The sequence below is a fragment of the Artemia franciscana genome, chromosome 19, assembly GCF_032884065.1.
Source record: "Artemia franciscana chromosome 19, ASM3288406v1, whole genome shotgun sequence".
In the NCBI taxonomy this organism is placed as follows: Eukaryota; Metazoa; Arthropoda; class Branchiopoda; order Anostraca; family Artemiidae; genus Artemia; species Artemia franciscana.
Window position 1 is genome coordinate 7800622 of NC_088881.1, and position 113629 is coordinate 7914250.

The 113629-nt window shown below is 34.9% G+C and overlaps 4 protein-coding genes across 5 annotated transcripts; 2 read left to right on the top strand and 2 right to left on the bottom strand.

The window, feature by feature from the left end:
- Window positions 1–4476: 4476 nt before the first annotated feature.
- On the bottom strand, window positions 4477–8367 carry LOC136039653 (uncharacterized). The gene is made up of 3 exons (XM_065723556.1): window positions 8334–8367; window positions 5866–6142; window positions 4477–5815 (listed from the first exon to the last, which is right to left on the bottom strand). Exons 1-3 carry the CDS (start codon window positions 8365–8367, stop codon window positions 4477–4479), a joined length of 1650 nt encoding a protein of 549 aa, XP_065579628.1.
- Window positions 8368–27400: 19033 nt separating this feature from the next.
- On the top strand, window positions 27401–75778 carry LOC136039245 (LYR motif-containing protein 2-like). 2 transcript variants are annotated; one of them, XM_065722798.1, is made up of 5 exons: window positions 27401–27486; window positions 30417–30573; window positions 44473–44613; window positions 53285–53401; window positions 75650–75778. In XM_065722798.1, exons 2-4 carry the CDS (start codon window positions 30442–30444, stop codon window positions 53360–53362), a joined length of 351 nt encoding a protein of 116 aa, XP_065578870.1. In that variant the 5' UTR covers window positions 27401–27486; window positions 30417–30441; the 3' UTR covers window positions 53363–53401; window positions 75650–75778. The 2 variants fall into 2 exon arrangements, with proteins under 2 accessions (XP_065578870.1, XP_065578871.1); XM_065722799.1 differs by lacking the exons at window positions 27401–27486; window positions 30417–30573 and adding an exon at window positions 32712–32812.
- On the top strand, window positions 64376–65056 carry LOC136039654 (uncharacterized). The gene has a single exon (XM_065723557.1). It carries the CDS (start codon window positions 64376–64378, stop codon window positions 65054–65056), a length of 681 nt encoding a protein of 226 aa, XP_065579629.1.
- On the bottom strand, window positions 65700–106899 carry LOC136039244 (membrane-bound transcription factor site-2 protease-like). The gene is made up of 6 exons (XM_065722797.1): window positions 106810–106899; window positions 103566–103850; window positions 95834–95937; window positions 93230–93476; window positions 88633–88813; window positions 65700–70670 (listed from the first exon to the last, which is right to left on the bottom strand). Exons 1-6 carry the CDS (start codon window positions 106867–106869, stop codon window positions 70114–70116), a joined length of 1434 nt encoding a protein of 477 aa, XP_065578869.1. The 5' UTR covers window positions 106870–106899; the 3' UTR covers window positions 65700–70113.
- Window positions 106900–113629: the final 6730 nt, after the last annotated feature.

Sequence of the window (113629 nt, forward strand, 5' to 3'; positions counted from 1 at the left end):
TCCAGTATTTTAGGTCACTTAAAAGCTCCATTTTTCTTAGAAGAAGAAAGTATGGAACTTTACACTTTTTTAAAGTTATTTGCAGGGCTCTTTTTTGAATGGGTACAAAGTTATGTGTCTCATTCCAGGAGATTCTAGGGTGCCCAATCAGACGAATAGATTTGAGATAAGGGCGGAAAAAGGCAAGTATAATTCCCAAAGGAGTTGGGGAGTTGGGAAACCAAATATATTTGGGAGCTTAAGAGGAGATATAGACACATTAGCCTTATGGATAATACCTTTAACCTGAACATTATATTTTAGATTAGAAGAAACTATAATATCAAGAAATTTAGAAAAATACGGAACTTAAGAGAATTTGAAAGAAAAAGCAACCATCTGGCCATTTGACATCCTATTTCTCTTATTAGTGCTTTCATTGATTTCCCATAGATGCCCTTTTCAACAAAATTACCAAGTAAGGGCAATTTTCACGAATATGGAAGAGGAATTTCATAGCCCCACAAAAGAAAGAGGGAAAGCACCATTTTGAAAGCGTTCCCTCTATAAAACCGAACTTTCTATTCTTCAAAGTCAAGCTTTTTAAGCAATAAGAAGTGTTTTCTGTGTCACATAATATTTCTTTCGTAGCGAAAGTTTAAGTAGATTAAGAAGCAAGTTAAAACACGTTTTGTAAATTCTATGCGGTAAGTTGTTTTTTGGTGCTTTAAAACTAGATTTTATCCAGATGGAAAATGGAAAAAGTCAATCCTTAACATAAAGGTATGAGAGGACTCATTATCTCAACGTGATCATCTGCAACTTAGCAACAATGATGGGTGCATATTTGACGCCATCTATGGTAATAACTGATCAGCAATTTTTTTACTCAAAAGAGGGGGCAAGCCCACGTTCGCCATCAAAAACCAGCCCTGGTTCGCCACTCTTAGGAATGGCGAACCAGGGCCTGGCGAACCTGGACGGTCGAATTCTCACAATAAACCGACTAAGTCTATCTTCTTTTTTTTACCTAACCGGGAAGTAAATGCTGTGATTTTTGTTCAAATGACCTTTCTTCTTCTTATACTTTTTGACCAACGGTCGGTACTATCAACCCCGAGAAAAAATACAAGAGTTGATATTCCTGAATCAGCTTCAGATGACGATTCCTCCTCCCTCGGCAGCTGTTTTCCCAAACATGTTTTAAGTTTTGGGCTGCTATGGTGGTTGTGACGGAAGCACCAACCATGAAAAAAAACTGATCGTTCCAAGTTGTGCTTTTCCTTTCGTTCAATGTGTGGGACTGTAAGTCCTCAATCGAGGATTTTCAAGAATTTCGATTTCAATGGTGTTTAATTTCCATTTGACATACTTTTTGAGGTGTTTCTGGCTTCTTTTGAAGTTCTCAAAAATGTGTCTCAATAACGACAATTTATTGTTCTTTAAAATATTTATTCTTTAAAATAGCTATTATTTTGTATCAGCATTCATTCGGAAATATTTAATACGGTTCTTACAGCATACATTTTAAGATTACGTTGAAAATAAGTCATGTTTCACTCTTTACTAAGCTGTAGCTAGGGCTGCACTGATGATTAGAGAAACACTAACCACCAGTATTCTGCTCAAACCTATCTGTTTATAAAACCAGACGTGATTCATGCACCAAGGAGATTCCTTAGATATGTAAAAACGCGATTCTTCACTTTTCTGTGAGCAAGGAGACAAAAGAAAATAGCGTTTCTTCTCAATCATTTACCGATTTTTGTTCAAACCAGAGATTCGTTGTTTCTTTCTCTTGCTTCCTCTATGGGATATAAAGCCAAAATTCAACCTAGATTAAACTGTTTACATATCACATTAGGAGAAAATCATCACAATGTCAAAGGAAAGGGTAGTTAGATGATGGCTTATAAAAATAATACTGCTGAATGTCTGAAAATTTTACATATACAAATATATATATATATATATATATATATATATATATATATATATATATATATATATATATATATATATATATATATATGTATATATATATATATATATATATATATATATATATATATATATATATATATATATATATATATATATATATATAGGCCTATATATATATATATATATTTATATATATATATATATATATATATATATATATATATATATATATATATATATATATATATATATATATATATATATATATATATATATATATATATATATATATATATATATATATATATATATATATATATATATATATATAGGCCTATATATATATATATATATATATATATATTTATATATATATATATACCCTAGTTCTTCCTTGTTAGACTGCACTAGACAAACAAGGGAGTATCTCATGTAATTCAGCCTGGATTTCTCTCCCTTAGTTATCGGGAAATCAAATAGTTTGGTGGGAAAAAAGAAAAATTTAATCATTCAGCTTACTTTTTTCAGGTAAAATGGTGCGAAAAACTAAGCAGGTTAAAGAAAGGAAAAAGGGTGCTGTGGATCCTGAAGTGGTTCAAGCAGCTGTCATTGAAGTGTTAGTAAAAAAACAAAAAACGATTACATCAGTGAAAAAGTATGGAATACCACAGGGAACTCTAAGGGGATATGTTACAAAAGCTGCGAAACAGAACATGGAAACTGAGCTTCAACCTCTCTCATTTTTTTCCCCAGCTTACGTCACAAGAAAAATCTTCACAGAAGAACAGGAAAATGCCCTTGCCAGGTACTTGAAACTTGTTTGCCAGATGCATTATGGCTTAACGCCGCTTGAAGTGCGGCAACTTGCCTACAGATACGCTCTCGCGAAAGAAATTGCTATTCCAGAGTCATGGTCTTGCAACGAAAATCAAAATGCCGCCGGGGAAGACTGGTATCGGGGTTTTATGGCACGACACTCGCAACTAGCTGTCAAAGTGCCTGAAGCAACAAGTCTTGGCCGTGCAACTGCTTTCAATCGTGTGACAGTTGGAAAATTTTTTGAGAAACTTGGTGAAGTGTACAGGCACCACAGATTTACTGCCCAAAATATTTGGAATGTTGATGAAAATGGACTATCAACTGTCCACAAGCCGGGAAAAATTGTTGCAGTAAAAGGACAGAGACAGGTTGGCAAGGTTACTTCTGCAGAAAGAGGACAGAATGTTACTATGTGCGTTTGTGTCAATGCCATGGGTAATAGCGTCCCTCCAATGCTCATTTTCCCTCGCAAAAAATGCCCTGAAATTCTGCTGAAAGGAGCGCCACCTGTTTACACCCATAGCTCTTATATTAGGGCCGTATCCAGGATATTTTTTTTTCTTTTTTTTTTCTTTTTTACAGAAAGATCTTTTCTGGAAAGGGGAAGTGTACAAAAACTTTAAAAAGCGCATCAAAAGTACGTTTATATTCATTTTGTTACGTTTTAACGAGTCGGAAAAGTATTTCTGTGGGAGGAGGAGTTGAACCCCGAAACGTTCCTCTTGATACGGCCTTGCTTATAATATTAGAAAATTGTCCAGTTTACGGTGACAGGAAAACCAAAATAACTAAACAATTTCCTCTTTTTTATTCAGTTCGAATGGGAATCAACGAGCGACATGGGCTCGTCGAATAGATCTCCGAAAAATTATTATTTCCGATTACATGATTAAGGATCATTCTTCGGAGACAGTTAGGAAAATCCTCCAGAAAGAAGCGTTGGACATGAATAGCCGCTTGTAGTCTGGATATTCTTACAAAGAATATAAGTTATATAGTAGTGCAAATTTTGAAGTTATTTGACGGTAAACTTAGTAGACAATAGGGGAGACCGGCCCATATTCGCCACTTTTTTCGTTCTTTATTTATTGTAACCACAGTTTTCGACTTAAAATAATTCTGAAAGTCCTGGAATATAGGCTTATTTATGGGGTATCTAGGAAAAAAATCCCCAGCAGTCAATCTTTTTCGATGCAGCGAAAAAGAGCCACAGTGAGATTCTCCAAAGATGGCTAACCTGGACCAACCTGGTTCACGTTCACCACACATTAGCCCACGTTCGCCACCATCTTGCATCATGGTTATCAAAGCATCTATTGCTCTAAATGTAGCGTTAGAATAGATGTTTATGTATAGTTATTTCAGACATTTATTTTTCATGCAGCTACAAAAGGAATTGGGTATAGGATAATTCACTTAACCCATCTTGTATACTGAAAGGTCCACACCAAACTTCAGCCGTTCAGCAAGTCTTGAAGTTCCGCCTGATATTGAGGATTTTCCTAATCTGGTTACAACCTCGGACTTCAAGACGCAAGATTCCTCTTCAGTCAGCACGAACTTGCTCATTTCTACACACTTCAAGAATTTAACACCGAAGCTCATCTGGATATTCCTTTAAAACTTTCGCAGCATAAAAATGCTTGCCACTCTTTTTACCTACAAGACCAACTAAGATAAAGTCACCCAATTCTATTGGCCTGCTTCCCAAATCCTCTTCAACTCCTCTTAGATTCAGACTGTTGTCACTATCATCATCAAACTCCATCTCAACATGATTGGATTCACTTTCACTCTAGAAATAGTTGCTTGCTTGCTTCTTGTAATTTGGCTTTCTTTGCATTTCCTGTCAGCTTTCAGTTCTTCTTCCTGACGGATTCTTTCCTTCACTGGGGTGTCAGTCAAGATTTCGGTAGATTTTTTTTTCACTGCACGTCTGATTTGTTTTCTCGGAGAACCTTTTGGGAATGGAGAGATGTCAACTAGTTCAGAGAAGCTTTTGTCAGCCAATAGGTCTACATCTGAAGGTAAGCCCAATAGAGATTGGGTAGCGTTGTCACAGTCAGTAAACTGGCTAGCCGCATCATCTTTACGGGAACCAGAAACTGGTGATGGAGGTACTAAGACATCCTGGTCCAAAGGATGTGGTCGATCAGAGACATATGAGCTGAGATACTCGTGATCTTTGAAAACATTGGGATCGAAAGGGAAAATCCCAGTGCTACGAAAACCGCTTATTATGTTTTCTGGAGTCAGTGCTTTGGGATACGCCTTTCCGCAAAGCTCGGATACATTGTACATGGAAATAGTCTTGCATTTGTGCTGTGTCATAAAAGTCGCAGATTCCCTGTTGTAGAATGCCTTCAAAGGATACATAACTGACCTGTCAAGTGGTTGCAACTTATGCGTTGTGTGTGGAGGCACTGTCAGCATGACAACTCCATTCTCTTTTGCTAACTCAAGCAATTCACTACTGTAACGACTAATGTGATTGTCAAGAATTAGAAGCACAGGATTAGCTTTGCTTGGTCTTGCCTGACTGATAAAATGGTTCATCCAAACAAGAAAGAGTTCATTGCACATCCAACCCGATGCCGTTTCTGAGCCGTGAGCAATGGTACCTGGTGGCGCTCCTTTCAGCAGAATTTCAGGGCATTTCTTGCGAGGGAAAATGAGCATTGGAGGGACGCTATTACCCATGGCACTGACACAAACACACATAGTAACATTCTGTCCTCTTTCTGCAGAAGTAACCTTGCCAACCTGTCTCTGTCCTTTTACTGCAACAATTTTTCCCGGCTTGTGGACAGTTGATAGTCCAGTTTCATCGACATTCCAAATATTTTGGGCAGTAAATCTGTGGCGCCTGTACACTTCACCAAGTTTCTCAAAAAATTTTCCAACTGTCACACGATTGAAAGCAGTTGCACGGCCAAGACTTGTTGCTTCAGGCGCTCTGACAGCTAGTTGCGAGTGTCGTGCCATAAAACCCCGATACCAGTCTTCCCCGGCGGCATTTTGATTTTCGTTGCAATTTCTTTCGCGAGAGCGTATCTGTAGGCAAGTTGCCGCACTTCAAGCGACGTTAAGCCATAATGCATCTGGCAAACAAGTTTCAAGTACCTGGCAAGGGCATTTTCCTGTTCTTCTGTGAAGATTTTTCTTGTGACGTAAGCTGGGGAAAAAAATGAGAGAGGTAGAAGTTCAATTTCCATGTTCTGTTTCTCAGCTTTTGTAACATATCCCCTTAGAGTTCCCCGTGGTATTCCATACTTTTTCGCTGATGTAAGCGTTTTTTGTTTTTTTACTAACACTTCAATGACAGCTGCTTGAACCAGTTCAGGATCCACAGCACCCTTTTTCCTTTCTTTAACTGGCTTAGTTTTTCGCACCATTTTACCTGAAAAAAGTAAGCTGAATGATTAAATTTTTCTTTTTTCCCACCAAACTATTTGATTTCCCGAGAACTAAGGGAGAGAAATCCAGGCTGAATTACATGAGATACTCCCTTGTTTGTCTAGTGCAGTCTAACAAGGAAGAACTAGGGTATATATATACAAATATATATATAGGCCTATATATATATATATATATATATATATATATATATATATATATATATATATATATATATATATATATATATATATATATATATATATATATATATATATGTATGTGTAAAATTTCCAGACATTCAGCAGCATTATTTTTATAAGCCATCATCTAACTACCCTTTCCTTTGAAATTGTGATGATTTTCTCCTAATGTGATATGTAAACAGTTTAATCTAGGTTGAATTTTGGCTTTATATCCCATAGAGGAAGCAAGAGAAAGAAACAACGAATCTCTGGTTTGAACAAAAATCGGTAAATGATTGAGAAGAAACGCTATTTTCTTTTGTCTCCTTGCTCACAGAAAAGTGAAGAATCGCGTTTTTACATATCTAAGGAATCTCCTTGGTGCATGAATCACGTCTGGTTTTATAAACAGATAGGTTTGAGCAGAATACTGGTGGTTAGTGTTTCTCTAATCATCAGTGCAGCCCTAGCTACAGCTTAGTAAAGAGTTAAACACGACTTATTTTCAACGTAATCTTAAAATGTATGCTGTAAGAATCGTATTAAATATTTCCGAATGAATGCTGATACAAAATAATAGCTATTTTAAAGAATAAATATTTTAAAGAACAATAAATTGTCGTTATTGAGACACATTTTTGAAAACTTCAAAAGAAGCCAGAAACACCTCAAAAAGTATGTCAAATGGAAATAAAACACCATTGAAATCGAAATTCTTGAAAATCCTCGATTGAGGACTTACAGTCCCACACATTGAACGAAAGGAAAAGCACAACTTGGAACGATCAGTTTTTTTTCATGGTTGGTGCTTCCGTCACAACCACCATAGCAGCCCAAAACTTAAAACATGTTTGGGAAAACAGCTGCCGAGGGAGGAGGAATCGTCATCTGAAGCTGATTCAGGAATATCAACTATTGTATTTTTTCTCGGGGTTGATAGTACCGACCGTTGGTCAAAAAGTATAAGAAGAATAAAGGTCATTTGAACAAAAATCACAGCATTTACTTCCCGGTTAGGTAAAAAAAAGAAGATAGACTTAGTCGGTTTATTGTGAGAATTCGACCGTCCAGGTTCGCCAGGCCCTGGATCGCCATTCCTAAGAGTGACGAACCAGGGCTGGTTTTTGATGGCGAACGTGGGCTTGCTCCCTCTTTTGAGTAAAAAAATTGCTGATCAGTTATTACCATAGATGGCGTCAAATATGCACCCATCATTGTTGCTAAGTTGCAGATGATCACGTTGAGATAATGAGTCCTCTCATACCTTTATGTTAAGGATTGACTTTTTCCATTTTCCATCTGGACAAAATCTAGTTTTAAAGCACCAAAAAACAACTTACCGCATAGAATTTACAAAACGTGTTTTAACTTGCTTCTTAATCTACTTAAACTTTCGCTATTAGATGGCAGTTCAAACACTAGATTATGGAATTTTCTCCGTGGATGGATTGCAAGTAAAACACAAATGGTGAACCTGGGCTGTGGCGAAGTTGGGCTGGTCTCCCCTACAAGAAAAGGTTATTTTTCAAAATGTAAAAGGAAATTAAATCTAGTGATCAATGGCTATCCTCAGCTCCTCCCTCCATTTGGCACCCCAACCTCCTACCATAAGCTAAGATACAACAATTGAGAAATGGTTGTACCTATCTTATAAAATTAGAAGAAAAGTAGTTTTGGGGTTGCCCTAGTCATCTGAACTATCAATATTTTCGTTAGAATTGCTTTAATTCAAATTAATTCGTTTAGCTGTTCACTATCCAGCTGCACAGGGAAACTTTCACGTATTTATTATTTAACTCTAACCTAAATTTTGTAGCTCAGATTCTTGAACTTCTTCAAAAAGGTTAAAATATTTAGAACTTCTTACACAAAAAAGTTACATGTATTTAGTATACGTGTGTAGTTGTGCCCAATTCGGCCACATGGTCTGTGCTCTAGTCCTCCATGCTCGTTTTGTTAGGAATTTTTATTTAAAATAAATAAATAGAAAAAATGGACTGTAAAACTTACCCATCACAATGTAACCATCTAAGATTAACTCCATTTTATTTGCCTTTAAATGGTTTCTCCTTCAAAATTTTTCCCCAAAAATTGTATTCGAGCCGTCTCGGAGAGATGGATCTCGAAATAGTATGTATATTTCTTCTATGACATGTAAAACTCTGCAGTATTTCTAATGAATTTCATTCATATCCCATTCTTTCTCATTTCATTATTTGAGATGTATTTTTATTTTTTGTTCAAAACTACGAATGCTGCGCTACCTTCCATTTTTGTTTATTTTTACTTGTATGTAATTGTATGTATTTACTGGTATGTATGTATGTATTTACTTGTATGCATTGTATATATTACTTGTATGTATTGTATGTATTATACTTGTATGTATGTATATATTGTATGTTTTTACTTGTATATTTTGTTTATTTTTACTTGTATGCGTTGAAGCTTATTCTATATTATAGATATTTAGCTCAAAATTAAAATTTAAAATTAACACTAAAATATAAGATATATAATAATAATAATAATAATTTATTCCAGAAAAAGCCCGTGGGCCATAGGGAATTTACATAACAAAACAAACAACAAATTAGCTAAAATAAAAACTATTTAAAGAAAACGCTCACGATGTGACGCTGCAATCCTGACAAACCTTGCTATCCTTTTAATATTCAGGAAATTTGTCTCTTTCATTCTATCTACCATCCATATTTCATTCAACTTTTCTTTACCATACATCTCTCGCCCCCATTCATTCAATTCGACACATTCACACAAAAAATGTATCAAACTTTCATCCTGAGATCCACACATAGGACAAGCAATAGATACTACAGTTACCCCTTTTCTCCCTTGATACTTTCTTTTCTCGTCAATCAAAAATGCATTTCCCCTCCAGTTCAAATAAGCCTTCATATCCTCTCTACTTAACCCAACCTTCCAAAATACTTCCTCCCCCCAACTACCCTTTGTCTATAAAATTTTAACGATCCAGACTTGCCCATCATATCTGGCTTTCTTGGTTCTTCAACCTCTCTTGTACCTCCCTTTTTACTATTTCCTCCATACCCATAACCCCCTTTCCTTCATTCCACCATTCCCCTAATCCACACTTATCTAAGATATTCTTGATCTCCGCTGGCCACCCTGCTTTTCTGTCTCAACGCCTCTAGGTATGCTGCCTTTGCTACTGTAAATCTCTTCATACCCATTATCCTAACCCAATATCTCACCATGGTCACTAGCCTCATAGATCGCAGCAATGCTAACCCTAAATCCCCCTGGATTACCAAATTACTAAACGAATCCCTTAGTCCCAATATCCTCTTATAATATCTCATCATAACCACCTCAAGTTTCGGACCTTTCCGATAACCCCAGACCTCTGCTCCATAATCCATCGCCGGTACTATCTTACTTGTCCAAATCCTCTTATGTACTCTAATATCTCTCACCCGTCTAAGACTACTCCTCGCTATTTCACCGCTAATATACCTCCCCCTTGCATTCGCTAGATCCAGATGTCCACTGAATTTGCCGTTACTAGTAAACTTTACCCCAAGATTAACAAATTCATTTTTCACTGGTAAAGTTTCACTTTTAAAGGAAAAATTCACTTTCCATGGCTTTACGACCAAATACCATCACCACTGTCTTCGATGTGTTCAGGATTAACTTCTTCTCTTCCAAATAAACCTCCGTAATCTCTAATAATTGTTGCGGTTTCTCCTTTGATTCAGTCAGTAATGCGATGTCGTCAGCGAATAGTAGTAAGCACAGTTTAAGTAAATCTATCGATATCATTGGTGCATTGCTCTTAACGGAAAACTGATGGGCATCATTTAAATAAAGGCTAAACAATTTCGGTGAAAGCACACATCCCTGCTTTAGTCCCAATATAGATAACACTAGAGTTGAGCACTTTCCCACCGCCTTTCACCCAACCACTTCCCTAATCTTGATTCTATAACCTTGTAAAAAATCTTACTCATCACATTTCCTAAACTAATTATTGTATAATTACTATGATCCTGCCTATTACCTTCTTTAAAAATTGGTATTCCTACTGACAAATTCCACTGATCAGGCCATTTCCTTTTTTCAGTCACAAAACTGAAAACTGCTGCTAATACTGGTACTAGAATTGTTTTCCCTATTTTCCAAATCTTTGCTGGTATTCCATCCACCCCCGGTGCCGAAGATCCCTTCACTCTTTTTAAGGCTTGCCCATACTTCCTCTACCTTTATCGGCTCTAAGAGACTATAATCCTCTCGTCTTAAGGAGACACCACTCTACTCCCGTAGCTCCTCTGCTAAACACCCTATACCGTCTCCATATTACTCCCTTTTGCTAGTTTTCTGCTCCAGGTAAGTTGTCCACGACTCAGCTGGAGGTATGTGTTGGTCGTTGGCCTTGAATTCCCACCTTACTTCTCTCCAAAACTGTTAAATAATAAATACGTGAAAGTTTCCCTGTGCAGCTGGATAGTGAACAGCTTAACGAATTAATTTGAATAAAGACAATTCTAACGAAAATATTGATAGTTTGGATGACTAGGGCAACACCAAAACTACTTTTCTTCTAATTTTATAAGACAGGTACAACCATTTCTCAATTGTTGTATCTTAGCTTATGGTAGGAGGCTGGGGTGCCAAATGGAGGGAGGAGCTGAGGAGAGCCATTGATCACTAGATTTAATTTCCTTTTAAATCTTGAAAAATAACCTTTTCTTGTATTGTCTTCAAAGTTTACCGTCAAATAACATCAAAATTTGCACTACTATATAACTTGTATTCTTTGTAAGAATATCCAGACTACAGGCGGCTATTCATGTCCAACGCTTCTTTCTGGAGGATTTTCCTAACTGTCTCCAAAGAATGATCCTTAATCATGTAATCGGAAATAATAATTTTTCGAAAATTTATTCGACGAGCCCATGCCGCTCGTTGATTCCCATTCGAACTGAAAAAAAAATGAAATTGTTTAGTTATTTTGGTTTTCCTGTCACCGTATACTGGACAATTTTCTAATATTATAAGCAAGGCCTTATCACGGGGAATGTTTCGGGGTTTGACCCCTCCCCCCAAAGAAATACTTTTTTGACTCGTTAAAACGTAACAAAATGAATATAAACATACTTTTGATGCGCCTTTTAAAGTTTTTTGCACCCCTCCCCGTTCCTGAAAAAATCCTTCTGTAAAAAAAAAAAAAAAAAAAAAAAAAAAATCCTGGATACGGCCCTAATATAAGAGCATTGGTTTACGCAGGTGATTTAAGACGCATAGCTTCAAAGCTTAACAGAAACAATAAAATGGCTAATTGTGTTGCGGAGCAACACTACTGCTTTCGTTGTTTTTTTTTTTTTGTTTTTTTCACCGTGATCAGCGACCTGTAGCTCCGAAGTGGTAAGAGTTAAAAATTTGAGATTTTTCAGAGGGAAGGGAAACGTGAAACAGAGTAAAAAAGTTCCAGAGAAGTTCCTAAAATTTCTAACAGTTTTCCATAAAAAAAAATAAAACCGGTTTTTTCTTAGAAACTCGGCGTTCGATGTTTGGCGTCAAGTTAAGACGACCCTAGCTTCGGAAATAAACTTGTTAGAAATACAGTTAGGCTGAACGCATGTAGAACTTTCATTTGTCTCTTCGAGAACCGGAGCACAAAATTCCGTAGCTCTTACAGATTTCCCGGAAATAATTCCGGAAAAGTCCATCTCGTTCCGATTTTTTTTGGAATTTTCTCAAATTTTCGATTTTGATGTTTCTTATATTTTTATCGAGTAGTGGTATGAAAAGTATGCAAGAAAAAGTGAAGTGTTCTATATACCAAGTTGCTTCGTTCTCTAAGAAATAATTTCCGAAGTTTCGACGTTCTTGAGGTAACTTCTGTTCTGGACCAGCTAGAATTTTTTTTCCAACGCGGTTCGACAGGTCTCGATCTCCTAACAACTGGAGCTTACAATAGTTTCTCCGAAATAAAATTCCTTCTTTGGGTTTTTCTATTTGGAAGTTGTGTCATGCCCTCGGGGCAATTTAAATTTTTTGGTGAATTTGGTTTGTTTTATATTTTTCTAGCTTAGACCATCAAAAGTTAAGCAGAAAAGTATAAGACGTTATTTCCGTATCTCTTTCAGATTTCCCGGAAATAATTCCCGAAATGTGCGTCTCGAAACATAATACTTCGAATTGGCGTCAAGTTAAGACGGGCCTAGTTTCGGAAGTAAACGTTTTAGAGATAAAATAATTACGAACTCATATAGAACTTTTATTGATGTTTTCGAGAACTGAAGTATGAAATTCCGTAGGTCTTACAGATTTCCCTGAAATAATTCCGGAAAAGTCAATCTCGTTCCGATTTTTTGAAATTTTCTTAAATTTTCGATTTTGATGTCTATTTTATTTTTATCGAGTAGTGCTATGAAAGTTATGCAAGAAGAAGTGAAGTGTTCTTTATACCAAGTTGCTTCGTTCTCTTAGAAATAATTTCCGAAGTTTCGACGTTCTAGAGGTAACTTCGGTTCTGGGCCAGCTAGAATTTTTTTTCCAACGCGGTTCGACAGATCTCGATCCCATAAGACTGGAACTTGCAATATTGTGTCATTACATAATATGTTTAGATTGGGTATGGCTTATGTTGCATTAAGCAGAGTAAAAACCCTAAATGGTCTGTTTCTGAAAGATTTTGATGAAAGTGCAATGTATTCTGATACTGCTGTACAAGATACATTGGAGAACATGGCAACATTTCCGATGGGTCAGTTCAGTACACTATCGAATCTTGAAATCTCCGACAGCCAGTTTCTGCTGCTCCAGTTGAACATACAGTCGGTCAGCGCCCATTTTGAAGATCTCCAAAAGATCACTGGTTTTGACAAGTCGTCAATTATTTTGCTTCAGGAAACATTCGACACTCTGTCAGATCACATTTGGATGGAAAGTTATATAGTGTACAGAACCTCTAGTTCGTTTTCCAAAAATCGAGGTTTGTTGTCACTGTTCAAGAATTCTGATTTCGATGTACTTTTTACTGAAGACAGAACGACAATTCAGTATGACTGTCATGTAGTGGTCTGTCAGTTTAAGAAAACTCTTAAAAAAAACATATTGATTGTTAACATGTACAAACCACCGAGTACATCGGAATCTGTTTTACAAATTGAAGTTGGACATATTGTGGACTTGAAAGAAAAACTTGATTGTAAAAAAGTCATCGTAGCAGGTGACTTTAACGTTGATGCAGCGAAAGGAAACATAGTTTCGGCTTTTCAGCAATTAGGGTATCAACAGTTGATCAGACAGTCAACCACAAAGAATGGAACAATCATCGACCATGTGTATACGGATAGCGGTGTGTCTAAGTGTGGTGTTGCAGTCACATATTTCAGTTACCACAATTTAAGTTTTGCTGTATTTGATATTTGAACTTTTTCTTATTTTAGTTTCTTGGTTGTCATTATTCATGTAGTGCAAACTGTGGTTTAATTTGTATCGTATTATTCTGTTGTGCAGGACAAATTCTAAAAGTTAAATTTGATTTCTAGTTTCAATTATTTAAAGAAATTCTGGTTTATCTTGAAATTGTAATTATCCATCCTATAAATATTCAGAATTGTCAACTGTGTTATTGTGTTATTCTCGTTTATTTCTGGACCAGCTAAACATTTTACCAAACTCAGTTTAGTAGGAGCTCGAAATAAAACCATATCAAAGATGCTTCAAGATAACAATCGAAGCCGCATTAGAAAAATGTCCTCTGAAGGACATAATGGAGACTGTTGCTCCGCAACTGTGTCCCGTAGGGCACAGTTGCACGTGTTGCTCCGCAACTGTGCCCTAAGGAACAGGGCACAGTTGCTGCAACACTTCCCGTTGCACAGGCAACGGAGGTCTAGTTTTTATCAAATTTTATGAGTACGTAATTTATTAATTTTTATAACTGCCTAGTTCACTAATTTAGTAAGTTGCTGTTCAACAACAACACATTCATTGAAGACCCAAAAACTTAGCTCTTTTTATTAGATTAATAATAATTTGGTTATACAATATATTTCAATATTAAAGCTTCTTTTAGTTATTTGCAGGTTTACTAATCTTTCAAAGGGCGAATATGTAGAAATTAAGCGAGAAATTGTAATTTTGTCCTTTCTATGATTGCTAACGAAACATTTTCACTTTAAAACTATATTTATTTATTTGTCAATTTAAAGAAAAAAGAATGTTCGTGCAATTAATTCGATTAATTATATAATTAAGTAAGAAATTATGCTATTTGCTCAATTTCTGCTCATTTTTTTTTTAGGCAAAAAGAAACAGATTGTCATGATTAAAAGAAGGATAGAAGAAAACATTCAAAAATAGGTTGGGTTTCACGAGGGAAAGTAAAGTTGAAATAAAAATCAAATGAAATTTGAAAATAGAATGGTGAGTGCAGGAGAAATTGATTAGTTGTTATTGATTATATTTGGCACGTTTACCAAAATATTGCAGTCATTTTATTATTCATGATACACGTATAAGGATTTTATTTGACGATTCTGATAATGTAAGAATTTTGCATATATTTGGAATAAATCTCGTTCACTTATGATTTTTATTTCGTTTCCTTGGGTTTTTTTTTTGTTTATTTGTTTTGAGTTTAAATAAGCAAAGCATAAATAAATGACAAAACTATGAAAGCCCTGCTATGTTTTTTTTTTATATATTTAGTTTTGTTTTTACATAATCTATTCCAGGACTAAATAGGCCCCGGGAGGCTCCTGTCGTAAAAGCCCACTGATTAGAAATGTTTAATTACAGATATCATCGTTACTGTTTTTAAAAAAAAAGAACCTATTTCTCGCAATTAATTTCTAACGTCGAACTGTAGTCCGGCCTTTTTGGGTCTTAAGTCTGGGCTGCAGATTGCTAGTTTTGGAACTCGCGAATTGTAAAGCTCTCTAGAATCAGGGATGAAGATTGCTGGTTTCTGCACTCCGGAAAATCAGTCAAAGACTGAAGGTGACGTGCTAGTACAGTCATAGGAATTAAATATCAATTCTTCCTAAAAAGTAATGATGACTCCTCAAATTTATATACAGAGAGATGTCATCATATCACGAACTCGTTTCCAACCTCATATGCCTCTCTATCCTGACAGTAGGAAGCTGCCACTTTGAGATTAGACCTAAAGAAGCTTACCCTGGTATCAAAACCACTATTGCAGTGGAACGCAATTTCTGTGCAAGGTTTTGGGTTAAGACTATTTGGATAGTCAGTATCAAATATTAATGGATCCTTTTTGAAGTTTGACATTTTTAATGTAGCCCAACCCATCGAACGGTGAATGTAGGAAATTGTTGATATACCAGCCGTTCGTTTGTTTTTCCTCAAGTGTGACTAGGTGAAGGTCCCAAAAGTAAGTTTGTAATATTTAAAGCACCAAGAACAGTAAAAATTAAAACTAATTCTTTAAATTTGTCAAGTGGAAACTCACACAACCATATACGTCTTTAAAAACTAAAAAAAAAAAAAAAAAAAAAAAAAAAAAAACACCGGGAATCCTATTTTAAAGGAGAAAGAGCTTCAATTTATAACTTTGTCTGGAAGCAAGTTCAAAGCAAATTTCAAAAATAAAGGCATTAAATGAGCCGAAAAAAAAAATCACCATTTAACCTTAGAAATGTTTGTTTTCTTGATTGTTCCAGTAAAAGAGAATTTGGAATCTAGTTCAGCAAAACTTTTTTCTGTGAAAAATAATTTTAAGCCATGCTTCTTGAAATGAACTTGGCTATCCATATTCTTGATGTTACTAGAATTTTTGGCACTCTAGGACCTTTTAAATATGAAGCAGTTAGCTGGTAAAAATTAATGACTATAAAAGAAAGCATTAAGATGTAGCCTGTTAGGGACAGAGCTGCAACATTTTTATCGGGGAGGGGGGATAAAGGATCCATATCTTGATAGTGCTGTCACGGATTATCCTTAAGAAAAGCAATAGCAGTTCTGGCCTCGTCAATTTGCAATTTCCTCGTAATAAGTATTACAGTAAGTATGTAGCTTATGGTCAACTACAACCTATACTTCATCTTAAAAAAAGATAAAATTTGAAAAACTGCAAAATTGTTATAACTGCATAAATTATATTTATTTTATATTTGCGTCCTTAAAATTTCCCTCTCATTCCCTTCTCCAAAAACATCTATGGTTAAAGGGGTGTTGGAAAAATTGTGTAAAACACAATCCTAAATGTGTTTTGAAGATGCCCAAAAATTTTGATGATTCTGTTCCGAATTTCCAAGTCTGTTGAAAGGGGTCATCACAAATATGAGCCAAGAGTAAGGCTAGACCATTAATTGGATCACGATTATTAAGTAATTTGGTGAAAGTTGAGCTGTTTTCACGATTTAGATTGTCTTCACTTTTCATAATAGTATTTCCATAAGACGAAATAAATGTAATTCAAACTCCCTTTTTAATACCTTCTTCTTGTTCGACTTTCTGTTGCTTTTTTCAAGCTGGTTCCGGGCCAAAGAAACAAAGTAAGGAGCTCTGCCCTTTATTGGTTATATTAGCTTGTTATAAACAAATAAAATCAATTCAAATTTTACTTGAAAAACTGGTTTTTACGGAACTGGTTAATGAGCCAAAAAGTCTGGCCATCTTACATCGCTGAGCTTGCGCTTATTCTCAATAAATAATTTGCAGAATATGTAGCCGCCCTTCTGTCCAAAACCTAGAACTACAAGTGCATGTGCTCTTCCACCTGATGGGCGGGAGTTGTATTAAGTGGTTATAAAATAAAGATAGCCCATTGCTTCCCTAGGGGAAGCAGTTTTAGATTTATGGATTAGAATATGATTCCGAAATGCAAGGAATAGGACGTTATGAGTGCTTATTAGGCATTTCATATGTAAATAAGAGAATCTGGAGCTATATTGGAATTTTGATTTTAATATTGGAATTAAAACAATTAAGTCATTCCTGGAGCTGACTCACCCCTTCTAATAACTCCTATGACTAAAATACAACTCATTTGACATATCTAGTTACAGTAGCAATGCTATTTTAATAATAACTACGTCTTATTTTTTGTTCGATGGTTACTTTTTCATCTCTTAAAAAGAAAAAATTCCTGTTTTCAATGGTTTTTAGATTTTTAGTGATTCTATTTCTCTCCTATTTTGAGACGTAGAAGCCGTACTCATATCCATTTTTGAAAGTTTTAAAACAAGAAAATCTGATCTTGAACTACTAAATTTTAAGAAGTAAGAAAGCCTTAACTATCAGGGGGGAAAATTTGATCTGTGCAAACTTGGCAATAACACAGTATTACCTTTAGCCTTTTCGAGAACCAAGATAAAATATGCTCTCCTATCCCCATAATAGACCCTATATGTAAACCATAGACATCTTGCATAGCTTCCAAGACAGAGCCACACTTTCTAGTGACCTGGATAACATGGATGTTAAAAAACGCTCAAGTAGCACAGCGGTTCTTTTTTGCAGTAGATATGGTAATGTAGATGGCAGTAGTGTATAATAACTAGGATCCTGATTGCATTAAATACAAAAACAATTTTTTTTAAATAAAATAAAAAAAACTATTTTTTTTAACTGAAAGTAAGGAGCGACATTAAAACTTAAAACGAACAGAAATTAATCCGTATATGGAATGGGTTGTCCCCTCTGCAATCCCTCACTCTCTACACTAAGGTTTGACTCTTTGCAACAATTCTACTTTTTAAAACAATTAAAAACTTTAGTATAAAGAGGGAAGCGTTGAGGAGGGGACAACCCATTTCATATACGGAGTAATTTCTGTTCGTTTTAAGTTTTAATGTCGCTCCTTACTTTCAGTTAAAAAAAACTTTTTTTTTATTTAACGTTTTTTATTTTAAAAACTTGTTTTTTTATTTTATTTCTGAACGTTTTTCAATCAATGCATATTTTGATTTTGGCTCTCCGCAGAGGAATAATTAAAACCAAATTTGTATATTTTTTTTGACTAAATGGCTTTCTCATAGTTTTGATCGAAGGATTTTGAGAAAAAAGGAGTGGGGGGGGAAGCCTAGTTGCCCTCCGATTTTTTAACTTAAAAAGGAAACTAGAACTTTTAATTTTTTGCGAATGTTTTTGTTACTAAAAGATATACGTAACTTATAAGTTAGCTTACTAAACGAACTTTTGTATTCTCATGTTTTATTACATATATGAGGGGGTTCACCCCCTCGTCAGTACCTCGCTCTTTACACTAAAGCTTAAATTTTGTCTCAATTCATTAAGAATGACCCCTGAATCACAAAAACCGTTGAATAAATAGTTGAAATTACTAGAAATACTTTAGCGTAAAGAGCAAAGTATTAGGAGGTGAGCTGCTCATATGAGTATTAATTTCTGTTCGTTTTAAGTTTTTATGCTGCCCCTTACTTCCAGTTGAAAAAACTTTTTCATATTTATTTTTTCATTGTTTATTTTTAATAGTGCTACAAAGTCCTGTGCTCCCCTCATGGAAATTTTCTTCCCCAGGGCAAATTCCTCGATGGAAAGTTCCCCAAACATATCCCCCTATACTCAATCCCTCCCCCCAAACAAAAAAATACCCCTGAAAACGTCTGTATACTTCTCAATAACCATTACTATATATAAGCACTGGTCAAAGTTTGTAACTTGTAGCCCCTCCTACGGGGATTAAGTGGTCCCCAAAGACATAGTTATAAGGTTTTTCGACTACGTTGAAAAAATGGCTATCTCAGAATTTCGATCGGTTGACTTTGGGAAAATAATTTGCGTGGGAGGGCGCCTAAGTGCCCTCCAATTTTTTGTTTCAGTTAAAAAGGGCACTAGAACTTTTCATTTCCGTTAGAATGAGCCCTCTTGCAATATTATAGGACCACTGGATCGATACTATCACCCTTAATAAATAAACACGCATCCGTGATCTGCCTTCAACAGATTTTCTCTGACAACAGGGTTCTCTGATACGCTGAATCTGATGGTGTGATTTTCGTTAATATTCTATGAGTTGTAGGGGGTGTTTCTCCCTATTCTCTAAAATAATGCAAATTTTCTAAGGCTCGTAACTTTTGATGGGTAAGACTAAACTTGATGAAACTTATATATTTAAAATCAGCATTAAAATGCGATTCTTTTGATGTAGCTATTGGTATCAAAATTCCATTTTTTTAGAGTTTTGGTTACTATTGAGCCGGGTCGCTCCTTACTGCAGTTCGTTACCATGAACTGTTTGATACTTAGTGTGAAACCACATCCTATGGGACATCAGTTAATTAACTACTACATAATAACTTATAAAATGGAAAAGTTTTAATTTGGTTTTATTAATCGAGAGTAAAAGCTCAAATGATTATATAATAAGGTAATGACTAAGAAAATTATCAAACTGACAAAATAACTTCAAGTAATAGACGAAAATCAAAGGTGACATTGACAAAATATCATGAAATAACAGATGAAAATCAAAGATCAATTTGAACTGACACAAAGACTTTAAATTGCATGATAATGCCAAGTTGACGAATCAAAATAGTTTCATGTCACGTAGGCTCGAATTTCGACGTCAAACGTGTAAAGGAAGAACAAATGAACATTAAAAGCAGCTTTTATGGTAAATAATACCTTAATAAATGCAACAACATCAAAAAGTTTGCTCTTCGTATTTTAAAAGTCCAAGAACACCAAGAGAAGAAGACAGGGGCTTCCCTCCCTTTTCAAAAGAAGATAAACATGCAGAGGAAGCAAAAAACTCTAACATTCGGAGGAATAATGCAGTTTTCTAGCCTTTCTTACTCTTAACTCCCTATCCCTGAACAATTATTTGCAGTCTTACATTCTTTCTTAGAAAAATTTTTGTAGGCTGTTCTGTAAAATTGTTTTTCTCAGGCTTTCCCCTTTCCACTTCCCGTTAAAAAAAAAACAATAATAATTTGGTTATACAATATATTTCAATATTAAAGCTTCTTTTGGTTATTTGCAGGTTTACTAATCTTTTAAAGAGCGAATATGTAGAAATTAAGTGAGAAATTGTAATTTTGTCCTTTCTATGATTGCTGACGAAACATTTTCACTTTAAAACTATATTTATTTATTTGTCAATCTAAAGAAAAAAAGAATGTTCGTGCAATTAATTTCATTAATTATATAATTAAGTAAGAAATTATGTTATTTTGCTCAATTTCTGCTCATTTTTTATTAAGCAAAAAGAAAAAGAGCGTCATGATTAAAAGAAAGATAGAAGAAAACATTCAAAAATAGGTTGGGCTTCACGAGGGAAAGTAAAGTTGAAATAAAAATCAAATGAAATTTGAAAATAGAATGGTGAGTGCAGGAGAAATTGATTAGTTGTTATTGATTATATTTGGCACGTTTACCAAAATATTGTAGTCATTTTATTATTCATGATACACGTATAAGGATTTTATTTGACGATTCTGATAATGTAAGAATTTTGCATATATTTGGAATAAATATTACATAAATATTTTCTTACAACTCTTGAAGACGGACAAATATTTATTTATAAAAATAATGAAGGTAAAAATTATTAAATTTCGTACGTTTAGCTCTTCGTATTACGAAATTAGAGCTTCGTTTTCTGTTAGTATTTTGAATTTTAGAAGTACTAGACAAATGAACTGCTGCTAGGCAAGATTATTTCTAAATTCCTTTGAAATACCAAGGACACCAAAATGAAAACATATTTAGCCTTCAAGATCCATTCAAAGCCTATTCATACCCGAAACCCAAATTTCTTAGCCAGTTTCTACATCGTCATTTCATGGTGGTTATCACATCTGTACTTTCTGCTTTTGATCCCTGCTCTTTTCTTCTTCCTTCTCGCCGGTTTTGGACAAGAAGCACACCCAAACACTTCTTTGGTTCATTTTGTTGAATATGTAGCACTCTGTATCAGACATCGAGAGGCACCCAGCACAAAGCCAGGAATTACATTCGTCACATTGTACGGCGTTTAACCTTCCATCCAAAGCACACCATTCCATTGCGCACTTATCAGTTCCTTTCTACGGGTGTTGAGGTTTTTGGCCGTTTCACGGCGCTTTTTCCTGTGGTTTCCAGCAGCATTAAATGGTAACGCTGCGTAAACACACACTAGAGCAGTCTGGATATGTCTTATTTTGGCAAGGATTTTCTCAGTAAACAATCACTTTTTTAGAATCAACATCAAGAATAGCCAAAATAATTACTGTTTTAAAATTATCAAGGCAAATAGAAACTGTGGGAAGTGCAATACTCAAATCTCCTATCCCTGGGAATTTAAGTATTAAAGTCCCACCGGTGCCAATGCGGCCTTTTGATTTTCAATATTGCTCTGTTCTGCACAAACAGAAAAAAAACAAGGCTAAATACATGAAAAACTGCTGAGTGAACAGGATCAGTGGTGCTAAAGAAATATATAGTTTGGCAAATGTGCGAATTCAGAAGAAGAAAACGAAGCACCCGAAGTATATTAGGGATGTGTTCCAGGGACTTACTGTAGTAACCGAATGGTAACTATTTCCGTTCCTAGCGGGAAAATGGTTACTGCCCAACCCACTGGGAACGAGAATAGTTACTGCCGGCAGTAACCGCAGTAAGTGATTTTCTTACCGTGCTCAAAAGAATGGTTAGCGTGGTAAGTACATAATTCACCTTCTTCAATAAAAATCTCATTCAACAAAAAATAAATATGGACAAGAATGAAGTAATGGAATATGAAGTTATTTGCTTGGAAGAAGGTGGGACAGTGATTTTGCAAAAGAAAGAGGGATCTGAGCCAGGTTAGTAAATCACCGTATTTTGGGATCAACATTAAAGGACACCCTGAGTAGTGGCTATCTATTAGCAAGTAGGTTAAATCAATGAAAAACTTATTATTTAATTCAAAGTTTTCAATGTTTTCTGGCATATCCAGGCATAATTATTACCTTAAATTGCCATTTGGAATCATTCTAAGGATTGCCTTCTTCCAGGTAACATTGAGGCTCCATTAAATTGCCACATGGTAGCATTTTAAGCATTGACTCTTTTTAGGCTCTGTAAACAGGCCTAGGTGAAGTATTACAGATAAGTTGAGGATTTATGGGCTGCCAAATCATTATTCTGAGACTGTCTTTAATCCTATTGAAGAAGTAGGCTAGGGTAGACTATTCAGAGTCTATTCCAAAGGATGGTAATTTTATCCAGTAAAATTCTAGTTGATTGACTTCTTGCTATCACTGAAATGGGTTAGGTTAGGAAAATGAAACTAGCTAAAGTATGTCCTGGGAAGGTATTTCAAAGTACACATCTCTACTCATTCTTGCTCTAGAGGGCCTTGATCTTTGATGACCTTCAAAAATATTTATAGCAGAAGTTACATGTTTCCCATTGATTCTGCCAATCTATCCCTCAACCTTTAACTCCCTGTTAATTGAAGCAACTGTAAACAAAGCAAGAATGGGGGGAAAGGTAACAGGTGACAGAATACATTGGAACTACATAATTTTGGCTATATATTTGCACATTAGGCAGGTTGGAGGTAAATTATAGTATAGAGATGCATGCTTTTCCCTTTGGTATGTAGGCTAAGTAGAAGGTCACTTGTACCTGATGCCGTCCATGTTGTTTTTAGTTGGATGGGAAACATCCAAAGAAAGTTTCCTTTGAAAAGGAAAGGTGAGAATGCCCAAAAGTGAGATTGAATTTGTCAAAGCTTGGAGGTTTGCCCCTTCAGTCTGTTTAAAGGAAAATGGATTCATAATTGAAGTTTTGTTCATTTCAATCTTAAGGGTGACCTATATTTGTGACAATTCATTAAATGGTTGCAAAGGGGTACTTTTGTTTATTCATTTGTCTTCTTTATTTTCTAACAGTTTTTTTAATCTTTAAATTGATATCCATTTCTTACAAATTTTTATTGATACCAGAGGTTCATTTACAAGTTTTCACCTACTTTGTAATCCCTGGTCTCACAATTACATTTAAATTTACTGAAGCTAGGGAACATAGAGCTACTATCTATTTAAAGAAAATCAATGGATATAAGTAGGTTTTATTGTATTTAAGCCCTAGGGCCATGGCAATTAAAGAAGATTAACTTTAAAATACTGGACATTAAATAAGCATGATAGTCACAAAGAAAAACAAATAACAAAATTATACTTCTGTGTTCAGTTGCCAACCTGAGCAACAGTCATAAATTTTTTTAATCTTTGCAGAACATTAACCCCAATTATATTCACAAGCTATCTCTCATGACCCACACTCTTGTCCATACATCCACATTTCAGGGAAATAGAAGGACCATCATACTGGTATTCTTCATTTTTACTTATATTTAATGGGTTTGAAAGAAAGTTTCTATGGCTAAGTCAGTAGGCCAGTAAAGGACCTGGTGGTCCTTTAGCCAGGTAGTGCAATAGGAAGCTAGGGACCAGCCAGCCTATGCTCTTGCATGCCCTTCCTTCTTACTGTCCCTAGATTTCCATCTGTACTCATTTAAAGTTAGGCCAATTCTAGCTGAGGTTAGTCATATCACCAACCCCTATCCAAAACAAAATAAACTGACAATGCCAGGAGTTAAACCTGTACCCCCTTGGACAAAGCATTCCAGCCCAGAGTGCCTACCACTTAGCAAGGAACACAAATTTGACCAGAGAACAACAATTATTTTTAAAAAAGTAGAATATTGAAAAAAACTTGCTATAGTTGTCCCACTACTATCTTGTAAATGCTATAGGCCCATTTTATTTAGACAAATGAATTTAAGACAGGTATCAACAAAACTCCATCAGGGATTGTATATGCTTAAGATACAATCAAGCTATTTGAATGCTTAGTTATGTGATATTCTAGTCTTCAAATAATAAAAAAAGAGAAAAAGTATATGATCTATTTATTTTTCACCAGCTCATTTGAGCAAAATCATTTGTGACAGCCAAATGCCCATGGTTGGCTTAGAACCTCTCTAAATGCTCTGAAACAGAAGGAATAAAAAATTATACTAATCAGCATTAAACTGTCCCTTAAATATAAACACGTGCGTTTAATTCGAAAATGCCGCTACTGCTAGTCAGCTTACTGTGCCGTTCCCACTGGCTCTACCGCAGTTAGAAATGGGCAGTTACTGCAGTTACTGAAAAACCGTCAGCTGGAACACACCCTAGGTGTTTTTTATTTGGGTGTGTTCCAGGGACTTACTGTAGTAACCGAATGGTTACTATTTCCGTTCCTAGCGGGAAAATGGTTACTGCCCAACCCGCTGGGAACGAGAATAGTTACTGTTGGCAGTCCGTGCTCAAAAGAATGGTTAGTGCAGTAAGTACATAATTCACCTTCTTCAACAAAAATCTCATTCAACAAAAAATAAATATGGACAAGAATGAAGTAATGCAATATCAAGTTATTTGCTTGGAAGAAGGTGGGACGGTGATTTTGCAAAAGAGAGAGGGATCTGAGCCAGGTTAGTAAATCACCATATTTTGGGATCAACATTAAAGGACACCCTGAGTAGTAGGCTATCTATTAGCAAGTAGGTTAAATCAATGAAAAACTTATTATTTAATTTAAAGATTTCCATGTTTTCTGGCATATCCAGGCATAATTATTACCTTATATTGCCATTTGGAATCATTCTAAGGATTGACTTCTTCCAGGTAACATTGAGGCTCCATTAAATTGCCACACGGGAGCATTCTAAGCATTGACTCCTTTTAGGCTCTGTAAACAGGCCTAGGTGAAGCATTACAGATAAGTTGAGGATTTATGGGCTGCCAAATCATTATTCTGAGACTGTCTTTAATCCTATTGAAGAAGTAGGCTAGGGTAGACTATTCAGAGTCTATACCAAAGGATGGTAATTTTATCCAGTAAAATTCTAGTTGATTGACTTCTTGCTATCACTGAAAGGGGTTAGGTTAGGAAAATGAAACTTTCAGGGATCGGTCTACAGGCTAAAGTATGTCCTGGGAAGGTATTTCAAAGTACACATCTCTACTCATTCTTGCTCTAGAGGGCCCTGATATTTGATGGCCTTCAAAAATATATATAGCTGAAGTTACATGTTTCCCATTGATTCTGCCAATCTATCCCTCAACCTTTAACTCCCTGTTAATTGAAGCAACTGTGACAAAGCAAGAATGGGGAAAAGGTAACAGGTGACAGAATACATTGGAACTACATAATTTTGGCTATATATTTGCACATTAGGTAGGTTGGAGGTAAATTATAGCATAGAGATGCATGCTTTTTACTTTGGTATGTAGGCTAAGTAGGAGGTCACTTGTACCTTATGCTGTCCGTGTTGTTTTTAGTTGGATGGGAAACATCCAAAGAAAGTTTCCTTTGAAAAGGAAAGGTGAGTTTGAATTTGTCAAAGCTTGGAGGTTTGCCCCTTCAGTCTGTTTAAAGGAAAATGGATTCATAATTGAAGCTTTGTTCATTTCAATCTTAAGGGTGACCTATATTTGCCACAATTCATTAAATGATGGTAAAGGGATACTTTTGTTTATTCATTTGTCTTCTTTGTTTTCTAAGAGTTTTTTTAATCTTTAAATTGATATCCATTTCTTACAAATTTTTATTGATACCAGAGGTTCATTTGCAAGTTGTCACCTACTTTGTAATCCCTGGTCTCACAATTACATTTAAATTTACTGAAGCTAGGAAACATAGAGCTCCTATCTTTTTAAAGAAAATCAATGGATATAAGTAGGTTTTATTGTATTTAAGTCCTAGGGCCATGGCAATTAAAAACAAATTAAAGAAAATTAACTTTAAAATACTTGACATTAAATAAGCATAATAGTCACAAAGAAAAACAAATAACAAAATTATGCTTCTGTGTTCAGTTGCCAACCTGAGCAACTGTCATAAATTTTATAAATCTTGCAGAACATTCACCCCAATTACATTCTATCTCTACAAATACAATACAAGCTGTCTCTCATGACCTGCACTCTTGTCCATACATCCACATTTCAGGGAAATAGAAGGACCGTCATACTGGTATTCTTTATTTCTACTTATATTTAATGGGTTTGAAAGAAAGTTTCTATGGCTAAGTCAGTAGGCCAGTAAAGGACCTGGTTGTCCTTTAGCCAGGTAGTGCAATAGGAAGCTAGGGACCAGCCAGCCTATGCTCTTGCATGCCCTTCCTTCTTACTGTCCCTAGATTTCCATCTGTGCTCATTTAAAGTTAGGCCAATTCTAGCTGAGGTTAGTCATATCACCAACCCCTATCCAAAACCAAATAAACTGACAATGCCAGGAATTAAACCTGTACCCCTTGGACAAAACATTCCAATCCAGAGCGCCTACCATTTAGCAAGGAACACAAATTTGACCAGAGAACAATAATTATTTGAAAAAAAGTAGAATATTAAAAAAAACTTGCTATAGTTGTCCCACTACTATCCTGTAAATGCTATAGGTCCATTTTATTTAGGCAAATCAATTTAAGACAGGTGTCAACAAAACTCCATCAGGTATTGTATTTGCTTAAGATACAATCAAGCTATATGAATGCTTAGTTTTGTGATATTCTAGTCTTGAAATAATAAAAAGAGAGAAAATGTATATGTTCTATTTATTTTTCACCAGCTCATTTGAGCAAAATCATTTGTGACAGCCAAATGCCTATGGTTGGCTTAAAACCTCTCTAAATGCTCTGAAACAGAAGGAATAAAAAAAATTACACTAATCATCATTAAACTGTCCCTTAAATTTAAACACGTGCATTTAATTCGAAAATGACGCTACTGCTAGTCAGCTTACTGTGCCGTTCCCACTGGCTCTACTGCAGTTAAAAATATGCAGTTACCGCCAGTGTTTCCACTTTGAGGGATTTATCCCTTTCTGAGGGATTTCTAGGCCTTCCGCGGGATTACTTTCTCTAAAAAGGGATACGAGATTTTTCAGGGATATTTGAGATATTAAGGGATTTTCCCTACTAAAATAGAGATATTCAGGATTTTCAGTTTTGATGGTGTATTCAAGGATTTTTGTTGGTGTTTGGTGCAGCTTCCAGAATTTTTTATCTTTCCATGTAAGGATTTTGTTTTTCGTCAGTATGAGCGATATAGTGAGCTACGCGCCAACTTTTTCAAAATTGCTTGGCAACTGTTTCAAAATTCAACAGCAGCAATTGGAATTGGCTAGTTGAATAAGAAGAAACAAAAGGAAAGTAAAAGTAAGATATATTATTTTTGAATTGAGGGTTTGATATTTTTGTTAATTTTTTGGGTATAGTGGTGTGTTTTACCTGGGATGCAGGTAAATTTGGATCCACATCACTCTCCTGGAGTGATGATGGGGACAAATGCAGTAAGTCCAAATAATGAGCAGGGGCAGGCCCCCATGTACACAACATTTATTCCACAAGTTGTACCTATGTCTCAAGCTATACAGTAGCAGGGTCAGGTTATACAGCAGACACCAGGATTTAATCAGGCAAGACAATCACCATATGTCACAACTCTAGCCCCCCACAATAGTCAATACAGTCAGCATCAAATCTATATTTCACCACACTCCCGAAATAGATTCATTGCTACAGTCCCTACATCAAATTCATTTGAAATTTTGAATTCAATTGATGAAAATTACCCACCTCTTCCCTCAGATGAAGCCATGAATTTAGGCAGTGCACACCCTAAAGAAGTGGAGGGTATCATAAATTTCCCTAATCTAGGATTATCTCATGACTTGGGAAAAGGAGCCAAGAGAGCTATATCCCCAACCCTCATTGAGGAAAACAATAGAGTTGCAAAAAGTCACTACACAGCTCCTCCTAAGTACCACCCAAAAAATAAGGGAATCCAGATTCTTGACAGATTTGACAATAGAGTAATCTTGTCTAGCAAAATTGAAACAAAAATCTTGCCTATGGAAAGAGAAACCACTTTAAGCCTAAAAGAAGCATTGAAACCTGAGCACTTTGAATTTGAACTGAGCAAATATAAAAAGAGAGTCACAATATTTCTTCCAACTGAATCTGCTGTAGCAAAAGCATTGACAATTAAGAAAATAGGTGAAACAGAAGTCAAAGCTGAGGAATTTAAACCCAGATGTCAAGGAGTAATAAGGGGAATACCTAAAGAAATCACTGAAGAAGAGATTAAAAGTGATCTTGAATCTGAGTCCAATGCTAATGTGAAATCTGTAAAAAGACTGAAAAGATTTAATAGAGAAACAAAACAATTAGAAGATAGCCTATCAGTCTGTATTACATTTGAAAATAATCTCTTGCCCTCAGCTCTATGGCTATATGGTAGGAAAAGAGAAGTTCAAGGAAACCTAAGGACTATTATCCAGTGCTTCAAATGTCAAAAGTATGGACATATGCAAGCACAATGCAGGGCACCACAGCCAGTTTGTCTCAGATGTGCAGGTCCTCACCAGTCAAAAGATTGTGAACTTAAGAAAGTAACATTAAAAGAAGAAAAATTCCAAAAATATAGCTGTGTAAATTGTAGAGATAACCATTCTTCTACTTCTGGATTGTGTAGAGTAAGAGATCAAAATAAAAATATTTTAAGATTATCTCAAGAAAAAAATATTGGCTTTAATCTGGCTTCCATAGCATATAGATCCTATGCAGATGCATTAAATAAGAAAAAGGCCATAGAGATCAATGAACAAAACAAAATCCAAAAAGACATTCTAACAAAGTTAGTGATTTTTATTTCAAGTGCACCAGAAGTGGTTGACTTGAGGGACTTGGAATTACAAGAAAGGGTCCAGAAGTTATGCTCTCTTATGAAAACATTATTCAATGAGAAACTAGAATCAAGTGAAATTCTAAAGCTAATCAACATAAGCCCTTAAATGAGAATTTTATCATTCAACACTCAATCATTCAAAAGAGTTAAAAAGGACTTAATTGAGAACTTTGCAAAGAATAAAGAAATTGATATTATCTGCCTACAAGAAACATGGCTGACAAGCAGAGATACGTGTTTAATGAAAGATTTTCACATAATTAGAAAGGATCAAAAATAATGTTCTGTTCTTTGACTCTTGAACGAGAGGTTGAATTCTGCATTCGTTAGTATCCATGCTCAAGATAGGAGAATGCAAATTTTGGGATTTAGTTTTGAAGTTTTTTTTGTTAAAAAAATTATAGTGTTTGCATCTTCCAGTGCTTTTCAGTTCGTTCAGAGAGATTTTTATTTCAAACAATCGGGTGCTCAGACAGAAGCACACAGATGGACTTCGTGGACCAGGAAACCAGTAGCTAACTGTCGTGATTAGCATGAGAGGGATTTTTCAAGGATTATTGTTTAACCAATAAGGGATTTTTAGGGATTTTTCGTCTCTGATTCGGGATTTTTCAAAAAAGAAAGTGGAAACACTGGTTACCCCGCAGTAATTGCAGTTATTGAAAAACCATCAGCTGAAACACACCCTTTGTTTGGGTTAAAAAGAAACATAAAGCAAATAAACGCTGAATCTCGAAAATTTAACAGTTTAAATTAGGGATGTATTCTTTGAACTACTTTAAAAGAGTTCACTCTTCTGATTAGCCTAACTGAATATCAAGTTGGGCCTAGCTAAGAAATAGGGTAAACTTATGACAGTTCATATAACTGGCTTACCAATAAATTGAATATACCACTCGATGCCTTTTTTATGTTCTTTAACGAGTATAATAATCGCTTCTAGCGCAAATTCGAATTCAAGCACTTTTTGAGCTCTTAAAACTGACGAATTTTCAACTAAAGTACGAGTTATCGCTCGTTTCCCACTAAATAATACACCGTTTTCTCAATACACCGTATTATGAATGATTTTAGCACTGAAAAAAATGTAGTACTATTTTTTCGAAAACAATGGAAAAAGATGGCGTCATGGTTTCGGTAAAGGTCACTCTATTGACACAGTTCTTATTGAATCATAAGATTTTATGACCAGACTCTTGGATGATGGCCTTCACTACTCACAAACTGCTCTTAGTTTAGGTTAGGTCTTGAGAGGTTGTTTTTGAGCAGTTTGTGAGTAGTGAAGGCCATCATCCAAGAGTCTGGTCATAAAATCTTATGATTCAATAAGAACTGTGTCAATAGAGTGACCTTTACCGAAACCATGCTGACTTTTTGAAAGTGACTTATTTCTTTCAAGGTGGGACACCAGTGCATCATTTATAATGCTCTCTAGGACGGTCCATACAGTAGAAGTAAGAATCATAGGGCAACAATTACTGGCTTGGTCCTTTCTCCCTTTCTCGAAGATGGGCTTGATGTTGGCCTGCTTCCAATCACTTGGGAGCACTTTGGAAGTAAGTGATGTCTCACTTTATATGATGTTAATCATAGAGTATATATCCTTTGCTTTGCTTATTGTGTGTTTTATATCATAGGTGAATGGGTTATAATAAAAGATTGAAATCAACTGCTAAACCTACTAATTTCATATTTGTATAAACAATTTCAACGCTGCCATGAGTAGAAATAATATCTCCTTTTCTCTCACCACCTCCCAATTTTTCTTCTTTGCATGGTACTTAAGAACTTTTTTAATTTGTAGTTACCGGATCCTTTCTAATAGAAAATTTTAATTTTTTGGCTTTACATTTTTAGTTTGTCTTTATTCGTTGTATACCGTTTTTATGACTGTATTCGCTGCATTATAAATTTACTCATATATTCTGGGAAATGAACGAGGTGAGATGAATGTTGTAAAACATACAGGGAAAATACAAACTATATCAGGCAAAGACTAAATTTTTTACACTAGGAATACATTTTATTCGTACATATTGTAGTATTTTTATTCCAGTAATTAAGATATTTTTACAAATATTATTATATATTTTTTCCAAACGGAAGGGTACTGAAATAAGAAGTAAAAATTATTAAACAGAATCAAAGAGTAGATATTATGTTAAGTTGCAATTATGATTCATTACTAAGGAATCCAAGAAATAGAAGCTTTGATTTTAGTCGAGCTTTCAAGATTAGTTTTAGAATATTGTCAAAAATTGTTGTCCTTCATTTTTTCAACTAGTTTAGCACTGTTGATTCAGTTTTTTCAAGCATTGTGAATTTTTCATTCTTCATTTGTCTTCCTTTTTTTCCAAAGCAGTGATGGACTGAAAATTAACCACAGTAACGACCAAAAAAAGTTGACAAAACTTATTTCTTTTACATTTAATTCAAAAGGAATGCCTTGACCAAATTTCAAAGGGCAATTATTCTTACTTTTATTGCTTACAGTTTTATTGCTTAAAGTTTATTGCTTAGAGTTTTCTTGCTAGTTCTGGTGGTGGCCATTTCCTTGTGCTTTTGATTTGGATGTTATGCTATGTAATGCGTATTTTGTTAAATAGCACGTATATGCTTAGCAAAACAAATGAAATCAAAAGTACTTTCAGCGTCGCCTCAACGTGGCGGGGAAGTGATAACAAGGTGATGTTAGATATGAATACAAAGTAACTCCACTCTGGCTAAGCACGCTGAATCTGTTATATTGAATAATATACCTTGTTTTTTCACAGCACAGTAGAGGTAATATATAGAAGCAAAAAGTTCTATTCTCCATTAAAGATTTTTGACACACATCGAAAACCACAAAAACTCCATAAACTTGAATTTGTGCATGTACAACGACATAAGTTTTCGATAGAAAACCAAGTAACAACTTAAAGCATGGTTTTGACGTGTTGAGAAACTTTTGCAACTGTATTTTACCTATATTGTGATCCACATGTTCGAGGATAAGACCATACATACAAATCAGGTATGGTGGTGTAGATCCCTATGATATACTGTATGATAAGCTGTCTTTGTTTAAAACAGCTTAATTTTTTTGCTTCAAGAATAACAGAACAAGAAGTCAATGATCATTGTAGGCTATTTAGCAGTTATCACACAATTAAAGCTCTATGATCACTGAACAAGGTGAAGATCTATATCCCTAATGATAATCATCTAAAAGCTGCTGATCACAAGTATTTTTTTTTAAACTGAGATATTCTTAGCCACTTAATTGGAAGTTGTTTTTTTTTATCACACATTTCTGGAATTTGAAATCTCTCTGGAAACAGACCTTTCTTCCTTATGCTTTGGATATGAATCGCCACTATGTTTCTTCTGAAAAACCTCAGATAAATGCTGCAATTTCGTAGAATTTTTTTGTGGGGTTTTTGACGTCATAACCCTGCGATAATTACAGATGAAATTTTAGTCCGGACTGATAATTCTTCGAAGAATTCCAGACGGGTGCGGAATTAATTCTGCATACTTGAGATTTCGGACACGCTCTGAATAAGTATAACCACAGATCGTGTGACATATTCACCGCATATAAATACTTCTACGACAATACTTCTTGTCTCTGCTGTGGGCTTGGTAAAGCGTTTGGCAAAACTCGTTGAAAGGTTTGTAGGGACATCGTTAGGTATGCATGCTACAGCTTCCTCCACACATGGCCTTAAAAAAAACGTCTACAGGATGAAATCTATCGCAAAGAATTTAAAATATAAAGACATGGGTAAAAAGTTTCTAACTCTAAAACAGGCAAGTTAATTTCAGGTAACGTCACTTTGCTGAAGATTTAATCATGTCTATTTTTTCCTCTATTCATTATCTCTTAGGGGTTTCTAGCTCTTTTAAAAAAATACTACAAATTTGTTTTCAAAGTAACATTTTACAATAATTGTATTACGCTATAGGCTATAGGCCCTACCTAATATTCTTCTAATATGTTTTTATGATGCTCAATCCTAATGAAATTTACCAAAGTAAGATAACAATATAATAATTAAGAAACAAATTTGGGCTATGTATTTGCACATTAGGGTGCAAAAATATGTTAGGTACAATTATTCTGTATGCTATGTAGTAAGAAATGTATTCTAGCTTTACACTGTCCAAATACTTTACCAGCCCCCCACCCCCCCCAATTCTCAAATTTATAGCCTGAATTATATATTTTCCATCTATTAGGCTATGTCACTTATCTTTGTCTTGTCTCATGCTAAGCTATAAAAAAAAACTAAAAAAAAGAACAACAGTTCAATAATGTGTCAATGAATGAACAACTTGATCAATAGGATATATATCACACAAGCACCTATTTTACTACTAGGCCTAATACTATAAGAAAAATAATAATTACCATTCCTGAATCAGTTACTATAGGTAGTTTTTTTTTATAGAAACATGTTTTGAGGCCTTTTAGCCTATTAAGGGATCAAAATGTAATTCCCCCAGAAGCAATTAATGAATTATAAAAGGGCATACAAGAGGCATCAAATAATGTATTCACTTTCATCCTAGCTAAATTATGCTGTAAACTACAAATTGTATTCACTTTCATCCTAGTTAAATTGTGTTGTAAACTGCAAATTTACTTAAGTATAAATAATTATCTATGAATAAACCTTTATTTATTATTTATTCAATAAAAGATAGGCTACAAATTTTTATCCAAATTTATCCTAGCCTATAAAAAAATTTCATATAAATTATATGTCAAATTTGGCTGACATGCATCCCAAAGCCTTAATGATCAGGTCTGTAAGATCACAGTGAATTAATTTATTTGTTTCCATTGTCAGTAATATATAATGAATCAAAGAAAGATAGTCAATGTTTTTAAACCAAGATAACCAGCTTAAAAAGAAAAGTTGGTGAATAGTTTAGCTTCACCAAAAGCTTTGTCAAGTAAGGTATATATAGATTTACCATTAATAGTTTGACTAATAAATTTCATTGTCTAGGCCTATGTTTGCTTTATGCAACAGCCTCTAGGTGATTCAAACTTTAGTTTACAACCAAAAAGTAATTTGTATTGCACATACTTTTGAGAATTTAATGTTTAGTTGAACACCTTTGAAATAGCTATTTGAAAAGATTGATAAACATAAGTCTTCAGAAGCTCATATCAAAGCAAATGGTAGCTGGATCAATTTCAAAGCAATTAAGGGTGGCATATCTAAACCAATAGCCAGAACTCTGTATTCAAATTGCAAGGAGATATAACAGAAAATCACTCACATATAGCTACACCCATGAAAGTGGTAGGTGCCACTTTCATGCCCAGTGAACTCTCATTTTGAGGCTATAATGAACAGGAAGGCTCTCACAATTGAGATAATTTTTTACATTTGCTAGAAATAGTGATAGAAGAAAACCTAGGTCTTCAACCAAAACTAAAGTCTTAACAGAGGTAGTTTAGATCTAGACTGCCAAAATAAACTTGCTAGCACATTGGATGAGCTCTTGGACAAACAAACAAGAAACTGAATTAAGAAATATTGAGTAATATGCAAAAACAAAGAAAAACACCACTTGAAAAAATAACAACTTAGTTTTATTATTAGGTTTATTGAATTCAATGCTACCATCTGCAAGGAGACATTCCAAAGGGCTTGTCTTAAAAAATAGGTATAGTATACTTTGCTAAAACAATCAAGAATCTTGTTGAAAAGTATATAATAAAGAGCACCTGTGTGGCTCAATGCTGTGGTGGTGGAAGCATCATGAGTATAGCATGTAAGAGTGTTCAAGCTGTCATTAAATAGGTTGCACCACAAGCTAGGTATGTTCATTGCCATGCCCATCATCTAAATCTTGTACTAGTACAGTCATTAGCTTAGTGCATAGATGTGCAAAATTTCTTTTCTTGTGTCCAGATAATATGTGTTAATTAGTTGAAGTGCACCATGTCATATAGGCCTACTTTTTGGTAGAACCCAATAAGAACCTAGAATAAAGAGGATTGAGTTCAAACAGCTAGCAAACACACAACATTGCTAAAAGTTTCTGTCTGTTTAGAAAATATGGTTGCATTCAGGTGCTATTCTTAAAGCACCAAGGGCTATTTCAGATAAAAATAATTTAAACCAGCAGTTTAAAATAATTTAAACTGCTGGTGAAAATTGATCTCCTGTTCTTGTGTATTTTTCAAAATAATAAGCATCATCCTTGGTCTGATGGATATTGCAAAAAGCAACTCCAGTCCAAGATATAAATATTTTCAGATGTTAATTCTCTACTTCTAGCAGACAAGCAGCAGGTCCTACAGTTCTGATCTGAAAAAAAGGTCCAATTATAGTGGACAATAGAGGCTACTGTGCTGAGAGTATGTTAATATTTTCCTGGCTTACTGAAAAAGTTTGATTAAATATTAAACAAGCAGACATCTGATTAGCAATGATTTATGGTACAGTATAAAGCTCTAAATTGCATTTCTTATTATGAATATGTCATGTTTGGTAAATATATTTGTATATCAAGAAAAAATATATATTTATTTGCATAATGGAAGGTTCCTTTTCATCCCTTGTTCAAGTATTTTATCCTTAATCTAAAAGGGGTTTATACAACAGCCCAAAACATGAGTGGATGATGTTAGCCAATCAACAGCCAGATTTCAAAGTGATTATGCTTATACCTTAAATGTGATTGTACTTAAAGTAATGATTTCTTTTATTGAAACATCTCAACTTATTTTGAAATATTTCATGAGCTGGCTCCATTTTTTTTCTTGAACAAATAAACAGCAGGTGTATCACTGGCTAAAATATAGGGGGGAGGGGCAGTTTTTCACTGGCTAGTCATTTTATTGAATGTAGATTCAGACATTGGTTAAGTTTTGGAACAGTTCTAAATTTTCCACAATGCTTTGTACCCTTGTGAGGAGCAAACTTCTCCCTTATGCCCATTAAATGAGCCCTCCAGGTAACAAATATTCATGTATTAAAATTGTTTACTTTTCTAAACCAGAGCAGTACTAGCAAAATGTTAGAGAAGGGGTATCTAATCAAACAGTTCATGGTAACAAACTGTAGTAAGGAGCAACCCAGCTCAATAGTAAACGAAACTCTAAAAAACAGAATTTTGATCCTAAAAGATACAACAAAAGAATCGAATTTTCACGCCGGTTCTAAATATATAAGTTTCATCACATTTAGTCTTTGTCATCAAAAGTTACGAGCCTGAGAAAATTTGTCTTATTTTGGAAAATAGGGGGAAACATCTCCTAAAAGTCATAGAATCTTAACGAAAATCACACCATTGCATTCGGCATATCAGAGAACTCTATAACAAAAATTTCAAGCTCCTATCTAAAAAAAATGTACAATTTCGTATTTTTGCCAGACGACAAATCATGGGTGCATGTTTATTTGTTTGTTTGTTTGTGTTTTTTTGTTTTTTTTTCGGGGGTCGTCGTATTGACCAAGTGGTCCTAGAGTGTCGCAAGAGGGCTCATTCTTACGGAAATTAAAAGTTCTAGTGCCCTTTTTAAGTGATCAAAAAATTGGAGTGCACCTAGGCCCCCTCCCACGCTCATTTTTTCCAAAAGTCAACGGATTAAAATTTTGAGATAGCCTTTTTGTTCTGCATAGTCGAAAACCATAATAACTATGTCCTTGGGAATGACTTGCTCCCCCACAATCCCTGGGGGAGGGGCTGCAAGTTACAAACTTTGACCAGTGTTTACACATAGCAATGGTTATTGGGAAGTGTACAGACGTTTTCAGGGGGATTTCTTTGGTTTGGGGGGGGGGGGGTGGGGTTGATGGGAGTTGGATATGTGGGAGGATCTTTCCTTGGAGGAATATGTCATGGGCGAAGAAAAATTCAATGAAAAGGGCGCAGGATTTTCTAGCATTACTATAAAAAAACAATTAAAAAATAAACATGAAAACGTTTTTTCAATTGAAAGTAAGGAATAGCATTGAAATTTAAAACGAACAGAGATTATTACGCATATGAGGGGTTCTAAAAAACTTTAGCGTAAAGAGCGAGGTATTTAGGAGGAGATAAATACCTCGCTCTTTGTGCTAAAGTGTTTTTAGTAATTTCAACTTTTTATTCTACTGCCTTTTTGATTCAGGGGTCATTCTTAAAGAATTGGGACAAAACTTACGATTTAGTGTAAAGAGCAAGGTATTAACGAGGGTACAAACCCCCTCGTACACATAATAAAAATATAATAAAAATAAAAATATAATAACATAGAATAAATAAATAATAAAAATATAAGAATATAGAAGTTTGTTATGTAAGTTAATTCTTAAGTTACGCATATTTTTTACTAATAAAAACGTTCGTTAAAAATTAAAAGTTCTAGTAGCCTTTTTAAGTAACCGAAAAATTGGGGGGCAGCTAGGCCTCCTTCCCTACCCCTTATTCCTCAAAAACGTCTGATCAAATCTAAGAGAAAGCCATTTAGCCAAAAAAAAATTAATATACAAATTTCATTTCAATAATTTATGTGCGGAGAGCCAAAATCAAACATGCATTAATTCAAAAACGTTCGGAAACCATTAAAACTTAAAACGAACAGAAATTACTCTGTATATGAAATGGGTTGTCCCCTCTGCAATCCCTCGCTCTTTACGCTAAAGTTTGACTCTTTGCCACAGTTCTACTTTTTAAAACAATTAAAAGCTTTAGCATAAAGAGCGAGGCGTTGAGGAGGGGACAACCCATTTCATATACGGAGTAATTTCTGTTCGTTTTAAGTCTTAATGTTGCTCCTTACTTTCAGTTAAAAAAACTAGTTTTTTTTATTTAATCTTACCATCAAAGATTAAGGTTTTGCTAAGCAGTGCAAACACAGTGTTAAAAAAATTAAAGGAATAAAAGGTTTTCTGTTTTTTCTCATATTTTATAACTCAGTTTCTTTATAAGCCTGTTATAGACATCATGGAGGGGTGTCTGCATTGCCTGGAACCATTTGTTTACAATCTTTATGATGAAAATGTGAGAAGAGGACATGTTCAATATCAAATACCAGACCACCAGATGATTGGCCTTGTAACCTATGGAAATAATACTGTTTTGAGGATTTAATTTAGGAGATATAATCAAAGTCTGGCTGGGGCAGTGTAGAGAATAGGATAAATGATGGATGAATGATAGTCAATCATCCATTCTAGATAAGAACTAAGGTAGAAAGGCACAGAGTAAGGGCAATTAAAATAGTCAGTGAGTTCTATGAGTGATTTGAAGGTATTTGGAGACCCCAATAAAAGTTTTTTAAAGATAAATGACTGACCATGTCCACAGGACTTTGCAGGCAATTGGGTAGCTGAGATTGCTCATACTATATGAGCCCTGTCTACAGGGAAAGCCCACTGGAATTGCAATGGAAGGACAAGAGTTGTAGCTGGGCAATTTTCATCATCATTGTCAAAAAATTCATTTGCATAGCCAGCGCAGGAGTATGTTGTCTTAGGATTTCAGGTTCTTGGGTTCTTATTGAACATACAAAACAACACACCCACTGGCCAAGATTCAAAATTCTATTATATACAAGAAAAGCACAAAGAAAAATAGTAATTAAGAAAAAGACAAGAATACACAAGCGTTATTTTCAGCAAGTGAAGAAAACAAGAAGGTTAAGGAGGTATTGCAGAAGAGACTTCCACTAAGCTCTTCTCACAGAAAATGAAACAATTTTTTCACCAAGGATGAATTAGCAGAAGTCTTTGGTGAAACATCTGCATTATATTTTTTTATTTGCTAGCTGAAAATCATCCTCATTTATTTTTGTCAGTTTTTTATTTATTTTTGCTTTGTTCTTTATTTTTCCTGGCATGTCATCTATAGCTAGTTTTGTGTCATGATGTATCTGAAACTCTATTAAGCACCAGCTAGGCAGCTCTATCTTAAGTGAAGAGCTATATTAAGGTGCACACACCTTGCATTTCACTTGATATTCCAAAGCTTTGGAGACAAAGTCACTCATGAACATTAGAAGTATTAAGAATTGTCATTGAAAGAGATACTTTGGAAGTCAGAATTTGGGTAACTTGATACTATGAGAAGCCTTTAACAAACTTTGTATATAATTTTGAAGCCTTCCATTACTGCCTGTACTATAGCTTCTTGCACAATTCTGGTTAATTTCATTTCGGAATTTATTTAATTGTTAATTAATTTTAGTACTAATTTGACTAAGATACATCTTAGTTCTGATTCAACGTTTCACATGCTGTTATTTGGAAAAAGTGACTTATAGTCCACAATACTTGCAGGAACAGGCAGTTGGTCAGGAATTACTGGCTGTAGTATTATGATATCATTAAATTTCTGAAACAACTTTGATTACTTTTGCCTTAAATTTATTTTCTGCTGTTTGTTCAAATAGCCTAAGAAGTCAATCAATCAGAAAATTTGGCCAATCAGAGTTTGGCTAAGCACATTTTTAGGAGCAACAATAGACTTACAAATTTAAAACAAAAAGCTATTTATTGGTCAGCAGTCTTCCCATCATATGGTGATGCAGTAGGTTTGACATTAATTTGATAATACAGGACCCAGAGTTTAAACCCAGCTGTGGCAGAACACTGCTGGGCCAACTCAGGGACCTTAAGTAGTCAAGAGGCGTTGTTAATCCAATTACTTTTTACTTTTTTCAGCAGCTCTTCACTTTTTGGGCAAATGAGTATATCCAAGCTAATACGCTTCTTAATATTTTCTGTGCTACATAAAAATTATAGAATAAGCTTAAAACACAAATATCTTATGAACACTAAGAGGAGGCAATTGTAATCCTGTTCTAGAAGTGCTTTCTATTAATATTTCTAGAATAATGAAAAAAAATATGACCTTTACCCAGCTCAGCCAAGAAATATGAAGGTGCAGATATTTTAAATATGGCTTTCAAAGTAGCTAAACAACCATAAACAGTGCTTATAAAAAAATTGTATTGTATGAAGAAAAATATTGGTTAAAAAAATTTGAAACTGGAATTGTAAAAATTAGGTTCATATTATATCTAACCTTCCTTACAAAGGGAGCATGAGATACACAAAGCTCAGAAAAAGGTTGACAAACAGGAATCCAAATGCTCAGAAGCTCATATAGTCCCATAACTAAATTATCTGAAAGACAACAGGACACACTGGCGTGTCCACATGTCCCATGAGTTACAAACCTTCTCCCAGTAAATTGCATGGTGATGCAGAACACCATTGTGGGAGGATCCTCTATAGGAGGACAACTGCAGCAGGGCGTAAGATCCAGATCTATAGACAACGGCCTCTGCAAAGGGCTGCCTCAACCCTTTCCGGCTACCTGAGAGACTGGGGACCTAGTGGTCAACTCTATTCTCACTTGAGGAGTAGCACCCCTCAAGGAAATTGTAACCTGTAAACAACACAGGATTTGCATGGGATTCTGATTAATGGATAATTCTTCTAGACTTCCTCTGCTTTGACAGGCGTTTTTGGGATGAAAAATCTCTTCCTAGCTAATTTATATACTATGGGTTGCCGTACCATAGTGGAATAATATTTGTAGGCATGAAAATATAATGAGTTGGCGGTAATAGGCTTCTGGGCTTGGTCTGTTTTGATGGGTGTTTTCGGGATGAAAAAACCTCTTCCTAGCTAACTTATCTAATATGGGTTGCCTCCCCATAGCTCCCCAAAGCTGCTAAGTCTTGTATAGGCTGGGAAGGTATTAATAATAGAAAACTAATTGCTGATTTTATGACTATAAAGTTCAGGGTATCAGGTTAGTAGTATATGACCCTGTTGAACCAACTGACAAAGATACTAGTGACTCAGATGTATTGTGCTTACAGTTACTGGAGCAAATAGATAGGGTCCCATGTATAAATATGGTGTTTTTACTAGGAGATTTTAACGCCCAGGTTGGTTGAAATAGGGATTGATGGTATCCTAGCCTAGGTAAGTTTTATAGGTATAACAATCTAGTTATAACCAATATGGTGTTTCATCCTAAAATGGCCCATAAGTTGACATGGTATTCACATGATGGTAAGACAGCAAACCTTGTTGATTATGTTGTAGTAAACCGAAGACTGGAGGATCACTACAAGATACTAGGGTATATGAGTGCTGTTATTAATGTTAAAAGTAAAGATCACCATCTAGTAGTGTCTAGGGTTAATTTAAAGCAGAAATTTCGGAAGGGTAACTACCTCCCAGGAAGTTATGATGCTGGTAGACTCCAGGATGAGAATTTGAGAGAAATTTTTTAGGAACAGTTGAATACTAAACTTGAGAGTTTAAAATTTGACAATGTAGAAGATGGTTAGAATAATTTTAGAAAAACAATTTTTGAAGTTGCTGATGGTATCTTAGGGAAAAAGTTAAGACTGCAGCTAGGAATATTAGTGAAAAAGCTTTATGTTTAATAGAGAGGACAAGGGGTTTGTACAAGAATTATCTAATTGATAGATCATATGAAAACAAAAGGAATGTAAAGAAAGGGGAGAAATAATTAAAATATGAACTAAAGATGTGTGAAGTTGAGGCCATGAATAAAATTGCTGAGGATCTGGAAACTGCAGCCAGACGGCATAATAGTAAAATACTGTACTAGCATGTTAATAAATTGAGAGGGAGTAGTCAATATGGACTTTTCCCAGTTAAAGATAGGAACGGGGCCATAATTAGTGATAAGGGAAGAGCTAAAGAGAGATGGGCGGAACATTTTGAGAATGTGCTAAACCAAGATACAGTTGCAGAAAAAAATATAGAGGAAAATGAAAAAGTTTGTGATATCTTTGATGTGAAGGAAGATTTGTTTTGTGAGAAAGAACTAGCAACAGTAATAAAAAGATTAAAAAATAATAAGGCTCCAGGTGCTGATAGTGTAGTAAATGAGTTTCTTAAATATGGTGGCTCTGAGGTTAGAAATAAGGTACTGAAGATTATGAATATGATTTTTGAAAAGGGGGAAGTACCTAACGATTTTAGGAAAACCTTAATTAAACCACTGTGTAAGAAAGGTGATAAGAGTCAGTGTATTAATTATCTAGGCATTAGTTTGGTCTCTGTAGGTAGCAAATTACTTAGTAATATAATACTTTTTAGACTGAGAGATGATGTAGACAAAGTTTTAAGAGAAGTACAGTGCAGTTTTAGAAAAAGTAGAGGATTTGTCAACCAAATTTTCATAAATGGGGTAATAAATGAGAAGTGCCTTAGTTGTCAAAAACGTTGATTTTCAGTTTTATAGATTATGAACAAGCATTCGATCCTATTGATGGAAGAGCTTGAACAAAGGTCTTATTCTTATATGACATACCAGACAAATAGATTAAAGTGATTAGCGCTATATATAAGAATAATACTGCTGCGGTTGAGGTAGGAAAGGAGGTTTAGCAGCTCGTTTTGTATTAAATCAGGATTTAAGCAGGTTTGTGTTCTACCCTTCTTTGTATGTATCATTTTATTGGACTTTGTCTTAATTGCAAAGGAAAGGCAATTGGAGACCACGGAATCAAATGGGGAGGAAAAACTTTCCTGGACTTAGATTATGCTGATGATTTAAGCATTCTAGACGAAAGTGTGAGCATAATGAATTAACTTTTAGAGGTTTTGTGAGTTCAGGGTGCTAGAATAGGTTTAAAAATTAATCTTAAGAGGACTAAGTCACTAAGGCTAGGAATAAATGAAGATGAAAAGGTGACGTAGGGTAACGAAAAGATTGATTTGGACAGCTTCACTTACCTTGGTAGTATTATTAGTAAAGACAGTGGGAGCAATGAACATGGTAAAAGTTGAATAGCCAAGGCTTGGGGTGTTTTTTTTTCACAGTTAAAAAAAGTTTGGAAGAATAGGAAAATAAGTCTACAAATTAAGATTTGAATATTAGAAGGTACAGTGATGACAGTGGTTAAATATGGCTCTGAAGCATGGGCGCTCCTAAAAAAAGATGAAGATTTACTAGATGTTGTCAAGAGAAATTGCCTATGGATTGTTCTGGGTACCTGACTGACTGACTGTATTTCAAACAGTAGGCTGTACGAAAAATGTGGTTCAATCCCGCTTTCTAGGTCTATAATGAAAGAAAGGTTGAGATGGCTAGGGCACGTTCCGTGGATGATGGATTGACGAAGATTGTCCTTTTCGGCTAATCGAAAGGGCTAAATGAAAATCAGGTTGTCCTTGTCTGGGATGGGAGGATGTCATAAAGAAAGATTTAAAGGAAATGGGAACTCCCTGGGAGGGTGTAAAGAAGGAGGTTTTGAATAGATTGGGATGGAGGAGGAGGAGCATGCGTAGCTGTGTTGGCTTCAGGCGGCTTGGTTCTGCGGTGAGTTGTTAGTAGAAGTAGTAGTATTTTATTTCCAACGGATATACCATAAGGTTATTGGAATCCATTATAACGAAAAGACAAAGAAAAGGCAGAAAAGGATGCATCAATTCCAAAACACCCAAAGAATATCATCCCTTTGGTGGGTGATAAGAAACTTTATTCCTATATTGAGTGAAAAACTGAGTAGAATTCTAAAAAACATAACCTGAATGTCATCTTTAAAAATTCTTATTAAATAGAGAGCTTTTTCAACAGCAGCAAAGATGAAGCCAGTCCCATTTTGCTGATTGGTTCCCTCTTCTTGTGGTTGTTTCTATGTTGAAAGAACCCAAAATCAATTGAGGGAGAGGTTGCAGAGGTCATGACCAAAATATTTGCAATGTAATCTGCCTTTTTTCGCTGGCTGTTATTATCTTTTTTTTTCTTCTTTGAGGATTTTATCGTTTTGTCATGATTAGCCCGTGTGATCTCAGAAATTAGTATTTATCATTCTGCACTGAGGATGGTCAAGCGGAGCTCATGAGCGGAATATTTGCATTGTAATCTGGCTTCTTTTTTTTTCACTGACTGTTGTTATCCTCGTTTCTCTCTTCTTTACGTTTTTTTTATCGTTTTGTAAACGAAAATGCTTTCTTAAACCACTCATTTCCATTCTTATGTTTGGTTGTCCTTTAGACCCTTTTTTGAAGGGGGGGGGGGTCCTCTTTATGCATTACTTACATGCAGGAATGGTGGTAAATGTTTCTGAAATGAAGTGAGAAAGCAATGGGACCACATTAGACAATCCATTGAAAGCTTGAAGTCATCAAAAGACTAAGAATCTTTTGATTTGACACAAGGTATATCTTAGACAGAACAAAATCTTGCCTAATGAGTTACATGGTTTCCTAGAAGTCATTTTCAAATTTGGCACACTAGTTTTGACCCTTTGAAGGTGTTGATAGACTTTTCGAAGTGGGGAAGGGGACCTCCTAACTGATATTTCCTGGAAACTTCTTTATATACCTTAGAGACAAATGGACTCGAGGGCTCCCCCCCCATTTCTGCTTAAGCTATACAAAAAGTATTCAACTTTGTAGTTTGGGACTTTGGTTTTTGAACTTGCAATTGCTGTTATTTATAATGAATATAATATTGTTTTATAGTTTATGCTGAGGCAAGATGTATTGAAGCTTTATAGAGATGTGTACCGAATGACCAGAAGTATTGCAGATCAACGTCAAAAGAATGAGATAAGAAGTTGGGCAGCTTCTGAGATAAGAACACATAGAAACCACCAAGATGAGGTATTAAATGGGTGGCTCTACAGAGAGATAGCTCCCCCGTTATTGGAAAAATATTTTAAGTATTATTACACTTAAGCATACAATTACATTTACATACTTACCTACACAAAAGGGGCAAAAGTGGGGGGATGAGTGCTACCAGGAATTTCTTTATGGGGGGAGCTACAAGGGGCTTTGTTTTTCCCATTGGAGATTCAATATTCGCTTGACTGTTTATCCTAAAATTAATTTATGATATTCTAACCCCATTCCCTCAAGTTGAATTTTTTAATTGGTAAAATTTATACAGAGGTGATTATCATGCTCAATGCCCTCTTATATAAAGATGTTAGAATGGCAGTTAAAGGAGGGAATGGCAGCCCCTTTCAACTTTAAGAGAACCTTGGGTCAAACAGTTTGTGCAAATAAACTGTAAGTAAAGAGCAACCCTTATCAATAGAACCCTAAACTCTATAAAATGAAATTTTGATAACAACATATACAACAACAGATCCATTATTTTTGCTGATTCTGAATCTGCAACATTTATGAATTTTAATATTGCTGATCAAACGTTAATAGCAAATGAAGATTTGTTTAATATTAAAAGAAGAGGTGCAATCTTGATGAAAGCAATACAGTGAGATTCAACGTGCATGAGAACCCCAAAGTTGCGATCTGCTAAACATGAAATTTCCCTTTTTCCAGAGAAGGATGGTCATGTATATATGTTTTTTCTCCAGGAATTATTGTATTGACACAATAGTCCTTATTTTTCAGTATTTATTTAAAGAGTATACATCTAAATAGAAATTTAAGGATCTAGTGCTTTATATGTGTAACACAAGAGATCACGCCAGAAGAAAGACAGCTATAAGCCATTTACTCAATAAAAATAACGGAAATAGAGTATAACGTTCACACCAATAGATTAAGAGGGAGAGACCAAAGGCCCTGAAAAAGCATTTTGTCACTCAAATATATATAATGAATATTCAAATGATTACAGATTTAAACTCTGACCACCGCTCATTAGGGAGAGTGTATATAATGACGAATACAAAGTGAAGCATGCGTTATGGGCTCTGTGGGGGCAAAAGCTCCTTTTTGATTGCAAAGACGATAGTTTATTCATCAAGATTATAAGAGGAGGAGATATTCTAAATGAGCTTTTTTTTTCAAAAAAAAAATGGATCATGGTTATTCCTGTTGGGGCAACCCAGTAAATCATGGTTGTCCTCTTAGGGGAAATTTAGTAAGGAACAAACCCTATCCACAATGACCGAAATACGATTAAGGGACAATATTTTGGGGTTTCAAAGCGAATAGGGGCACATTGAAATTCTGTGCTTATCTCAAAAGCAGGTCAAAATTGTTGGGGTAACAAGTTGAAAAGTAACAAGAATTCCTAATTAGGTTTAAAAAATGGTTGCTGTTATCGAAGTCCATGCACTTCATAAGAGTTAGGATAGGCAGGACTGGATTATGATATTTACATTAAAGTACGATTTTTTACCCCCCAGTGCTATAAGAAGTATTGCTCAAACAAGGGCAATTGAAATGGGATACACAGTATTTTTTATAAGACCACAAAAAGGGAAGAGTACAATGATGCAAAAATTCTATTCGAAACTTTTTCTATTTAATGGCAGTAGCAATTGCACATGTTTTATGCTCATAAGTGTTTTCAGTAAAGTGTTATAGAACTATTTGTAAAAAACAAAGGATTGAGGATCTTATAAAATTGCTTGATCAAATTTAGCTTATCAAAAATTCAATACAGTTAAGTTTAAAGCTACTGAGAATAAGTTGCTAGTGTAAGAAAATCAACGTAATAAACAAAAAGCAAAACAAAGTGATCTTTATAAAATTATTTCGTGAAATTTAGCCGAACGAAAACCCGTGGTAGAGGTTGCAAACCCCTATTCATAATTATACATTACTACGTATTTTTCCCTAGGAAGGTCATGGATGCGTGTTTTTTTCTTATTTTATCATAAAGGATGGTTTATCGAATTAAGGGTCATAAAGTAGCCTACTCATTTGAGGGCTCGGGCAGGGCTTGTTTGAACGAAAATGGAAGGTCATAGTGATATTTTTCAGTCACAAAATGGATCGTACCACATCAAACAGTGCCCTAATGCCATTTTGTGCCCTAAAACAACAATTTACCCTAAATAACTGGCGTCAGGATACCAATGATCTAACGCCAAACGTCATTTTGTGCCCTAAAACAAAAATTTTGGTCTGAATAGACTCACTTGCTGTCAAGTGCGTGTTTTCGGACAGCCAATAATTTTAGAACTATGAAAAGGATATTTGTGTCGCCTTTCAATTTCAGAAACCATACTACCGGTTGCACATTAAATGTACTTCCTTACTTGTACTTGGATCAGGACACAAGCTATCATGAAGGGTCCCATTTGCCACCATGTCTCCAGAACCCACCAATCGGCTCGAGGTCAGATTTGATATAGTTGAGCCAAGTTTTGGCTTGTTCTCCATGTCGTTTTCTCTAATCAGGTGCTGGTGTGCAGCGTAAGCTTTAATTTGTAAAAGTCTCGGCCGGTCTTCGGCAAATATGCCCGAACCAGGACAAGTGGCGACGTCGAATGATAGTTGTGATGTCGTATTTCTGGTCACATGACTGGCGGATGATCGTATTTGGGATTCGGTTGCTGAGACGTAACCCCAATATGCTCTTTAGGCATCTGTGTTCAAAAATGTTGAGGGTGTGTCCTTTGGCGACGTTTAAATGCCACATCTCAAAGCCGTACAGTAAAATCGATCGGACTAGGGCATCGTAAATAAGTATTTTCCTTTCCTGGTGGATTTCCTTCCTTTTCTATAACAGCTTCCACAGCTGTGTGAAGACAGCGGAAGCTGATGCAATGCGACATTGAATTTCTTCGCTACATCCGCCGTTGATGTCGATTTATGATCCGAGATACTTGAATTTATTGACAACTTCTTTCTGTCTTTGGTTCAGGGTTATAGGAGTCGAGTTTATTTCCGGGGCATTATACATAGCTTTAGTCTTGTATTAATCTTGAGCCCGACTGGGGCAGCAACTTCGGAGACTTTCAGAAGCATGTTCTAGGTTTCGCCAAGAAAAAAGTGTCATGGCTCGTACAGTTCATCGAAAACGAGCGGTTATTACAAACTTTTTATGCAGTGACACTAACAATTATGCAGTATTGCATAATTGCAATGCTGAATGAATGGCATTTTTGGGTAGTATACGCGAAAAAAAGTTCCCGTGAATAACTATAGGGGCAGTTCAATTTCAAATGGTGTCAAATGATATATTTTAAGATATGTGGTCTTGTTTTACATTTGGTCTTTTTTAGTAGTCCATATCAGTAAATGTTTACCGTAGCATAAACCTAAGGAAACTAAAAATCAAAGAGAAATATTTGTTGAAGCAGCCGTTATTTAGGGTAAAAACAGGTCGGTTCCATTTTTTGGTATAAAAAACTGAAGCACAGAAGTGGATTAACGCGATTGCTTTGCCGTTTCTGTCCAAAGATCGAATGGTGCCGACTTCTAGGTGACATGTGCTATATTTATTGCTGTTTGAAAGACTTACAAGAAATTGCTAATCAAACACTAGTATCAGGAACAGGAGGTAAAGGGAGCTTTGCCCCCTCATATATAGGATAATTTCTGTACGTTATAAGTTTTAACGTAGCTTTACTCTTTCATTTAAATAAAACTGTTGTCTTTTATTTATTTCATATATGTCAAAATGTTTTTTTTCTGTTTTAATGTATTTTCACACCATTTATGTATCCATTTTTATTTTCACTTCTTTCGTGATTATTTGTTTTTGCACTGAAGATGGACAAAAACTTAATAAATTTACGGGCCATTACTAATCACTATTTCTTGATTAGTTTGAATAAACCGCCTTTAGAGAGGCACTAGCTAACTTCAAGATGAAGAAGATTATTAGACACTGAATAGTCCAGTCGAAAATACTTATAGGGAAGTACTAATCAAACTCTAGCGATAAAAGGTGTTGACAAAGGGGGCGCCGCTTCCTCATATGTTGTACAGTTTATGTGTTTTAAGTTTTAATGTGACTTTTTACTGTCATTTATACGAAGTTAATTTTTGTTTACTTACTATAAGTAGATACTTTTCTTTTACTTAAAATCTATTTTTAAATAATTGGGTTATTCTTGTTTTATCTATGCTTTTTACTTTTTTTCGCATTGAAAATTCGCAAAAATTCAATAAAACTTTTTAGGTGAATTTAATCATCATTTTCAACTATCTTTAAAGAAAGGATAAACATTCCAAAGAAGATGATTCCTTGAATAGTTCATACCACAATAACATTTTTCTATATCATTCCACAAGGGAGAAAGGACCTTTACTAGGGTTCACACCCTTTTTGCACAAGAAAGAGAAGAAAGATGTGCCAAAAGTATCAGGCCAGACTCTTGTCTGTTCCTTTGTTTTTCTGGAACCCGTTTATTGTTAATGCTTTAGTATTCGTCAATTTATTTTCCGTCATTAAGGTCTATGTTTCCAGTGGAATTTTCGGTATCTTAGTTTTCTGCTCTTCTAAGATTTTAATATATTAGCGCCTCTGTCGATTCCACCAATGAGACTGAGTCAAAGCATGGACAGCATTTTTTAGGGACACAAACAATTTTTGGGTAGCCTAAAGGCTGAAAACTATGTTACGCTGGTAGACCTGATGCTCACAAGTGCCAAAAATCTTGGTTGTAGCATGAGCAGTAAAATACACTACTCATATATCTACTTGAACTGTTCTCCAGGAAATTTTGATACTACCAGTATACAACAGGGTACAATAGTTCACCAAGACATAGAGATTATGGAGGATCGCTACCAAGGACGATGGGATACTCATATGATGGCAAATTACTGCTAGAGTTTGAAATAGAATGTTCAAGCAAAGTAAAAGTGTCTTGTATATTCAAGGGGGCTATGCAAAAGAAGCTTCCGAAGTTTCAAGTAGATGTAGACGACAATTTTGCTATCATTCTTTAGCTGACATTCAGTTCTGTCAATCTACCGAACTATTTTTCCAGCAAAGTAAAAGTCGTCTTGTGTATATTCAAGAGGCTATGCAGAAAGAGTTTCCGAAGGTTCAAGTAGATGTAGACGACAATTTTGTTATCATTCTTTAGCTGAGATTCAGTTCTCTCTATCTACCAAACTACGTTCCCAGCAAAGAGGCTATGCAAAAGAAACTTCTGAAGGTTTAAGTAGATGTAGACGGCAATTTTGTTATCATTCTTTAGCTGAAATTCAGTTCTGCCTATCTACCAAACTACGTTTCCAGCAAAGAGGCTATGCAAAAGAAGCTTCCGAAGGTTTAAGTAGATGTAGACGACAATGTTGCTATCATTCTTTAGCTCAGATTCAGTTCTGTCCATCTACCGAACTACCTTTCCAGCAAAGTAAAAGTCGTCTTGTGTATATTCAAGAGGCTATGCAGAAAAAGCTTCCGAAGGTTTAAGTAAATATAGATGCCAATTTTGTTATCATTCTTTAGCTGAGATTCAGGTCTGTCTATCTACCAAACTATGTTTTTTAAATTCGGTGTTCATAGTTCTTTAGATTGAGAATACGTTGAATATTAGTGGAAAATTGCTGAAGATAAGACAATTACATTATTTTTTAAGTAAATTTAGATTCTTTACAAAGACAAAATTATCAGTAATATCAATTCTGGCTCAGAGAATGGATAGATCTGAGAATAATGGATCTAATCATAGAAGTACCTTATCCTTTTGGTATAAATCACTTATTCAGGCTTGTTGTAAAATCGCTTTGTTTCAGTGGGGAAAAAAAGGGGGACTAATGAATATTAATTTAAGTATCTCGCTTTTTGATGCAAGTTACAGCTGCGGGCTTGTTGCGAAATCACTTGTCTCAGAATCAACATACCTTAATCAACATATACCTTAATCTAACTATTTTTGTAGTCACAGGAAAGGGGGGGGAGAAGAACAGAGAGGCGACGAGAGAAGATTCTATGCACCATGTTACATTGTCTGTTTGTTAGTTGTAGCCTTATTATGTGCATATACATGAAAAAAGCCAGATTCCAAAAAATTTCGTTGTGAGATTTCGCCGTTACCCCAGAGTCACGTTAATTTTGTTGTTTGAAATCGTAATCTTAATTTTCAGAGTTTAGCCTACTGCTCGCTCTACTTCTTTGTGGTGTAGAATGAGCATTGTCTTTTTACCGTTATTTCCCGAAAACTTATTATTTGAAATAATTATCTCAATTTTCAGAGTTTAGCCTACTGCTCGCTCTACTTCTGTATGATGTAGAATGAGTATTGTCTTTTTGCCGTTATTTCCCGAAAACTTGTTATTTGAAATAATTGTCTCAATATTTAGTATTTAGCCTACTGCTTGCTCTACTGATGTATGGTGTAGAATGAGCGTTGTCTTTTTGCCGTTATTTCCCGAAAATGTTGAAAAAAAAACGACCTTGATTCCAAAATTTATATCTAAAATTATATTATACTCATGATTCTGTTATTTTTATATTATATATCCGAAATTTATTAAAAATTCTCACAAAAATAAAAACGTAACACGATATGTACAGTTTGCCACGGTTAAAGGCATATAGCAGTAGTGAAAATAAAGCAAAATAGTAAGGAATTAATTATAAAAAGAAGTTATTTTCGCAGTTCTATTGTAGACAATACACTACCAGCAGCACAATTCCTGGAATTTAAGACTGATTTTCTGTTAAAAGAAAAAAAATGAACGCATTAAGTTGTTTTCAACGAACTAGATAGCGAATTCCACGTGTCGCCAATCATATTTAAGACGAAACATTGTTCGATCTTCTTATTGAAGTCTTTATGTTCCAGTAGTAAACAATCTGAGATTCTGAATATATATATATTTTTTTTTAAGTCGAAAATTACTCTCGTTAATTAGATAACAAAATGAATTAGTTAATAAATTACTCGGATAATTTAAGTTTTAATATAATAGTTTAAGTTTTAATTTAAAAGTTTAAGTTTAATATTCTAGTTTTATTTATTTGATAAATAATGAATAAATTAGTTCAATAAAATTAGTTAATAAAGTAATTAGTAATATATCTATAATTATTACTATTATTACGTATCAATTATTATAATTATTCTATTATCAATATTACAATTATTTATGTAATGTTGCCTTAATAGTTGGGTGGTATTCTTCGCGTTTACCAGTGGTTTACAAAACATTACTGCTATTAATTTTTATATCAAATTTTATTCATATTTTCAAACTCATTTGTTAAAAACTCATCTTTTTTTCATTTGATCTGATAAATACATGTTCTTTTTACCCGCAAAAACCTACGATTTGTCCGACATGCACCAATAATGCAAAACAAAATAAATAACAATGAATTGTTTATCGCAGAAACTGCTGCCTTTCGTAAAAAACCTTTGATTTTGCAATCAAACAGTTCGTGGTAACGAACTGTAGTAAGGAGCGACCCGGCTCAATAGTAACCAAAACCCTAAAAAATATAATGCAAAACAAAATATTGCAAAACAAAATAAATAACAATGAATTGTTTATCGCAGAAACTGCTGCCTTTCGTAAAAAACCTTTGATTTTGCAATCAAACAGTTCGTGGTAACGAACTGTAGTAAGGAGCGACCCGGCTCAATAGTAACCAAAACTCTAAAAAATTAAATTTTGATATCAATAGCTACATCAAAAGAATCGCATTTTAATGCTGATTTTAAATATATAAGTTTCATCAAGTTTAATTTTACCCATCAAAAGTTACGAGCCTGAGAAAATTTGCCTTATTTAGGAAAATAGTGGGAAACACCCCCTAAAAGTCATAGGATCTTAACGAAAATGACACCATCAGATTCAGCGTATCAGAGAAACTTAAAACGAACAGAAATTACTCCGTATATGAAATGGGTTGTCCCCTCCGCAATCCCTCGCTCTTTACGCTAAAGTTTGACTCTTTGCCACAATTCTACTTTTTAAAACAATTAAAAGCTTTAGCGTAAAGAGCGAGGGATTGCGGAGGGGACAACCCATTTCATATACGGAGTAATTTCTGTTCGTTTTAAGTTTTAATGTCGCTCCTTACTTTCAGCTAAAAAATTTTTTATTTTTCATAAAGAACTTGGGCAAAAAATCAGCCTTTCGTAAAAACTTTCCGTTTCGTAAAAAACTGCTGTCTTTCGGAAAGACCTGCAATTTTGTGATTTCGTAAAAAACTGCTACCTTTCGTAAAAACATACGATCTCGTAAGATTCTTACTTAAAAACTGCTGTCTTTCGTAAAAACCTACGATTTTTCTCGAGACTTGTCTTTGCGACCTTTGAATAGTCCTATCTAGGTAAATGAACATGTCCACTTCACATTAAAAAGTCTTGCTTAACATTAAATGTAAAAATTTTTTTGCATTTCGTTAATGAAATTTGGTAATTAAATTGTTAGTGAAATTTGGCTTTTTTAAAGTTGGGCATTTAGACACTGGGGTCTTTGGGTATCCAGAATTGGTAAAATTATCCTCGAGATTGGGAAGGTTTTCATTTTGGAATAAATTACTTATTCAGGATTGTCGTAAAATCGCTTTGTTTCAGTGAGAAAAAATACCTTAACACTTTGTGAATTGCAAACTTCGTTGATAATTAAAGCAGTTTTTTTAATATAACTTTTTCAGGTTACAATACGAGGATTAATTATACATGGACAGAGAATGCTGAAAGATTTGGAGAAATCACTGAAAGTTACAACCTAAGTAGTTTTTAAATCTAGAATATGAGCTGTCCTACACGTGGTAATTAATTTCCTTTCCTTGTAAAATTCTATATATATATATATATATATATATATATATATATATATATATATATATATATATATATATATATATATATATATATATATATATATATATATATATATATATATATATATATATATATATATATATATATATATATATATATATATATATATATATATATATATATATATATATATATATATATATATATATATATATATATATATATATATATATATATATATATATATATATATATATATATATATATATATATATATATATATATATATATATATATATATATATATATATATATATATATATATATATATATATATATATATATATATATATATATATATATATATACATTCTAATGCTGCCACACGCCGCAATAGCTGTTTGTGTGGGAGGTGTAGTTTAGTTTTGAAAAAAATGGTAATTTTGTGGATAATATAATCGTTAATCAATCATTTCGATATTTTATAATCGATAATCGTTTCGATAATATTCGATAATCGTTAATCGATCATTTCGATATTTTATAATCGATAATATTCGATAATCTTTAATCTATCATTTCGATATTTTATAATCGATAATCGTTTCGATAATATTCGATAATCGTTAATCGATCATTTCGGTATTTTGCGGAGGCATAGACCATAAGGTCCTGTCCCCTTCGGACAAGGAATCTGGCCGGAAAGAATAGACTTGTCTTCTTTGTTGTCTTTTTTTTTCTTCAATTTCTTGCTTTTAAACTTCCTATTCATGGAAATCAGAGAACAAGAAAGAGGAATGTAATGCTTACAACTTATGCACAGTTTGAGTGTAAGCTATTTGTATCATGTAATTAAATTGATAATTCATTTTAGGGTCTGTTTACTTTGTTTTTTTTTCATCCATAGTAGAATCTGTTATTTTTAGGTTTCATTTGCTTAGTATTTTCTGTCGCCTTTAAGTTTTAATTATTATTTTATTACGATCCTTTTAGGTTTCAATTATGGTTATTTTGACCATTTTTATTTCAAAAGTTCCTTTAAACTAAATAATAACAATGTTATTAGAATTTGGACCCAATTCATTGCTACTATTTAAAGTATGCGAGCAAATATAATTCTGCCGAAAAAACTGACCCACTGGATACAAAAGGATGAATAAAGGATATACTTCAAAATCTAACTCCAGCATTAAAGCTGACAGACGCCACAGAGAGGGGGTATAAAACTAATGTCAGATTACACTTATACAAAATATGAAAAAGTTGCAGAACAAAGGTACACGTTGCTCCACTCAGTAGAGTGGATGCCAGGGATAGGGTTTTATAGCTAATGCCAGATTATTTACACAAAATAGAAAAAAGGTGCAGAACAAAGGTAAACGTTGCTCCAATCAGTAGAGTGGATGCCACGTAAAGGAGGCATAAAGCTGATGCCAGATTATTGAGAAAAAAGGTGTGGAAGAAAGGTACACGTTGCTCCACTCAGTAGAGTGGATGCCAGGAATGGGGTTTTATAGCTAATTCCAGATTATTTACACAAAATAGAAAAAAGGTGCAGAACAAAGGTACACGTTGCTCCAGTCAGTAGAGTGGATGCCACGGAAAGGAGGTATAAAGCTGATGCCAGATTATTGAGAAAAAAGGTGTGGAAGAAAGGTACACGTTGCTCCACTCAGTAGAGTGGATGCCAGGGATAGGGTTTTATAGCTAATATCATATTATTTACACAAAATAGAAAAAAGGTGCAGAACAAAGGTACACGTTGCTCCACTCAGTAGAGTGGATGCCAGGGATAGGGTTTTATAGCTAATATCATATTATTTACACAAAAAAAAAAAAAGGTGCAGAACAAAGGTACACGTTGCTCCAATCAGTAGAGTGGATGCCAGGGATAGGGTTTTATAGCTAATATCATATTATTTCTACAAAATAGAAAAAAGGTGCAGAACAAAGGTACACGTTGCTCCAATCAGTAGAGTGGATGCCAGGGATAGGGTTTTATAACTAATATCATATTATTTACACAAAATAGAAAAAAGGTGCAGAACAAAGGTACACGTTGCTCCAATCAGTAGAGTGGATGCCAGGGATTTGGTTTTATAGCTAATATCATATTATTTACACAAAATAGAAAAAAGGTGCAGAACAAAGGTACACGTTGCTCCAATCAGTAGAGTGGATGCCAGGGATAGGGTTTTATAGCTAATATCATATTATTTACACAAAATAGAAAAAAGGTGCAGAACAAAGGTACACGTTGCTCCAATCAGTAGAGTGGATGCCAGGGATAGGGTTTTATAGCTAATATCATATTATTTACACAAAATAGATAAAAGGTGCAGAACAAAGGAACACGTTGCTCCAATCAGTAGAGTGGATGCCAGGGATAGGGTTTTATAGCTAATATCATATTATTTACACAAAATAGAAAAAAGGTGCAGAACAAAGGTACACGTTGCTCCAATCAGTAGAGTGGATGCCAGGGATAGGGTTTTATAGCTAATATCATATTATTTACACAAAATAGAAAAAAGGTGCAGAACAAAGGTACACGTTGCTCCAATCAGTAGAGTGGATGCCAGGGATAGGGTTTTATAGCCAATATCACATTATTTACACAAAATAGAAAAAAGGTGCAGAACAAAGGTACACGTTGCTCCAATCAGTAGAGTGGATGCCAGGGATAGGGTTTTATAGCTAATATCATATTATTTACACAAAATAGAAAAAAGGTGCAGAACAAAGGTACACGTTGCTCCAATCAGTAGAGTGGATGCCAGGGATAGGGTTTTATAGCTAATATCATATTATTTACACAAAATAGAAAAAAGGTGCAGAACAAAGGTACACGTTGCTCCAATCAGTAGAGTGGATGCCAGGGATAGGGTTTTATAGCTAATATCATATTATTTACACAAAATAGAAAAAAGGTGCAGAACAAAGGTACACGTTGCTCCAATCAGTAGAGTGGATGCCAGGGATAGGGTTTTATAGCTAATATCACATTATTTACACAAAATAGAAAAAAGGTGCAGAACAAAGGTACACGTTGCTCCAATCAGTAGAGTGGATGCCAGGGATAGGGTTTTATTATTTACACAAAATAGAAAAAAGGTGCAGAACAAAGGTACACGTTGCTCCAATCAGTAGAGTGGATGCCAGGGATAGGGTTTTATAGCTAATATCATATTATTTACACAAAATAGAAAAAAGATGCAGAACAAAGGTACACGTTGCTCCAATCAGTAGAGTGGATGCCAGGGATAGGGTTTTATAGCTAATATCATATTATTTACACAAAATAGAAAAAAGGTGCAGAACAAAGGTACACGTTGCTCCAATCAGTAGAGTGGATGCCAGGGATAGGGTTTTATAGCTAATATCACATTATTTACACAAAATAGAAAAAAGGTGCAGAACAAAGGTACACGTTGCTCCACTCAGTAGAGTGGATGCCAGGGATACACGTTGCTCCAATCAGTAGAGTGGATGCCACGGAAAGGAGGCATAAAGCTGATGCCAGATTATTGAGAAAAAAGAATTTTATTTACTCCAAATAATATCATTTTATTTACTCCAATCAGTAGAGTGGATGCCAGGGATAGGGTTTTATAGCTAATGCCAGATTATTTACATAAAATAGAAAAAAGGTGCAGAACAAAGGTACACGTTGCTCCAATCAGTTGAGTGGATGCCAGGGATAGGGTTTTATAGCTAATATCATATTATTTACACAAAATAGAAAAAAGGTGCAGAACAAAGGTACACGTTGCTCCAAGTCAGTAGAGTGGATGCCAGGGATAGGGTTTTATAGCTAATGCCAGATTATTTACACAAAATAGAAAAAAGGTGCAGAACAAAGGTACAGGTTGCTCCAATCAGTAGAGTGGATGCCACGGAAAGGAGGCATAAAGCTGATGCCAGATTAAAGATGCCAGAAAAAAGGTGTGGAAGAAAGGTATACGTTGCTCCACTCAGTAGAGTGGATGCCAGGGATAGGGTTTTATAGCTAATGCCAGATTATTTACATAAAATAGAAAAAAGGTGCAGAACAAAGGTACACGTTGCTCCAATCAGTAGAGTGGATGCCAGGGATAGGGTTTTATAGCTAATATCATATTATTTACACAAAATAGAAAAAAGGTGCAGAACAAAGGTACACGTTGCTCCAATCAGTAGAGTGGATGCCAGGAGGTTTTATAGCTAATATCATATTATTTACAATATCATTTTATTTACTCCAAATAATATCATTTTATTTACTCCAATCAGTAGAGTGGATGCCAGGGATAGGGTTTTATAGCTAATGCCAGATTATTTACATAAAATAGAAAAAAGGTGCAGAACAAAGGTACACGTTGCTCCAATCAGTTGAGTGGATGCCAGGGATAGGGTTTTATAGCTAATATCATATTATTTACACAAAATAGAAAAAAGGTGCAGAACAAAGGTACACGTTGTTCCAAGTCAGTAGAGTGGATGCCAGGGATAGGGTTTTATAGCTAATGCCAGATTATTTACACAAAATAGAAAAAAGGTGCAGAACAAAGGTACAGGTTGCTCCAATCAGTAGAGTGGATGCCACGGAAAGGAGGCATAAAGCTGATGCCAGATTATTGAGAAAAAAGGTGTGGAAGAAAGGTACACGTTTCTCCACTCAGTAGAGGGGATGCCAGGGATAGGGTTTTATAGCTAATGCCAGATTATTTACACAAAATAGAAAAAAGGTGCAGAACAAAGGTACACGTTGCTCCAATCAGTAGAGTGGATGCCACGGAAAGGAGGCATAAAGCTGATGCCAGATTATTGAGAAAAAAGGTGTGGAAGAAAGGTACACGTTGCTCCACTCAGTAGAGTGGATGCCAGGGATAGGGTTTTATAGCTAATGCCAGATTATTTACACAAAATAGAAAAAAGGTGCAGAACAAAGGTACACGTTGCTCCAGTCAGTAGAGTGGATGCCACGGAAAGGAGGTATAAAGCTGATGCCAGATTATTGAGAAAAAAGGTGTGGAAGAAAGGTACACGTTGCTCCACTCAGTAGAGTGGATGCCAGGGATAGGGTTTTATAGCTAATATCACATTATTTACACAAAATAGAAAAAAGGTGCAGAACAAAGGTACACGTTGCTCCACTCAGTAGAGTGGATGCCAGGGATAGGGTTTTATAGCTAATGCCAGATTATTTACACAAAATAGAAAAAAGGTGCAGAACAGAGGTACACGTTGCTACAATCAGTAGAGTGGATGCCACGGAAAGGAGGCATAAAGCTGATGCCAGATTATTGAGAAAAAAGGTGTGGAAGAAAGGTACACGTTTCTCCACTCAGTAGAGTGGATGCCAGGAATAGGGTTTTATAGCTAATGCCAGATTATTTACACAAAATAGAAAAAAGGTGCAGAACAAAGGTACACGTTGCTCCAATCAGTAGAGTGGATGCCACGGAAAGGAGGCATAAAGCTGATGCCAGATTATTGAGAAAAAAGGTGTGGAAGAAAGGTACACGTTGCTCCACTCAGTAGAGTGGATGCCAGGGATAGGGTTTTATAGCTAATGCCAGATTATTTACATAAAATAGAAAAAAGGTGCAGAACAAAGGTACACGTTGCTCCAATCAGTAGAGTGGATGCCAGGGATAGGGTTTTATAGCTAATATCATATTATTTACACAAAATAGAAAAAAGGTGCAGAACAAAGGTACACGTTGCTCCAATCAGTAGAGTGGATGCCAGGAGGTTTTATAGCTAATATCATTTTATTTACACAAAATAGAAAAAAGATGCAGAACAAAGGTACACGTTGCTCCAATCAGTAGAGTGGATGCCAGGGATAGGGTTTTATAGCTAATATCATATTATTTACACAAAATAGAAAAAAGGTGCAGAACAAAGGTACACGTTGCTCCAATCAGTTGAGTGGATGCCAGGGATAGGGTTTTATAGCTAATATCATATTATTTACACAAAATAGAAAAAAGGTGCAGAACAAAGGTACACGTTGCTCCAAGTCAGTAGAGTGGATGCCAGGGATATGGTTTTATAGCTAATGCCAGATTATTTACACAAAATAGAAAAAAGGTGCAGAACAAAGGTACACGTTGCTCCAATCAGTAGATTGGATGCCACGGAAAGGAGGCATAAAGCTGATGCCAGATTATTGAGAAAAAAGGTGTGGAAGAAAGGTACACGTTGCTCCACTCAGTAGAGTGGATGCCAGGGATAGGGTTTTACAGCTAATATCATATTATTTACACAAAATAGAAAAAAGGTGCAGAACAAAGTTACACGTTCCTCCAATCAGTAGAGTGGATGCCACGGAAAGGAGGCATAAAGCTGATGCCAGATTATTGAGAAAAAAGGTGTGGAAGAAAGGTACACGTTGCTCCACTCAGTAGAGTGGATGCCAGGGATAGGGTTTTATAGCTAATATCATATTATTTACACAAAATAGAAAAAAGGTGCAGAACAAAGGTACACGTTGCTCCAATCAGTAGAGTGGATGCCAGGGATAGGGTTTTATAGCTAATATCATATTATTTACACAAAATAGAAAAAAGGTGCAGAACAAAGGTACACGTTGCTCCAATCAGTAGAGTGGATGCCAGGGATAAGGTTTTATAGGTAATATCATATTATTTACACAAAATAGAAAAAAGGTGCAGAACAAAGGTACACGTTGCTCCAATCAGTAGAGTGGATGCCAGGGATAGGGTTTTATAGCTAATATCATATTATTTACACAAAATAGAAAAAAGGTGCAGAACAAAGGTACACGTTGCTCCAATCAGTAGAGTGGATGCCAGGGATAGGGTTTTATAGCTAATATCATATTATTTACACAAAATAGAAAAAAGGTGCAGAACAAAGGTACACGTTGCTCCAATCAGTAGAGTGGATGCCAGGGATAGGGTTTTATAGCTAATATCATATTATTTACACAAAATAGAAAAAAGGTGCAGAACAAAGGTACACGTTGCTCCAATCAGTAGAGTGGATGCCAGGGATACGGTTTTATAGCTAATATCATATTATTTACACAATATAGAAAAAAGGTGCAGAACAAAGGTACACGTTGCTCCAATCAGTAGAGTGGATGCCAGGGATAGGGTTTTATAGCTAATGCCAGATTATTTACACAAAATAGAAAAAGGTGCAGAACAAAGGTACACGTTGCTCCAATCAGTAGAGTGGATGCCACGGAAAGGAGGCATAAAGCTGATGCCAGATTATTGAGAAAAAAGGTGTGGAAGAAAGGTGCACGTTGCTCCACTCAGTAGAGTGGATGCCAGGGATAGGGTTTTATAGCTAATACCATATTATTTACACAAAATAGAAAAAAGGTGCAGAACAAAGGTACACGTTGCTCCAATCAGTAGAGTGGATGCCACGGAAAGGAGGCATAAAGCTGATGCCAGATTATTGAGAAAAAAGGTGTGGAAGAAAGGTACACGTTGCTCCACTCAGTAGAGTGGATGCCAGGGATAGGGTTTTATAGCTAATGCCAGATTATTTACACAAAATAGAAAAAAGGTGCAGAACAAAGGTACACGTTGCTCCAATCAGTAGAGTGGATGCCACGGAAAGGAGGCATAAAGCTGATGCCAGATTATTGAGAAAAAAGGTGTGGAAGAAAGGTACACGTTGCTCCACTCAGTAGAGTGGATGCCAGGGATAGGGTTTTATAGCTAATATCATATTATTTACACAAAATAGAAAAAAGGTGCAGAACAAAGGTACACGTTGCTCCAATCAGTAGAGTGGATGCCACGGAAAGGAGGCATAAAGCTGATGCCAGATTATTGAGAAAAAAGGTGTGGAAGAAAGGTACACGTTGCTCCACTCAGTAGAGTGGATGCCAGGGATAGGGTTTTATAGCTAATATCATATTATTTACACAAAATAGAAAAAAGGTGCAGAACAAAGGTACACGTTGCTCCAATCAGTAGAGTGGATGCCACGGAAAGGAGGCATAAAGCTGATGCCAGATTATTGAGAAAAAAGGTGTGGAAGAAAGTTACATGTTGCTCCACTCAGTAGAGTGGATGCCAGGGATAGGGTTTTATAGCTAATATCATATTATTTTCACAAAATAGAAAAAAGGTGCAGAACAAAGGTACACGTTGCTCCAATCAGTAGAGTGGATGCCAGGGATAGGATTTTATAGCTAATGCCAGATTATTTACACAAAATAGAAAAAATGTGCAGAACAAAGGTACACGTTGCTCCAATCAGTAGAGTGGATGCCACGGAAAGGAGGCTCAAAGCTGATGCCAGATTATTGAGAAAAAAGGTGTGGAAGAAAGGTACACGTTGCTCCACTCAGTAGAGTGGATGCCAGGGATAGGGTTTTATAGCTAATATCGTATTATTTACACAAAATAGAAAAAAAGTGCAGAACAAAGGTACACGTTGCTCCAATCAGTAGAGTGGATGCCAGGGATAGGGTTTTAGAGCTAATGCCAGATTATTTACACAAAATAGAAAAAAGGTGCAGAACAAAGGTACACGTTGCTCCAATCAGTAGAGTGGATGCCACGGAAAGGAGGCATACAGCTGATGCCAGATTACTGAGAAAAAAGGTGTGGAAGAAAGGTACACGTTGCTCCACTCAGTAGAGTGGATGCCAGGGATAGGGTTTTATAGCTAATATCATATTATTTACACGAAATAGAAAAAAGGTGCAGAACAAAGGTACACGTTGCTCCAATCAATAGAGTGAATGCCACGGAAAGTAGGCATAAAGCTGATGCCAGATTATTGAGAAAAAAGGTGTGGAAGAAAGGTACACGTTGCTCCACTCAGTAGAGTGGATGCCAGGGATAGGGTTTTATAGCTAATGCCAGATTATTTACACAAAATAGAAAAAAGGTGCAGAACAAAGGTACACGTTGCTCCAATCAGTAGAGTGGATGCCACGGAAAGGAGGCATAAAGCTGATGCCAGATTATTGAGAAAAAAGGTGTAGAAGAAAGGTACACGTTTCTCCACTCAGTAGAGTGGATGCCAGGGATAGGGTTTTATAGCTAATATCATATTATTTACACAAAATAGAAAAAAGGTGCAGAACAAAGGTACACGTTGCTCCACTCAGTAGAGTGGATGCCAGGGATAGGGTTTTATAGCTAATGCCAGATTATTTACACAAAATAGAAAAAGTTGCAGAACAAAGGTACACGTTGCTCCAAACAGTAGAGTGGATGCCACGGAAAGGGGGCATAAAGCTGATGCCAGATTATTGAGAAAAAAGGTGTGGAAGAAAGGTACACGTTGCTCCACTCAGTAGAGTGGATGCCAGGGATAGGGTTTTATAGCTAGTATCATATTATTTACACAAAATAGAAAAAAGGTGCAGAACAAAGGTACACGTTGCTCCAATCAGTAGAGTGGATGCCACGGAAAGGAGGCATAAAGCTGATGCCAGATTATTGAGAAAAAAGGTACGGAAGAAAGGTACACGTTGCTCCACTCAGTAGAGTGGATGCCAGGGATAGGGTTTTATAGCTAATGCCAGATTATTTACACAAAATAGAAAAAAGGTGCAGAACAAAGGTACACGTTGCTCCAATCAGTAGAGCGGATGCCACGGAAAGGAGGCATAAAGCTGATGCCAGATTATTGAGAAAAAAGGTGTGGAAGAAAGGTACACGTTGCTCCACTCAGTAGAGTGGATGCCAGGGATAGGGTTTTATAGCTAATGCCAGATTATTTACACAAAATAGAAAAAAGGTGCAGAACAAAGGTACACGTTGCTCCGCTCAGTAGGTTGGATGCCGCGGTAAGGGAGACCTTATAACTGATGTCAATTTCAGACAGAATAGATAAAGAGGTGCAGAACAAAGATAGGCGTTGCTGCACTCAGTAAAATGGATGCCACGAAAAGGAGGCATAATGCTGATGTCAGATTATTCACACTAAATAGAAAAAAAGGTGGAGAGCAAAGTTAGGCGTTACTACACTCAGTAGAGTGTATGCCATGGAAAGGGGCCTTACAGCTGATGTCAGACTACTCACAAAAGACAGAAAAAAGGCGCAGAAAAAAGGTACACGTCTCTGTACTCAGTATAGTTGATGCCGCGGAAAGGGAGACCTTATAACTGATTTCAGATTATTCACACAAATTGAAAAAAAAGGTGCAGAACAAAAGTACGCGTTGCTACACTTAGAAGAGTGGATGGTGCGGAAAGGGGCCTTATAGCTGATGTCAGATTATTCACACACAATAGAAAAAAAAGAGTGCAGAAAAAAGGTACGTCACTGCACTCGGTAGAATAATATTAGAAAAAGAAACGCTACCAACAGTTAAGAAAGAAGCCTTTAAGGAGTTATAAGTGCTTTAGGTAAACATGATAAAAACTGTACATGATATACATGGTAATAAGTAGAAAATATCCAAGAAACTATGTGACTATAAAGAATAAATCACTATCTCAATTAATATTTGATTATAATAACATTTTTGATCTTATTATATAATCCTCATTTTATAGCTGGATGTTCCAAGCTAGCGCGTACGCAAGATTTTCTTTTCTTTTCTTTGGGGTCGGGAGGGGTAATAATGCCAAAAGAAATTTCTTATTTTGAATAAATAGTAAAAAGAAATTTCGAAAAAAATTTAGGATCTCGTGGGCGAGGTAGGGTAGCTGGGTGAGCTGGACTGAGCCACACCCACACCTGCGCACGTGCCTAGTCTAAAGAAATTAGAACGACGAGTTGGCTCTTTAACTTGCTATGCTTCGAGAACAAGTGTCTCAAATAGCTTTTTTCTTTGAAAAAAATGGCTTCGGCCTCAAGATTAACATTAATCATAAAGAAAAATAAATAAAATTAAAATAAACCAGGCTTGGAATCTATGGGTTTAGTATAAAGTTTCTAACAAGGCCAAACTCCAGCAATTTCTTAATACTATCCGTGAAAATGCTAGCCGACTTGGACTCAAGATCAACACGGAGAAGACAAAGAGTATGGCAACAACCGATTCCCCTCTTAACATGAAATGCGGAGATTCAACCATCGAGCAGATCGTGGAGTTCAGGTACCTCGGCAATACTGTGGAGAACTCAGGATCAAGTGAGCGAGAAGTGCAGCAGAGGATTGGGCAAGCCAGTGGAGCTTTTAACCGACTAAAGCCAGTATGGCGATCGAAAAAGTATTCCCTGAATCTGAAATTGAGATTATTTAATAGCAACGTCCTTTCTGCACTTCTCTACAGCAGTGAGTGCTGGAAGTTGAATCAGCAACAAAAAAGACGGATCCTAGCCTTCGAAAACAACTGCCTTCGGAGGATCCTGAACATCGACTGGAGGGATCACGTCACAAACCAGATAGTCCGCTCTATCTCAGGCCAGCCCAGGGTCACAGACGTCATCCGGCAACGTAGATGGCGTTACCTTGGGCACGTGATCCGTATGAAGGAAGACAGGATCCCTAGGCTGATCCTAGAGTGGCAACCCCAGGGAACTCGCAGGAGAGGTAGACCCAAGAACACGCTGCGTCGCACCTACCAACAGGATTTGTCGAACATCCACACGACGATCCAGCCCCAGTGGGAAGATGTTTGGGCAGCGGCGTACATGCGGGATGACTGGCGGCTCTTCGTGGATGCCCTGGGTGCCTCTGGCGGCACAGGAGGATCTAAGGTCTAAGGTAAGGTTTCTTATTTCGAATTATGAATTTTCTAAAAAAAAATAAAATGTTTTCTACATTAGTGGAAAGAGTACTCTGCTGATTGATTCTATGATCTTGGTCTATTTATCCTGTACAATTAATTTTTTTTAGCTTGGGGTTACAAATTAAAACAAGAAAACAGTAGCTTTTGAAAAATACATTTGAAATAAAAATTCTCTAACAAATATTCCTTGTGCAAATTTCGACGAGCCCATCATTCATTAAAACACTGATGTTTGAAATCTGATTAAAAAGAGAAATCTGTTTATCTGGCTAGATAGCAAAAAAAAGCCAAAATTTAAATTAATTTTTGTAAAATTCTTAAACCTCAAGTCCTATCCTAAACCAGGAGTGTTCTAACTTCAATTTTTTTTTTACTTTGATCCAAAAGGAACGGGCCAACAACAGGGGAATAACGTTAAAAGAATATTTTCGAGACATGCTAAGATACACTATGGTTTTGTATTTGTTCTGATTGGGTAACTTCTTATTTCTCAACCATAGAAATAACTTAATGGCCATATCGCCTAAAAGAGGAGACAACCAACACTGTAGTGAAGAACATCTTTGCAAGCCGCTGCATCTCCATTTGGAATGGTCTTCCCCTGAAGACCCATATATTGAATCATTTAATAGGGAATTCAAGAGACACAACTCTAGGGAGAAACACTAGATATGTGGTTCAATATTGGCATATAAGGCCCTAAGTTTCTAGCACCCATGAAAATTGTCATTGAGAATATGTACATTCCCGGATGTAAATAACAAATTAAGTAAATTGACTACAAGAAGTAACAAATCTATACTCCGGTATGGTCAGACATGTTGAAATATTCTAGGCTCTACCTTGTCTTATCAAAATCATTGTTTTGCAGATACAAAGACCATATTTTTTGCATCGATTGGATTTCCAACCCTTATGCGTTTCGTTATATCAGAAATTAGAATTTTAACATACTTATTAACATAAAGCTTAGCATTTAAATATATTTGAAAGAGCATTAGGGTAGCTGAGTCCTATTTAAGGGTAGGGTAGGGTAGCTATAGTCTATTTAAGTGTAAATTGAAGAGATATCTGTTAGGTAAAAGTTCAGTCGTTTTTTCTTTTTTTAGAATTAGTTTTATTTATATATTGTACGGTCTCAAACACCAACAAGAAGAGAAGAACAATAGGGAATTTCTCAAGACAGTGGGAAACAAATTAGAATGAATATTTCGTTCCTATGTCCAAGGGCCGTCCTCAGCAATACAAAAATATATAAGAAGAAACAACTTACAACAGGATAAAATCAATAAAACTAAAATGAAATTTTTTTCAAAACAGTCCCAGCATCTCATAGGTCTATTTGTGACAGCTTCTGTGTTAATATCTATTGTTTTTTTTTAATATTTCGTAAGGTCATTTTTAATTAAATTTGTGTATAGCGCATTTAGTGAATATTCTTCCAAGTCTCTATTTAAGGAAATATTATTATTAATCTTAAGTCTGATTTCAATTGCTTCTCGAACTACTTGCTTTATGCCTAGGTCATTACTAATAATGGCGGATTCTTCAAAAAGTATTTTGTGGCTAGGATTTTCAAAAACATGGCTGCTTAAAGCAGAATCAAAAGAAACAGAAGTAATATTAGAATTCAGAGCTTTGGTGATATCATCCTTATGTTGTTGTAGGCGTTTCTCGAAATTCTGGTGGGTTCTCCCTACATAGAATTTGCCACAGTCGCATGGTATTTGATAGACACCTCTTTGGCGAGTAACTGGAGTTTTATCTTTACCAGAATTTAGGAGATTTATGATTTTCAAATTATTGGTAAATACAACATACAGATTATTTTATGTGCATACTTTTTTAAGATTCCTAGTGATTTTTGAGATGTATGGAAGGTAAATTATGTTTTGGGGCTTATCAGGATTCTCACATGGTAAATTATCGTTGATTTTACGGGAGTGTCATTTCAGTCTACGGTTAATTGTATTATTAATAAATAAAAGAGGATATCCGTTTCCAAAAAGTATGTCCCTGATAAAGTCTAGTTCAGCTGTGATGTAGGAATCAGAACAAATGTTTAGGGCACGATCGACGAGGGATATGTTGTTTTCTGTAAATAGTAAGAACGAGTTCATCTAAGCTACGAATAATTAGTACATCTAGGAATGAGGTTTTATTTGCAATTTCAATTTCTAAGATAAACTGTAAATTCCTATCATATGTATTAAAGCGATCTAAAAAACCCGTAAGTTCAAGTGAAATTACGTCATCCATGTAACGTCTCAAAAAGATATGTTTCAAAAAATACAAATTTAATGCCCAATTTTTGATATGCTCTACATAAATATTCGCCAGTAACCCGGAGAGAGGCGTACCCATGGGTAAGACATTTGTTTGTTGGTAGAAAAAATTACGGAATTGGAAATACATTGAGTACTTGTTACAAAGTTTAACCAAGGTCATTAAGACGTCACAATCTAATCCTGTTGCTGAACAAGATTAATCCTGTTTCGGGATTTAAAATAAGAGCTCTGAGACATGAGTTCCTTCTAAATATCAAATTTCATTAAGATCTGTCACCCTTTTTTAAGTTAATTCCCTAACCCCCAATTTGATCTAAGATACATTCCCTCCGTGTTTACTTATCCTTTATCAGGCCGTTATTGGAATATGCATGTCCGGTCTGGCATTCGCAAATGAACTTAGTGACACTATCGAGCCGGTTCAAAAGCGTTCACTCAGGATCATTTACAAAGAAGGCGAAATTCCATACTCTTTCCTCCTTAAAGCTGCACGCATTACCACTTTAAAAGAAAGGAGGGGAAAATTTGCCTGCTTTTCGCTAAATCAGTCATTTTCGATCCCCGTACTGAGGACTTACTCCCTGATTTTCACAATCCCTTTAGACTCCGACTCCCCCGGTCAGCCCCCTTAGCAATCCCAACTTACTCTCTGATCCATGCTGTTACAGAGAGGTTTCGTAAAAGTTTTATGCCCTTTATTCTGGAACACCTGAATAATAATTCGTGATTATGTACTTGCCAAATTCCCCTTTTCCTCTATTGCCGTTTTTATTTTTGATTTACTGTAATGTTTTTGTAATTTAATTGTCAAGTTTACTGATTTGTCCTTTATCTTTTATGATTTTGCCTTTTTAATTTCTTTTTAAATTTAAGTGTTTGACTTAATGTACTGATTTGAGTTTTTTTTTCTTAACTTTTATTGACATAAAGCGAATTTGGTTCTATAGAGCGTGTGGTAGTCTTTTGAAAATAAATATTATCTCATCTCTTATCTTATGTCGTCGCAATCTGAACAGGATTAATCATGTTTCGGGGTTTAAAATAAGCCATGAGGCTTAATTTGTTTTTAATTTTGATTCATTTTCATTACCAAAATGGGTATTGATTCTAAAAGATTTAGGAATCACTGATTCCTTTTTGCAATTTTTTTAGAAAATTTGCTGATTTAACAAATTTGCATGTTTTTTAACCAAAGAAAAATAATAATTGACAGAAGCAGCTAATTGTTGCCTGTAAGCTTGACGAATGAAAGCTCTTAAGCCGAACTGGCCAGACATGGCAATAAACAACAAAGAGAGATAAAACTCCATCAAAAAAAGAAAAAAAAAAAACAAACGAGACTGCGGCCAGCTATTCTGTTGCGAAATAATCCTCTTGTAAGCTAATATTGAAGCAACTCTTTTTGGTCTAGTAGGTAATCTTGTCCCCTGGTAATTGTGTAAAATTTTAATTCCCTTATTGACTATTGGTTCATTTTTCAAAAGACAATCATAAATTGGGTCAATCTTTAAATTACCTGTGTCTCTATTTATTGAAAGATTAGCAAATATATGTTTTTTAATTTCTATAGCCTCCCTCGCCCACTGAGAAAAACCTATATCGTTAGAAATAGCAGTAGCCTCATCAAATTGTATAAAATGTTCGGGATGAAAGAATGTATGTTCAGCCAGAGCCGAAACAAAAGTTTCAGGAGGCTTTCTTAATTGTAGGGTTTTTTCTATTGAGTTGCGATGCTCAATAAATATTTCAGTAAATTGTTGGTGAGTTCTACCAATATAAAACTTTCCACAAGAACAAGGAATTTTATACACCCCACTAACTAAATCTCCCCGGGTTAAATCCTTCCCAGAATTAAGAAAACTACCTAATGTTCTCACTGATTGGAAACAAGTATCAATGTTATTTTCATCTAAAATTTGTTTAAGCATCTCCCCCAAAGTAGGTACATAAGGCAAAGAAATGAACCTTTTCGGCATGTTTAATTCTGTACACTGTGAAACCCCAATATCCCAATTGTTGTGTTTAATGCGCCTATTTTTTATTATTTTATCAATGAATTTAATCGTGTAACTATTACAAAATAAAATATACCTCAAATGCAACAATTCAGAATCTAAAAACTCCTGAGAACAAATTCTGAAAGCTCTATCCACCAGTGCAATCACAACCCCTCGTTTCACTGAAATAGGGTGTTTAATTCTTTCTTTTTTATTTTAGTTCCCTTCCTTTTTTAAGCTGTTATGGTTCAGATTCTTTTTTCTCAACACTGAGGCCGCCTTTTGGTATACAGGCGGAATATTTGTTTGTTTGTTTCTCTTTTTTTCTATTCTAGTTCCCTTCCTTTTTTTCAGTAGTATGATTCAGATTCTTTTTTCTCAACACTGAGGCCGCCTTTTGGTATACAGGCGAAATATTTGTTTGATTCTTTCTTCTTCTTTTTTATTTTAGTTCCCTTCCTTTTTCTTAGTTGTTACTATTCAGATTCTTTTTTCTCAACACTGAGGCCGCCTTTTGGTATACAGGCGGAATATTTGTTTGTGATTCAAAATGAATTCAACAACGGCTCTACAAAATTCAGAAGTGAATACTTTAGTTTACTGAAATGTGGCTAATATCAAAATGATCAGCCCCTAACCCCTGAATATAAGCTGGGGCTCATAGTGAGGAGTTATAATTCTTTAATTTTTGAGGCACTCCTAATTAGATGCGTTCTTTCGACAAAATTTTAGTCTACAAATAGAGATCAAGTTAAAAAATTTATAAAACTTAAAACAACTGTAAAAGCAATTAAAATTGTACCAATAAATATAACAAAATTATGTATTCGTTTCACTGAATTAATATTGTACTTATGAAAAAATAAACTAAATACAACCAACTTACTAAGGTGACACCCATCAAACTCAATACAAGGTACTAAATTGACACACGCTTGTCCTGCTGATATTGAACTTAAATAGATTAATAGACTGTGTAAAATCCCCGGCAATAATATAATAAATCTATAATTAGTAACATATGAACTAACTTCAACTGAGCTATAAATCTCTCCAGGATGTCCCAAAAATAGTACTTTTTTGGTTTGCTCCGTTTTTAGTACTGTTATTTTAGGAAACGTTGAATTTATATCCTCTGTAAAAGGGGTTAGGCATATATACCCTAAAGCGCATGCGTTGCTGGCACAAAAGTGAGCGTTTTCAATCACTGATCTTGCTGACAGACAGGTAGTGAAAGATGTACTTTTGAAGCAGAGAGTTGAGTCGTTATTATTTTTGCAACATTCTTCTTTGGTAGCCATACCTGAAATTTCAAACGTATTACTAGTAAATTTAAGCATCCTGAAAAATATTGTGATCATCTCACAAAGGATTATTGAACCTGTATATCTTGCCAAAAATCCGAAAAACTGATTGAAGAAAAATATGATTTGTATTTTAATAGTTGAATAATTAAGGCTCCGTATTTGTCTCAAGATATTTTATTTTGCCCTATTTTGGCGTCTCGTGATAACTAAAAGGGAATGCTAAAATATATTCAAACTTAGTCATATCCAAAAGTGGTAAGCCCATTGCCGAGTGAAATTTTTAATGTAATTGCGAGTGCAAGATGATTTGGGCTTCTTTTGTCCTGTTTCCGCGCTCTCCGAAATCCTAGAGCGAATTTTAAAGAATATCCAAATCTGATGATACCCAAGTGCCACACTAGCCGCCAGGTCACATTTTTGTTTTAATTACGAGTATGCCACATTCCCCTGCAAAAGTATAATCTTTGAAAATATGCAGATGTTTTTTACAAGTCAGTCAGCATTTTTTTTATAAGTCAGTCGTTTGGCTTCTTTATTTTCAGTAGAAAATCATAACTAAGCATCGGCACTGTTTCTGTTTTTGAGAAAAACAGAAACAGAAAAAAAAACAGTTAGAAAAAAAAACAGAACAGAAACAGGTCAAACAAAACAGGACCTATTTCTGTAATCTGTTCTGTTTTTCGAAAAAACAGTTGTTTTTTTCAAAAAAACAGCTGCTTTAACAGCTGTTTTTCCTGTTTTTTCCTTACTTCTTCTATTTCTAATAGGAAAGAAAACATCTTTTTGTTAAATCCTTTTAGTTACATACAAAAGATGAGCAACTTCGTGTAATTCAACACACTAGCGTATTTTTAGGGTGGGCGAAATTTTTGCAAAATTTGTCATAAAATGCGTCCAATCGGGTGCAATTTCACCAAAAATTCTTAGGCCTAACGGCCGGATTGGATTTATTCTCAAATTCTTTGTCACTCATTTATTATAAAAGATTGTCGAAAAAAAATTAATTCTGACTCCAGAAGTCGAACAGATCACACTCCAGAAGTCGAACAGGACATCACCTTAATTAGGTTAAAAACAAGAGGCAGAAGGACAACGGAATGGAGAGGGGAGAGGGAAAAATAGCAAGACCTCTTACATTAATGACATACAGTTTTATTTTCAAGTTTCCCTTAACTTCCAAACATAGAATTCAGAAAGCTTTTCTGTAAGAGCCAACAGTAAGGCAAAGAAACAAAAATTTTCGTCCCCTAAACCCTGCCTAAGCCGGGGACGAAAATTTTTACATTTCTTTCGTTTTCTCGAACTTGCTTGACATTACTAAGATTTTTCTACATTCAATAAGAATAGCAGACTTATACACCACGGTTGTCAAAAAATCTCTAGCCCCCACTCTTTATAGGCTACTGGTACTTACGACCTTTAGGTGGGACGACCTTTTGGTGGGCTAAGTAAACATATGAGGGACTGTCTTGCTGCCACTCTTTCTTCTAAAGTCATTCGTTCATATGTACAAGGATCAAGATAAGCTGCACGCTGGTAGAGCTCCAACTTGAATCTAGGATTTTGCACAAAATACTTTTTTAACTGCATAAGCAGCTGATCCTTCAGGCGATTCTCAAGCAGCCTCGTCGATCTCGCTTCACAGAAGCTCACCAATCCCTTGATCAGCATGTATGCTTTGCTTGAAGTGGTGTAAGTGGACCCACTAGCCAGTTCGGTGGCCTCTTCAAAAGGGCTCAAACAACTTGTTGTACATTCTAAAAGTGACCAGTCTTGCTCAGTAAGTTCAAGTTCTCTAATTTTCGCATTGCGAACATTTACATCATAAAATTTCTGTAGAGCAGATTTTCTGCGTAACGAGGAACTAATCATCACGTAAGTGCTATTCCAACGCACTTTCATATCATGAGGGATGTGACCACTAAGTCCTATTTCTTTGCAAAGTCCTTCAAAGAGGTCGTGTTGAATATTTGACTTTTTTAGCAGCTTGAGTGTCCGACGCAACTTTTTGAGTGCACCATTGAGTGAGACTGAGTCTTCAATTTCAGTAAAATCATTTGCACCACAGGCCCATTCAGTTTCTGTGTCGGAGTCGTACTCTTCCAAGCCATATACATCTGAAGCAGTGTCAACAATGTCTGAATCTATGATATCAGGAAGGTCATCTTCTGTCAGACTAATCTCTGAGGAACATTGCTCTCTACTAGTGCCTTGTTCGGGTTCACCTTCATCATCTGAATCACATTCCGGTGTTTGCTCTACGTCAAATTCATTTCTCCTCAAAATTTGAGGCCATTTGTGGCACTGAGGTGGAGGCAGTGGGCAAAGCAAGATGAACGTTCAATTCCACCAATTTGACAAGCTTTTACGATGTTCGAGCCAAATTTCTTCAGGGCTACTATGATTGCTGCAAGTATATTTGCTGTTGTATGCCGAACCTTGAGACGCTTAAAGTGCAAGATGCAACTGTGAACTACCCATTCTCCACTGACTAGCTTGGGATAATGTACTGTCACTGCCAAGTATCCTCCCCCTGTATATGACCAGCAGTCAAATGTTAGAGATACCTTTCGTCCCTGATTCATATCCAATTTCATTTTCAACAGTTTCTTTTTCTTTGCTTGAAACACATGCCTTTTTATGGTACGACCCGATGGAGGCAAAATACCGCCTGTCAAGGAGTGTATCAGTCAACGCATGGCTTGCTTGTCAAAAATGGAAAGTGGTAACTGTCTGCAAGTACTGTTCTTACACACTGTTTTGTCAATTAAAGTTGACTTGAGCGGTTGCGCAACATCAGAGAACGAATATCTCTAGTTCCTTTTCTAGAGAAAGAAAAATTGCTCTTTTGGTTCTTTGGCTGTTCTTCAGCTATCCCGCATCCTGGCAATGAACCCTGTACTGTACGACAAACAACAGCTTCTGGGCCACTGGCAACATTATCCATGACCTGCCGTGCTGGTGCAGTAGAGGCAGATGACTGTACTTTCACCTTAATCTTATGAAGATTTTCCAGGTTATTGACAAAAGTAGTTGAAGAACCTCCACTAGCCTTGATAGTCTTTTTGCAAACCTTGCAGGTGATGCTGCATTTGTCTTTCACACCATAATTAGCCCAAACTGGCTTTTTCTTTATGATTTTAGGTAAAACTTCTATCTCTTCATCAGAGGAAATACCCCATGATAGTTTTGCAGTAGTACCTGAAAGTCATATGAATCAGTTTTTTTTTTTTTTTTTTTTTAATTACAGACAGGCATTTTTCCTACAAGAATCCTGATACACCCAGTCAGGGTGACTAATTTTTGCATACAATGTAGTTATCGACAATGTTGTGATGATTCTTTTGACAAAAAAAAAATTAAAAAAAAAATCAATGTGATATTTGAGTTCTGCATGTCCAATTGTGTGGTACTAGGGATAAAATAAGTCTGAGTTACAGCATAGTACAAAAAAGAAAAAAAGGGAAGAAGTTAAATGGGCTTGTGCTGTTTCTGGAATGAGCTGACGGATAACAATAGGCCTAGAACCCTCATGCCTACAAAAGTTCAAATAGACTAGCATGGCTGGTCTAATGTAACTATTCATAATTTTTACCTTTAGGATGCTTGCTCCAGCACACAAAATTAGACGAAGGTTAGCAAAGAAATCGAGCTTCTAGTTTAGATGTCGCTATGATTTCACCTGAATATCAAAGAAATTACTCTTCTTGTTGACAAAGGACGATTTCGGTATCATGCCCGCTAGATAGCGCGGCATTCGAAAAAAAAAACAGAAACGGAAAAAAACAGATGAAAAAAGAACAGAAACGAAACAGGTCAAATAAAAACAGGTAGCCTGTTTCTGTTTTCTGTTCTGTTTTTTGTAAAAACAGAAACAGAAACAGGCAAGAAAAAACAGAAACAGTGCCGATGCTTAATCATAACCATTACAGGCAAATTTTCATGAATATGTTTGTGTTTTTGTCATATTTTTTTCAAAAATCGTTGGACTAAAATTACAGAGTACTAAAATCAGAGACAATTTAAAATTGAGACTAACTAAAATTATTATAAATAAAAATGACCTAAATAGCTCAGCTAGTTTAGTAGTTCAAAGTAGACTACACTATAAGTATTCTATCAAATCAGCAGCAGCATCGTAGTAGCGGAACAGGTCGCTTGATTTCATTTTTTGTTCTGCAGTTCTAAGTAGACTATATCATAATTATCCCTCCCAAAATCTACAGCAGCAAAGAGAGATGCTATAATGTCTTCGTTTTTGTTTAGCAGTTCAAAGTAGACTAGGCTATACTCTAAACATCCCACCAAATCCACAGCGGAACCGATTGCTTACGTAATGATTTCATTTTTGCTTTCGAAGTAGATTGAATCATAATTATCCTTCAACTCCATAGCAGCACACATAGATAGATGCTAAAATGGCTTCATTTTTGTTTAGGAGTTCGAAGTAAACTAGAAGGCAAGTATTCCACCAAATACACAACAGTAGTAGTAACAGAACTGGTTGCTTCTGCAATGGTTTCATCTTTCTTTAGAAACTCGAAATACGCTACACCATAGGTAAATTTAGGACAGCATATCAGCTTCTGTAGTGGTTTCATTTTCAGACACAATTAAAATTAAGTTCAGTTCAAGCTACCACTGGATCACTGTATTTTTGGTTCTCCGCGTAATTTTTTATTGTTCATATCTACTTCTATTTCTTGAAGTTATTTCTAAAATGGAGACAATACCCAGCTTTGGATTTTATGTTAATTTGTTTTCGATAGTTTTCGCATTGTTATTTAATTTTATATGTTTCTGAAAAAAAGGTTAGTTACACAATCTTATATATCCTCTGTCAGCCATGTAGCACCCCAGTAATCAACAAGACAGACGCGTTTAATCGGTAGGCCTATTTTTACCAGCATCACCCATGGATATTACATTAACTATATGAAGACAAAAATTCAAAACCACCATTTCTTATTTTCAGGCTTCGAGTCTTCCTTTGCTCCAAGGCTACACAAGAAGGAATAACCATTTGGGTTAATCTATTTTTTTTATGTAGCTTGTTATGAATTGTGGTTCTATTCATGAATTTAATACAAATCATCGATTGTTGCTGGAGTTTACACAATTTATCACTAGGAAACTTACTAAGAAGGTATGCTGAATCTCACGAATCTTTTTTTTTCTACCATTGTTCATCCTTTGAGGATATTTCCCTAATATATGCAAATCTTCTTTTGCTAATAACTTTTCACAGGTATTCCTATGCCTAATATTTCGTTACAGCGTTTAGTACACAAAATGTAAAAACGGATAGAAAGACCCGGACCTTGTCTATTAAGCCATCATTGGTAATGGGAAAACGTCAACAACAAAATGCACGGTCGTATAGCTAAGGAAGATGTGATGCTGACTGCGAACAATTTAATTTAATCGACAAAGCTATCGAATACAGTATCCTAAAAAATGTATACTCGATGATCCTCACGAACAGGGGCGTCTTGGCACCCCTGCAATAAGGAAGAGGGTAGGTGATAACCTTAGAATTCACCCATATTTTATATAATCAGTCTATATTATACTTGAAATTCTGCAGTAGATTCCCCAAATGACATTCAAGAAACTTCCTGAATCCTGTCCGATCTTTTCTTCAAAATTAATCTTAAAACCTTTTTCAACAAAAAAGTTTTTCGAAGAAAAGTAAAGAGCTCCATTGAACCAAAAACGAATAGAAATAAAGTCAAATAATATTCCAAGCGTAAAACTATCACAAATCACCATCAATAAATAAATGAAACCAATACAATCAGAAATTACAATAAATACCCGATTCAAGCTCAAACGAGCAAAAATCAATATGAGCAGGGCTTGCAACCCCCATGCCTTCTCCAGACCAGAACATAATTTGCACTTAAATTTTTATCATTTTTTATTTATTAAAGTCAAAAAAGGAAAAACATTTAAAATGTATTTTGTTTTCAGTAAAGTGCAAATTATGTTCTGGGTTTGAGAAGGCATGGGGACTTTCAGCTTTACTCATGTTCATTTTTGCTCGTTTTGAATTTGACTCGTTTATTTATTATGATTTCCATTCGTTTTGGGTTTCTTTTATTTATTGATGGTGATTTGCGGCAGTTTTACGCTTGGAAGATTAATTGACTTTATTTCTGCTCATTTTTAGTTTAATGGAGCTATTTACTTTTCTTTCCAAAACTTGTTTTTTGGATTTGTTTTTAAATTAGTGTTGAAGAAAAGACAGAATTCAGGAAGTTTCTTGAATGTCACTTGGGAAGTCTACCGCAGAACTTCAGGTATAACCTAGACTGATTATATAAAATATGGGTGAATTCTATATACCCTCCAATGTCTTTTGACTCTTAATATGGCACAAAAACTTTTTGATTTAGTTCAATGTCCGCTTAAATATTCCTTTAAAGGAATATTATACAAACAATTTTTGGGTAGCCTAAAGGCTGAAAACTATGTTACGCTGGTAGACCTGATGCTCACAAGTGCCAAAAATCTTGGTTGTAGCATGAGCAGTAAAATACACTACTCATATATCTACTTGAACTGTTCTCCAGGAAATGTAGATACTACCAGTATACAACAGGGTACAATAGTTCACCAAGACATAGAGATTATGGAGGATCGCTACCAAGGACGATGGGATGCTCATATGAGTATCCTTTAAAGCTTCACCTTAGTACTTTAGCGTAAAGAGCGGGGCGTTGAGGAGGGGACAGCACATTTCATATGCAGAATAATTTCTGTTCGTTTTCAGTTAAAAAAAAAGTTAAGAAAAAACTTGTTTTTTATTTAATGTAAACAGTGAACGAATTGTCTAACTTATAGTCCTTGCCCTGAGGACAGTGGGGAGGCCGTTCTCAACCAAACCCAATACCACAAAACAAACCCAAAGACATAATTACTGGACCTTTTAACAATGCTGAACAATCTAGCTCTCTTTAAATTTTCTATCGGGTGTCTTTCGGGGAATGATAGGCTTGTAAGGGAGGGGTTGGTTGACCTCTGTTCACTTTTGACTCTTAAAAAGGGTACTAGATCTTCCAACTTCCAATCAAATGAGCCCCATCCGATCTGGAGTTTATAGAACCACCATCCGTTTAAAAAAACTTATGTCCCGCAGGGTATAACTCACAACCCTTGCCCCTGGACTCTGGAGGGTTGTATTCACTCTGAAGGCCTTGTTATATGCTCTTTGGACTATTGTGAACAAAATGGCTATCCCACAGCTTTGATTAAATATGTTTGAGAAAAGGGAGTGACAAGAAGGGATGGGGAGCTCGTTGCACTCCGTCACTTTTGACTCTTAAAATGGAACTAAAGCTTTAAATTCACAGTCAGATGAGTCCTCTAAAGTTAAAACAACTACCTCTTCTATAAAAACCTTATATGCTCCCGAGGCATAACTTACAGCCCTTTCCCCAGAGTCTGAAGGGGGGCGGGGGTGTTAACCTCAAAGGCCTTGTTATGACATATTTGGACTGTATTTGAACAAATTGCTATCTCAAAATTTCTATCAGATGCATTTGGGGAAAATAGGCCGTGAGTCACTTTGACTTAAAAAGAGCACTAAAACTTCTGATTTCCAGTCCAATGAGCCCTCTCCAAAGTTTATACGGCCACTCTTTCCATAAAAACCTTATATGGCCTCGATACATATCTTACAACCCTTGCACTGATCGCTGTGGGGGTCGTCATCTTCAAAGACATAATTACTGGACTTTTCGACTGCATTGAACGAAATTGTTATCTCAAAATTTGATTGGATGCATTTGGGTAAATGATAAGCGTGGGGGGGGGAGCTGGTTGCCCTCCAATCACTTTCAACTATAAAAAAAGGGTACCAGCACTGTCAATTTCCAATCGAATCAGCCTCTTTTGAAGTTCATACAACAACCCCTTCTATACCAGGTGCCCTGGTCTAACACCCCTCCCCTTACCCTAAAAAATATAATATGTTGTGCCTACATCTCTCTTTACTTGGGCAGTGCTATTGCGCTGTTATTGTTCGCATTCAGTTTTGACCTTGCTATTTATTCTTATTTCCATGTGACGAATCTTTTTCAATTTAATTTACTACCTCAGTTTAAAGCTTGCAGGATTTATCGGATTCTGATAAGTACTAAGTCACGCATGTTCATGAATTCTTTTGTTTGATATACTGTGTTTGGGTGTACTGTCTGTCCTAGGTATTTGGATTGGTGCCTAAGGTGAAAATCTTGTTCAAATGCGCATCTATCCAAATTTCTAACGAAGAAAAACGCCACTTATTTTCTCTGGTTTTATTAATGTAAAACAATTCCGCTTATCGGATTTGGGAGATACGACCTAATATCTACAGATGTACTTTCATTTTCACGGATTTTACAGGTTTTTATAGCCAAATCCTTGTATGGGGTACTAAAACCATAAAACCTAATATCGACACCCAGAAGAGCATGTCGTGGCAAAAGATGAGAAGAAAATGGAGTTTGAAAAACTCTTATGAAATTCCATATTCATCTATTTTTCCCACCGAAAAAAAAACCTAGTTTGTGATATTCTAAAAAACTTGAAAAGCCTAGATGCTAGGTTTTGGCATAGAACAGCCAAAATTGCCTAGCGTGTATGACATTTAGCGCGAACATGCAGAAAAAGTACCTACTTCTCATCGAGCATTAAGTCGAGAATTTACCCAATAATGTGGAGACTCAGCTGAGGCACTCACTAACAGAGAATTTCACAATTACTCACAGTTACAAGTTATTACACGGGTATAACAAGTATGTTACGAAATACCAATTGATCTCTGGTTGGATGGGTGTTACTGAAAGATATACGCTAAATTAACTCAAGGTCGGAGCAGCATTCATTATTCAAGAGCAATTCACTACCCCCCCCCCCAAAGTTTCTACGACAGCCCGTTGTATACAGAGTCCTTGGAAACTGGAGTATAACTTGAGTATAAATTTGCCAGCGTAGCTTATATGATAGAGAACAGTTAAATTCAGAAAGGCGACAAACGAAAGGTGGAGAAAGCTGAAAGCATTTCTGAAAGCATTCAGAGAGGTTCGAAAGATGGAAAACTTGAGTATAAATTTGCCAGCGTAGCTTATATGATAGAGAACAGTTAAATTCAGAAAGGCTCCAAGAGGATCAAGAAGAAATGAATTTATAGAAGATACTGTCATCTTGCGATCATATTCTTTTTTAAATTCACCTTCTTTATAATATTTCAATGTAGATGGCAGATGTATACAGAGTCCTTGGAAACTTGAGTATAAATTTGCCAGCGTAGCTTATATGATAGAGAACAGTTAAATTCAGAAAGGCGACAAACGAAAGGTGGAGAAAGCTGAAAGCATTTCTGAAAGCATTCAGAGAGGTTCGAAAGATGGAAAACTTGAGTATAAATTTGCCAGCGTAGCTTATATGATAGAGAACAGTTAAATTCAGAAAGGCTCCAAGAGGATCAAGAAGAAATGAATTTATAGAAGATACTGTCATCTTGCGATCATATTCTTTTTTAAATTCACCTTCTTTATAATATTTCAATGTAGATGGCAGATGTATACAGAGTCCTTGGAAACTTGAGTATAAATTTGCCAGCGTAGCTTATATGATAGAGAACAGTTAAATTCAGAAAGGCGACAAACGAAAGGTGGAGAAAGCTGAAAGCATTCAGAGAGGTTCGAAAGATGGAAAACTTGAGTATAAATTTGCCAGCGTAGCTTATATGATAGAGAACAGTTAAATTCAGAAAGGCTCCAAGAGGATCAAGAAGAAATGAATTTATAGAAGATACTGTCATCTTGCGATCATATTCTTTTTTAAATTCACCTTCTTTATAATATTTCAATGTAGATGGCAGATGTATACAGAGTCCTTGGAAACTTGAGTATAAATTTGCCAGCGTAGCTTATATGATAGAGAACAGTTAAATTCAGAAAGGCGACAAACGAAAGGTGGAGAAAGCTGAAAGCATTTCTGAAAGCATTCAGAGAGGTTCGAAAGATGGAAAACTTGAGTATAAATTTGCCAGCATAGCTTATATGATAGAGAACAGTTAAATTCAGAAAGGCTCCAAGAGGATCAAGAAGAAATGAATTTATAGAAGATACTGTCATCTTGCGATCATATTCTTTTTTAAATTCACCTTCTTTATAATATTTCAATGTAGATGGCAGATGTATACAGAGTCCTTGGAAACTTGAGTATAAATTTGCCAGCGTAGCTTATATGATAGAGAACAGTTAAATTCAGAAAGGCGACAAACGAAAGGTGGAGAAAGCTGAAAGCATTTCTGAAAGCATTCAGAGAGGTTCGAAAGATGGAAAAAATTACCGCTATAATTCATAGCAGTAAAAATTAACGCTAAAAGATGTGAAGCGTAAAGAACAGTGGTTGCAAAAAAGTGGAAAATAGCGTAAAAATAGTAAAAAAAAAATAGTGGAAAAAGTGGAAAAGTGGAAATAGTGGAAAGTCCAGAATACGTCTATTATACTTTCTTCGGTTTGCAACAGTCTTCGCATAATCTGGATCTTTTTATCAATACCGCCAACAGTAGGGTGGCGCAAACTCTAAGGAATATGCAATTCACTCATTGATGTAACTCACAAGTATTTCCTATCGCATCGTTATAATGAAATTAGGGTTGGACTAGCTTGAAGTTTTTTGTATTGTATCAAACAAATACAACGTAGAGACAATAGGGAAATTTTTTTTTCAAGACAATGGAAATTATTTATATAGATATTTCGGCCCTATGTCCAAGGGCCGTCTTCAGCACAATACAAGAATAAGAGAGAAACTATAAATATATATAAAAGAACTTACATCAAATTGTGAGAATTAAAACTGAAGAGTTAAAAACACTTATTAAAACATTTTTAAAAAAAAAATAGCCCTAGCATCCTTACTTCAGCGAAGTTCAACCAGGACTGGCGAAAAGAATGAAATGAAGAAATATAAACTCATTCAAACTAAAGAGAATAAAATGATTAGACGCTATTTCTTAAAGCTAATCTTGCTTGTTTAGCAGCCTGTCTCAAAGGCCTTTTCGTAGTTGGTTCAGTACTATTATAAAATGGTTTAGTAAAATATTTTGTTAGATCATTTTTAATTAAATTTGAGTATAAAGAATTTAGTGAGTATTCCCCCAAGTCCTTGTTCAAAGAAATATTTTTATTTATTTTGAGATTAATTTCAATTGATTCTCGAACCACCTGTTTTATTCCCAAATCATTACTAATGAGTGAAGAGTTTTCAAAAAGTATCATGTGGGATGGATTATTAAATATATGCCAACCTAGAGCAGAATCAAAGGAGTTGTTGGAACCATTTGAAATTAAGGCCTTGTCTATGTCATTTTTATGCTGTTATAACCTTTTGTCTAGATTCTGATGGGTCCTGCCGACATAGTATTTTCCGCAATCACAAGGTATTTGATAGACCCCTCTTTGGCGAGTAACTGGGGTCTTATCTTTACCCGAATTTAAGAAATTGATGGTTTTAAAATTATTAGTAAAAACTACGTACAGATTATTTTTTGTGCAAATATTTTTTAATTTTGTTGTAATCTTTGGGATATACGGAAGATAGACAATATTTGAGGGCTTATCAGTAGCCTCACATTGTGAAGTATCTTTTTCGATTTTACAAGAATGTCTTTTTATTCTTCGGCTAATTATTTTATTTACAAAAGGAATGGGGTATCCATTACCAAAAAGAATATCTCTGATAAAATTTATTTCTGCATTTATATATGAATTGGAGCAAATATTTAGGGCACGATCAATGAGGGAAGTTACAACTGCTCTTTTAACTTGTGGGGGGTGATTTGAATTAAAGTGAAGATATCTATTGTTTTGTGTTGGCTTTCGATATATAGTAAAATCCAGTTCATCAGCATTACGAATAATTAATACATCTAAAAACGGTAGTTTATTTTCAATTTCAACTTCAAGGGTGAACTGCAAATTTGGGGAAATGAATCTTTGATGAGAAACCGTATTTATTCTCCAAGATTCACTCCTGGGCCTGCTATCGTTAACCTCTCTTTGGAACCCCAGGAAATCGAAACACTAGAAAAAGGTCCAAAATTTTCGTTTCTACCGAAACAGGTTCCTGTGGCAGATATAGTTTCCTCTCTAGAGTCCGCTTTGCATAAACACTATCCTTCTGTCTCTAACCCGGATGAAGTTAGATCTGGTCTAATAAATATCCTCTATAATAGCCAAAAAAAAGTTTAAGCCTCGTACCAATTCCACACCGGAAAATTTGCATGACATAAAAATACTATCTAATCTCCGAAAAGATCCTTCTATTATAATAACTAAAGCAGACAAAAGCAATTCACTTGTTGTCATGAATACAACAGACTATGACAACAAAATTCTTTCGCATTTAAATGACACAATTACATATCAAACAATAACTCATGATCCTACTGATCAGTTCACTAATAATATTATAAATGAATTAAAGCAGCTAAAACAAAATGGTAAAATCACCCCACAACTATACGATAAATTTTTTCCCCGTGGCAGTTTCTGTTCTAAACTCTACGGTTTACCAAAAATACATAAACAGGGTATTCCCTTAAGACCTATTGTAGCTTGTACTAAAGCTCCCGCTGCCAATATTGGAAAATGGCTTTGTGTAGCTTTCAAACCTTTATTGTATTCTCAAAATTCCTATATTCATAACTCGGCAGATTTGGTTAAAAAACTTAGCAACACAAGTATTTCAGAAAACACAATAGTTAGTAGTTTCGACATTGTTTCCATGTATACAAATATAGATGTAACTATTTCAGAGGAATTATTAAAAAACAAAATAGAAGAAAATTACCACTTGATCGAGACTTCAGCGACAGGAATTGATTGTGAAGTCTTAATGACTCTTGTTAAAATTTGTAATAAGTTTTCTATGTATTTTCAATTTCGCGATTCTTTTTATCAGCAAAAAAATGAGTTACCCATGGGGGCACCTTTATCCGGGCTACTAGCAAATATTTACGTCGAGAATCTTGAGAATTGGGCATTGAATTCTTATTTTCTAAAACATGTCTATTGGGGTCGTTATATGGATGACGTAATTTCACTTTGGAATTATGGGGAAGCTGAACTTCGGGGCTTCTTAGATCATCTTAACACTTATGACCGAAATTTGCAGTTCACCCTTGAAGTTGAAATTGAAAATAAACTACTGTTTTTAGATGTATTAATTATTCGTAATGCTGATGAACTGGATTTTACTATATATCGAAATATATATGAAATATATATGAAAATACTATGTCGGCAGGACCCATCAGAATCTAGACAAAAGGTTACAACAGCATAAAAATGACATAGACAAGGCCTTAATTTCAAATGGTTCCAACAACTCCTTTGATTCTGCTCTAGGTTGGCATATATTTATTAATCCATCCCACATGATACTTTTTGAAAACTCTTCACTCATTAGTAATGATTTGGGAATAAAACAGGTGGTTCGAAAATCAATTGAAATTAATCTCAAAATAAATAAAAATATTTCTTTGAACAAGGACTTGGGGGAATACTCACTAAATTCCTTATACTCAAATTTAATTAAAAATGATCTAACAAAATATTTTACTAAACCAATTTATAATAGTACTGAACCAACTACGAAAATGCCTTCGAGACAGGCTGCTAAACAAGCAAGATTAGCTTTAAGAAATTGCATCTAATCATTTTATTCTCTTTAGTTTGAATGAGTTTATATTTCTTCATTTCATTCTTTTCGCCAGTCCTGGTTGAACTTCGCTGAAGTAAGGATGCTAGGGCTATTTTTTTTTAAAATGTTTTAATAAGTGTTTTTAACTATTCAGTTTTGATTCTCACAATTTGATGTAAGTTCTTTTATATATAGATATAGTTTCTCTCTTATTCTTGTATTGTTCTGAAGACGGCCCTTGGACATAGGGCCGAAATATCTACATAAATAATTTCCATTGTCTTGAAAAAAAAAAAAATTCCCTATTGTCTCTACGTTGTATTTGTTTGTTATGGAAAGGCAGTGTGGTCTTCGTCGCTATTTTTGTATTGTATCGGATTAACGACGCTTTTTGACTACTATAGTCTTTGTGTCGACCCTGTAAATGTGCTTCTATAGCCGGGTTGGAACTCCAGGTCCCGTATTACAAAGCTGAGATCAAATCCACTGGGCCGCCACAGGACTTGGAAATTATCTAGTATGTAAGAGTAGACGAAAGAGTTCGCTTCGCTGGCTTTTGCGGAAACTCATCCCTTTAACGAATCTAACTAAATAAGTGAAGAAAACAGAGATCGAAATTTTGTACTACCTGGTCTATCACTTCATAAAATCTCAGTTCACCTTTTCCTTTTCTAGTATTTCGAAAAAAAGTTCTCTCGATGAAATTAAAGAGTGAAGTTGAAACTAAAAATAATCAATTTTCTGTGGCAAGATTTCTCTTGTTACTTAAAAAGGGCACTTGATATGGCCAGTTCCTTTCAAATAAGCCCTCCCACGCAATTCTACGACAACTATTTTGGTACGATTACCCCTGGGGAAAAAAGAAGACATCTTTAGACAGAAAAAAATGATGTTTAGTCCACATATTCTTAGAAAGAATTCCAAAAAAGCAGTCTTCAAGACTATTTTTAAACTCGGAAAGACGCTCTTGAACTGAAACTGATAGTGTTTATAGATGTGTGTTTCTAGTGTATCTAGATGTCTCAATTAATCCATGTAACGTTTTAAAAAATACCAAATTTTCTTATTAAATTTTTTGTTTGCATTGGTCATTTAAAATTGTCGCTCCGACTTTTATCTGATACTTCCAAAACCTTTGAACCAAAGACTTGCAAATTTAAAGTAAATCCGTATTTGATGTACGGAACACAAATAAGCTACTTTAACAACCTCTTGAAATCTTAGGATGGTTTTGATTCTGGACCAATATTCCTAAAATTTACTTTTAAAAATAAAGTGAACTTTAAAATAAAAATAAGGTGAACTTAAAATAAATAATTAAAAAAAATTAACGAAAAATAAAAAAATAAAGTGAACTTAAAAATAAACTTAAAAAAAATAAAAATAAACTTTTATTTACTAAAAATAAAAGTGTTATTTAAGTTGTCTTTATGTTGCGATTTTTTCCGGAAAGACTTTATACGAAATAATTTCTAAAGTTGTCGTTGCACATCCATTTCCTTGATATCCTAAAGGTAACTTTTTTTCTAGACAAGATAGAATTTTTTTGTCTAATGCGGTATTTTGATTTTCTATGAATTAGAGCTTGCATTGGTTTTCTAAAAATAAATTCCTTCAGTGACTTTTTCTATTTTGAAGTTTTGACTCTACAGATTTATAAACCAAAAAAAAGCCTTTATTTTTGCCTCCTAATCTGCGCTTTCTGACTCCTTACTTTTGATATGATTTATGCTTCATGGCTTTCAGACGCAAAAATAAGGAATTTTTTATTCAAAGATTATGTCCGTAACCTATTCCTCCTTCTTTATGTAGTCTAGAAAATCAGAATTTTTTTTCTTGAACGTTACAATTTAAAGCTGAAGAAAAACAAAACGTTGAAAAACACAGTTGGATCAGCATAAGGTATCACTAAACGCCCCCTCCCCACCTCTCCCGCCTTGCATACGTGCGTATTATTGACCCATCTGAAACGTAAAATACACTCTGCATTTGTAAATGCACTTAATTTTACACAGGGGCTTGAAAACATCTCCTCCCCCCCCCCCCTGAATGAATTGGACATTGTTTGAAAACGAAGTCCTAACTATATCCACAGGTTTATAGTGACAAATCTGTAAAGAAATAATAAGCGAATTGAGCTTTCAAAGTACATAACAGAAACTGGGGTACCGACAAGAGATAAAGAGGAGAAAATGACGGACAAATACAACGTAGAGACAATAGGGAAAATTTCAAGACAGTGGAAATTATTTCTGTAGATATTTCGGCCCTATGTCCAAGGGCCGTCTTCAGCACAATACAAGAATAAGAGAGAAACTATATATATATATAAAAGAACTTACATCAAATTGTGAGGATTAAAAACTGAATAATTAAAAACACTTTTTAAAACTTTTTTTAAAAATAGCCCTAGCATCCTTACTTCAACGAAGTTAGCGACGAAATTCTTCGTCGCTATTTTAGAAAATGACGGGGGGATCAAGAGTTAGAACGAAACTATGCTTTGGTATTAGTTTAGAAAATTTAAATTCATTTTATTTTGAATTCAAAATTGGCGTTTTTATGATTAAACCAGCCACGGAATTCGTTCGCATTGATCAACTTGAAAGTCAAGCCCAGAATAATCTGCCTAATTTTTAAGGTATTTTTGTTCAAATTCGGACCTCTTAACAAGGGTCGCGTGTCTGATATTGACCTATCTGAACTATAAAATACACACCGACTTTCGAATGCACTTTCTTTTGCACAGAGGCTTGGAACCATTTTCTCCATCCCCCCGCCCCCTATGAGGGTTGGATATCGTCCAAAATGAAGTCTAGCTATGTCCACAGGTTTTTAGTCACAAAACTGTAAAGAAATAATAGACGAATTGAGCTTTCAAAATAGACAACACAAACAGAGGCACCGACAGAAGTGGTAAATAGGAGAAATTGGTATGGGCCAAGATTCGGATATATCTATGCTTTGGTATCAATACAGAGGATTTTAATTAGTCTTTTACTTCGAATTGAGCATTCGACTTTTTGTTCAAGATTCATTTAATGAAAATAGCTATCGTAGTTACAGTTAATGCCATAAGTAATTTACGCTGAACGAATATATCACTTGAACGATTTGACCTGCAGCATATGGTCCAAACTTGTTCTTGTTATGTTGACTGGAGCAGGGTAACGGGTAGTAGAGAACAGTGCTTACCATAATAAAAATTGATTTTAATCAATTTTTTTATTTTGAATTGAGCTGTGGCCTTTTTATTCAAGATTCATTCAATTAAAATAGCTATCGTAGTTACAGTTAATGCCATAAGTAATTTATGCTACTTTTTACAGCATATTGAAACATTAAACTCTTATCACACTAGTAAAAAAGAACGAATATATCACTTGAACGATTTGACCTGCAGCATATGGTCCAAACTTGTTCTTGTTATGTTGACTGGAGCAGGGTAACGGGTAGTAGAGAACAGTGCTTACCATAATAAAAATTGATTTTAATCAATTTTTTTATTTTGAATTGAGCTGTGGCCTTTTTATTCAAGATTCATTCAATTAAAATAGCTATCGTAGTTACAGTTAATGCCATAAGTAATTTATGCTACTTTTTACAGCATATTGAAACATTAAACTCTTATCACACTAGTAAAAAAGAACGAATATATCATTTGAACGATTTGATCTGCAGCATACTGGTTCAAACTTGTTCTTGTTATGTTGACTGGAGCGGGCTAAAGGGTAGTATAGAAAAGTGCTTACCACGATAAAAATTGATTTTAATCAATTTTTTTATTTTGAATTGAGCTGTGGCCTTTTTATTCAAGATTCATTCAATTAAAATAGCTATCGTAGTTACAGTTAACGCCATAACTAATTTATGCTACTTTTTACAGCATATTGGAATATTAAACACGATTTATCACACTAATAAAAAAGACAAATATATCACTTAAACGATTTGACCTGCAGCATACTGGTCTAAACTTGTTCTTGTTATGTTGACTGGAACAGGGTAAAGGGTAGTAGAGAACGGTGCTCAGCGCTCAAAAGCACGGATTGGCTGAATTTGCAACATCAGCAGTTACCTGCGGTCTGTAAGGGGTAGGATTTAAAGGTGGTTTATCACTAAACTGCCAACAGAATCCTTTCATATTAATGAACTTACGGGTCAAAACCCAGCATAATTTTTTCAAATTATATATTATATATTTTTCAAATAATAGTTAAAGTTTTTATTCAAGCTCAGTCTTTCTTATAAATTTACCTGTGTTATTGTCCTTGTTTAAGAAGTCGGCAGCTTCACTTATACAAAATCCAGGAGCCGGTGCTTGGACAGCTTCTAACAGACATGCACGCCATTTCTCTTTATTCTGAACCTGACAATCATTGACACTTTGAATGACATTCATAACTTGTAGCCCGTTCTCACCAGAGATGGCGCTATCCTGCGTAAAGAATAAGAGAAAAGACAGTTGTATTACTGAGGTCTCTGATAGATGGGGTGAGAGAAACTTTCTAAAAAACGCATGATTTGTTGCATTCGTTTGAATCCGTTATACCAGTAATTATTCGCAAATTAGAGCGTAATTCACGCAAATGTGTGAAAAACAAACCTATTCACTGCTCTGCTTAAATTTTGGTTATGGGGCGATACAGGAGTAGCCTTGGGTCCATTTTAAGTATGAAATAATGCAAATTGAAATCTTTATTGATCTTGGTCCAAACAAGGTGCAACATGCTATCTTTCTCTAAGAAAGCTGATGGTAAGAGAGGGGAAGTGTGTTGTCACAACCGGTCTTTCCACCTCCAATAGCACGTCTGCAAGTTACTGCAGGTCACCAGCTTAAACAAGGTATTTCCTGGCTAACATTTCACGAAATTACTGATAGGGAGATGTAGGGAAAATGGAGCTTGAATGGAGGGAAAAGGATGTTTTGTAATAAAGATACAACGGAGAACACCCCCCCCCCCCCATCGGCGCTACTGATTTAGCTCACTCAGTGTACGTTATAGTTCAAAGGTCACCAAAAACTATGTTTATGGTTCTCAGGCAAAAGGGGTGCGCCCAAATTCAGCTTTTCAGAAACTGAGGAAACATATAAGTTAATATACCGGTAACCAGAAAAAAAAAGGAAAAAATAGTTCTGACTTTAAACACAGCTTGAATTGTAATCTACTAAGATATGCTATTGCGCTTTTGTGGGTAAAAAAGTACTAGACATTAAAGAAAAACTTTGCCATCTAATGCAATAATTTTTTTTCCCCAATACAGGTGTTTTCGTAGAACCACCGACTACAGGCTACCACTATCTCCCCCCCCCTAAAAAAACAACAAACAAATGACAATAAAGCACCGTTAGATAACACCAGTGAAATAGTGACCACACAAAAACAGATGCATTGCTTGAAGAATGGCACCTATAATTGTTTATACTGCTCATTTAAAGCTGAATAAAAGGGCTTCTAAATAAAGTAGATGAAACTTTGTTAATTTCAAAAATGTCTAGAATGATTGGAGTAACTCTAAGAGCATTACGTCACATCTCTGCAAAGTTTACATTAACAGAGCACCCTTTCAAACTCATTAAGCTCTAGCGATCATTCCAATCCGTTTCCTCCTATAATATTCGGTTCTGGAAATATTTAGTCTTCTTCTTCTTGTTTGGATTGTTATGGAGACACTTTCGCATAATCTCATCACCGGAATCCAATTCCAGGCCCTGAAATAATTTGCTGCAGTTGAGTTCAAACTCTGGGTATCGTATTACCGGGGAATCACACTGCACTACTACATTTTGAAGTCTTTTTTCCTGTGTGCGCTATATGTATAGCCCTTTACTTGGGGACATTTCAGGCTTACGCAAAAAAAAAAAATAAATAAACTGTACGTGTATAATCCTTATTTTCCACACCCGTTCAAAATTGGAGAAATTTGTACACCAAATGTTTTGAATTGACAAACGCTACTGGTATTTTGTTACCTTAGTAGAGTCCGTACTCTCTCTTTCTCAAAATCAAGAAAAAAACTCCCAAAATTACATTAATTTTCCAGTTCATTGATACATTTTTGACAAAGTCAAATATTAGAGTTTTCTTCTTTTTGTTCTTAAATACACACGTGATGCGAAAGTTGGCTGCCTATTGGCTTCGAATAGCCCACGTACAATTTTTAGCACAGAATATAGGACTCGTTTCTATTAATTTTTAACATACTGAGAGAAGCGTGTACAAAGTTTATCACAGATTTTCGTGTACAGGGCGCATAATTTTATGATTTATACGCCTTGCTCACTAGCGGGAACGGTCCCTTACTCACAGAGATAGTAGATAAACCCTGTCAGAGTTTGCTTTAAAACCAGAAATCCCTAACAATTCTATCTAAGACATAAAGATTCTTAGTAATTTAAGAAGGGATGAATCTATTATTATTACAAAAGCAGACAAGGGTAACACTTTAGTGGTAATGGACACCAAGGACTACGATTCAAAATTAAACGCTTTACTGAAAGATTAAATAACGTACAAAAAACTTTATTTTGACCCGACAGACTCGTACACAAAGAAGTTTAAGAACTAGTTAAAGAGTTTGAAGGAAGAAGGGGAGATTACACCTCAACTTTTCTACAAATCCTTACCAAGAAGTTCTTTGTGCCCTAAATTATATGGACTTCCAAAGATACACAAGCCAAATCTGCCATTACGACCAATTGTTGCAAGTACAAAGTCACCAACAAGTGCTCTGGGTAAGTGGTTAGTGTCATTATGTAAACCACTCATGTCTACACAAATTTCTTACATTAAGAATTCGTCAGAACTTGTAAAAAAACTAAAAGAAGTGGAGATTTCTTAAAATTCTATAATTTCAAGTTTCGACATAGTGTCAACGTATACGAGTATTGATGTAAAAGCCGCAAAAATTCTTCTTGAAAGAAAGATATTAAGAAAATTGGACTTAATTAGTGGGGAAACACTTTTGGAAGTCGGTGTAATTATGAATTTAGTTAGGTTGTGCAACACGTTCTCTTATTTTTTTTTCAATTCAGAGGGTTTTTTTCGAACAAGTAAATGGTTTACCCATGGGGGCCCCTTTAAATCCTTTATTAGCAAATTGTTTTGTAGAAAATATTGAAACAATAGCGTTAGATTCATATTTTTTTTAAACGAATTTTGGGGGAGATATATGGATGACATAATTTCAGTATGGAATTATGGGGAGTTAGGTTAGGTTGTGCAACACGTTCTCTTATTTTTTTTTTTTTTTCAATTCAGAGGGGTTTTTTTGTCGAACAAGTAAATGGTTTATCCATGGAGGCCCCTTTAAATCCTTTATTAGCAAATTGTTTTGTAGAAAATATTGAAACAATAGCGTTAGATTGATATTTTTTTTAACACAAATTTTGGGGGAGATATATGGATGACATAATTTGAGTATGGAATTCTGGGGAGGAGGAATTTAAAGGTTTTTTAAAACATCTTAATGTTTGGGGAGGTGATTTAAAATTTACAGTAGAATTAGAAGAGGATAAGAAACTTCCTTTTCTGGACGTTTTTCTTTGAAAAAAAAAGTCTGGATTTTAAGATTTAAAGAAAACCTACTAACAATAACCAATTTTTGTCGTTTTTCTCCGGTCATGCTCGCCAAGTAAAAATTGGTTTAATCATATCCTTTACTGACCGCATTTTTAGAATTTGCTCTCCAAAATTCTTTGAGGAGGAATTATTGTTGTTAAAAGAGATTTTAATAAGTAACCATTATCCGGGTCGATTAATTGACCAGACTTTTTCGAAAAGAAGAAAAAAATTTCTAGAATTTTCTGACGATATTCTGGAAACAACAGAAAAGAAAGATGTTTTTTGTTCTCTACCATATGTTCCAGGGTTCAGTGAAAAACTTAAAAGAATTTTACAAAATAATGACTTAAAGGTAGCTTTAAGAGGTAGTAATACTTTGGCTAGTTTTTTAAATTCTGTAAAGGATCGAACTTCCGTAGAGCAACAAAGTGGGGTTTATAAAATCCCATGTACTTGTGGAAGCTCTTATGTGGGACGTACTAACCAGAATTTAAAAATGAGATTGCTACAACATCGTAATTCTATTTCATCGTCTTTAAAGCAAAATGCCAAACCTGAAGATTTCACATCGGCCCTTTCGGATCATATTTTTAATTATCCAAATCATTTTATTTTGTTTGAAAATGTTTCTTTGATTTCTAGAGACCAAGGTTTAATGCAAATTTTCAGGGAAACAATCGAAATTAAAAAAAAATATTCAAGAATAATTCCATAAACAGAGATACAGGTGAATTTGGATTGAATTCAATTTATGATAATTTACTGAGGTCAAATAAAGTAAATATCACCTCACCTAAGAGCTATGACCTCTGTCCACGTAATATGTCAGATAAATCTAATGAACCGGAACCAAAAAAGTCGAGATTTGCTTCCTCTGTTGCATTGAAAAAAATAAGAGCAATAAACTATATGTAATTAGTTTATTAGGTATAAATTTTGTTTGTTTTTATTGATGTCTTTTAGTTTTACTGCCGATGATGAACACTGTATATGTGTTCGAAATATCCAGTTAAAATTTTTTATATCTGTTTACTGTCAATTAAAAGGTTTCATCCCTATTTTGAAGTGTTTTACTTTCGACAGAGATAGTAGGGAAATAGAACTCTTGGTATAAAATTACTTTGCTATACCTTGAATACCTAAAAGAAGCATCAAAATGACCTTCAAAAGAAGTCTCTAACGATCGTCAAAAGAAGAATTAAACAGCTGATTTTTAATAATACTCTGGAGATTCCCAAGGATAAATCCTTAGATTGCTCCAAGCTGCAATTTAAGGTAAATATGCTTACCTGTAGTACAGCAGTAACAAGAACTCCAGAATCAATTTGATAAATAGAACACAAAAAAATGGGGAGACAGAGAATAGCAATCCAGGCAATAACAGCTAAAACTATATTATTCCAAACTCCAGCTGTGAATATTCGAATTTTACTGAATGTAGATAAAAGCCGTAAGTCATAAGAAGGCAGTTCCACAAAAGCAGCTGGAATTATTAAAAATACTAGAAAACCAGCTCCATCAATCGTCAAATGCTCGCTGAAAGGGAAGAAATAATTATGTAAGGATAAGAAAACATTTCCACAAAAGAAATAGAATTATTAAAAAGAAAAGACTAGAAAATGAGCTATGGTAATTTTTATATGCTTAATCAATAGGAAAAAAATTCTAAAAGCAAAATTAGCTATACTCCAATTCAACACCTCTGTGCAGACAAATGCCAAATGCAGATTCTTTATTCGTCCGTTCACATCGGCTTACTTGAAGTTGGTAAGAATACATACTTGTGTCTGATTGGTGGATTAATTTTACCTGGCGAATCAAAGACCATTATGCATTTTTACGAAGTAGCTTATTCTACGAAACAACGACCGTTGTTTCAACTCCGCTCTTTACTTCGATTAGAAAACGTTGTCTAAAAAAAAATTATATTCTTATTTCATTTCAATTTTTCATACTACAATTTTTTCATACTGCATCTGCTACAAAACAAAACACAGTTGAAACGTTTTCTCTTTTACAATTTTAATCAATCCAAAATTATTGAAGCTTTCAGGGCTGAACATGAGTATATATTAAACTGTCAATCCACATTCATTTGTTCTTTTCAGTAATTTTGATTATTATGGCGATTTTTTTGTCGGATGTTATGAAAACTAAAACCATACTGCTTAAACAAAAATTGTTTTCAGTAAATTGCAAATTACGTTCTGGTCTCTAGAAGGCACAGGGGCTGACAGCTCAAACCGAGCTGAAACTACACAGACAGGAGTGGTCCTGTTTGTGTAACTTCAGCTCGTTTTTGAGTATTGAGTTTGCGTTTTGAGTTTTGGTTATTTATTGTAATTTCGGTTGGTTGTGGGTTTCATTTGTATAATGAGAGGCTGTATTGCGCTTAAAAAATTATTTGTCTTTATTTTTACTCATCTTCGGTTTAATATAGCTCTTGACTTTTCTTTGATAAACTTCTTTTGTGGAAAATTAATTCGAAAAAATTATGATTAGTTCGTACTGCTCCTCCAGATATTAAACCTCCCCAAAGCCACCAAACTGGTGACTTACCCTTAATCAACTTGATTATTATAACTCTTTCTATTGGAATTTCATAGTTTTCACATATTAAACCTCCTTGAGGCAACCATACTAGTAACTACTCTACTCCAGTTGGTTATAATAGCTCTTTCTATAGTAATTTCATATCTTCCAGATATTAAACCTCCCTGAGGCTGCCAAACTGGCAACTTACCCTTCATGAACTGAATAATAATAGCTCTTTCTAATGAAATTTCAGTTTCCAGACATTAAAACTCCTTGAGGCAACCATACTAGTGACTACCCATACTAGTGACTACTCTCCTCCACTTGGTTATAATAGCTCTTTCTATAGTAATTTCATATCTTCCAGATTTTAAACCTCCCCGAGGCTACCATACTGGGAACTTACCCGAGGCTACCATACTGGGAACTGGGAACTGGGAACATACTGGGAAAGTGTTACCCTTGTCTGCTTTTGTAATAATAATAGATTCATCCCTTCTTAAATTATTAAGAATCTTTATGTCTTTGATAGAATTATTAGGGATTTCTGGTTTTAAAGCAAACTCTGAGAGGGCTATAACTGTAGAAGCTCTTACGAGGCTAACGTCTTTGATTAGGATGGGGTTTCTATGTAAAGATGTTTCTATTGAAGAGATAATTTGTTCTAATGGGACTTTATTAGTTCTAAAGCAAAATTTTGAACCTTTTTCTAATACGGACTTTTCTTGTAATGTTAAGGTCCTTGATGGAAAATTAAATATACCTGGTCAGTTAAAATAGCTCTTTCTATAGTAGTTTTATAGCTTCCATATATTAAACCTCCCCGAAGCTACCCCGACACTGCTCTTTCTATAGAAGCTATCAATCTCTTCAATCGTGTTCGAACTGTGTTTGAACTTGATTATAATTCTTGTTTTCTGTTTCATCCAGTTTGACTAATTAAACGCTAAAGTGCATTGAAATAGATTTTTCACACTCTAAAATAATAAAAAAAGTGTTTAATTAAATTATACTAAAAAAACAATAAAACAAAGTCATAAGTGAATACACATTCGACGCTCGGGATGCAAGAGTATTTAATTATGAAGGTGTCAAAAATATACAAAAATATGTTTTTAAGCAATAAATTATTTTCCATCTGCGTTGGAGGAGCCCTGTGTAAGATTCAGTGTGCTGATTTTTCGTTTTTAATGGAAAGAGTCAATCAGGTACTTTGATGATAATAGTATCTCAAACAGTAGACCGTTGATGTATTCATTAAATTCGTAAATGCTGACGATACGTCATGTGACAATTTTCTCAGCTGTTAGCTTTATCGCTTTAACTAATGTGACAGTTGAAGGAATTAGTTCATTTACCTGGTTGCAGCAACAGCATGTCCAAATTCATGGACTAGACTTGATATAAATATGGCGGCCAAACAGTAGATCGCATCACCAAAGGGTATATTCACCCCCGGAAGCTATAAGAAAAACTCCATTAAAAGATTTGTAAGATAGCAAACAAAAGATCTGACGCTCGTTTAAGATGGCTTTGTTTGACTCCAGAGTGCTATACACTCGTCTCTTCATGTAAATTAAAAAAAAACAAGTTTTGTAACTGAAAGTAAGAAACGACATTAAAACATAAAACGAACAGAAATTACTCCTTATATGAAAGGAGCTGTTCCCTAATCAGCGCTCTGCTCTTTACGCTAAAATTTGACTCTTTCTCTCTAATCTACTTTTTAAAACAGAGCGGAGCGTTGAGGGGGGAGCAGCCCCTTTCATATACGGAGTAATTTCTGTTCGTTTTATGTTTTATTGTCGCTCCTTACTTTCAGTTGAAAAAACTTTTTCATATTTATTTTTTCATTGTTTTTTGTTTTAAATAATACAAGAAAATCCTACGCCTCCTTCATAGAAATTCTCTTCTCCCATGACAAATTCCTCCATGGAAAGATTATCCCACGCAACCCCCTCCTCAACAAAAAAAATCCCCCTGAAAATGTCTGTGCACTTCCCAATAACCATTACTATATGTAAACACTGTCAAAGTTTGCAACTTGCAGCCCCTCCCACGGGGACTCTGGGGGAGTAAGCCGTCCACAAAGACATAGTTATTAGGTTTTTCGACTATGCTGAGCAAAATGACTATCTCAAAATTTTTTATCCGTTGAATCTGAGAAAAAAATAAGCTAGATGGGGCCTAGGTGCCCTCCAATTTTTTGGGTAGCTTAAAAGGCCACTAAAACCCCTGGAAAAAAAAACACGCACCTGTGATTGGTCTTCTGACAAAAAATACAAAATTCCACATTTTTGTAGATAAGAGCTTGAAACTTCTACAGTAGGGTTCTCTGATACGCTCAATGTGATGGTGTGATTTTCGTTAAGATTCTATGACTTTTAGGGGAAGTTTCTCCCTATTTTCCAAAATTATGCAAATTTTCTCAGGCTCGTAACGTTTTGTGGGCAATACTAAACTTTATGAAACTTATATATTTAAAATCGGCATAAAAATCCGATTCTTTTGCTGTATCTATTAGTATCAGAATCCCATATAGGTCTCGTTTATTATTGAGCCGGGTCACTCCGTACTACAGTTCTTTACCCCGAACTGTTTGACTATGGTACTTTAAAAAACAGATGAAGGTGAACAATGCTCAACTCGATCCAAGGAAATCAATTTGCCTACTCTACCTTTTACGGTTTTCCCAAGCTAACCTAGCCTTACTTTAGGCCTTTTCTGGTGAACAAACGTGTTGATCGGCAATCGCAAGAACATATGCGTTCATCAACAATTGTGGATAAACAATACTTTTCGCGAGAACGCGAATTTTTCTAATAGTTGGAAAAAAATGGCTACCGAAGCTGGCTCAATAGTAACCGAAAGTCTAGTAACCGGAATGCTGACGCAAATAATTAGATCAAACGAATCAGATTTTTATGCTGATTTTAAATATATAAGTTTTATCAAGTTTAGTTCTACCCATCAAAAGTTACGAGCCTGAGAAAATTTGTCTTATTTTCGAAAAAAGGGAGAAAGACCCCCTAGAAGTCATATAATCTTAATGAAAATTACACCATCAGATTCAGCGTAACAGAGAACCTTAATACACAGATTTCAAGCTCCTATCTGCAAAAATGTGGAATTTTGTATTTTTGTCAGAAGAAAAATCATGAATGTGTCTTTATTTGTTTTTTTGTTGTTTTTTTTTTCCAGGGGTGATCCTATCAACCCAGTGATCCTGAAATTTCACAAGAGGGCTCATTCGAATAGAAATTAAAAGTTATAATGCCCGTTTTAAGTGACCAGAAAATTGGAGGGCAACTAGGCCCCCTCCCACGCTCATTTTTTTCAAAGTCTCTGGATCAAAATTTTGAGATAGCCATTTGGTTCGACAGAGTCGAAAATCTAATAACTATGTCTTTGAGGACGACTTAATCCCCCAGAGTCACTGGGGGAACGGCTGCAAGTTACGAACTTTGTCCACTGTTTGTTTACATAACTTTGTTACATAACTGTTGTTTACATACAAACTTTGTCCGAACTTTGTTTACATATATTGTTGGTTATTGGGAAGTATACAGACGTTTCCCGGGGGTAGTTTTTCTGGTTAAGGAGGGGGATTCGGGTGGAGAGGGTTACGTGGGAGGATCTTGCTATGGAGGAATGTTTCATTGGAGAAGAAAATTTCCATGAATTGGTTTCCCAGCATTATTTAAAAAACAATCAGAAAGTAAATTTAAAAAAAACAAGTTTTTCAACTGAAAATAAGGAGCAACATTAAAACTTAAAACGAATACAAATTATATGTATATGAGAGGGTTCGTCCCCTCGTCAATATCTCGCTCTTTACGCTAAAGTATTTTTAGTAATTTCGAAAGAGCTATCTATTCTAATTAAACGGAATTTGGGATTCAGGGGGCATTCTTAAAAAATTGGAAAAAAATTCGAACTTTAGCGTAAAGAGCGAGGTATTGACGAGGGGGTTAGCTCCTCGTATTACGTATATGGTTGAGTTTCTTCCCCTAGTCAGTACCTCGCCCTTTACGCTAAAATTAGAATTTTGTTAAATAATGGCCGATATAAACAATAGTTTGTTTGTGTTTTATTTTCGGCCAATCTTAGCACTTAATATTATCTTAAGCAGCTTCTTAACTATGATTTTTATGTGATAATAAACCAAAGATATCGTAATTTTCCGGCTTGTGGTTGTTATTAAATAAATAAAAAAAAGTTTTTCCAACTGAGAGTAACGAACAACATTAAGAAATACGTATTAACATTACGTATGTGATGGGGGTAGCCCCCTTCTCAGTACCTCACTCTTTGCGCTAGTGTTTGACTTTTTGTTCCAAATATTTAAGAATGACTCCTGGCACACAAGGACCGTCTAATTAAGATAATAAGCTTTTTACAAATTCACAAGCATTTTAGCGTAAAGAGCGAGGTATTGAGGAGGGGGCAACTCCCCCATATACGTAATAACAACCAAAAGAAAAATCTGAGAAAATTGCGGTTCAAACAGTTCGTGGTATCGAACTTTAAGTAAGAAGCGACCCGGATCAATAGTAACCGAAACTCTAAAAAACATTTTTTTTTTTTTTTAAGGATTTTCATACCAATAGATATATTAAAAGAATCAGCTTTTTATGCTGACTTCAAATATATAAATTACATTAGGTTTAGACTTACCCATCAAAGCTGAGAAAATTTTCCTGATTTTCAAAAAAGGGGGAAATACTCCCTAAAAGTCAAGTATTCTTAATTAAAATCAAACCATCAGGTTCAGCATATTAGAGAGCCCTACTAAATAGGTTTCAAGCTCCTATCTGCAAAAATAAGGCATTTTTTTTGCCAGAAGAAAGATCACGGATGCGTATTTATTTGTTTTTTGTTGTTTTTTCCCCAGGGGTGATCGTATCAACCCAATGCTCCTAAAATATCAGAAGAGGGCTCATCCAAACGGAAATTAAAAGTTCTAGCGCCTTTTTGAAATGACCGAAAAAATTTGAGGGCAACTAGTCCACCTACCCCTCCACTTTTTTCCAAAAATCGTCTGATCAAAATTTTGAGATAGCCATTTTGTTCATCATAGTTGAAAGGTCTAATAACTATGCCTTTGTGTATAAAATGACCCCCCCACAGCCCCAGGAGAAAGGTCTTTAAGTTGTAAAATTGGCCCATTGTTTACGAATAGTATTTGTTATTGGGATGCATGCATACATTTTCGAGTGGGGGGGGACAAACTTTCTGCTGGGGGTTTTTCTAAGGGGAATTTTCCATGGGGAGGGAAGTTTCAAGGGAGTGAACTTGTCAGGAGAAATTACAGACTGTGGGAATTTTCCAGAATTCTTATAAAAAATTATTTTATATGTCTTGCTTTCTCCTTTCCGTCTCAATTTTACGCGCGGAGTGGTTAGCAGTAATTGTCCGGGGTAAATTTTCACCAGAATTGAACTGTCTAGAGGATATTTCCATGGTGAGGGGGTTTCTCCGTGGAAGTACGGTCAGATTTCCTGGCAGTATTCGAAGAAAGATCAGGAATTACGTAAAAAAAAAAACTTTTTCTACTGAAAGCAAGGAGCAACATTAAAACTTAAAACGAATAGAAATTATTCCGTATACGAAAGGGGCTGTTCCCTCCTCAACGCCCCGTTCTTTACGCTAAAGTTTGACTCTTTCTAACAACTCTACTTTTTAAAACAATAAAAAGCTTTTTAAAACAATAAAAACCCGAGGCGTTGAGGAGGGGACAGCCTCTTTCATATACAAATGATTTCTGTTTGTTTTAAGTTTTAATGTCGTTCCTTACTTTCAGAAGAAAAACTTCTTTTTTATTTAATATTTTCAAAGCCAGTTGAAAAATGTATATAATTTTCTATTAAACCCACATTGTATCTGGTAATTCGACAGCTAAGACTATGGTGTGGCTTGGGGGTCAATGAATATTGACTCATTCAAAACTAGTTAAACTTTAAATGAGAGTGAATATTCGAAAGGTATTTCAAGATTATAACATTTACTTTCATAAGTTCAACAGATTGAAACTTTTCTCAATTGTGGACTTCCAGTGATATTTTCTTGTATTTTTATATGTGGCTAAAGACCCCTCGTTGAAAATTGCAGTGTTGTCACCCAAATATTTTGGGATATATAAGGCGAAAGTTTTGGGAAGCCAAATCCTTGCCAAAATGAACTATCAACCAGGAATTTTATTGTACAGTGACGCACGCACCCACCTTATTCAAAATACCTCCAAAACTCTTTCAAGAAAATTCAGCAAGAAATTCTCTTGCCAACCTACGCCAGAATAGCACACAACCATCTCAAAATAAAATCCAGAATAAGCCATCGTCAGCAACGCCCCAACAAGCAGAGTCATGCAACGCCCCAACTGTCTTCAACTTAGGCGTACAGTCGAATTGTAGCTGTACCATTTGTGCATCAAGGCAACACGAGACCTCGATATGTAACGCAAAAACCAGCTATTTTGTTAATTGCTCAAGGAGCAAGGGCTAGTTTCAACAGATAAACAAGTATGCCCATCATATTATCATAGAGCCACAGTCTTAAGAACAGCTTCAGAAGCGAACCTTCTGTACGCAATGATAGCAGCAAAAACACCTCGTGAACCAGAGCCTCCTAATCCTCACCCAATCTCACAACCAGGACATTGAATCCGGTCCACTATTTCATAAACAGTTCAGAAGCATTTCATGATGCTTCTCATAATGCTCTCAGAAGCAGTTTCATAAACATAAACAGTTCAAATCAATATGAAACCGGCCTGTAAAATATTTGTGGTGTTTCTAGTAGTGGTGCTAGATTAATGTTTGGCTGTTACAAAGGTTTGAAGGGTCGCATCAAAAGACATAGCTCCTTGTGTTTTCTGTAGCCATTGCGCCATCTATTTTCTGTAGCCATTGCGCCATCCATAGACAAAGTCTAGCTTCAAAACTCCTTCTTCATTAATTGAAAGTAGTTTTCAACCAAGCAGGCAAAGTTGCAAATCATATTAGGGAAATCAACACTATTTAAACTATTTAAATCAACAGTATTAAAAATCAACACTATTTAAATCAACACTATCATATTGCGAAAAATTAACACTATTTAAGTTGATAAGTGACACACACATGTTGCATTGCTTTTTCATACAAAGGTGTGATAGTTATCTAGAGGAAAAGTAATCACTTTTGATTTCATTTGTGATTATTTGAATCAAGAAATGAAGCACAAATGTTGTTTGAAGATCAACCTTTTCAGTTGACTTCCATGATTAGTAATTGGCTTCAGCAGCTTCCGTTATAAGTGATTTATTACTTTAACAACTTAATATAGGATTACAGAACAGTTCCATTAACATTTTCAAAATATTTGACAAGATTGAGTCCACGATGAAGATATTACAATTTTGAAAATCCTACCTCATTAAGAAACAGTGTTAAGTTTTTGGCACACTTCATAGTTTCTTGATGGATAGTTTGATAATTTCAAACTGTCGACGGATGTAAAAGGTGATATTACATCACACTTAAAGCACATTAAATGTCATTCAGAAAGACTTTCCAGAGCAAAATAGTAACAAGAAATGGATTTCTAACAAGAAACGAGTTAACGAGTATAGTAACAAGAACTGGGCTTCCAAACCCTTTGATCAGATCTTTTTTGAGCAGCCAGCCAGCTTGTCAGCCTCATATAAAGAGTCATTAATTCAAATTTCAAAAGATTCTTCTCTCCATTCCGAGCTTAAACATGCAAATCTTACCAAGTTCTGGGTACAAACAAGGAAAGAATATAAAAGTAGCATTGAGAAAGCCCCGAAGTGTCTGTTGCATTTTCAAAGCTCCGTCCTTGTTGAGATGGAATATCCATCCTATACATTAATCATGAATAAACATAGAAATTAACATATACAGCTCTAGATTTAAGGCTGTCCAACATTTTCTAGATTTAAGGCTGTTCAACCTTTCAACATTTCATCCAATTTTCAAAAAGCTCAGCTTGAATATCCAAGCCCAAGGATCTAATTGAGAAGTATGAAGTTTTCTGTTTGCAAATGTTCATGATAAATTGTTTAAAGAATAAGAATAAATTGTTTAAAGAATAAGAACGCATAATATTCTCTTATTTGAAAATTGCGTAATAATAAGTGTATCCAAGTTAGAATTAGAATTGTATTCTGACTTAGATTTAAGTTGCCATAACTACTTTATAATCAATAAAGGATTAGAAAATAATATAATCTGCTTACTTTCAAAAAATTGCAGGTTAGGACCAAATAAACTTGATCTTTTAATTAGAATCAAAATTTAAAACTAGAATTGTTTGATCTGAACTTTCTAGTTATGCTGATAATGATATACTGTCAATGGCTCAAGTCGTTTTTAATTCATGTTAAACCCATGATAATCCACAAAAGCTTTCTCTGTTATTATTATCCCACAAGGTAACATACCAGCTAATGGCAGCTGATATCATGATTTCGACTTTAAAGCAGGATAACTTGACTTACAGTCTGCTAGAATTTCAAGAAGTACACAGTGCATGTACTGGAGGTTTTGAAAATTTAGACTTCCATATGGAGAATACTACCATCTATTTTTCAACTTTCCTAAAATAGATATCTCCTGTGAATCATCTACTAGCAACTCCAAAAATCTGTAAGAACATCAGTATTTCATAAGAAAAATGTTGCAATCAGGGGATGGGTAGCAAGTTCATAAGCATACTGATAAAACAACAGCATGGCAGTAACAGAGGTACTGCCTCACCCCTTGAGTGTATTCTGGAAGCCAATTATCATTAATTCTAATTAATTATTTTCATCATCTTCATCATAAGATTATAAGTACTATTACAACCAATTCTATGATCAAAATAAGCAAAAAAGACCAATATCTTACTTTTTTTCTGAACTTGTACCACATTTTTTTTTATTATTCATTGTTTTGGATAATCACTATCCAAGGTGATGAAAGTCTTCTGGGGTGTACAATTTGTTTCCCATGCTTTACTTTATACTTTGAATTAATTTAATTTAATTAATTAATTAAGTTTTAATTTTGTTTACAAATGAATTTCACATAAAAAAGGCAGACTTACCACAGGCTGTAACAAGAATGGCTTCTCTTCTAAACCTTCATTATAGTATTTCTGCACAATTATTTTTACTTGCTGAAGACCAGTTATAAGGAATAAATAGGAAATCAAAGGAAGAAGTACAATACTTATAATTGCTCCAACACTGAACCAAACTTTTATGACGCCTTTATGTTTCTGTCCAAACTTCTGTAGGAATAAATTAAAGTATGAAGTTGATATCTTGAAGCCTAAACCAAAAGGCAACCCAGTAATCAGAGCATGGGCATGTTGACGAAAACAATACTTCTGAAAAACCAATAGTAAAATAATAAGAATTGCCAGCCTGTGAAATAGAACACCTAACTGAAATCTGCGTTGACAGTAATAAAAACAAGATAATGTAGCCTACTGCTTACCAGCATCTAGAAACATGTTGTAAACAAAGATAGTTCAGATCTAAGTCAGCTAAAATTTAAGAAATGTAGCATATTTCATTGTAACATGCACACTGCAAACTTAAAAGTTTATTTTTTTTATAAACAGCACTGCCTTCTATTTTTTTTAATTGCCCAAACAAAACATAATCAGTTAAAAAATCTACAAGCCTAAAAAAAACTTAATGATAGGCTTCTGGTGACAGGGACAATATAACCAAACTTACTGTGAATAAAAGTTAAAATCAAAGAAATTGCACACAAAAGAAATTTAAGAATACTTGTTATTGATACATCTCTAAAATGATGTTTAGAATATTAAATTACATACAAGATACTTTGATATTATTAAGATTTTCATTGATGCAAAATGTACCAATGATTATCATGAATGATACATTAGGGCACACCTTTTTTTAATTTTCCAAGTACAGACATATAAGAGAACATTCAAACCAGTCAAATAAAAAGAATTATTGAAAGAAATGAGGAAACTTAAAACCAGTTGTAATTAGCTTGTTTTAGACAAGTCAAGGATAGTAACAATATGTTTAATTCTGTACAATGCATGTTATTCTCAGTTTGTGAGCTTTTCATTTTATTATATGCACAGTTGTTTTTTTTGTTTTTGTTTTTTCTGCAATGTGTGTAGGGTTTTTGTTGTCATGTTATCCAACAAAACATTAGGGCTTAATGTCAATGTTTTAAAACTTAACTTAAAACTTTTTTGACAATGACTAATGGTCTGCATAGTGCAGGTACTGGTCTCCTGATTCTCAGCCTTCAACAGGGAGTGTAATGTGTGGTTGTGGGCATATCATCTAATGCTTCTTTTTTTTTCTTAGATTTTTCAAGGTACCCATCTAGACTTGGTCAACTCTAGCTGAGCTTACAGAATCACACCACAGACCCATGTTTAAACTAAATAATCAGCAACACAAGGACTCAAGCCTCTACCCTTACAAACACATGATTGCAAGTCTAGCATGCAAACCATAGTACGGCTCTTAGTTTTGGAATGATAATTAAATTAAAACAGAATGATTGCTGAAAAGAATTTGTTACTGTTTTTTTTTTTAATATAAAAAACCAATAAATAAAAACAGAGTACTTGTTGTAAAAAGGTGTTTTCCGTAAAGTCCAAATACTGCTCAGAGATTGTTGCTAAATAAAAAAAAACTAGTTTTTCAACTGGAAGTAAGGAGCTATCCCCTCCTTAATGTCCTGCTCTTTATGCTAAAGTTTTCTATTGTTTTAAAAAGTAGAGCTGTGAGAAAGAGTCAAACTTTGTATCTAAAGGGTTTAAAAACTGAATTTAAAGGATTAAACCTTAGTGTTTTAAAAACTGTACTTTCATCATCTCTTAACAGAATACATCATACAGTGTGTACATCAGCTTCATTTGCCATTTAAGCCCTTTTTGAACCCTTGAAAATAACCAAAAGATTCCTAGTTTTTGGGCATAAAAAAGCTTAAAATGTTGGTTTTAAACTTACTGTAAGATAATAAATCCATTTTTTAAAATTAATTAGTTACTCTGAATCTATTAATAAATCCATTTTTTTTTAAAGTTAAATAATCCAGAAGCATTGATTCATCATGATTAAAGCTGGATTAAAATTCAAAACAGTTTCTACATTGTTCTATCTGCCATGTCTCTTCTATTAACTTTGATATTTTTTGACATGTATGTGAAATGGCAGGTTTTAAGTGGCCTAACAGAATAAGAAAAAAAAAACAGAAGATTTGTTTTTGATTTTTTCTATTCAACTAAATCTTGACAAATTAATGTTACAGTTTATAATCAATGGATTTACAATTAAATTGTAAGTTTGAAACAAATGTTATAACCCACTATTATATCCAAAAAATATTGAATGATATTATTATTTTCAAGGGTCCCACAAGAGCTTAAAACTGAATTTGCAAGAAAAGTAATTATTATATTCAGAAAGAGCATAAAAATGGTATCTAGCAGTATGTTCACTTTATTTGTAAGTTAATAATATGAACAATAAAATATTTACCTTTTTTGGAATGTTTCAGAAATTGTGTATAAAGTTTGGCTGAGGTTTAAAATTTTATCAGCATAAATGACCAAGAAGATATTAAGACCAGAAAGAACACAAGACATCTGACACTGGTCTTTAACAGAGGACATAATTATCAAAATACCAAGGTGAGGTATTGGCAACTTTCCTGGTTTCTTTCTTTACAGGTACAGCTCTATCCAGTGGCCTTGTCATTTTATCTTTCTTGAGAGTGATTTTAAATTAGACTTATGTATAGGCCAACTCTGTTGTCATCCTGAGCCTATATGATAGCAAAAGAACCTCATTTATTCATTCAATATTTGTTTTTCTGACAATGCAGCTGCCCAGTAGTGCTAGATATAACTGTGCTATATCTGACATTATAATATGCAGAATGTCTCTATTAATTATTTTTGTGTTTCTCTATATTGTAATCAATGTTTTAACACATTTTCAATTATATATTTATCTAACTGATCTGAATCCTTTTGCCATGAGACCTAACAGAATGTAAACAGTGAATTCTCTATGCATAGACCAGTGTGGTAGCCCCAGATCTCTCCTAATATGCAAGTATAGGTCTATAGCCCAAATTATATATGTTCAGTGCATTTTACCATACATCACTCTTATATTTCGTCTTAAACCAAAGAACATTGACAAAATCTAGCATATTGTTAGGTAAGAAATTTTTTTCAAGTTTCCTTATGTGGAGCAGACTACTAAACTGATATCAATGGCACTATCTTTGAGATTAAAAGAGATTTAGAAATTATTGAAATAATCATTAGTTATTACTTTGTATGAAATATTTAAAACCAAGACAACAATAGGTAATAAGAAGAACAGGAGCATCATATCACATGTCGCAGGTTTGAATTCTGTAGATAGCTATTGCCAATTGTATACACATGCAACAGAATGAACATTAAGGCGAATTGCAGATTGGTTACATACGACAAAACTAACCAAAATTTAAACGAAAGGGGACAAAGCTTAGATTGTTGTGCTAGGGGACGTGAAAGATTTATTTTTAAAATTTAAACAGCTCTCCCACTGTTTTCCTACCAGATTTCAGTTCAGTGTACTTGTCTGAAATCCAACAAACATTTGACTTTAACAAAAACTCTGACAAGATTCGTACTTCAACAATGAAGCTTTTCCTTTTCTATAAATTTATTGACAAATTTCCTCACTCTTTTCTGTGGGAAGAGGCTTTAGGTAATTTGACATTGATTCTCTTGGCTTTTCTTTTTGCAAGTAGCTGCACAAAAAAATTCTTTGTAATGATACAGATGTTTATGGTTGTTCTGTTGTTAACCACGGGACTTACGGGCCAGTTCAGTGCTGCTCATCTCCGTCTAAGATACTGTAATTTCTTTGACCTTGCCAGAAGGAAATGATATCCCGTCTTAAAAACCGGATCAGGGTGACGATTTCGAAAAGATCATTTAATGATATCAAAACTAGCATTGAAAATTAGGCTAATGATGTTAACAATTCCGACAGGCTATAGCCACAGTTACGATTTCGAAGAAGTAAGAAAAGGTACTGTTACTCCAGCTTTGTAGATAATAGAAACCCATAGGGCTATGCCCAAATGAGCTAAGTAAGATTTGTGTTAGAAGCATAAGAAAAGTTTTTTTCAGCTTTCGACATGGTTATTCTTTCTTTTTTTGTGAAACGCCTGAAACACTTGAAAAGTGATATAAAAGGTTATTGTTTTAATTAGTTATAGAGGATATACTTTTTTATACTTTTATACTCTTTACATTGTTCGTTGGCTCCTAGTCTCAATAAAAGTTACAGTTTCACTAGGCTGAAAGCATTTGTTTTCTGTCAAGCTTTTATTACAGATTTGATTCGCCAAGGAAGCACCTACCTCTAACAGTTATAAAACATCTTTGAAATAGATTTATATAAGTTGACTGGGATAATCCTACTACCATGATAATCCCACTGTCATACTACCTTGATAATTATACTGTCATACTACCATGATTAGCTTGTGTCATTGCTGCTCCCATGTAACATCACCTCTCTTGACAACCTATCTATAGCAGTATAATGGCTCTGATTTTCCAAAAAAATTCCAGTTTCAAGGTACTGGTAAATCAATGAACATATTCTAGCAAAAAAAGATTTTCCATTCCACACCATTTTATTTTCAAATCTCTCTGTAATATAATTATTCAATGCTACAAATGAGCGAGAAAAATTGAATCGTGTTCCATTTCATTCTTGTTAGCGCTATTCTAATTTTATACATTATTGTTCAAATATATAGGATCCTTATTATTATTATCTGCCAATTAAGATAAGCCGATACACCAATTGAGACGGCTTAAGTCATAGGATATATGTTTCTTTCTTTTCGCGCAAAACTTTGCCTGCAAGATGGAAGTAATGATCACGCTTTTCTGAGAATCCCTATGATATGTCTTAATATATTTTAATTAAAAAAAATTTTCTACAAAAGTGCTAAAATCGTGACGTCAGAAGATAACGCATAATGTCAATCATGTTGGGGAATCTCTGCGTAGCATTTGGTAGAAGCTACAGACGCTAAAACTCAGAGACATATGTTACATTTGGATAATCAAAAAGCAATAAATTCAACCATTTTTTTTTGCTTTCTTTCTTTCATCTTATGACGACACACTATAAATCTGACATTTTTTTTTTTTGCAAATGACTGATTGCAAACATGCACAAGGTTTTCGTAGGATTTAAGATTTCACCCGCCACAAGCAGGTTTATCCTCAAGCAAGAATCGCTGCTCGATTTGCTTCGTTAGCTTCTCATAAAACTCACGAGTGCACTCAAAGATGTTTTCTACTTTGTGTTCATGTGCTTTTGTATTCCGATCTGACAGCAAGATTTGGGGAAACTCGTGAGCTGCCATTCCCAAGCACGAATCTTCAATTGAGAGGTGTTCACTTTTTTTTTAGGATTGATAGGCGGGGTTAATCTAAAGCAGCAAGTCTTTATGAAATTCATGGTCGATTTTCTCAAAAGTACCTTGATCTCTAATCCTATTTTATGAAATAATGCTTTTCACTTAGGAAAAGAAGATTAAAATCTTTAAAGAGGTCCTGCACACCGAGCTGGAACTGAGGTTGAATCTGACTCAATGGATCCTCTAGCTCTATGCCAAGGCTTGCGATTCCCTGTCGTTTGCGTGATTGGGATCATCTGCTGCTACTCCTTGAAAGTAGCTACTAACCTAATCCCAGTTATTCAATAGTCGTTCAACATACATCTGTAAAGACAGTCAATGCGTCTGTATTGGGGAAAGCACATTCAGGACTGGGGTGTCAGTAACTGATGCAAATTTGAAGTCAAGTCACCTTTTGATACTCACACTGAAGTGATTATAGACAATACAACACAAATCTTCATGTTTCTTTGTCAATTGTGTGGAAGAATAAGAAGCAACCAAATAAAATGAATGACTGCTGCGTTGAAAAATATCACAGATTGAGGTTGCACTTTGATTCAGCTCACAACCGATTCACCACACCAAACACAGTATTACACGTGTACACGTGTACATCCAGAGTCCAATCTAGCTGATCCTACGGAATCCTGCCCTACTCATCGTAAAACTTTTTTTGTAGTGTTATCGTGAAGCCTATCTGATCATTTTACTGGCCATATTTTATTGCTTTGCTGGCAATAGCAAACCAAGTTATTTGGTCTTCCCTTTTAACCCTATACTGGGAAAAGTCTCACCTTAACTTTCCTTAGATCGCAAATTGGCAACAGTAGCAAGCACACATGTGCAAATTTTTAGAAGTTTTGCATTCCTCAGACTACTGCTAACGGGTTTTTGAAAATTATAAGCAGAACTTTCAACAATTTTGCTAGTTATAAACTATAAAAAAACGAATAAATAAAAAGCTAAAAAAAAAATTAAAAATCGGACAAATATCCATCAGACACGATTATTATTTTTCCAACAAGATGACCTAAAATAAATAAATTCTGAAAAATCTGGCATAATGGAAGCACTGACTTTAAATTACTTCTTTTTAAATTGTTCTTTACAATCCCTACAGTTTTCAATTTGGATGAATTCCCTCAACCTTCAATTTTACCAACAGGATTACTTACCAATACGGGCAAATTTCAAACAATTTATGAAAACTTATTAATTGGGAGGAGAACTTATTTTTTTATTCATTTCTCTTAAAATTGAGGAGTATATGAAATACATAAATAAAATTGCAAAAGAAGAACGAAATATTTCAACAAACGAAACAAAGCCCAGATTTATTATAAAAATTACCGTTGTTAATCCTAGCTACTTCTAACGGATCTTGAATCTTAAATCTCAAAATTAATTCAGTGTTCCTAAAACAAATTAGAAAAATAGCAAAGACGAATTGGAGTCAAATCGTAGATTTTAGAATCTTGAAAAAGAAGGGCAGAATAAAGAACTTGTGGAGAGCAACTGCATAAAAAAGAAAACCAAAAATATCACGTCGATCGATGACACGAAACTGTAATATTGAGCCAAATACCTTTGTCATTTTTCTTGGATATCTAAAAATAGTATTGACTCCGAACCTCGGGCTGAATATGAAACCTTTAAAAGTAAGAATATTATAAAAACAACACTTTCAAGCTCTTAGACAGATACAAAGATGTTATACGAAACATTAAGATACAAAAGTTATCCACAGTTTTTTCTTAAGTGAACAATTTGTAATTTTATTTTATTCATCACATATCTTCGATTTGAAGCGTAAAGTCCGGCAACAATCTAGTTCAACAGTGTTTAAAATTGTTGTCAATTTTTTGTTGTCAGGATACCAGAAACAGACTTTCTATTTCAATTTCTTTAGCCCACTCGCCGTTTATGTCATTATCGATTTAAAACCTTATTTTTTAGGAAAACAAAAAGCTCTTTCGAAAAATTATGAAGAATGTTAATCTAGACATAAATAGAAATAATCACAAACAAGTCCAACCTTAAGCAAACGAAATTTACAATAAATACTGTTGCTATAGCTGCTACTTTAGTTTCATCGTAACAAACCCAGGGCTACCCCTGGGCTGACAACATAAAACCCAGGGCCGAAACAGCTGCGGATACTCCTTCTCTACTCCCTTCTGTTCGAAGTCTCTCTCTTTGCCACGTTCAGTAAATCTGCTAATTTTGGCATCCGCTGAATTAACAACTTTTGGCTAAACCTTGTCGTATATTTTTCCATCTCCCTCTCAAATTAAAAAAAAATACCCTTTTTGGGAGCAGTTTCATATAAAATGCCACTTTTTACTTTTCATTGAAAAGGGTCTTTTTGGGTAGTTTTATTGAAAAAAACAAACAATAAGTCCCCCCAGACATTAAATAATTCATCCTCCTTCTATATTTTCATGAATTGAAACTAACCCACTTTGGTAGTTGCTATCAGAGTAGCAAGTTCCCATAATTTCCTGACTCTAGGTCATCCTTGGGTAACTCTTCAGAGACAGACTAGAGATGAATTTTTAATTTGAATGCCAATGTTGAGTTGGCGCGTTTTCTTGTATATGTTATTGTAAAATTGTATTCTATAGTTTGTCCTTTTTTAATTATTTTCTTATACTCTGCTGCCCATTGTATTTTGTACAGTTTTGGCTGGTAATAGATCTATCATATTATATTATTATGGGTGAGGTTTAAGAAGGGAGCTTTTTATCATAGAATCCAGGTCATTCTGGCACTAAGTGTTGTATAAACCTTTGTTGTATATATGGTTATTCAAGTGAGTATATAAGCCTATTCTCTGATTTAATTCTCTACCTTTTGAGGCACCTTAGCTTCATTCTTGTTAGTTGTCACTACAATGACGTCCGCTATCCTAGTCTGAACTCTCTTAGAACCTATTTTAACGATTTTTCAAATGTAATTAAACACCCTATGCCGTAGTTATTTTTTCCACGTTTTTGCTATATTCACCGTCCTTATCAAAAAGACTCAGCTATCCACTTGACCCAATATAATTGCCTGTCACCTCCTCATCCTCATTTATTCTTAAATGACGTAGTCTTCTTAGTATTAATTATCAAATCTTTTCAAGCTTCTTTAACTCTCAAAACCCCAAAAATGTGTTTAGTTTGCTAACGTTTTGGTCTAAGACACCCAAATCATCTTTTTAGTTTTAGTTCAGGAGAATTCTACCTTCTCATTCAATTTCATGCTCTCCTATAACCTTTCAGTTTTATTCGCAGACTTTTGACTCAATCCTTCCTACATAAATAAATGAATTCCAAATCACCTAATTTTATCTTCCCTGATCTTGGTAGATTAGTTTCCAAATTACTTATTACTCTCAGTTTAGATGGTATTTTTTTTTCGGTTGAAATATCAATGTGGTAGCTTCTTTTCAACTTCCCGGTTTAACTAGCGAAGACCAAAAAGCAACTTAAGCCCTATGTCTACACATAAGGCTTAAGTTGGCTTGCAATCAGACACCAAGCAATTGTTGGGACCTCAATTTATATGATGTTTTATGCAATTACGGTGCCATTTTGGTTACATCATCAGTTTTCAGGACTTTGGAATGCTTTTTTATCAACAGTGGCGAATCTCCAGTATTTTTATTGAAGGGGGGGGGCAAGAGGGTCCATATCCAGATAGTCAAGGAGTATAGGATGTACAATAGTTTTTTCTCCACATTATAAAAGGGGCAACTACCCCCACCCGCGACGCTCATGCTTATCAACAAGAGTCTACCTTTCACACAAGACATCGTAGGCTTATTACCGCTAACTAAATATATAGGGTAATACCCCCATGGACAGCACCTTATCGTGGGCGAATGTTTTGATTAAAATGTAATTTTTATATACATGCACATAAAAATTCCTAATCTTTGATATGATGTTGATAGTTGGAATTGGTTGATGGTAAGTATTAAGCTAGTTAGGATTAACTGACATACAATCTAGGAAAACTTTTTTACATTTTAGCTTGGGGGAAAAGCTACCCTTCCATCCTAACCTATTTAAATACAATTACTAACCCTTGCTTTAGATTGAATCCTTGCTGCAGTCTTTCGATAATTTAGATACTTAGTTCTAACTCTGATGTCGTATGTCCTAAATTGAGAAACATTTTCCAGGTGTAGGCTTAGACTTAAAATATGTGTCCAAGATTAGGGTCCACTGACTCTTCACTGTCAGTGCATTTAAAAATGACAGAGCTGTACATGATTAAAACAGCGAAGGAGATCACATAATTGTGTGGAAAATTTAAACAAATCCAGCGCTGGAAAAATCCACTTTATAGGTGGTATAATAGAGTTTTACAGTGATTCAAATGCTTTAGCGATGACTAACTGTCCAACTACTGGATTTCTTATCCTAGTTGCACCTGCATATATTATGCTACGATAAGCAGATAACACATGACAAATAACATAGGAAGGGGTAGTATAAGAAACCAGCAAAAGCCCACTTGAATTAGCAAAACCCAGAAGAACTATGTATTGCTTAAAAATCCTCAAATTTGCTAAATTTTGTATTTACTGACAATGTTGGACCAAAGAAGCCTCCAAGAATCTATTATCCAAAATATACTTTTTTGACTTTTTAAATCTCTCTTGGAGTGGGAAGGGACTATAGAGAT

Bases quoted from the DNA above. Each gene is read 5' to 3' on its own strand.
- LOC136039244 (XM_065722797.1), bottom strand. From the start codon at position 106,869: ATGATGCTCCTGTTCTTCTTATTACCTATTGTTGTCTTGGTTTTAAAT. The intron at 103,851-106,809 runs GTAATAACTAAT...TTGGTTTTTCAG, and splicing joins TTTTAAATATTTCATACAAA to AAGTATTGTTTTCGTCAACA. The intron at 95,938-103,565 runs GTAAGTCTGCCT...TTTTTCTTATAG, and splicing joins CATTCTTGTTACAGCCTGTG to CTTCCGGGGGTGAATATACC.
- LOC136039245 (XM_065722798.1), top strand. From the start codon at position 30,442: ATGCTCTCTAGGACGGTCCATACAGTAGAAGTAAGAATCATAGGGCAA. The intron at 30,574-44,472 runs GTAAGTGATGTC...ATTGTTTTATAG, and splicing joins CACTTGGGAGCACTTTGGAA to TTTATGCTGAGGCAAGATGT. The intron at 44,614-53,284 runs GTATTAAATGGG...TAACTTTTTCAG, and splicing joins ATAGAAACCACCAAGATGAG to GTTACAATACGAGGATTAAT.
- LOC136039653 (XM_065723556.1), bottom strand. From the start codon at position 8,367: ATGGAGTTAATCTTAGATGGTTACATTGTGATGG. The intron at 6,143-8,333 runs GTAAGTTTTACA...TACTTTTTTCAG, and splicing joins AGATGGTTACATTGTGATGG to GTAAAATGGTGCGAAAAACT. The intron at 5,816-5,865 runs GTACTTGAAACT...CGTCGCTTGAAG, and splicing joins CAGGAAAATGCCCTTGCCAG to TGCGGCAACTTGCCTACAGA.
- LOC136039654 (XM_065723557.1), top strand. From the start codon at position 64,376: ATGGCAACAACCGATTCCCCTCTTAACATGAAATGCGGAGATTCAACC.